At 41.1% G+C, this 121,896-nt stretch overlaps 1 protein-coding gene and 1 long non-coding RNA gene across 5 annotated transcripts; one reads left to right on the plus strand and one right to left on the minus strand.

Annotated features, from left to right (window-relative positions):
* The first annotated feature begins 35,205 nt into the window (after nucleotides 1-35,205).
* Nucleotides 35,206-108,690, plus strand: AK4 (adenylate kinase 4). Of its 2 annotated transcripts, XM_030325926.1 has the most exons (6): nucleotides 35,206-35,246; nucleotides 35,810-36,087; nucleotides 74,576-74,695; nucleotides 96,635-96,807; nucleotides 100,337-100,455; nucleotides 102,870-108,690. In XM_030325926.1, exons 2-6 carry the CDS (start codon nucleotides 35,943-35,945, stop codon nucleotides 102,982-102,984), a joined length of 672 nt encoding a protein of 223 aa, XP_030181786.1. In that variant the 5' UTR covers nucleotides 35,206-35,246; nucleotides 35,810-35,942; the 3' UTR covers nucleotides 102,985-108,690. The 2 variants fall into 2 exon arrangements, with proteins under 2 accessions (XP_030181786.1, XP_030181788.1); XM_030325928.1 differs by lacking the exon at nucleotides 74,576-74,695.
* On the minus strand, nucleotides 103,022-121,359 carry LOC115521017. 3 transcript variants are annotated; one of them, XR_003970928.1, is made up of 3 exons: nucleotides 120,907-121,355; nucleotides 119,183-119,296; nucleotides 103,022-103,107 (listed from the first exon to the last, which is right to left on the minus strand). It is a non-coding gene; the product is annotated as an uncharacterized LOC115521017 (long non-coding RNA). The 3 variants fall into 3 exon arrangements; XR_003970929.2 differs by lacking the exon at nucleotides 103,022-103,107 and adding an exon at nucleotides 109,125-109,620 and having other exon boundaries at nucleotides 120,907-121,358; XR_003970930.1 differs by lacking the exon at nucleotides 103,022-103,107 and adding an exon at nucleotides 115,521-115,670 and having other exon boundaries at nucleotides 120,907-121,359.
* Between the last annotated feature and the right edge of the window lie 537 nt (nucleotides 121,360-121,896).

The following is a 121,896-nucleotide window of genomic DNA, read 5'->3' on the forward strand; positions in this document are numbered from 1 at the left end:
TCCTGTCCATATATTTATTGAACACCTACTATATGCCAGGCACTATGGTAGATGCTGGAAATATAGAGGTCAGCAAGTCATTACTCCTGTCTTAATGGAACTCACAGATGAGTAGGGGAGGCAGATATGTACAGATATCACTGCCATGTGGGGGATATATTAATACATGTACCGCATGCTCCATGATATTTTCAGCCTGCAGACTTTTGCACATGCTATTCCAAGACTGGGGATGTGTTTCCTTGGCATTTTGGCATGCTGGTTCCTGTGGGATAGAGCATAGAGCACGTAGTAGAGAGACATCAGAGAAAGCTTCCTGGAGGAGGAATATATAGGCTGAGACTTAAAGATTAGCACAACTTGGATGTCAATGCTGGTCTCCTTGGCTGAGTGGGGTACCCGCCCGCCTTTGTGCTCCCTAGCCTCCTGTCCAAACTCTTATCCTAGCAAAAAGTAAATATTTACGACTGCTGAGTAAATAGCATGCATCAATATCCTATAATTTCTATAAACTAGTTACCTTCTCCACAAGACTGGAGCTCTCCAAGGGAAAGGAGAGTGTAGGATTTATCTTTTTATCTTTGTCAGTAAGGAAAATGCCTTGCCACGACAAGCCCTCGCTGTGTTTGCAGTTTCAAGGATGGGTGGAGGCATGGGTGGATGGATGGGTGAGAGGTTGGGTAGATGGGAGCACAGGAGAAAGTAAATAACAGTGCTCAAGTGGAGGTATGTGGACAGGTTGGATAGGAGGATCAGTGGCACTTTTATAGAATGATGACTTTGAGTTGAACTCCAAAGAATAATCTAGTGTAGCGCTTTTCAATGTCCAGTGCATTCAGAAATCACCTGGGGATTTCCCACCTGTAAGCAGGCTGTAAGCAGGAAGATGAAAGAATAGGGGCTGGAAGACACCTAGGACTGGTTGTGAAGGTACGAGAAACCAGGCTTTCACAGAGACTCGAGGAAGCTTAAAGCAATGGACATGGCACCTGAAGCTGAAATGAGTGAAAAGCAGGCAGAGAAGACAATAATGTTCCTTGAATACTTAGGTATCTCTCTTTATATCCTAATCTATACCCTCGCCTGTACCTAGCCATCACACTACATTATATCCTCTCAACAGCTCTGAGGAGATGCAGAAGATAGAGATCCTTCCTTCCTTCCTTTCTCCTTTTTTCCTTCCTTCCTTTTTTCCTTCCTTCCTTCCTTCCTTCCTTCCTTCCTTCCTCCCTCCCTCCCCCCCTCCCCCCCTCCCTCCATTCCTCTCTCCTTTCCCTCTCTCCTTTCTATCTTTCTTTTTTAAGTTGCTTAGTTCACTATGGTATCATTCTTTCAATGTGACACAGGTTGCAGGTTCAATCCCTGTTGAAAATCACACAGAAAACATGGTTTTGGCATCTCAGTTTATGCCATTGATCACAGAGAAAGAGAAACATAGATCTTAAGTACTTGAAAATGAATAAAATATATTGAACTAAAAAAAAAAGGATATGGAGACTCAGAAAGTGAAGGTCACTTGTCCCAGGTCTTACAACTAGTGACAGCTAGGATTCCATCAAGAGTTAAGTAGGATGTGAAGACCCAAATAAGTAGACAGAGATTCAAGAATAGCTCTCAGTCTTGGTGAAGAATTCAAGTATAAATGAGAAATTTGGAGTCCTCATGCAGTTGCAGAATCTGGGGCAGGAGATCATGATTCTGGAGGGCTGGCATCTGAGGGTCGCTGAAGCAGGGTCCTGAGGCTCCTAGCACATTCAGGGTGGAGCCCAACCCCAGATTCCCAGATTTCTGTAAAGCTAGGGCTGGAGACAGAGGAGCCCCTTCTGTCCACGTGACAGAGGAGCCCCTTCTGTCCAGTGGACAATGCCTGCTGAAGAAGCCCACGATGAGGAGTAAAGAGGGCTGGGTAAGACAGGAAGAGGGAGTAGAGGAATATTTTATTTAGAATAAAATTAGAATGAAATTTATTTAGAATATTTCAGAAGTGAAAAATGCCCTTACTTAAATTTTAACAGATTTCCTATCTCTTGCCATAATAAAATCACAACCTTCTTGAGACATACACACATAGATTCTTTTTGAACAACTCAATACAAAGGTTCTCCCCAACCCCATCCATTCATTGAATGTTAGAGACTACCTGTTTAATTTCCAAGGACTACAACTTTCTTTCTTTTCTTTTCTTTTTTTAATGTTTATTTATTTTGAAGGAGAGAGAGACAGAGCATGAGCAGGGGAGAGGCAGAGAAGGAGGGAGACACAGAAGCTGAAACAGGCTCCAGACTCTGAGCTGTCAGCACAGAGCCCAATGCGGGGCTCGAACTCACAAACTATGAGATCATGATCTGAGCCAAAGTCAGATGCTTAACCAACTGAGCCACCCAGGCGCTCCTAAGGACTATAACTTTCAACTAAGAAATGTCTAAAATAAAAATGTTTGTTTTAGGAATGCAATTAATTTACTTAATTTGTAGTTAGCAGTATTGTTCCAGCCCATTACTTTATGACTCATTTAGTCACTTTATCAGAAAAACGGGAGACCTACTTAAACCTCTATGTTGTTGTTGTTTTTTAACATTTATTTATTTATTTTGAGAGAGACAGAGAGAAAGAGAGAGAGAGGGAGCATGAGTGGGGAGAGAGAGACTGAGCTCCCCAGCATCCCCTAAAACTCTACGTTTTGTGCAGAGCTCTGTACAAACTAGGAATAAGTGGGAACTCTCGAAGTAAACATAAAAATATATTGTGTCAAAAGTCAAAATGGCAGTGCTGAGAGTGAGATCCATGCGCGGGAGCTCCCCAGGTAGGATAGAGAACATGACAAGTCCAGGGAGGAGGAGAGCAGGACACTGAAAGACCCGCGGGTGAAGAGGTCACAGGCATTGTGATGGGAATAGTTCTACAGAAACAGAAGCTGCAGCAGGTGCCCGAGGGTTGGCAGGTGGTGACAACAAGGTGGGTGGGTGGTGGGCAACATGGTGGACGATACAGGACCCGCTGCTGGGGCTTATAGGGTCCTGGAAGTGTCTCTTAATTCCTTTCACTAAGAAGTTTACAACTGGGACCTGGCGACACACCATTAGGATCGTTATGTTTCTTTTAGTTAAGCTTGTGTGAATCAGGCATTGTTCTGAGTACTTTTACAAATAGTAAGCCACTTCATCCTCTGAGGGAAGTATTGTTACTATCCCCATTTTACTGTCAAGGAAACTTAGTCATACAGAGAGTTTAGGTCACTGCCTGAGCCTTAAGAAGCACGTAGTTCACTTGAAACACTAAAGCCCAAAGAGGTGAAAATATTTGTGCAAAAGCCAAAGAGAAGCAGGAAGGGTTTAGAACTCCTGTGTCCTGAGTCTCAGCCCAGTGCTTTGGAAACATAACATCTTGCCCCCTTGCTCAAGTGTAAGATTTGAGAAACAAAAGCATCATTTCTTTGACGCCTTCTCTGGTCCTCTGTGTCTCCACTAAACTTGGCCCGGACCATCTGTACACTTACCCCATTGTCCTTCAGAGGTTTGTTCTCATGTTCCCTACTAGACTGTGAGCGGCGCCTGGGTGGCAATCCTCTTTTCTGTATGGGCAGCGGCCGAATACTGCCTTTGGCTCATACTAAGTGTTTATTGAATGAATGAACGGATTAAATGCCCCCAAACCCACCTTCATTCTTTCCTGACTGCTGGTGCTTGGGATTTATCTTCCCGATGGTGTGGAAGCCTAGTCTGGAGGCATCGCCTGCCCTACCCGGTGGTTGTCTGTCTCATCAATGTTTCATAACTGCAGGCTGCGTGTTGCTCGTTCCGGGGCCTGGCACTATGCCAGGGAGATAGCCGGCTGAGCGGTCTTCTGCAGAGCAGCCTTGATCTTCCGTTTCTCCGGTTATTTTAGTTCCTGGGTCTTGTTTTCTTCATATAAGCACTAGAAGTTTCATAGATTCGTCTTTGTCTCTGCTTTTCAGATCGGATGCGATGTCGAGTGAGTAAGCTGCATATATAGCGTAAGAACTTAAGACAGATTTATTTTGAGTAAACTGATAATGTATCACACATTAGCTATTTGCTACATACCTTGTATCCATTATCTCATGTAATCCTCAAAAACCTTATGTGAGAGAGGTGCTGTTATCCCCATTTCACAGAGGTTGAAAACGGAGGCTTAGAGGGGCTAAGTGACTGATCCAAGGTTACACAGCCAGTAAATCTTTCCTAGGGATTGTTGTGAGGATCCTATGAAATGACAGAACACATTTTGCACTTAGTCTAATAATGACCATGCATGGCACTTTTCTAGAACCTGCATTTTAGGGAGCAACACCTGAAAACTTAAGATCAGAAGAAAAGAAAGGAAGAGAAGAGAAAAGAAGAGAAAAGAAAAGAAAAGAAAAGAAAAGAAAAGAAAAAAGATTTCTAACAGTGTAAATCAAGGCATCACCCAGTGAACATGCTCCTATTATGAACAGCAAGGGCCCCAAGATCTTCCTGAATAAATAGGGCTCTGCCTGTAGGAAATGTGATCTGATTTTTCCTCTTCCTTTGCCATGGAAAAATTCCACTCCCACCGCGAGCGACTCCTTTGGCTAAGAGCCAAGAGGCAATCAGGCTGCCTTTTTCTACTTTTCTCCTCCCCTAGAACACAGAGTTCTGTTGGACCATTCCAGAGCTGGGCTTCCACAGCCCTCCGTGCTGTTACTCAGCAGGCTGGTCAATTGAAGAAAAGATTTCTGCAGTCCGGCCAGAGGATGTTAGCCTCCGTTTTTCCCTTTTTCTCCAGGTATACCGCTATAACAAGCTAACCAGGGGAGCCTTTCAGAGGAGTCAAAGGAATCTTACTTCTTAGAATGGTTTTTAGACTAAAAGCATCAGTTGAAGACTTTCATCTTCAAAGTCTGTGTGTGTGTGTGTGTGTGTGTGTGTGTGTGTATGTTTAAAATTCGGGTTTTCACTCTGAAGTACAAATGTAAAGCCAGCTTGAGGCAACACATCAAACAATACCATTGTGTAAAACAGTCAACAGTATCCTCTTCTGCTTAATCTGCTGCCTCCACTATAATAAATGTGAATATTTCGGTATGTATCTGTCACAACCTTATCTATGTGTGTGTGTTTCAATATATCTATGTACACATACACTGTATACATGTATATATATATTCATATATTTAGAGATTTTTGTCATGCTTTTTTGAAATGAGACTGTATAAACTCATAAAATAACTTGCTTTCTCTTCATCTGTGTTTCATTCACATGTCTCTGGACAAATACATATAGATTTAACTTATTATTTTTATGCATCATATCCATAGTTTGTATATACCACATTTTATTTATATATTCCTCTATAATACATATCCAAGTGGTTTCTGGTATTTTTGTCTTTTGCCCTTTCAAATAATACATTGCGTGTCATGTATTGATGTTCTTATTTATTCATACTTTTTGTTTATAGAAGGTATTTCCAAAAGTTGAATTTCTGGGTTCACCTGAGGATTTTAGATATCACTGAAGAGAAAGACTCCATGCCTAGCAAAACACACAGCCCTTTGGTGATAGCTGGCTTTTCCCTCTTTGTTGGAAAAGAGGCCTGGAAAAATAATGTCCCTTTCTCTTCCTTCCCCACACCATTATTCTCCTGCAGTAGAATGGGCAGGGATAATATATCCTTTGTAATACAGAAAGGAATAAGAATTACCAGTTTGCTGGGTTATTAGAGGATAGAAGAGAGGCCCAAATTAAACAACCATATATTCCTCCAGTAAGTCTTTCATTCCGTTTTTTCTCCCTTTATGAAAAGGCAGGTAATAGGGAAAAGGATGCAACGAATGATGGATTGTGCATTACTGGGCTTTAACAGGCAAATAATTAAATGATGGCACCTGTAAAACCATCGACTTATAGGGTCTGAATAGATCTTCCTTCTCTTTGTAGATCAGAGAAAAGAGGGAACAAGACGAATGAGATGAATCAAACATAAGTCCTCTTTCATTATTAATTTTCAGTTTTCTCATCCTACAGACTCATCAGAGTTCAAGGTTGGAAGGGGCCCCAGGACATCTAGCCTATTTTCCCCATTGTGTCTGGCCTCATCCTCCTCCTAGTTTTTGCATTCTTCTTCAACACATTTGGACTCAATTATTTCTCTCTTCCCTCCATGCCTTTTAGAAGAATATTTATTATAAGATCTCAAGCTAGATTCTGGGGACAAAGAAAGACACAGACCCTGGTCTCGAAGACCTTACAAATAAGGGGAAGAAAAATCAGCTGAGTTAAAATTATAAGGGAATGACCAAGATGCATGCAAGTATTAAGGCAACGCAGAATGCAGAGGAGAAGCACCTAACTAAGCAACAGCTAGGAGCGCAGGCAGTGAGAAGAGGCTAGTAAGAGTAAGCTGTGACTTTAAGATTGAATACAATTTGGGACACCTGGGTGGCTCAGTCGGTTGAGCATCTGACTTCGGCTCAGGTCATGCCACAGCTCCTGAGTTCAAGCCCCACTTTGGGCTTGCCACTGTCAGTGCCGAGCTGGCTTCAGATCCTCTCTCTCCCTCTCTCTCTGCCCCTACCCCCCCAAAATAAATAAACATTAAAAAAAAAAAGATTGAATAGAATTTTTCCAGCATTGACTGTACAGAAGGTGAATCACATACAAAGGCATGGGCATCAGTGAAAACATGACAGATTAAGGTTGTGTTTGTGATTGGTTTAGAAAAGAAGAAATATATTTTGCCTGCGTGGAGTAATGGAATATGAGGTTGGAGAAGTGGTAGGGCCTAAACTTGAAGGACCATATGTTCCTTCCTAAGAAGTGTGGGTTTCATTCTGATGGAAATGAGGAGAATTTTAACTGTAGAAGTGACAGGACTGGATATGTAGTTCATAAAGATCATTCTAGATTCAGTGCAGAAAATAACGTCAGGGGATAAGAGCCTGGAAGCAGAGAGACCAGTTGGGAAGCTGGCAAGTTGGTAAGAAATGGCAAGAAATGGGGGAGGATCTGCATTACTAGTGACACTGGGCACAGAGAACCCAATAGTAGATTGAATAGACTGGTCCTATGACTCTTCGAACATGGAGGGAAAGGCAGTAGGACATATCTTGAAGACATTTAGGTTTCTAGCTTAGGCAACTAGGGAGATGGTGCTTCCCACCAATTTAGACAGGGAATACTATGCAAGAAGCTTCTTTAAGTGAAAAGGTAATGAGCTCATCTACAGTCATATTAAGTTTGAAGTTCCTAGGATATACCCTAGTGGAGGTGTGCATAAGGATCAGTGCATGAGTTCAGAAAAGAAGTATGGGTTAGAAATATGAACCTTGGCTTCATCAACATGTGAGTGGTAGCTAAAGCCAAAGTCATGACTGAGATCACTCAATGAGAAAAATAGAGAGTGATTAGAAAAGCAGATCAGAAACAAAGCTGTAGGAAAATAATGCCCTGTTTAAGAATTAGTTGCCATTTGCTATAACAGGATGAAACTGGAGGACATTATGTTAAGTGAGATAAGCCAGACAGAGGAAGATAAATAATGTATGGTATCACTTATACGTAGAATCTAAAAACAAAACAAAACAAAAAAGCAGATTTCTAGAAACAAAGAATAGAATGGTGGTTGCCAGAAGCCAGGGGGAGGGGAAAACGGGAGGAGGTGGATCAAAGGGTACAATTTTCAGTTATAAGGAGAATAAGTTCTGAGTATCTGCTGTACAGCATGGTAACTGTAGTTAATAATACTCGAAAGTTGCTGAAAGTAGATTTTAAGCATTCTTACCACAAAAAAAGTTAACTATGTGAGGTGATGGTCGTGTTAATTATCTTGGTCTTGGTCACCACGTCATGCACTTTAAATATATACAAGTGTATTTGTCAATTATTCCTCAATAAAGTTAAAAAATAATTAGATGATGAGGAGCTCAAGCACAAGAATGAGATGGGATAGACAGAAAAACAGTGAAGAAAACTAGATGAGAATGGCATGGTAAAAGACAAAAGAGAATTTTCAAGATGGAGGAGGTGGTCAACAGCTGGTGAATGTTGCAGTCACATAAGGTTAATATAGATAAATGCCCTTTGATTGGATTTAAGGATTCCATTCCCCACTCTCATTTGGCTATTTGCTTTGAGATCTTTGTACTTGCTATTCCCTCTTCTTGAATTCCTCTTATCCCCCAGATATTTGTATGTCTTATACTCTAATTTTGGTCAGATCTCTGCTCAAAAGCCATCTTCTCAAAGAGGACTTCCTTGACCACTTTATGTAAAATAGCACACCAATCTCTTTATAGCCCCTTATCCATGAGAATTTCTCATCGTGGCACCTAACTCTACTTGACATTATATTTTTAAATTAATTGTCAACCCTACTAGAAGGAAAGTCTGTAAGTACAGTGATTTTGATTTGTCTGTGGCTGCATTCCCAGTGTCTGACACAGAGTAGGCCTTCAATACATATAGTTGAGAGAGTTAAGTGACTGAATGGTCATCTTGATAAGACAAATTTCAGTGGGTGGTTGGGCAGAAGTAAGATTGCAATGGGCGAAGGCATGAGTGACAGTTAAGGAAAAGGAATCATGGAGTGAACACAATTCTTTCTAGAAGGGAAGGAGAAAGAGCTCAGGATATGAAAGACTTGAACTCGAATAAATAATCAGAATAGGAAAGCAGTAGTGAGAGAGAAGTGGAAAATACAATACAAAAGAGGAGATAATTGAGAGGATGAGATTCAGAGCAATGGTGAACCAATTCACTTTGTGTGGGTGGAAGGACTTCTCCAGCAAGAAAAGGAAGAACAATATAAAGGTGAGTTTGGGAGACATGGGTAGTTCTATTCAAATGGCTACCATTTATTGAGCACTCATATGCCAGGAGCTGCCATTTTATTATATCCAAATTACAACTATGCAAGATATACCGTTTTACCTTCCAGAAAGCTGGGGGCAAGGAGTTAGAGTTAGTTTATACAGTTAGTAAGTAGGTTGCAGAGATGTGACTCAAATTGCAGTCTTCTAATTAAGATTTTATTTCACATTCACAGTGCCTTTAGTAAACCTTTCCAAAGTTGAGTAACATCACTCCAGAGTCTCATTCTTTATTCCCTCCTCACCCATTGGGACATCTGCCTTTTAGCCTTGATATTTTTTGTATAGTTTTGACTGTGTCCCTACTTTTATTCATTCTTGTGGACACTATTTTTATGGCCAGACCTAATTCCTTCCTTATGAATCTGCATTTGCATTCATTCTCCCAGGGTCTGGTCCTCCCCACTGGACGAATCTAGCTCCAGCTTCCAATTCCTCACTGCTCTGAGTAAATTAGATTGTTTTTAAAATAATAATAATAACTAGATGTTATAGTGTGTCTACTTTATGCACTAAACATCTATTATTTCTAATCCTGAAACTCCAGGCAGAGTATAGAGAGAAAATGGACTTCAAACTAGGGTATGTGTACCCTGCAAGTCAGAAAGACTTCCAAGGGGGGATAGGCATGGTTACTTTTAAAGAAATCGATTTTCAAAAAGAAAGGAAGGAAGGAAGGAAGGAAAGGAAGGAAGGAAGGAAGGAAGGAAGGAAGGAAGGAAGGAAGGAAGGAAGGAAGGAAGAAAAATTTTCAGGGGCATCTGGGTGGCTCAGTCAGTTAAGCATCCAACTCTTGATTTAGGCTCAGGTCAGGGGATTGAGTCCCGCGTTGGTCTCCATGCTTAGCATGGAGCCTGCCTGAGATTCTCTCTCCCTCTCTCTCTGCTCCTCTCCACCACCCCTTAAAAACAAAAGAAATCAGTTTCAAATCCTGAGCTGTCACGTGCTGGTCCCAAATTAATCTGCCTAAGAAAGTGACCTGGAAAAGGTACAAGTCCTCTTTTCCAACACAGCTCTTCATCACCAGTCCTCTTCCCACTTCAAGAAAATAAAGGTGTGCATCCCACTCATGTCAATTTTGGGGGGGCACATTACTCTCAGGATATTTGTAAAAATATCCAAACAAAGAGACCATTCAAAATAGCAGTGAAGATCCTGGGACCTGAAAGACCCTAATGGCTGGGTATCAATTCCTTTTTCAAGCCAGATGGTTTCTGATTTTTTTGTTTGTTTGTTTTGTTTTTAACAAAACTGAAGGAAAACCTAATCAAACTGATAGTTGATGGATCATTAAAATTAGTTTTGATGACATGTAGCTGTGTTTCTTGACATACAGCTCAGAAGTAGTTCAAAAAACTGAGTAACATCGCTATAACAAAACTCCTTCCTTTCCCATCTACTTTATTGTATAAACATGTTTCTCAGTTCTTACATCCATAAAAACAAAAAACAAGAATAGAATTGAAGTGCAGCCTTCCCCATTCTAACAATAGCTTATATTAATCCAACTAATTGAAAAGGCAAAAACAAAACAAAACAAAAACTTCCAAAACAAAAATAAAACAAAGCAAAAACAAAGCATAACCAGCTCATTTAAAAATGGATTTCTAAAAAAAAAAATAAAAAAAAAAAATAAATAAAAATGGATTTCTGGGGGCGCCTGGGTGGCGCAGTCGGTTAAGCGTCCGACTTCAGCCAGATCACGATCTCGCGGTCCGTGAGTTCGAGCCCCGCGTCGGGCTCTGGGCTGATGGCTCAGAGCCTGGAGCCTGTTTCCGGTTCTGTGTCTCCCTCTCTCTCTGCCCCTCCCCCATTCGTGCTCTGTCTCTCTCTGTCCCAAAAATAAATAAACGTTGGAAAAAAAAAATTAAAAAAAAAAAATGGATTTCTGGGGCGCCTGGGTGGCTCAGTCGGTTAAACGTCAGACTTCGGCTCAGGTCATGATCTCACACTTTGTGACTTCGAGCCCCACGTCAGGCTCTGTGCTGACAGCTCAGAGCCTGGAGCCTGCTTCAGATTCTGTGTCTCCTACTCTCTCTGCCCCTCCCCAACTTGTGCTATGTCTCTCTATGTCTCTCAAAAAATAAATAAATGTAAAAAAAAATTTTTTTAAATAAAAATGGATTTCCAATAAAATTTGCTTTTAATTATTTATCAAAATTTCAATATATGTATTTTTTAAGTTTGTTTGTTTGTTTATTTATTTATTTTGAGAGAGGGAGAGAGAGGGTGAGCAGAGGGAAGGGAAGAGAGTGAGGAGAGAGAATCCCAAGCGGAACAGAGCTTGACATGGGGGCTTGATCCCACCAACTGTGAGATCATGACCTGAGCCAAAATCAAGAGTCAGACGCTGAGCTGACTGAGCCACCCAGGAGCTCTGATCAATATATGTATTTTTAAAAGAGGCATGTGCAAGGATGATCAACAAATGACTTTCCTACATAAAATAAATCACAATAGAAAACAATTTTGAAGAAGTGAAGGAGAAATAGGAGTCCAAAAAGAAAAGGGAAAATTGCCATCCATTATGGACCTGCTCATGTGTTTTTAAAATAGATAATGTGGGGGCGCCTGGGTGGCGCAGTCGGTTAAGCGTCCGACTTCAGCCAGGTCACGATCTCGCGGTCCGTGAGTTCGAGCCCGGCGTCAGGCTCTGGGCTGATGGCTCGGAGCCTGGAGCCTGTTTCCGATTCTGTGTCTCCCTCTCTCTCTGCCCCTCCCCCGTTCATGCTCTGTCTCTCTCTGTCCCAAAAATAAATAAACGTTGAAAAAAAAAATTTAAAATAGATAATGTGGATATGAACTTACTTTTAATTTTAAATTCCACTGGATACATCTTAAAAAGTGATGCAGCTCTTTCTCTCAGTCCCAGATTGAACACAAGTTGTAAGATGCCAGTCTAGTCTCAAAATGGAAGTAAAACCAGGGTGCCTAGATGGCTCAGGCAATTGAGTGTCTGACTTTGGCTCAGGTCATGGTCTTGTGGTTCATGAGTTTGAGCCCTGCATCGGTTTCACTGCTCTCAGTGCAGAGCCTGCTTTGGATCCTCTGTCCCCCTCCCTCTGCCCCTTCCCCTCTCACACATTCTCTCTCTCTCTCTCTCTCTCTCTCTCTCAAAAAGAAATAAACTTTAAAAATAAGAACAGATAAAATCTCTACCTGATGGCCCCCTCCCAGACTCCAGCAGCCACCAGAGGACGAGGAACCAGAGTAGTTGAGAAAACTCTCTACTGGTGGTAGGAGGTTTGAAACTACAGATAACAGTTTAAGAGAACATTTTGAGCAATGAGGCACACATATTCATTGCGTGATGAGACCTCCAACCAAAATGTTCCTGGGGCTTTGTGACTTACTCTTATATTAAAGAGTTGAATGCTGCAGTTTGCTTAGACGAGGTTGATGGGCATGTAGTGGAACCAAAGAGATTGTTTCTAGAAAGGATTCCCCAAAGACTGGTGCCCATCTAACAGTGAAGAAAAATTTTTGTTCATGGTATTAAAGAAGATACAGAAGAGGCGTGCCTGGGTGGCTCGGTTGGTTAAACGTCCAACTATGGCTCAGGTCATGATCTCATGGTTTGTGAGTTCAAGTTCTGCATCAGGCTGTCTGTTGTCAGCTCAGAGCCTGGTTCAGATCCTTTGTCCTCCACCCCCACCCTCTTTCTGTCCCTCCACTGCTGGTTTTCTCTCTCTCTTCCACCCCGTCAAAATACATAAATAAAAAAAAAAGAAGATATAGAAGAATATAATTTTGAGAGACTACTTTGAAAACTGGTAAGATCGAAATCACAGAAGTTATGGATGACAAATGGAGTAGAAGAAAAAGATGATTTGCTTTTGAAATTTTTGATTACACAGTTGATAAATTCATTGTTCAGAAATATTACACTATTAATGGACCTAACTGTGAAGTGAAAAGGCTCTTTCTAAAAGTACGGTCTGTTTGGGGCACCTGGGTGGCTTAGTCAGTTGAGTGCCTGACTTCAGCTCAGGTCATGATCTTGCACTTCTTGAGTTTGAGCCCTGCATCGGGCTCTGTGCTGACAGCTCAGAGCCTGGAGCCTGTTTTGGATTCTGTGTCTCCATCTCTCTCTGCCCCTCCCACACTCATGCTCTGTTTTTTTTTCTCCCTCTCTCCCAAAAATAAACATAAATAAATAAATAAATAAATAAATAAATAAATAAATAAAAGTACAGTCTGCTAGATCACAAAGAGGTCGCAGGGGAGATCTGGAAACTTTATGTATTGTGGGGAACTTCTGCCATGGTGGAGGGCACTTTGCCCATGGTGGTAACTTCAGTGGAAGAGAGGGCTGTGGTGATGGAGCTGGTGGCAGCACAGATAATTATGGATGACATAATGGGACACATAGTGGATTTGGAGGTGTTGGTGGCAATTACGGCAGATATTGTCCTGGTTATAGTAGTTGAGGGGGTGATGAACCAGGTTGTGCAAACCAGGTTAAAGGATATGGTGGCAGTGGTGGAGGACATAATGGTTACGATGAAGGAGAAAATGTTGCCATTTTGGTTTTGGAAATTATAGTGGATAACAGCAATTAAATTACGGGCCAGTGAAGGGGGGTACATTTGGTGAACAAGTTCAAGCAGTCCCTATGGTAGTGGTGGTTGTGGATATGACAGTAGAAGGTTCTAAAATCTTTGCAGAAAAGGGCTTCCGCTCTTAGGGAGAGGGAGCATAAGGAGTTGTCAGGAAAATTACAGGTCACTTTGAGCCCATTGTCCCAAATGCATTAGAGGAACTACAAAAATCTGCCGGGAAAGGAGAGATGGCCATCCGTAGCCAGAAAAGTTACTTAGATGGGAAACCTAAACTTAATAGCCCCTTAAGTAAGAAACTTTTTGTCAGGTCTGTCATTGCCACAGTTTGCAAAAAGTGCAATTAGTGATTAACGCAATGCCGGTCAATTAGATGTACATTCCTGAGGTCTTTCATATGTTGTAGATTTTCCTATTTTTTAGTTGCATCATGCATATTGCTCTGATTTGTAAATTGTGCCTGTGGTAGAGGAATCAAAAATTAAGGAATTAAAAAAAAATTTTTAATGTTTATTTATTGTTGAGAGAGAGAGAGACAGAGCATGAGCAGGGGAGGGGCAGAGAGAGAGGGAGACATAGAAACCAAAGCCGGCTCCAGGCGTTGAGCTGTCAGCTCGGAGCCCAATGCAGGACTTGAACCCATGAACCATGAGATCATGACCTGAGCCGCAGTGGGACACTTAACTGACTGAGCCACCCAGGTGACCAAAAATTAAGGAATTTTTAAGTAACCCCACAAAGGTGATGCCATTTTTAAAAAATGTCAGTATTTATAATACCCAGGAAATTACAGCCTTTGCAATTACTTCAACTAATAATAAAAAATAAAAAATTCAACATCAAAGTTGCAAGATGAGTAAAAACATTGAAAGACCACAGGTAGAGGGGAAAGGGCAGGGGCTTTCCACAGGAGAAGGCATAAAGTCTGCCTGTCAGTGGTGTGTCCTTGGGCTAGTGACTTTACCTCTCCCATTTCAGTTTCCTCCTCTGTGCATGCTGACGTTAAAATGCATTTCATAATAGCACACACTTCCTATGCAGGATTAAGGCAGATAAGACACATAAAAGAGCCTGAAATGTGGTAGGTAGGTACTCAGTAAATGTTACTTCTTTCTTTCTTACATCAGTGCTGCAGGAAGTTATTGATTGATTAATTCAAAAGTTATTTTTAGCAGCCACGTATCAGCCACTCTTCTGGGGACTGGAGATATGGAGTGAATAAGGCAAACAAGGGCCCTAAGACACAGGTAAGAGTGAGCTCTCGGAGCCAGATTGTCTGGATTTGAATCCGCTCTTCGCTAGCTGTATAACCACTGACAACTCACTTAATATGACTCTGTTTCACGCTCTGTAAAACAGGAATAATAGTACCTTGAATGATCTGGGTATTGAATTGTAAAGGAGTTAGCAATGTACCTGGTACATCATAAGCATTCTGTGAACGTCAGCTATTAATGTTATTCTTCATGAAGCTCATACTCTTAATGTGGAGAGTGGGGAGAGACTAAATGTATGTATTTTACAGGTAAAGAAACTGAGGTTCAGAAAGGTTAAGCAAACCACCTAAGTCAAATAGGTAGTAGGGGTGGAGGTGAGACTTCGTCCTCTGTTCCATTTGACTTCAAAGCCTACACACTACTTGTCAGGCAGAGTGGACTCTTTCATGACACGTCTTCTTTAGGACATTCCCTGCTATAGAATTCTATTGGTGGGCGAAGGAATTTTAGAGTTTCAAATTGGAGGTCTTAGAAAAATCCAAGAACACAATTTATAAGCCTCCCGAGCCCTTCATTATCTCAGGTCCATCAGGTGCGAAGTCTAGCTTCTGTCCCTTTGGGTAAAACAGAGCATTCCTTGGTCCATCAAACAAGTCATCTGGAAGGAAGTCAGAATGAGACTCAGGAAACGCATATTGCATACAGGCTGTGATTGCCTTACGTTCAATATAGTATCCACTGGCCATTTATTTGTTTCACATTTTACAACAGTGCTATGTTCCAGTCACTTTCATGCACGACGAGGACCCCAGGTCAAATACAACAGTCTCTGACTCTTCACAGTTAGTGGAGTCCCACACCTAAAACCAGAACCCCTAGCACAAAGCGCTACAGCCTACGATAACGTTGATAAGAAAAACCAGCCATAGGACTCCTGAGAAGGAAGCAATTAACTGACTAGAAGGGCCAGGTGGGAAGAATACCCTGGGGCCAGAAATGGGTTCTGGAAATCTGAGAGGGAAGGACACTCAGATGAAAGGGACCCGAACACCCTTGTGCAGGAAGGAATTCTGTGGTGAGGCAAGAGGGTGGAGCTCTGTGAGGGCAGGGACTTCCCTTATCCACTCAGATGCCTAAAAAGTTGCCCGGCACAGAGCGCTACTCATTAATTACTTGTTGACCAATTGAATGCTAAAATCCTGTGTCTACTCCCAGAGATTCTGACCAGGGAAAGGGCCAGTGTTCGGGTATGTTTTAAAAACTCGCCAGGTGATTCTGATGTACTTCCAGGTTTGGTACCACTGGATTAAATGAATGACCTGAACCAATAGAGATGAGGAAATTTACAGTTTTCTGTAGATCATAAACTGTACTCTTTGAAAACAGCTTAGATGAAGGTGCTATGGTGCTTTCCTGTTTTACAGAAGGGGAAATGTAGGCTGCCAAAGATTAAGAAGAGATAAGCCGGGGCGCCTGGGTGGCTTAGTCGGTTAAGCGTCCAACTTCAGCCAGGTCACGATCTCGCGGTCCGTGAGTTCGAGCCCCGCGTCAGGCTCTGGGCTGATGGCTCAGAGCCTGGAGCCTGTTTCTGATTCTGTGTCTCCCTCTCTCTCTGCCCCTCCCCCGTTCATGCTCTGTCTCTCTCTGTCCCCCCAAAAAATAAATAAACGTTGGAAAAAAAAAGAAGAGATAAGCCTTGGCAGGTATGGTGAAATTAATAGTAGAATCTGGGCAATGGGTATATAAGTGTGTATAAAACATTTGTTTCAATTTAGATATATTTCAAAATTTTTTCTTTCTTTCTTCCTTTTTTTTTTTTTTTTTTTTTTTGAGAGAGAGAGAGTGTGTGCACAAGCGGGGGAGGGGCAGAGGGAGGAGAGAGGGATTCCTAAGCAGAGTCTGCCTCTAGTGCGGAACCCAACTCAGGGCTCGATCCCATTACCCTAGCTGAAATCAAGAGTAGGATGCTTAACTGACTGAGCCACCCCGGTGCCCCTCAAATTTTTTCTTTTCTTTCTTTTTTTTAATAGGGGAATTGATAGTAGTTTTGTCACTCTCCACTCTTTCCTTTTTTTTTTTTTTTTAAATGTTTATTTGCTTTTGACAGAGAGACAGAGTACAAGCTGGGGAGGAACAGAGAGAGAGGAAGACACAGGAACTGAAGCAGGTTCCAGGCTCTGAGCTATCAGCACAGAGCCCAACGCAAGGCTTGAACCCATCAACATGAGATCATGACCTAAGCCAAAGGGGGGACGCTTAGCCGACTGAGCCACCCAGGTGGCTAAAATTTTTTTCTTAATAAGATGTTGAAAAAAATTAGCTTAAGCCAGAGATAAAACATGCTAATTGAGTCTCATTGAGAAATTGGTAAAAACTTGAGTGTCATTTAGTCCAGAATTCTATTAGGAAGCAGAGGCCTTCCAGGTAGAAAGGGGAGTGGTCCTGGGGTGGTATGTTGGTCTCGGCTGGAGCAGAAGCAGAGGGTTTTGCTGAAAGAGCCTGGGACGTCACTTCAACCAGGTTCAGTTACCTTGGGTAATTGGTGTGGTGTCTTTGAACCTTAGACTCCTCATTGTTAAATGAGAGTCACATTAATAGAGGTTTTAAGTACCAAATTCACAGAGCCATTGTGAGGATCAAATGGTATACATGGTAGAAATCAAATGATTTTTAAAGATAGATACAGAGACTTTCAAAGAGATATGGTGGCTCAGATCATTTTAAGGAAACCAGTTTCTGGATCTTGATTTCCTTATGGAATTCTGCCCAAAGGGATTTCTCTGAGGAAATGCTGACTGTTGACATGTTATGTTAGTTTTCCTATCTCAACTCCCTTTCATAATCCTCCTTATCTCCTTTGATAAAATAAAAAGGTATACTTGGCCCCATCTTATCATATACCTTGCACTGGTTGTAAACACCCCCCGGGCTCCACAGAGACCATTCAAAGTACTGGTGTAGGCTAAGCTCTTTTAATCCAGACAGTGTGTCCTCAAAGTAGGGCTTGTGTTTGTCTTGATTTATCCACATCCTGTAAAAGAAAGGTGGCATGTTTGGATTTTTTTTTTTTAAGTTTATTTGTTTGAGAGAGACAGAGACAGTCTGGGTGGGGGAGGGGCAGAGAGAGAGAGAGAGAGAGAGAGAGAGAGAGAGAATACTAAGCAGGCTCTGAGTTATGAGCACAGAGCCTGATTTGGGGCTCCAACCCATGAAGCTGTGAGATCATGACCTGAGCCAAAACCAAGAGTCCAAGGCTTACCTGACTGAGCCACCCAGGCACCCCAGGATGTTTTAAATCTAGTTCCACTATGGAATAAGTAGGTCATGATGACAATTTTTGCTTAACAACCTTAGCCTTTCCATCCTCTTTTTGTCAAGGAATCTATCACTTCTGACTGAGAGTCTTGTGACAACAAATAAGCAAAAAAGGGCGGCATATTGAGAAAAATATTAAACAAAATAGCACTTTACATACTTTATTTCATTCAGGAACAAATTCTCAGCAAGGTTCTCCCCTCTCTTTGAATTCAGAAGTGAGCTGGTTGTCATGGGGATGTGTCTTAACATGTTTATTTGAATAGAAGACATGTAGTCGGATCTTTTGTGACAGAGAAAAAAATCTGATTTGGCCGGTTGGTTTGACAGTGAAGGGTGACTTTGCTAGTTAGGTGGTAGCTGGGTCTTTTCCATAAATCAAATGAGCTAAAAATACTGCACCAAGGTTTTTGAATAAAATATATTTAAATCACATGATTTAAGAGAGAATTCCTTGTCAAATTTTTTTATCACTCAAGATATTTTGGAATTAATACTATCTTCATTTTCTAGTCTTTTCTATACATGTCAGGTTAACCAAAATGCCTCTAGATGGAAAAGTATGATTTTAATCATCATTGATAATTCTTGAGAAAGCCTTTTTGATAAACTTTTCAGAAATTCAGAGTGAACGGGTCTCATGACTAGGTGACAAATGCTTTTGCAATTCAGGTGCTTTCTAATTCTTTGCTTGCCACAGAATTGAGGGGAAAATCAAGTTTCTGATAACAAATGACTAAAAAACACATTAAATTTTTTTAAATTTATTTTTTAATTTAATATTTTTTAAATTTACATCCAAGTTAGTTAGCATAGAGTCCAGCAATGATTTCAGAACCAGATTCCTTAATGCTCCTTACCCATTTAGCCCATCCCCCCTCCCACAACCCTTCCAGCAACCCTCTGTTTGTTCTCTATATTTAAGAGTCTCTTATGTTTTGTCCCTCTTCCTGTTTTTATATGATTTTTGCTTATCTTCCCTTATGTTCATCTGTTTTGTATCTTAAAGTCCTCAAACAAGTGAAGTCATATGATATTTGTCTTTCTCTGATTAATTTTGCTTAGCTTAATACCCTCTAGTTCCATCCACATAGTTGCAAATGGCAAGATTTCATTCTTTTTGATTCCCGAGTAATATTCCATTGTATGTATATACCATTTCTTCTTTTTTTTTTTTTTTTAATTTTTTTTTTCAACGTTTATTTATTTTTGGGACAGAGAGAGACAGAGCATGAACAGGGGAGGGGCAGAGAGAGAGGGAGACACAGAATCAGAAACAGGCTCCAGGCTCTGAGCCATCAGCCCAGAGCCCGACGCGGGGCTCGAACTCACGGATACCATTTCTTCTTTATCCATTCATCCATCGATGGCCATTGGGGCTCTTTCCATACTTTGGCTATTGTCAATAGTGCTGCTATAAACATGGGGGTGCATGTGTCCCTTCAAAACAGCACACCTGTGGGGTGCCTGGGTGGCTCAGTCGGTTAAGCATCCGACTTCGGCTCAGGTCACGATCTCACGGTTTGTGGGTTCGAGCCCCGCATCGGGCTCTGTGCTGACAGCTCTGAGCCTGGAGCCTGCTTCGGATTCTGTGTCTCCCTCTCTCTCTGACCCTCCCCTGTTCATGCTCTGTCTCTCTGTCTCAAAAATAAATAAAAACATTAAAAAATTTTAAAAATAATTAAAAAAATAAAAAACAAAACAGCACACCTGTATCCCTCGGATAAATACCTAGTAGTGTAATTGCTGGGTCATAGGGTAGTTCTATTTTTAGTTTTTTGAGGAAACTCCATACTGTTTTCTAGAGTTGCTGTACCAGTCTGCATTCCCACCAGCAGTGCAAAAGAGATCCTCTTTCTCTGCATCCTCTCCAACATCTGTTGTTGCCTGAGTTGTTAATGTTAGCCATTCTGACAGGTGTGAGTCAGAATCTCATTGTGGTTTTGATTTGTATTTCCCTGATGATAAGTGATATTGAGCATTTTTTCATGTGTCAATTGGCCATCTGGATGTCTTCTTTGGAGAAGTGTCTATTCCTGTCATTTGCCCATTTCTTCACTGGATTATTTGTTTTTTGGGTGTTGAGTTTGATAAGTTCTCTATAGATTTTGGATACGAACCCTTTATCTGGTATGTCGTTTGCAAATATCTTCTCCCATTCTGTCGGTTGCCTTTTAGTTTTGCTGATTGTTTCCTTCGCTGTGTAGAAGCTTTTTATTTTGATGAGGTCCCAATAGTTCATTTTTGCTTTTGTTTCCCTTGCCTCTGGAGACATGTCAACTATGAAGTTATTGCAGCTGTGGTCAAAGAGGTTGTTGCCTGTTTTCTTCTCTAGGATTTTGATGGCTTCCTGTCTTACATTTAGGTCTTACATCCATTTTGAGTTTATTTTTGTGTATGGTGTAAGAAAGTGGTCCAGGTTCATTTTTCTGCATGTCGCTGTCCAGTTTTCCCAGCATTTGCTGAAGAGACTGTCTTTATTCCATTGGATATTCTTTCCTGCTTTGTCAAAGATTAGTTGGCCATATGTTTGTGGTCCATTTCTGGGTTCTCTATTCTGTTCCACTGATCTGAGTGTCTGTTTTTGTGCCAGTACCATACTGTCTTGTTGATTACAGCTTCACAATACAGCATGAAGTCCAGAATTGTGATGCCTCCAGCTTTGGTTTTCTTTTCCAAAATTGCTTTGGCTATTTCTGGTCTTTTATGGTTCCATACAAATTTTAGGATTGTTGTTCTAGCTCTGTGAAGAATGCTGGTATTATTTTGATACAGATTGCAAAAAAAATTTTTAATGTTTATTTATTTTTGAGACAGAGACAGAGACAGAGTGTAAAAGGGGGAGGGGCAGAGAGAGAGGGAAACAGAATCTGAAGCAGGCTCCAGGCTCTGAGCTGTCAGCACAGAGCCAGACATGGGACTTGAACTCATGGACCAGGATATCATGACCTGAACCTAAGTCAGATGCTTAACTGACTGAGCCACCAGGTGAACCGCTACCACCCCCCCCACCCCCCCACCCCCGCCAAATGCATTTTAATGACAGATCACTCTGTGGTTTTTGGAATATAACTTGGAAGGAGTTCAAATAAGTGAATGGTATTGCTTCAGCAAAACTCCTCCAATTCCCATCCTTTGACTTTTGTAAACAAGTTTTCTCAATTCTTACGTCTATAAAAATGGAAAATAGAACAAAATTAATGCTGACTAGTATTTCAGTCTAGCAATAATATTTATATGAACTATAGTTTTTAAAATTATAATTTATATTAGTAAAAGAGGCTTTTATAATAAAACATTTTTATTTCATATTTTTGATCAAAATTAGTAATGCATTAGTCATTTTGATTAGTAGTACATGACTAACAATTTTGACAACTTAGTTCCTATAATCAAATTCTTTATTTTTTTTAATGTTTATTTATTTATTTTTGAGAGAGCGAGAGAGGGAGAGAGTGAAAGAGAGAGAGAGGGAGCGCAAGCACAAGCGGGTGAGGGGCAGAGGGAGGTGGGGGACACAAAATCCAAAGCAAGCTCCAGGCTCTGAGCTGTCTGCGCAGAGCTTGAACCCACTAACTGTGAGATCATGACCTGAGCTGAAGTCAGGCACCCCAGTCGGTTCTTTAAAATAGAGTGTAAGGGGGCACCTGGGTGGCTCAGTTGGTTGAGCGTCCAACTTTGGCTCAGGTCATGATCTCACAGTCTGTGAGTTTGAGCCCTGCGTTGGGCTCTGTGCTGACGGCTCAGAGCCTGGATCCTGCTTCGGATTCTGTGTCTCCTTCTCTCTCTCTGCCCCTCCTCACTTGCCCTCTGTCTCTGAAAAATAAATAAATGTAAAAAATTTTAAAAAAATACAATAAAATAGAGTGTAAGATCACAGGAAATTATCAAAATTAATTTCCATCTGTATAGATATTTTTATCACCAAATATGTTAGGGTAGTTGAGAAAAGACTTGCAAAAATGAAAATATATTACCTCACAATAAAATTGGGAAAGTAGGATGGACATGTTGGTTTGAGGTGCAAAAGAATTGGTGTAAAAAATTGAGTAGAAGAGCTTGTTCCCATAATTTTCAAGAGGATGATGGTGGCTATTGATATGCTATGGTATTTACATTCAAATACATTTAAGAGAGTGATATACATTATATTTTAAAATTTCAGTCTTATAATATGGCTGGAAATTACACCTCTTGCCACTTTTGCATTCGTGATGTACAGTTTTAATAGTTGATGTCAACATGTGTTGGGGTTACATGTTTCAAAATTATTTTAGGAGATACTGAGGCACAAAGGTTCAAAGACCCTTGAAACAATACATGTGAAAAGAAACCCTCACCCCTCACCAGCTCCACCCCCTCCTGTGTTTCCTGGCTTAGTGAGGGGTGCCACTTTCCCTTGGCCATAAAAGTCATAAAACTTGAGCAGCATCCTTACTTCTCTTCCCTTACATCTGACCAATTTATGCTATTTCTTAGTAATTCTTAGATTCATTGCTTCTATCTCCCCAGCCTCTGTGTCTCCTAGAATATTGTTAACATCTTCTTAATTAGTTTGCCTGACGTTAGCCTCAATCCATTCTGCTGGGGTGTCTGCAAGCAGGACAAATTTATCTTCCTAAAATTCAAAATCAATTATGTCACTCTTGTATAACTCAGTGGTTTTCCATTCTCTTAAAATAAAATCTAACTCATTAGGACTATATAGAAGTCTTCTGTGATTGACTTCTGCCACCTTTCTTGCTTTTTTTATCCTTACTCCTTTGTTCCCTAATCTCTAGTAATTCTGGGTGTTCTTCTCCCTCTATATCCCATATCCTTGATGTCATTCCCTCTGTCTGGGATACATACACTTTTGTGCTTTTGACCCCTTGGCTGATGCATCCTCCAAACCTAACTTCAAGAATTATTGTTCTTGCTGGGTAGGCTCCCTTGCCTCTCTCAGACAGACTTAAGTGATTTCCCCTTTTCTTCTGTTGGCTATCCACCTTTCCTTTTTTTTTTTTTTTAAATATATGAAATTTATTGTCAAATTGGTTTCCATTATCCTTTCCTTTTTCACTTTTCCTCTCCCTCTCCATGATTTGAAGGATGACCTCTCAAAGAAATTACTTGTATCCAATTCCTTTTCTCAGGATCTGGGAGAATCCCAAGCTAAGAAAACTAGATTCCAGGAATACAATAGTGAGCTTTCATCATACACACCTTCATTTATTACTTTGCATGAAAATAGTCATGTAAGCTGCAGAAGGACAAGCGTTTTGTCTCTTTTTAAAAAAAATTTTTATGTTTATTTATTTTTGAGAGAGAGAGAGAGAGAGAGAGAGAGAGAGAGAGAGAGAGAGTGCAAGTGGGGGAGGGGCAGAGAGAAAGGGAGACACAAAATTCGAAGCAGGTTCCAGGCTCTGAGCAGTCAGCACAGAGCCCGATGCAGGGCTTGAACTAAAGACTTGTGAGATCATGACCTGAGCAGAAGTCCGACATTAACCGACTGAGCCATGCACATGCCCCAAGTGTTTTGTCTCTTATTCACTGATATATCACAAACATGTAGACCAGTGCTTAAATCATAGTGTTGAATAAATAGTAGTGATAGTATTTACTGAGTGCTTACTCTGTGCTTGATAAATGATTTTTTTCAGAAAGCATTTAATCACCAAGAAATCTTATGAAATAGGTATTATTCCTCTTGCAGATATGAGAGCATTAAGATTAACCAATGGAGGGGTGCCTGGGTGGCTCAGTCAGTTAAGCGTCCAACTTCAGCTCAGGTCATGATCTCACGGTCTGTGAGTTCGAGCCTCACATTGGGCTCTGTGCTGTCAGTTCAGAGCCTGGAGCCTGCTTCGGATTCTGTGCCTCCCTCTCTGCCCCTTTCCCATTCATGTTCTGTCTCTATCAAACAACGAATAAACGTTAAAAAAAATTTTTTTTAAAGATTAACCAATGGATCCAAATCAACCAGGTTGTAAATGGTGGACCTGGTTTCTAATTAAGGTCCCTTTGACACTAGAGCCCATTCTTTCAAAATTTTGGTTTTGATTTGTTTTACTTTTATTGTTATATGTCTGACTCCTTCATTAAACTTAAAGTTTATTAAAGGCAGGAACCCCGTTCAAGTCTGTATCCTTGACTTAACAAGTCTGTATCCTGGAATATAGTAGGAACTCAGTAATCTTTGTTGAATGAATAAAGTGAAACCTGGCTTATTTATATATACTTATGTTAAGGATGAAAGGACAATGATGTTTTCTGGAGCCAGTTAAAGAAAAGTCTTGAATATAGCATGAGGCAAATCATTCTTAGGATGCTCCCAATTAAAATTCCTTTGAGATTTTAACTTCACAACCAACTCAACCTGGACGTCATTTGACTAGTTTTAGTTTTTGGAGATGCCTTCCTTGTTGAATTCTCCTTCATCTGAGAATATAACCCATTTATTTGTTTGTTTATGTATTTGTGTATTTATTTATTTATTTATTTATTTATTTATTTATTTATTTATTTATTTATTTATTTTTAAGTACACTCCATTCCCAGTGTGTAGCCCAACACAGGGCTTGAACTCACAACCCTGAGATCAAGACCTTAGCTGAGATCAAGGGTCAGATGCTTACTGACTGAGCCACCCAGGTGCCCCTCTTTCTTTCATTTAAATCGTTCCTGACCAGAGGCATCTAAACAACTGCTAAACCTGGGACACCTGGGTGGCTCAGTCTCTTAAGCATCTGACTTTGGCTTAGGTCATGATCTCCTGGTTCATGTATTCAAGCCCCATATCAGGCTTTGCACTATCAGATTCCCTCTCTCTCTCTCTCTCTCTCTCTCTCTCTCTCTCCCTGACCCTCCCCCTTGCATGCCCCCCCCCAAAATAAATAAACTTCAAGAGAAAAATAAACAACTTCTGAACCTGAATTCCTTGTATCTGATACTCTGTTAGTCAATGAAAATAGGGACTCTTAAGCACTGTTGTGTTAACAGGGCTGATTTCGTGCCTGGCGTGCAATGGAGACTGCAATAAACACTGTTAAATTAATGAATGAGGCAGAATTAGAGTAGGAACTGTCTAGTTTTCAGTGATTATCCATGAACAATTATGAAAGACATCTTCAGAGTTTTAGGTCAGTATGAAGTCATAATTACTGGGTTTGCCAAAAAAAGCAACAATTTCAAGTTTAGATTATATGAAATTTTAGCAAAAAGAATTGTAGTCTTTCAACCACAATGTGAAAAATTGTAACTTTAAAATTCTTCTGTGACTAAAATTAATATTTATTTTGAGCTTAAGTTAGAATGCCTTAACTATAGGAAGTAGTTACCTTAAATGATATAGAATTTATCGGCTAATGTAAGAGGAAGCTCAAAGGTAGGGAAGAATTCAGGATTGGTTCAGAGGCTAAATTATGCCATCAAAGACCAATTTCTTTTCATCTTTCTGCTCTGCCATCCACGCTGTTGGCTTCAAACTAATGCTAGTCCCCCTCATGACTGTAGGGTTGCTGTCAAAATTAATTGGGCTACAAAGACATCTTGTTTGAAAGAAAGATTGATGGATTCCCATTGGTTGCTGTGAACCTTCCCAGAAACTTCCATGCAATTGCTTCTGCATGATTGGTCAGACTTGGGTCACTTATCCATTCCTGAATTAAGTAACAGCAAAGGGTAGTTGAAATACTCTGGGACCAATCAGATACAACACTGGAGTCAAGGTCAATTCCTCAAGCTTCATTAGTGGTATTCAATGAGACAGAAGGAACAGATTCTGGGGAGCCAACCACAATGTCCAACTCAAAACATCAGTTTTTGGTAGGTGGTAAAAACCTCATTTCAGTCAATTCAGTGTCTCTATGCTTTGCCCCAGTTTTGGTGGAGAGTGGGAATTTGGAATTGCCATAACTTTGAGGAAGCATTCTGGTCTGGTTGTCACCTATCCGCATCAGCATTCACTGAGACATTGTTGTTTACATTGGTTTTCAATCACACGGGATCTGTCTCTCTTTCTTTCCTTCTCATGCCACTCTCTTGAGTAAATGGAATTACTCTGCTGAGGCACATGTGAGATTATTTTCCATGTCCATCTGCCTAGTCAGGGATTTTAAACTCAATTGCCTTTATAGAGGCAAGTCAGTAAAATAGACCAGGTGTAAGATAACAGGGAATAAGGACAGAAAAACCTAGAGAGGGTATGCTCCACTCAAAGTCATTCAAAATCAAATTATTTTAAAATTCTGTGCTTGCCAAATAAGACCTGCTCATAGACCCTATTGTCTGTGATACACTTCCCTCTGGCGTCTTGCCCTTTCTCTAGGTCCTGCCTGGGAAAGGGGATATAAACCTTCCCTGCATTTGGATCTTTCCAGCCTGTCTCCTTTCATCCTCCATGCTGGGGCTCAGTCCTGGGAAGTAAACAGGTGTGCACATTCTTTTTTCCCCCAAGGAATCATTCCCACTTAAATTTCCCTCTGACTCTCCCCTCTCTCCAACCCAGGAGAGTTTTCCTAGTCCAGGATATGGGGAGTAGGAAGACTTCAGCCATTTACAGATTCCCAAATCAATTGTATTATATAAGCACAAGCATGTTTTCCACTTCTCGGGGCTTAGCCCTAACCTCAAACCCAAGAAAAGACTCTTGGCTTCTCTTTTCTACTACACTATTTCTTTCTAAGGTGATGGGCATAAAATTCCTTAGCTGTTACATGAAGAGGGAGAAGGATCATGGGTGGAAATATGGGAAAATATTATCCTGCTCTATAGTTAATACTGCTATGTGGTATATTTGAAGATTGCCAAGATAATAGATCCTAACAGTTCTCATCACAAGGAAAAATACATTTTTTTCTACCTATATGAGAGGTTAGCTAAACTTATTGTGGTAATCATCTTACAATATATGTAAGTCAAGTCAATATGCTATATACTTAAACTTGCATACTGCTTTTTGTCTGTTATATCTCAATAAAGCTAGAAGAAAAAATAAAAATACACTATCCTGCTACAGAAGAAATATAGTGTTCAGAACAAGAGGCTGCTTATCAGACTACATCTGGAATGTCTTATGTATTGCTGTGTACGTCACCTTAGAAGGAACATATTCATCCAAAGAATACCCAGTGTGTGAAGGGATTCTGAATCACATTATGTGAGTATAATCAATAAGACTTCTGTACAACATTCAGCATCCTAGGCTGAGAATGTAAAAGTCAAGATAGGCTAGCTTATGATGTGACTGACCTCAAAAATCTTGGTGGCTTAAGGGGTGCCTGGGTGGCTCTGTCTGGTATCCAGGATTCTTGATTTTGGCTCATGTCATAATCTTGCGGTGGTGAGATCGAGTCCCACATTGTGCTTTGCCCTGACGGCGTGAAGTCTGCTTGGGATTCTCTCTCTCCCTCTCCTCTGGCCCCTCCCCCATACTCATTGCCCTCTCTCTCTCTCTCTCTCTCTCTCTCTCTCAAGAAGAAATACACATTAAAAAAAACTCTTGGTGGCTTACAACAATAAATATTTATATTTTCCTCATGTTACATGTCCATCATGGTTCAGTCTTTTGTAGGGAGGTGAGGTCATCTTTACTGTGGGACCTAAGCCATTTGCTGGCCATTGTGGCAAAAAAGAAAGGAACAATAGGAACGCTGGCTTTTAAAGTTTCTGCTTTCATTTCAAAGCAAGTTATGTGGTCACTCCTGAGATAACAGGATGGGGAGGGAAATCAGAGATCATGTGGAAAGTCCCGTATCATTCTGTTTGGGGATCCTCTATGGATCATCTTAACTCCCAGGAATTTGTGTAGTTCAAAACAAGATATAGTAGATGGCATAGTAATATTCAATAAATACATATTAGCTAGTATTGTTATTATTACATTTCATTAAGAAGGAAAAATTCTTTCCATATGTTGTGTATCTATAAATCTTTTGAGGATAAACAGGAGAACTTCCTAGTATTCCTTACTCAAGCAGCAAAAGACACACTGGTCTGTTACTTGCTAGTAGGATACCATATTACTTAGGGAATGGCTGAGTAATTCAGAATATTTAGCATAAAGAAGAGACGCTTCAGACAGGACAAGCAGCTGTTTTCTTTTTCTTTTTTTTTTTAACTTTTTAATTTATTTTTGAGAGAGAGAGTAGGGGGAGGGGCAGACAGGGAGGGGAGACAGAGGATGCGAGGCGGGCTCTGTACCGACAGCAGAGAGTCCGATGTGGGGCTCGAATTTAAGACCTGAGAGATCCTGACCTGAGCCAAAGTCAAATGCTCAGCCAACTGAGCCACCCAGACACCCCAAGACCTCTGTTTTCTAATATATGAAAGTCTATGTGAAAACAAATTACACACACAGATAATGTGAGGGTCCTGAGAAGATAGCCCTGGTAGTAGAATAAGTTTGTCTGGTATGGCTTAATTCTTCCAGGGACCTGTCTTTAGTGCCATGAAGCACATTGTGCTTTGTGGGAGTTGAAGAAAGATTAATAACGAACTTATATAATGCTTACTCCACGCCAAGTGTTGTTCCAAGCCTTTGCATATACTAACTCATGTATACACAACAACCCTATCAGATCGAAACTACAACTATTCCCATTTTTCAGGTGGAAAAAATGAAGCACAGATTAAGGAACTGCTACGGTCACACATCTGATAAGTGGTTGAGCCAAAGACTGAACGTGTCAATCTGTCTATAGAGGCCACTCTCTTAATCCTTGTGCTGAATTGCCTTTCTATACTTGGAATTCACTTGGAAACCCTTATCTATTTGATCAGTCGATCTTAGAACTGGTCATCTCATTTCTGACCTTTGTTTCTCCTCTGGGTCTTCTGTGCAACTCTTCAACAAGATACACTTTTATTTATTTGTTTGTTTGTTTGTTTGTTTATTTATTTATGTTTATTTATTTTTGAGAGAGAGAGAGAGAGAAACAAGTATGAATCAGGAGGGGCAGAGAGAGAGGGAGATACAGAATCTGAAGCAGGTTCCAGGCTCTGAGCTGTCAGCACAGAGCCAGAAGCGAGGCTCAAACTCATGAGCCATGAGGTCATGACCTGGGCCGAAGTCAGATGCTTGACTGACTGAGCCACCTAGGCACCCCCAAGACACACCTTTTAAATTATACTCCCTTTCTATCTTTCTGGTTTATCTCTCAAAATGACTTGTCCATAGTGACCTCTCAGACAAGTGGGGTCTATGATCTGGGTTGGGGATCTAGGAGCCATGTTTGGGACTGGTATGGTAGAGAGGTGTGGTAGTGGCAGGTGAGGACAGCTGGAACTTGACACTAGAGTTGGCAGGCTGGCCTGCGGTCATGGTGAAGAACAAAGTGGGAATGCCATTTGCGAGCCAGGTCAATAGTGAGCCCAGTGTCAGGTCAAATGGGTCTGGCAGCAAGACCAAAACCTGGGATACAGCAATGATTTGGCAACAGGTTGGCAGCAAGGACGTTGACGGATGAACTGGCAGATTCAGGAAGGGAAGATGTAAGTTAAAACCCAAGGAGATTCCTGAGAGGGAAGTCCTGGTGGGAAGAGCCTTTCATAGGTACCTGGTTGTTCAATCTGGCTCTTGAGGAAACCAAGCCAGTCAGGGCATGAGTGACTTTCTCTTTGTTAGTATTTCTCTATAGACCAGCAATCTGGTGCAGAACCCTCCTGACAGCCTCCTCGGACTCTCTTCACCCAAGTACTAGGGAGACTGAGCAGGGTGTAGTGGTTATGTGGTTTGACCCTGATATCTGGGTTCAAATCCCACTTCTTCCACTTACTGGCTCATTACACTGAAGGATGAATTACCTAACCTTAAAGTGTCTCAATTTCTTTATCTGTAAAATAAAAAGATAACAATGTTACTCCAGAGATCTCCGAATCAGCATTGCACAGTGATTAAAGAGTATGGGCTCTGGAGTCAAGATGCTTGATTTATGTCCTTCATCTTCCACTTATAGCTATAAGACCTCAAGCAAGTTACCAGATCTCTTGCTTCAGTTTTAAGGTCTATAAAATGGACACACAATAATGGGCGTGACATAGGACTTTTGTAAGAATTAATATGATATATAACATATATAGTCTTTACTGCCCTTATCAGAAGATCAAAGTTAAAAGGCTCCCACAAGTGGGATCCCCTTTACCCACCCTGCCTTGGCGGAATAAACTCAGTATTCAGTTCTGTTGGAACAGGAAGAACATGCATTCCCTCAGGCAGTTAACTTAGCACACAGGAAAGACACACCCAAAGGCATTTCATCTCCAGACACGCCTACTAACCCAGAGGCAAATTCTAAAAGGAACCCTGCTGTTGATGGTGGTGAGGAAGGTAGAGTGAAGAGAGGATTGACACAGGCTTGTCCTGCCCACTGCCAAATATATAAATCAGAGTGAAGTTCTGAGCAAGACACCATCATTGTATCATTATATTTGGAGGGTAGAGCATAACTGATGGTTACTGTGCTTTCCAGGATTTCACAGTGAAAAGACCAAAGATGGTAGTTTCCCATCTTCATCTCTTGACAGAGGCCCTCCATTACAGACTGTTATTTCAGGAGCGATTTTTTTTTTAATGTTTATTTATTTTTGAGAGAGAGAAAGAGAGAGAGGGAGAGAGAGACCGAGTGTGAGCAGAGGAAGGGCAGAAAAAGAGAGGGAGACAGAGAATCCGAAGCAGGCTCCAGGCTCTAAGCTGTCTGCACAGAGCCCGACGCGGGGCTCGAAATCACTGACCACGAGACCATGACCTGAGCCCAAGTGGGATGCTTAACCGACTGAACCACCCAGGCAACCTAGGAACGATTTGTAAAGGGTCTGTTGCTCATGGAAAATAACGGGTCATGCCAGGTAAATTGCAAGAATGTTGATTTCATTCATCCCAGTTCCTTTTTTAACTTCTTGGCTTAAGAACGTGTGTGCACACATGAGCATGGGTGTGTGTGACCGAGAGAGCAAGCTTGTAGAATAAATGCTGCTGCCTCTTTTCAGTAACTGTTAAGATGTTATAGGTTAATAAGCATGTGAGCTAGTAAAATTTGGGGATGATTCTTTCACTCTTAAGAATTCACTATAGTCACAGATAATGCCATGTTAGTCTTTTATTCACCATTTATTCTCTCAATACAACCTTATGACTTCTTGAGTATTTAATAAGTGCCTGCAGGGAGAAGGCAGCAGGTATACCGGGACTGGTACTTTGTCCCTTCTTCCCATTATTTTCCAGCTTTTTTTTTTTCCCCCCTGAATCTTGACATGTCCAAGTAACTAGCCTTTCTTCCATCTCTTCAGTGAAGCTTCATGGAGGGCAAAGAGAAGCTACTTTATGTACTCATTCATTCAGCAGTGAGTCAGTTGTTCAGTGCTATTTGCTCTTCGTGTCTGTACCTAGCTATGTGGAGGCCATGATGAAGCCACTATGTTCAAGGAGCCTATGGTCTCCAACAAACACAACAGAAGGAAGCCTGAAATGATTTTAGAAAGATAGTAATGAAGAAGTGATAGCTAGAAGAACAGCAGGGGAATGGGGAGTCTAATCTTTGAAGTGGGATCAGTACCTTATCTGTGAATTGTGGTTGGGGTGACTGCATCATTTGAAAAGTCCTAATGAGTTATATTTCAAAGGTATGCTTTTTTAAGTTTATTTTTTTTAATGTTTATTTCTGAGACGGGGGTGGGGGGGTGGGGGGAGAGGCAGAGAGAGGGGTGGACAGAGCATCTGAAGCAGGCTCTGTGTTGACAGGAGAGCCCGATATAGGGCTCAAACTCATGAATGGTGAGATCGTGACCAGAGCCAAAGCTGGACACTTAACCGATTGAGCCACCCAGGCATCCCTCAAAGGTACACTTCTAAGTACATTAGAGTATGTGACATACATCCTTGATTATGCAAAAGATAATATGACATGAGACTAGAGATGATTCTAGGTGGCACATGGATTTGGCTTCCGTTAAACTGGCTTCAGTTTAATACAATTAAACTGAATATTAAGAAATTCTTCTCAGTATTCTCTTTCTAATTCTATTTTGAGCTATGTAATTACAGATAAAGTTTCATAACAAAAAGTTTCATTTAGATGCTGTATGTCTTAAACGCCTGTCTATGACTTGGTGAACAATCCCCTTACTTTTTTTTTTAAAATAAGGATTAAGTTCAGAAATTCAACAGGCTAGATTGGTAGATTCCAGCTAGAATTTGCTAGCCTTATTTTTCTCATATTATTTTAGTGTGTCCCTTTATTTATGGTTAGTGAGTTATATTCAGTTTTTTAAAATAAATTATTTAAACAAATTGAGTCGATATAAAGAAACATGATAAGCGGATAAGAACCAAGGCAGTACAAGGTCATAGCAAAACTGTGAAAGTAATATGGAAATGACTCAAGTTTACTAAACAAGGACACTGCAGTCTAGATAAGAGAATCTGAGGAAGAAGTGTGTAAAATGTGATCAAATGTAGACTTTGTATTACTGTCCAGTGAAGTCACAGAGAGCTCTGTGCCAGGGTTTGAGGTTGAGTATGTTAGGAGAAGGGGAGGGGGAGGTTTGCCAACATTGACAGAGTACTTATTGCAGGCAAAGTGCTGTATATTTTTGAGGATAGAAAGATGAATAAAATTTGGACTTACTCTCAGAATGAGTTTACAGTTTGTCTCTAGAGGAGACAGACACGTAGATGTATATATTCTTTTGTACACTATGATAAATAATATAAACAGATTTAAAACCCTAGGCAAAGGAAATAGGAAGAAGTTGATGATAGGAGTGTATGTGTGATAAGAATAGCTACCATTTATAGAGTATATTCCAAGGGCCAGGAAGTTTACTAAATAACTTTGTCACATTAGCTCATTTATTCCTCGCAATTTGGGAACTGAGATCAGAGAAGCTAAATAGTTGTCCCAAAGTTAATAATAGTGATGATGTTCATGACTGAGTCCTTATTATATGCCCAGCACTGTGCTAAATCCTGTATGTACATTAATTCATTTAAGCCTCCCCACAAGCCTAAGAGGTAAGAATTAGCTCCCTTTTACAGATTAGCAAACCAAGGCTCACAGCAATCAAGAGACTTCAGAGTTAGTGAATGGCGCTGTTGCAACTTAAACCCAGGGATGTTTGACTCCAAAACCCATTTCTTCCAGTTCTACTGCTTCCAATAAGCAGCTGAGCTGTGGGACCATGAATTGGCCGTGCACGGGGAAGGTTCATGGATGGCTCTTTTGTGAAATGCTAGGTTCAAATCTCAGCTGGGTTTCTCTATTGAGTTTACCTATGTCACAACTCCTTCTGTTTCATAATATAATCTCCTAAACTCCTAAACCACTAAATGCTAGGACTGCATGAGTGGCTAACACTGCTCCATGATATTATAAGGTGATGTTGGTAAAGACATTTCAAAAGTAGGCAAAAGAACTCGGTGATAGGGAAGGTTCATCCAGTTTGTGAGGACTAGAAACTATTTCCTGTGTGAACTCACACAATCCCGATGCTTGATAAATACAAAGGAATCTTTGGGAGTACTAAATCCAATGTCCTCATTTTAGAAAGAAAAAGAAACAAACAAACAAACAAGCAAACAGGTTAAGAGCCAAAAGTCCCATAGCAGGCAGAGGAATTAAGAGCCACACATCTTCCACGTCTCAATGCTCAATGTGGTAGACCATTGGTTTTCAAAGTGTGGAAATCACGGTTTTCCAGCGCTAATCTCCAGACCCACAGCCTCAGCAGTATCTGGGAACTTGTTAGAAGTGCCCACCTCAGACCCACAGATTCGGAAAATGTGAGGAAGGAGCTCAGCAATCTATTTTAACAAGCCCTCTGAGTGATTCTGAAGCATGCTCATGTCTGAGGAGGACTGCAAAGTATCTGCTATATATTATACAGCATATGGAGGGAAGAAGAGGCAAGATTGAAGTCACTCCCACATTCCCATAAGCTCTTCTCTCTCTTTGTTCCCAGGTGAAGGGCTGAAGGGGTTCAGGGTAACAACCTCCTGATGTCTACAGCAAACTCTGAGATATTTTTGACAAGGGGATGAGCCTATGGAACAAACACTGGCCTGAAGTGGGTGGCCTCGGTGTGCTCCCAGGTAGCCAGAGACTAGCCACTGTCTGGCTGTCTGTCTATGGAGAACTTACTAAAGGAGAAGGGCTGAAGATGCCAGGGAGGGGCAGAAAGGAATACTCTGCCACACTCTTCCTCACCCAGCCCCCAACACAAACAGTGCAGCCAGGACTCTAGAGGAGGTTCTTCTCCACTCTCTCCCTCCGCGTCTGTGAGCCATGGGTAGTTGCACTGAAAATCCTGCACTGATTTCCTGAAAGGCAGGAGGCCTGCAGAAAGAGGAGGGGGCAGGGGAATTTGCAAAGGTTTTTGGCAGGCACCTGTGTGTCCCTTTGTAAGATTTTTTATCCTGAAGGGATGATTTTTATCCGAGGTGAGGAAATAATAGAAATTGATTTGCACTTTACCAATGTCTCTGGCGGTTGCATTGAGGATAGACTAGCGGAAGCTAGCAGCTTACATGGGCTGGCCGTTATCACACTAGTCTCAGTGGGAAATGGGGGCCATGTGGGGAGTGGGAGCAGATTTAAGAGAATATGGATGGGGATACGCAGGGGGAGGGAGGGAGGAGATAGTGCCCCTGGGACTGAGTGAATTGTTAATTGTAGTGCCAACATCCTGGGCCCTGAAGTCCTGAAATTAGTAGGCTCTAAAAACCCGAGCCCAGGTGAGTGACCATTTCCTCCTTCCTTCTTCCCCAAAGAGCCTGGGCTTTGGAGCCAGGCAGATGAGGGTTCAAACTCCCGCTGCACTCTGGGCAAGATTCCACCTCTTTGATTCACAGCTATATGCCAAGCGCCTAAAACAGTGTCTGGAACACGGTAGGAGATCAACAAACGTTTGTTGAATGAATGGCGATACTCCAAGCCTCCTTTCCTCATCTGTGAATATCTGGAACGGTTGTTGAGTAAGGAAACCACTAGCCCTGAACTTGACGCATAGTAGGCACTCAACAAGTTGTATTTTTCCTTCCCCTTGACAGTAAAAACGGGGTCCCCGGGCGAGTGCAAGAGGTGGGTCTGAGTCCTGGCGCCCCCCGCAGGGTGGTGGGGAGCACGTGGGCTGGGAGGGCGGGGTGGGAGCCGAGCGGCGGGAAGGGGAGGGGGCGCCGGCCGACAGCTCGCGCGGAGCCGGTCTCCCCGGCTTACGTAAGGCGCGAGTCCCGCGCGGCCGGCTGGGGCTCGGAGTGGGGGCGGGCGGAGGCGGCGCCGCCCAGCGGGATCCGGGCTGGAAGCCTCTCGGAGCGCCGCGTCCCAGCCGAGGTGTGTGTTTGACTGCTTGGGGTGGAGAGACGTCGGACTCGGGTTCCCCGCGGCGGGGAGCGCATCCGTCCGCCCTCGGCGGAGGTGGGCGCTGGGCGGTCCGCGCGGGCGGCGGGGGCCGTGGCGACTCCTGGGGATTGACAGCCGCTGGGGAGGGGCCGCGGCGCAGACTCAGCGCTGCCCACGTGCGAGGGTAGGGGCAGGGGCTCAGCCCCCAGGCCGACCGGTGCGTGGGGCGACTGGGGGCGCGCTTGGAGTCACCGCCCCTCCCGGCGTCCCCCTCGGTGGAGACTGGCGCGGGGATGCCAGGCCGCCCGGCCCCTTCCTCGAACGCCGCGTGGGAAACGAAAGAGGAAGGGATAGAGGTGGGCCTGGCCGGGCCGCCCTCAGAGCCCCCGAGGCCGACCCCGCCAGGGGCGGGGACTCCGGACTTGTCCTGAATCGCGGCGTGGGGGCGAGGAGGGCGGGGATGGGTAGCGTGGCGCCTTTCTCCGCCTTCGAGCCGGCCCCGGCGCGGGGCTGAAGGGAGGGGTTGTCTCAAAAGTCACTCCTTCCCCCTGCAGGGGCGCCCGGCGAGTCCCCGCGCGAGCGGAGAGTGTCAGAGGCAGAAGCAGAAGCCATAAAGTTCCCCGGGCTTCTCTGAGGCCGCTGTCCGGGTTGTCCGTTTGGCCGCCCCCTCCCTGCCTGGCGAAGGCAATGGCTTCCAAACTCCTGCGCGCGGTCATCCTTGGGCCGCCCGGCTCGGGCAAGGGCACCGTGTGCCAGAGGATCGCTCAGAGCTTTGGTCTCCAGCATCTCTCCAGCGGCCACTTCTTGCGGGAGAACATCAAAGCCAACACGGGTGAGGGGTGCGGGGGCGAGGGGCGGGGGTGAGCCGTAGCGGGATCGGGTTGGGTCGGGTCTCCTCGGTCCCCGGGCGCCCTTCCCCCGCCCGCATGTGGTCGTGCAGGCTCCTACGTGCCTGGGAGCATGCAAACGGTGGCCCGCGGTGGTGCGGCTTAACCGCGCCCCAGGAGGGTGCTGAGGCTCGCCGGGAGGAGGGTGGGAGGTGCATGCTTCTCCTCTCCTCGCCTGGACTCCTCTTGCCTTGGGGAAAAGCCTGTAACCACCCAGCTGAGGGAGAACCAGACAGCTGAAAACCCCGAGCTTCCCTCTCGCCCTGCTTCCTTAAGGATAAGCCCTCCCAGCCCACGCGTCCCCGGGGAACTGGGGCGTCCCCCCCGCTCTCGCCGCCCACCTGTGGGAGTCCGGTCCCGCTGCGCTCTGGGGAACCTGTGGCGCCGCGGGGTCCCCAGCCGCGCACTGTTCCTGCCCCTCCGCGTCACCCTGGGCCTCCGGGCAGAGCCCTGGTGGCTTTGAAAGGCCTGTCTGTCCGCTGCCGCCTTCTAAGGTAAACTCTCACCACTAACACCCCTCCTTCGCAAGCCGGGGCCTGGCCGTTAGGAGACTACGTAGTAGGAGACTCAATCTGAGAAATTACATTTTGAATCCAGCTTCCCTGGAAATGGCTTCTTGAGAATGCCTCCCTTGACTGGCGTCGTGAATTTGGGGATGTAAGTCGCCTGATCGCTTAGTCTTTCAATAGGGCCCTTCACCCTTCTCCTTCCACCCCCACGGCAACCCCAGTTCCTGATGAATTGGCATTGACAGGCAAGAGGTAGCTGTTGCGCCGCTGGTACATAACCTTTCTGGGATGCATATTCTCATAATAAGCAACTCCTTTATGAAAACTTGTTATTTGCAAACGGGAGCTTCTCTACCGCCCTCAGCAGTGTCCGGGGTGGTTAATGCCCATCCGTGGGCTAATTACCCAGGGATCTTCATTACAGAAGCGCAGATTAGTTTCAAGAGGACTGTGCTGGAAAACAGCGTAAAACCTAGGAATCTAGGAAATATCTCAAAGGCAGAGTTTTATTTATCTCTTAAACATTGCAAAAGCAAGCTTTTATTTTGATTTTCAAGAAGACTCGCCCGCTGCCCCTCATCTCTCAGAAGGAAAAGTTGTGTGTACCAGGTTGCACCTTGAATTTTCTCTTGCCTCAATTGGGTCTGTTTTAATTTTAATACCACTTTTCAATGCATTTTATTCTTTTTGTTTTGGAATGCAGTTTGGGGGAAGAGCAGTGTGAGAGGGAAGGCTGGCTCTCAGCCGGAGGGTTTTGTGATTGGCTCCAGCTTCTCCGTGGTAGGGAGCCAGAGACTTGGTCAGGGGAGGAAACGCTTAAGTGGCATTGGGCCCGTTTCTTAGCATTCTCTCTACCTGACTTGGGGACTCGTTTCCTTCTGGCCTGGAAGACCTCACCCTGTCCATCCCAGACTGGATTAGTGCCCTTTCCATTTTTAAAGAGAATGTGATAGGAAGTGGCTTACTTCAGAACTTTCTTAGAGGTTTTGAAAACTTTCCACTTGCTGTTTTCCCTTATTCTCACTTTTTTTTTTTTTAAACTTTGTTTGGTTTTTGGATTTTAGTTTCTGTTCTCTTTCACACAGCTTCATTTTCTCCAAGTGTTTCTCCCTACAGTATGACATGACTACAAAATGTTTAGATTTTCTTTTTCTGTTGGGTACCAAGTAGTTTTTTATAAACCAATTTAAAAACTGTTTATCAGGGAAAGAGAAGAAAAATGAAGGACAGCAATTTGTTTTCAAAGTGGCTTGTTTCTAGTGGACTTAGAGGGTTTTCTTGGATTATTTTTCTCACAGAAGTTTCTTAGAGTCTCACAGTCTCATTGCCTGGTAAACAAAACATTCCACGGTATTTTTCTTTTGCCTGTTTGCTTTTAGCTAATTTCCTGATAGAGAAACACAACAGCTCCTCTGTATGTATACCTTTATAGTTGGAACATTTGAAGAAGATGAGGAAGCATAACAGAACCCCCGGAAAGAAAACCTTGGTAGGAATTCGAGTTGGAAAGTAGCTCAGGCCATCTGCTCCAACCTTGATTCCGGAATACTCCTGTCCACATGGCTTTCCTGCAACCACTGCCTGCTGAAAAAATGCTCTTCCAGGGAAGTGCTACTCATTGCTTCTGGAAGTCTTCCCTTCCTTACCTGCCCTGGCAGAATTCATTTCTTTCCTCTGTGCGTGGCTTTGTTGATTCTGTTGCTGCTGTCACATACAGTTACAATGCATTACAGCAAATGTCTGTCTGATTCATCCTGTATTTACCAAGTACCTTCTATGTGTCAGACAGTGTTCTAGGTACTGGGGGGCTGTAGCAGTATTTAAGATAATCATGTGTCACTTGTCACTTCTAACTTCACCATGTTCCAGTACCCTCTGAAGAGACTTCAAGGTCAGGGATATGGCAAAGTACTTAATGCATAACATAGAAAGAGTTCAACAGGTCTTTGGGTCACAAATTCTGTCTACTATCCAAGAGTCAGATAGTCTCCAGCAATTGAGTCCATTCTGTTCAGTTTTGATTTATGGTAATAGTTTGTGCCTACTATGGATCTGAGATTAGTCAGTCTCATGATAGCTGTCACCCTTTGACTTTGTCTAATTGGCCTGAAGCAGTGTAGGCTGAGACTTAATCAAAGACTTTATTTGAAGACTCACACCCAAGTCTTTGGTTCTCATTTTCTTTCTTTCTTTCTTTCTTTCTTTCTTTCTTTCTTTCTTTCTTTCTTTCTTTCTTTCTTTCTTCCTTTCTTTCTTTCTTTCTTTTTTTTTTTTTAATGTTTATTTCTGAGACACAGAGACCGAGCATGAGTGGGGGAGGGGCAGAGAGAGAGAGGGAGATGCAGAATCTGAAACAGGCTCCAGGCTCTGAGCTGTCAGCACAGAGCCCAACTCGGGGGCTTGAACTCATAAACCGTGATATCTTGACCTGAGCCGAAGTCGGTTGCTCAGCCGACTAAGCCACCCAGGCTCCCCAAGTTTCTCATTTTCTTTAGTGTATGCATTGCATGAGTAAATAGAAGGGAGAATTATAGATTGCCAGGAGGTGGGTCCTACATTCTGTCATAAAGAATATTAGCTTTTCTGTGTATGTGTGTATATGTGTATGAATGTGGGTGCACACACACTGCTGGTGCTTAGTGGTGAGTCTTATTAAAACTTTATTAGAAGTTTGCTAGAGACATTAGTCTCCATTTGTTGAGTGATAGTGGCTGAAACCTCCCTCTGAAAGGATGTGAGAATCCCGTTTTAAGGGTTGGACAAACAGTGGCATTTAAAAAAATCACCTTATTCTGTACTGGATCTCCTATCTCAAGTACAGGAAAATTGGCAGATTTCCATTTGGAAGCATCCTGGACTTGATTGGGTGAAAGAATGTTCGAGAGCAAACGTGTTTCTGCTCTTAATTAATATTAACTGCAGCTTTTGCTGGGGTTTGCATATGGGACCAGCATTCCAAATTAGACTATGGCCTGAGCCTCTTTTCTGTGAAAAGATGACCTAGTTCAGAGGGCTCTGGATTTTTTTTTTTTTTTTTTTTTTTTGCATTTGTTAAGTATAAATGTGTATCTTATGTAAGAGTGAAAACTTCTGAGTCTTGGAGGATAGAGAGGTTGTATCTAGAGACTTGACAGAGTTGAACAAGATAGCTGAAACAAATTTAAATAGTTGTTCTGTAGGATATTAATAGGATTTCTGGGATATGCTATGTTCCATTTTTTTTTCTAGCTTGGTAAGACTTGGGGTATAGCTCGGGTCAAGGGTCTGACCATTTTGGAGGATCTGTCTATTCCACAGGTCCACTCTACAATGCCTGGTTTCTTTGAGGGTTTTTATGGGTGTTGAAAGAACAATTTGTGACTTGAGTAAGGTGTCCCCTGAGAGTACATCTGCTTTGGCTACATGAACAGCGGAATCTAAGCAGTCTTCAGTGTGGTCTTCTTTTTTTTTTTTAAGTTTATTTATTGATTTTGATAAACAGAGTGAGCTAGTATGGGTGGGGGAGGGGCAGAGAGGGAGAGAGAATCCCAAGCAGGTTCTGCACTGTCAGCATAGAGCCCAACAGGGGCTTGAACTGGTGAACCATGAGATCATGACCTGAGTCAGACACTCAACCAGCTGCCCAGGTGCACCCAGTGTGGTCATTTTTTTTTTTATTTTTGAGAGAGCACAAGCAGGAGAGGGGCAGAGAGAGGGGGACAAAGAGTCTGAAGCCAGCTCTGCCCTGACAGCACAGAGCCCGATGTGGGGCTTGAACTCATGAACTGCAAGATCATGACTTGAGCCAAAGTTGGACGCTCCAACTACAGAACCACCCAGGTGTCCCCAGTGTGGTCATTTTTTAAAAGGAGCTTTAGTTGTACCTTGTGGAAAATTTGGAAAATGTGAATTAGATTTTATCTAAAGGGCACTAAAAAGCTATTGAAGAGTTTTAAATAAGATAATGACATGAAACGATTTACTCTAAAAGTTGAACTTTGGGATGCTGTGTGAAGTGACTCCAGTTAAGCTAGAGTGATACCAGGAAGACCAATGTAGATGAGGAGAGTGGACCATGGCTTGGGTTGGGGGGTAGTTGTGAAGGCAGAGAGAAATGAAGGGCTTTAGGATGCAAATGAAGGCAGAGCTTACGGGGGATGAATGAGCTGGTGGTGAGCCGTGATGGAGAGAAAGCAGCCCAGAGATCAGTCCTGGGATTTTGGCCTTAGCACTTGGGTGAATGTGCCTTAGGGTTGAACTGGAGTGTGCCTAACCACTCTGGTGTGGAACATTTGGGTTACTTGCTGTTTAATAATGCTCTTATGAACGTCCCTGCATGTAAATCATTCAGCAAATATATTTTCCTTGGCATAGGTTACTAGAAACAAAATGACTAGGGGTACCTGGGTGGCTCAGTTGGTTAAGCGTCTGACTTCTGCTCAGGTCAGACTTCTGTTCACTTCATGATCTCATGGCTGGTGAGGTGGAGCCCCGGGTCTGGCTCTGTGCTGACAGCTCAGAGCCTGGAGCCTGCTTTAGATTCTGTGTGTGTCTCTTTCTCTCTGTCCCTCCCCCATTTGTGCTCTCTTTCTCTCTCTCAAAAATAAATAAAATTAAAAAAAAATTTTTAAAGAAAAAGAAATAAAATGACTGGATCAGAGTAGTTTTTAAACTGTAGAAGAAAGGAATTTTAAACTTAGCTTATAAGAGTGCCTGGCTGGCTCAGTCAGTAGAGCACGCAACTCTTGATCTCAGGGTTAATGAGTTCAAGCCCCATGTTGTGTGGGGAGCCTACTTAAAAAAAAAAAAAAAATTAGCTTACAAGCCTCTAGTCAAGGGCTTGGTTGAAAAGTAGATAATAGGTTCTAAATTATTCATGTAGTTTTTGGCTTACTAAATATTTAAGTATAGACATGGGTACACATACATTGATACATATGTATTTAAACTCTCCTTGTTTTTCTGGTTATAAAAATAGTACTTGTAAGTTATCAAAGGTTTAAAAAAAACAAGAAAAATAAATAAGACAAACACTTGTAATCCCACTAACTGGAAGGAAAAATACTGTTAATACTTTTAAAAACAGTATATCCTTCCAGACTGAATTTCAAGAATAAACTTTGTATTACTATTTTGAAAATTGCTTGCTTTATTGCACAACATATCATTTATTATTTTCTGGTGCAATTACAATGTGTTCTTTAATATGAGCTTAGTGCCCCTGTACTCTTTTAATATAATTTTTATCCCACTTTTGTTTTTTTGGAAAGGTAATATGTGCAGATGGTAAAATTTTCAAACTACACCAGAAATGGTGTGGAAAGTCTCTCTCCTCTCCTTGACCGGTGGTTCCCCAGTTACTCTCTATAGGAACACATGTTCCCTGACCCATGGTTCCTCTCTCTACCAGGATACCTACTAGTTACTTTTCTTGAATGTTCATCCAGAGAATTTATGCATACATATATAGCATATATATAGATGGCAGTAGCCTCTTTTTTAAAAAGTACAAATTTATATTTTGTTTTTCATATCTTTCTTTAGACTTAGCAGTATAGCTTAGACATGGTTTCTATTAGCAGGTATCAATCTATCTTACTCTTTTTGAAAAATGGCCACATACTCTTTTTTTTTTTTTAAGTTTATTTACAGAGAGAGAGAGAGAGAATGGCTGAGAGAGGGGCAGAGAGAGGGAGAGAGCGAGGATCCCCAGCAGACTCTGTACTGTCAGTACAGAGGCTGATGTGGGGCTTGATCTCACAAACCAGGAGATCATGACCTGAGCAGAAAATCAAGAGTCAGACGCTTAACCAACTGAGCCACCCAGGTGCCCAGACCCATAATTTTATGTTACAGTTGTACCATAGTTTTTCTAACCAGCCATTCTCAGACATTTTGGTCTCACATTTAAAACTCATTGAGGGGGACCTGGGTAGTTCAGTTGGTTAAGCACCTGACTCTTGATTTTGGCTCAGGTCATGACCTCACAGTTCCTGAGATTGAGCCCTGAGTTTGGCCTGGGGCTGACAGTGTGGACCCTGGCCTGCTTGCTGTGCTTTCTCTCCCTCTTTCTGTCCCTTCCCCCATGCATACTCACTTAAAAAAAAAAAACAAAACTCATTGAGGGGTGCCTGGATGGCTCAGTCCATTGAATGTCTGACTCTTGATTTCGCTCAGGTCATGATCCCAGGGTCATGGGATCAAGCCTTGACTTAGGCTCTGTGCTCAGTGGAGGATTAAGATTCTCTCTCTTTCTCTCTCTGCCCCTCCCCCACTCTTTCTAAACAAAACAAAACTCACTGAGCACTCCATAGAGCTTTTTTTTTTTTTTTTTTAATTTATTTATTTGTTTTCAGAGAGCACCCTCGAGCAGAGGGAGAGGAGAGAGAGAATCCCAAGCAGGCTCCATGCTGTTGGCACCCAGCCTAACACTGGGCTCAATCTCAGGTTTCATGAACTGTGAGATCAGGACCTGAGCCGAAATCAAGAATTGGATCCTTATCTGACTGAGCCAGCCACCCAGGCATCTCAATAGAGCCTTTTAGATGGATTATACTTCTAGCTACTAACTATATTAGAAGTTAAAACTGGGAAATTTAAAAAAATGTTTGTGAATTCATTAAACATGACGATAAATCCATTACATATTAACATTTCTATGAAAAATAACTATTTTCCAAAACAAAATCTGAGAAGAATAGTGTTGTTTTCATCTATTTGCAAACCTCTTCAACGTCTTGCTTTGTAAAAGAAAGCTGGATTCTTCTATCTGGTTCTTCATTCAGTTTGTGTGCTGTGTTGTTTTGGTTAAAGTACAGAAAGAATACTTGGCTTCACATAGATGTGTAGTTAGAGAAAAGGGGAATTCACAGACCCCAGAAAGGGTGTTAATGGACTCTTGGGGTCCTTGGACCTCACTTGGAGAACTGCTGATTTAACTAATCTTCTGTTGATGGAATTTAGGTTACTTACTGTCCTTTGGTATACAAAGCATGCTTGACTAGGACTTGAATGTCCTAGTAACTATGTCTTTCAGCAAATATGTAAGTGCCAAGCAGTGTTGACTTGTGGGATACAAAGAAGGGAGACAAAGTCTATTTCCTGAAGGAGGTTGAGGCAGGTAAACAAGGGTAAGGTAATAGAGGCTGAAAGATGTACATGTGTAGGTCCTGTGGGATATGGGGTAGTATGGCCAACCTAGCATTGAGAAGGTGGTGAGATTACGGAAGGGTTTCTAGAGATGATTCCCGAGCTAAGTTTTGACGGATGAGTCCAGCTGCCAGGTGAGGAGATGGGATGGTTGTTGCCACCATATAACTGGAACTCCTTTCAGAGCTCGTGTATGGTCCACAAGAGATCATTGCTCTTGGGGCTTGATCACACCTGTGTGTTACCATTTTGGCCTTTATTCATCTCTTATTATGCTATTAAAGGAAAAGGTTGCTGTGCCTGCTACATATCACTTTTTCCAGTTTTCATTACTTGGTGCTTATCTTTAAGATACACACAAATATATTAGCATCATAATTTATGAAGCTTTTACACTTCTGCTCCAAACTTCCTAGAACTCAAGTGATGGCACCTGATCATGAAACTCATAAGTTGGGTACCAGACTATTAGCTACAAATCTACCCATTATAGAGGACATATTGAATTGCCTATTTCCTTTAAAATCTACCAAGTAAATTGTTAAATGGTATTAGGCTACTCTGGTCTTAAGCAATCTGTGTAATGCATGTTGTAAGAAGATTTAAGGACTAGGAAATTGTTTTTCTTGTAAACTTTTAGACAGTATTCTTTTACACAGTGGGTCAGATAGCTCAGCTCTTTTAGCAAACTAGATTGTTTTTTAAAGCATGATCAGGTAGTAGAGGCTTTGAATTATTCTGTGCCCCCCCCCCCCCACACACCTTAATGTTTAGTTCTCAAGTTCACCTTTAAGACATGGTCCAAAAGGTCTCATTGGTACAGTTTCATGAAGTACAATTAGATGGCTGATGTTATATTTTAACAGTCCCATGTCCAAGTTCCAAGAGTTCTTGGTACTAGTTAAATGACAGACCTGGCAGCAAGCATCCCTTATTTAGCCAGAGAGGCTGATGATATTGAAATAATGCACAGTCACTCCTGTTCATCAAATTCCCAACAAGCTAGAAATCAATTGTTTTCTGTTCTTCAGCACTTTGTTATTGACCTACGACCTGTGACTTTGGCACTTTATAATTCCTGCCACTTGGTCATCATAACTAACATTTGCACTGGTCGAGCATGTGCTAGGCCCTGCACTGGCTAATGGATGTATCTTATTCTCTAGTCTACACACAAATCTACAGAGCAGTTGTTACTACATCCTTTTGCAAATGAAGAAATGGGCTCAGAGAGGTCGGATTACTTGCTTTAGGTCAAATAGCTAGTAAGGTAGAGAAGCTAGTAGTCAAACTTGGGACTCCATAGGTAGGGTTAAACTTCCCATTATGTCATGCTGCCATCCAGGTACTCCAGTACATAGTGAAATATCCACTTCATGTCTTATAAACAGGACACGGAACAATGGATGGCCAGGGCATCATTGCAGCTCAGCTCTCCACAAGTACACTGAGGTCAGCAGGTTCCAGGGTAGTCTAGAGGTATGTGTTTTGTTGTTCTGTTCCTGAAACATTTAAAACAAAAATCTAAGGAAACGCTGACTTCCTCCTCCCTCCCCAAAAAAAGAACCCCAAAAGGTCTAAAATAGAAACTTTATGCAACTGTGAGGAGGTAGAAATTACCGTTCATTGTAATGGTAAGACTTCTGGAATAATACCTGAGCCTGCTGTTTCGTTAGTCATTTGGCAGATGTTTCTATGCCTACATTAGGTATGAGGAGGCATGCAGAAGAACCCTTGAGGCACTCACCATTTCGGGTTCAAGTTCTAGGTTTCGCATTATGTTCCCATGAGTCATGGTGGGATGTGTGTGGGTGAAGTGTTGTGAGGTCATGGACAAGGTGGGAAGGGCATTGTTCAGGTGCACCTTTCTCCTGGAATGCCTTTCACACTTAATCTCTCAAAGTCTATTTTCAGTCTCATCGCTTCTGTGAAGTTTTCCACAGCTGTTGCAGCTACATACCATTTTTTTCTCTGAAATTCCTCTTATACCCATCTGTATCTATAATATGGCATTCATTATCATCTCCCTGTAAGGTGATCTGCTTTGTAACATCAGTTATATAGTCTCTAACCATCTCAATAGTAAATTCACTAGTGTCAGTTTAGTTCAACAAACGTTTTGATTGCTTGTTATGGCAGGAGGGGAGATGGGCTATAAACAAGGGAAAAATAGTCAAGGTAACCTTGTATACCTTGTGCTTTAAGCCTTGTATGCTATATAAGTATTCCCCCCAAAATATGATAGTGCAGTGATGGAGAATGCCTGGGAAGGCCACTTTAGACTGTGGGTTGGAGAAGGCCTCTCTGAGATGATGTTTAAGCTGAGCCCTGAGTGAGGGTAGGAGCCAGGTGTGTGAAGATTTGGGGGCAGAGGAAGGGCATGTGGAGAGACCCTAGAGTAGGAGTGATTAGGATTTACATTTCTCTAAGAACTAATGATAATTGAACATCTTTTCATGTGCTGTTGACCATTTGTACATCTTCTTTGGTGAATGTCTATCCTGTCCATTTTTTAGATGGCCTCATATGTTCCTTCTGTGTTGAGTTCTTTATATATTCTGGATACAAGTCCCTTTTTATTTTTTTAATTTACTAAAAAAATTTTTTTTACGTTTATTTATTATTTTGAGTATTATTCTGTCAGCACAGAGCCTGGCACGGGGCTCAAACCCACAAACTGTGAGATCATGACCTGAGCCAAAGTCGGACACAACCAACTGAGCCATCCTGGCACCCCATGAGTCCCTTTTTAGATATATGACTTGCATATATTTTCTTCGATTCTGTGGGTTGCCTTCTTACCTTTCTTGATGTTGTCCTTAGAAGCACAAAGTTTTAAAATTTGATGAAGTCCAGTTTATCTGGTTTTTTTCTTTTGTAGCTTGAGGTTTTTGGTGCCATTGCCTAATCCAAGGTAAAGCCCTTGTTTTTAAATACGGTACTGACAATCTGATTCATATTCTATTCTGCTTGAAGAAATATACTATTTTTGTTTGTTTTATTTTATTTTAATTTTTAGTTTTTTTGAGAGAGAGCAAGAGAGAGTGCATGCAAGAGGTGTAGAGGGGTAGGGGGAGAGAGATTGGGTATATTAAGCAGGCTCCACACTCAGCACACAGCCTATTGCGGGGCTCCATCCCACAAACTTGGGATCATGACCTGAGCCTGGGATCATGACCTGAGCGTGGAATCATGACCTGAGTCGAAACCAAGAGTCGGAAGCTCAACTGAGCCACCCAGGCACCCCCATTCACATTTTAAATAGATCACTCTGGCTATTTGTAAACTAGATTGGAAGGTTCTAGAATGAAAGTAGGGAGAACAGTTAAGATGTTAAAATGTCAACAGATGGGTAGACTTCAAATATCAGTAACTACTTGTTAAATTCGGCATATTCCAGTAGCATCCTGTTAATAGGAATCAAAAATGGTCTCTACCTTTAAGGAGATGACAAGGTAAAACGTACACCCAATTAATTGTTTATTAAGGCAGATTATACTGAGTGCTATTAAAAAAAATGAATGAGGAGCAGCTGGGGTGGGCTCAGTTGGTTAAGTGTCTGATTTCAGCTCAGGTCATGATCTCACAGTTTGTGAGTTTGAGCCCCACATCGGGTTCTCTGCTGTCAGCACAGACCTCTGTCCCCCTCTCTTTCTGCCCCTCCTCTGCTTGCACTCTTTCTCTCAAAAAATAAACATAAACATTTAAAAAAAACCATAAAAGAATGACAAATTTTTTATAAGAACACTGAAGGGGTGCCTGTGTGGCTCAGTTGTTTAAGTGTCCGACTCTGGATTTCGGCTCTGGCCATTATGTCCTGGTTTGTGAGATCGAGCCACCCCAGGTTGGGCTCTGTGTAAAGAACACTGAAGTCATTTGTATAAACTTACAGAGTTCTTTTTGTATTTCCAGTGTCTGACATACCGTCAGACAGTGTTTAATAGTTGTTTGATCTATTTCTGGATGAAAAAGTCCATGAAAGCTGTGGGAGAGATGGTGTTAGAACTGAGCCTTGTAGGATGGATAAGGTACTGCAGGTAGAAAAATGGGAGCAGGGTGTTTTTGATGGAGGGATCATATATGAGAGGAGGTGATTACAATTAAGGATATTTTGATTGAAACCTAGAGGTGGAACAATTACAGGCATGAAAGTTAGAATTGTCCTTTGGGGCTTTCATGTAATTCCACATTGAGTTTATAAATAGGAAGGTGGTTCGGAATCAATTCCTTCCTCAAATTCCTTTAGGGGTATGATAGCTGTTTTTCATAGCAAAGTAGGAGTGGATTGTAGGGGAGAGAAAGTGGAGCACAGCTAAGGTGGTGTCACAAACAGTTTAGATAGGTATAAGGTAAAAGTAATGAAAACGGGAATTTGGGAGAAGCTGCAATACCTAATATGACTCTGTGCATGGGAATGGCAGTGCCAAATGCAACTCTTTAAAGGGATGAGTTTCAGTGATTGTGGGGGAAAGTGGACCTAGTTAAAAGGAAGATAGTCCAGGGTTGATGATAATGACAAGTTTAACATACCTGCAGGAAGTTCCAGGTGCAAGTGTCTAGTGGATTTTGGCATAGCGAATGATAGGCACCGGCAGTTGGCTCTGTGGCCTAGAGGAAATAAGGTTGGGCTTTGGAGTCATACCTCTGTCTAAACTTCTTATGGGCTTAGTTAACTTTGGGGAGAGTTAATTAACTTGATTTCCTCAGTTGTAAGAACCCCACCTCACAGGGCTGTTTGGGAGGATCAGATGGGGTCATCTGCGTAAAATGCCTGACAAGTAGGAGGGTTCTCTCTGTGGTTTCTTCCCTCTTCCCTGGAGTAGTAATACTTTGATTTCATTTAAAATCTTCTGCAGTAAATGTGGTGCTTTGAATGGAATCACTGGCATAATCTAGTGGGATTTAGGCAATATATAGGTGTGTGTGTGTGTGTGTGTGTGTGTGTGTGTACGCGCATGCACCACTCAGCTGCTCAGCAGAGGCTACAAGCACTCATTGTTTTTAAACTATTAATTGTGCTGACCTAATTTTTAAAACTGTCTTGTTTCCATTCTTGTCCAAAGAAAAATACTTCCACTAAATTTCTTTGTGTGCCTCTTTTGGAAGACTCCTTTGGGAAGACCCAAAATTGCTTTTTAGAAATTTTGTCATCATTAAGATGGACATTTTTCTAACGTTACCTGTGTGTCTGATTGGATAGATTTTCTCAAGGTCTTTTAATGTATTGGGCTGCTGATGTATCTGATTTGACTTTGGCTTTGCTTTGTTTTCCTAAATTCTGACTTAACTGCTTCTGTATTTTTTCTTCTGCATGACCTCTGTAGATCTTGGTAAGAATAGCTAATGTAGTTTGCAGGAGAACTATAAAATATTGATTGCATATATGAGTACAGCTTCCTAATTTTCTTAAATGGTAACTATAAATACTGTCTCAGGACACAGTTTATTTTTTCTATAAGGGAGATTGATTTTTAACTTGTATTACTTCAGTGGCTTAGTTTTAAAAAAATCAAGAATCTAGCTTAGAATACAAAGAGCAAGACCTCCTTCCCATTGAGCTCATAGTTTTGTTTTAGTTTTCTAGGGTTTTTGGTAACTAAACACTATGCACAACAATGAATGTGTTAAGTTTAATTATTTGTTCCTTTTCTTAATGCCTTAGAATTGGAAGGAATTTGAGTTCTTCTGTCCAAGTGGCCATTCTGTGCTGGGTCCCTTCTCTAGGAGCTGACAGCCAACTCCCCCACTGGAGAAGGGCTTTTTCATTGTTGGATGGGCCTAATTGTTGGAAGACTTTTTTCTTTATACTGAGATGAAAGCCAGTCCTTGAAACCATCATCCATAAGCTGTCATCCACTTGTCCAACTTGAGTCTTTTGGTGTCACACAAATTAAATCCACTAACTCTGCAGATAATTGAAAATAGTTGCTAGGCACCACTTCCCGGACCTAAGTTGTCCTCCCCCCGGCCTCCCATCCAGAAGAATAGCTCTGGTTACTTCAACCATTCTTTCCAAGATAACTTTTCTAAATTCTTTTCAGCCTGATTTCATTATGACCCTTTTAAACTCTGATGGCTACCTTCAACAAACAACTGACTAAAATGGTGGGATCATTGTAGCTGTAGTGGCTTTACTTCTAAATCTACTCTCTTTCTAAGTTTTTTTTTTTGTTTGTTTTAAGTTTATTTATTTTTGAGAGAGAGAGAGAGAGAGGAAGAGCAGGGGAGGGGCAGAAGATCCGAAGGGAGCTCTGTGCAGATAGCAGAGAGCCTGATGAGGGGCTTGAACGCACGAACTGTGAGATCATGACCTGAACCAAAGTCCGACACTCAACCAACTGAGCCACCAGGCACCCCTCTACTCTCTTTCAAATGAACACATTATTTGGGAGTATTTCTGAACATTGTCCTGCAGTGCACACTGTGGCTCAGTTAGCTTTGAAAAGCCGACAGTATTTGAGGGTATCTCAGAACCTAAGCACAGACACCTGGTACTCTAGGCTACTCAGATCTGTAGCCCTGTCCTTTGAGTGAGGGGTCAGATACTCTCTCTCTCCCTTGGTTCATTCTGAGCACTGAGATGGCTTAAAGTATTAGGGACAAGTTAGAAAAATTTGGGAGTTTGGTGGAATTACCACTTAGCCTAAATATTGCAGGACACTGATCAGTGATGAATAGATCATGACTAAATTTGCCCAGATTGTCATTAATTATAGTTTATTTGGATAGTTTCTACATACTGTTATATCCTAAAATCTAGGACTGTATGATTTTATGCTGAATGCTTTTGTGATACAAAACTCTAAGAGGTGGTATGTTTGTCTTTAAGAATTTGGGCTCAGGGCGCCTGGGTGGCTCAGTCGGTTAAGCATCCAACTTCAGCTCAGGTCTTGATCACATGGCTCATGAGTTTGAGCCCCGCATCGGGCTGCTTCGGATTCTGTGTCTCCCTCTCTCTCTGCCCCTCCCCCTCTCATGGTCTGTCTCTCTCCCCTTCAAAAATAAACAAACATTTTAAAAAATTAAAAAAAAAAAAAAAAAAAAAGAGTGTGGGCTCCGAACTACATAGCTGGGTTTGGAATCTGACTTGGCGACCCTTACTCTACAATCTTGGGCAAAGTAACTAACTTTTTTGTGTTTATTCATTTATAAATGAAAGTAATGGTGAGACTACCTCACTAGATTTCCTCGTGAGTATTAAGTTAATGTGTGTTGGTAGGGCTGAGGCTGCGGTAGGGTGAGGTGAGTAAAGCACTGTCCTCGAGTGAAAAATTTAAGGGGTGCCCATTAAACTCAATAAATCAGTGGTAGTGCAATAGAATGAACAAAATACAAGAATTTAAAATAAAAACCAGACCTGACAGATTGAGAAAGAATTGTTATGGATGAGAGTGAGTTGTTTAAATGCAGGGTTGGATTGATTTTCATCATAGATTTTTTTGCACTAATTTTGGTATTTTGAAATATTGCATTAAAATATTATCTTAATGACTAGAGTTTGGTTTTTTGTTGCCCTCTTCCATTTTTTTTTGCCCAAGGTGAGTGCCTCACCCAGCTGATCCTAGTTGTAGGCCAGTGTGTTAGTGTTTGTTTTTAGTAGTTGATTGCAGTGTTAGTTTTGTTAAGGAAATACATTTAAGATCCTTGCGGAAGGATTTTTCCCCCCCAGCTTATATGTTTCTGTTAGGTTGTCTCAGAACACCAGTCAAAATCTATCTTGTCAAGGTTAGTTTTAGATTTGAATGTCATGTTACAAACACTGCTGGAGCTCAAACCCTGGAGAATAAAAAATGCATGCACTTAGCTTATGTCTAGAGGAATCTAGCCAAACCAAACAGCACTGAAATATTGCATTTCCTTAATGGCCAGGATTGTGAAAGACAGCCACAGATGGTTGGCTGAGCCATAGCTGGAACTACTGTTAGTCGGCGTGAGATGTTCTAAGTGGCAGAAGCCAGGAGCCCAATGCGGGTGGGAAGTGGTGTTTCTAGAAGTGAAATTAAGATGATAGAATCTTTCCGTAATTCTGGTTCTGATCCAGTTTGCCTTTAGTTATATAGACCTGATTATAAACATGTTTTGGAAAACTGTTTCATCGTTACTGGCCAGTGAAAGGCAAAAAAAGTTGTAGGATTGATTTTTAAAGCGTGTTGTTCTTAACAGTTGAAGTGTTACACAAGGCAAGGCAGCTGTCTGTTAGGACATCATCCCTCTTAAAGTGCCTACTTGCTTGCTTTTTTTCTTTCTTTTTTCCTTCCTTCCATCTTTTTTCTTTTTGATACAGATTCATCCAGTGTTGCTTTCTACACAAAGGAGAAGTAATTGCTCTTAAGAGGTCGTATAAACTGGATGTTGATATTTTGCGTAAAATATGTGGAGTTAAGTAAACGAATAATCATGATAGCAGTTATTGTTTGCTTTGATTAGGTTTAAATTTACCCGAAGACTTTATCATTTTGTTCTGAGATTGCGAAGAGATAGAATCCAATTATATACTTGAGAAGTGCAGTGACTTGAAAACATCACCTTATTTTGCTGGTTGCTGCCAGACATTGCTGCCTTGCTGTGGCGGGGTGGCTCTGTTGTTTTGAGTTTGGTCCTTTTTAGAGACTCCAGATACCTTCTGGCTTTATAGTTAAAAAAAAAAAAATCGGAAAAAACTTTTTTTTAATTTTATTTTTATTTTAGACAAAGAGAAAGGAGTGTGAGTCGGGGAAAGGGGCAGCGGGAGAGAGAGTGAGAATCCCAAGGAAGCTCCAGACTCAGCACCGAGCCCCACACAGGGCTCCATCTCATGACCCTGGGATCATGACATGAGCCAAAATCAAGAGTCAGACGCTCAACCGACTGAGCCAGCCAGGCGCCCCAAGAGGTGGAAAATTCTTGTCTCAAAAAAGTGTATGTCACCTCTGTACCAATTTTTGGAGAACAGCTGTGGCAGCTGCTTTGTTTTCCTCCTTTAATTTGGCAGGTGGAGAAAGCATGGAAATTTCAAAGTGAGTTCTAAAATTAGAAAGTCTGGTGGAGCATTCACTTTCATGTATACGGTGTTTGGAATAGCAGTGTGTGGCAGAAGAAGATGTAGAGACTTGAGACTTAGGGGTTGAAATCGAGCAGCCAGTACATTGCTGGCAACATACGAGACAAACATCTTTAGATATCTAGGAACTCATATTTGGAATAGAGGCAACTATGGGAGTCAGTCGTCTTACCTGGAAAGTGATCCTTGGTTTAATGGGCAGAGTTTAATATTTCCTATTGGGCAATTTACTGATGCAGGCTGGCTGGGCCTGAGGGTCCTTGGCTTCGTGCAGGATAGAAATCAAATGAGAAGAAGTGAGAGCAGAGTTTATTGAAGATATAGAGAGAGCAGATACAGATAGAGCATGTGGGAGCCTCTGAAAGGAAAGGAGAGAGACTGTCATCTCGCTTGAGGTTTGGGTCTTTATTGAGGACAGTGGTTTGGTGGATGTGCCCTCTCAGGCACCGAGCTAGGTGTCCTGCATGAGTCTTTTATGCCCTGGAGCCCCAGGTCTTGGGGTCAGGATGTTTGCAGTCAGTGGTCTTGGAAAACCTTCATGACATCCCTGTCTGCCCAGTCACTCCTTAGATGTTACCTATTGTGCTAGAAGACTCCAAAGAAATCATTAAGTCCTTTAGGGAGAACATACATTATCAGTACCATAAGCCATGTGTAGGGTGGGGTACAGGTCCTAGCAAGAATAGAAGCAGGAAAATGAGCCCCCAAAACCCCAGGTTTTTGTTTTTGTTTGTCTTTTCACAAGATCCCTTCAGTTTCTCTGTCTCATTACCAGCTCATATTTAGATTGGTTAGACTTAAATTAGGTGAAGACTTCTAGAGTCCTAAGATGAAAATGCAATGTTTTTTTCTCTTCGTCTTCACTTTCTTTTCTGCTTCTAGGCCAGCTTGCACTGAGTTTTAAAGAGACTTGTGAACCACAAATCCTGGTGGTTGGTGTTGAGTCATGATGTGTGGCGTGGGAGTGACCGCAGTGCATGGGACAGGTGTTCTCTCCCTGTGAGGGTGATTAGTAACACTGGGTAATAGTCTGTGGTCATGGACTGGTCCTCCATCATTTTCTATTGAATCAGAAAGACCTGGGCTCTCACCACCTGCCTCGTGGGCACACAGCTCTTTACTCCACCGCTTATGGTACTGGCCACTGTCCCTAATTACCTCCTTCTCAGATTTCATGCTTCTCTAGGATTCTTCACTTCTGCTTTTCAGTCTTGTAAGGGCCTCCCTTTTCAGCATTCTTTTCATCCCATATTGGACACTACCCAGATTTTCCTCTCCCAAAGGAGAGGTGGTCCTATTGAAGTTTTGGCATGATGATTAGAGTCTGCCACAAGCAGCATCTTGATGTGGCATGTTAGACACCACTGTGCCCAAACCTGTCAGCCATTCTTCACACGCTTCATTAGCTCCACCTGCCCATACCCTAGTTGAGAGTTAATTTGTTACCTTCTTGTTCTTTCCCTTTCTGGAGAATTTGCTCTTTTTCTGTCTGCCCAGCTTTCAGTCCTCTAATACCTGTTACTTGCTTATCTAGAATAGTTAACCTCTTTACCATCTACTCCCAAAATAAATCACAGTCCCACCTTTGTTGAGCTAAAAAGTCGTTAAATTGCTTTCCCTGAACAAAGGACCTGGAACAAAGCATAGACAGATGCTTTAAAACTTCAGTATGTGTGTGTGTGTGTGTGTGTGTGTGTGTGTGTGTGTGTAATCTGATTTAATTTTTACATAAAGTTCCTTATATCCCCTCTAGTAGCTCTAAGAAAGAGAGTAGTGTTATTTGGGGACAGACCCCAAAGAGTCAGGGTTTATTATTTTTTCTTGCTACATTTTATTTTGCTTTTCTTTCCTCCTTTTTCTTTTTTTAAAATTTATTTATTTATTTTTGAAAGAGAGAGAGAGCAAGGGAGGGGCAGGGAGACAGAGAGACAGCATCTTAAGCAGGCCCAATGGGGGGCTCCATCTCTCCACCCTGAGATCATGACCTCAGCCAACGCTTAAGTGACTGAGCCACCCAGGCACTCTGTTTTTTCCTTTTTTAAAAACCCCATCTTTATTTATTTGCTCATTCAACTTAAAAACTATTGAAGGAATCCTTTGCTCCCTGAGGCTCAGTTTAAGTCACTCAGCTGAACAAGACCTGCCCTTGCGGTGTTCTCATTCAGAAGGGGAGGGCAGATGGTTGAACAAAGGATTCAAGGGTGGGAGGTATTGGAGGGAGAGACAAATTGTTTAAGGAAGTGGTAGCAGGCTCTGGAGCTGGGGGTAGAAAGCCCCGCACTGATCTGACCTGTGATGTGTGCAGATTCTCAGATCCCCCTTCAATGGGAAGCCAGCCTGCAAGCTGCTGAATCACTTCGTATCTCCAGTTATTCAACTACAAACCAAGAATAATAATGGTACTGCTTCCTAGTGTTGTAGGAATGAAATGAGATAATGAATATATGAGATTAGAATAAAATTTGGTCCATTATTTAATTTTTTTTAACATTTTTATTTATTTTTGGGACAGAGAGAGACAGAGCATGAACGGGGGAGGGGCAGAGAGACAGGGAGACACAGAATTGGAAACAGGCTCCAGGCTCCGAGCCATCCGCCCAGAGCCTGATGCGGGGCTCGAACTCCCGGACCGCGAGATCGTGACCTGGCTGAAGTCGGACGCTTAACCGACTGCGCCACCCAGGCGCCCCTATTTAATTTTTTTTAATGTGACCCGTAATAGTGTTGACATAAAATTTGAGGCCCAAGATGGAACCTGTGCTGTCTGGTGTGCCACGTCAGCAAAATGAAACTTAGGTAACCTTTGTGCCCCTACAAATGCTCCACTTGACCAGAAAAGCAGTGTTTCCAGTCAGCTAATCCCCAAAGGCGATGCCAGCTCTGGGGCATCTCTTCCCAAAGATGGTTGATTCTGGGCCCCACCCAATCAGATACTTTCTATTTTTTCTTGTGCTTTATCCTACAAAACCTTCCTACCTTCCACCTCTTTTTGTAGTTCTCTGAAAGGAGACTGTCCATGTGCTGTTAACCTAAATTGTCTTCTTTAATCAGTAGGAATTCGCTTAAGCTTACAATTGAGTATATACATACAAATACATAAAACCGACACACGTCCTAAATTTTATAATATTCTCCCTTTTTTGTGTACAAAATGCTTTTGTACACAAAATACTTTTTCAGTTTCAAAAAAAATAGTGATCTTGACAGCAGTTGGACAACCACTGGTCTAGCACTTAATAAGTGTTTAACGAGTGATGCTTCTGCTATTTTTTTCCTATTACATTCTTTAGTTTAATTAGTTACCTGTTTTATTCAAATTGGATAGCTAACATACAGTGTAATATTAGTTTCAAGGGTACAATATAGTGATTCAACACTTACATGCAACATCACAACATGCTCATCACAACAAATGCCTTCCTTAATCCCCACCACCCATTTAACCTGTTGCCCCCCCCCCCCCCCACCTCCCCTCTGGTAACCAGCTTTGTTCTCTATAGTTAAAGTCTGTTTCTTGGTTGGTCTTTTTCCCCCCCTTTGCTTGTTTTGTTTCTTAAATGCCACATATGAGTGAAATCATATGGTATTTGTCTTTGACTTATTTCACTTAGCATAATACTCTCTAGCCCCATCCATGTTGTTACAAATGGCAAGATTTCATTCTTTTTTATGGCTGAGTAATATTCTGTTGTATATGTACACCACATATTCTTTATCTATTCATCAGTTGATGGACGTTTGGACTGTTTCCATAATTTGGCTATTGTAGATATGCTGCTATAAGCATTGGGGTGCATGTGTCCCCTTATTAAAAAAATTTAATTAGAGAGAGCGCGAGCAGGAGAGAGTGGCAAAGGGAAAGAGAGAGAGAATCCCAAGAAGGCTCCATGCTCAGTGCAGAGCTTGATGTGGGGCTTGATCCCATGACACTGGGATCATGACCTGAGCCAAAATCAAGAGTCGCTCAACAGACTGAGCCACCCAAGCGCCCATCCCTCTGAATTAGTTTTTTTGTATTCTTTGGGTATATACCTAGTGGTACAATTGCTGGATGGAAGGGTAGTTCTATTTTTATCTTTTTGAGGAAGCTCCATACTGTTTTCCACAGTAGCTGTACCAGTTTGCATTCCCACTAACACTGCAATATACTATTATTAACTATAAGGAGTAATCTGTACATTTTATCACCATTACTTATGTATTTTATTACTGAAAGTTTGTACCTTATGACCACCGTCACCCATTTTGCTCACCCTCACCCTGCATTCCTCCCTGCCTCTGCTCTGGCAGCTACCAATCTTTTCTTTGTACCTATGATCTTGTTTTGTTGTTGTTGTTGTTGTTGTTTGTTTGTTTTAGATTGGATATGTAAGTGTGATCGAATGGTATTTGTCTTTCTCTGTTTACATCTGAGTTATTTCGCTTATCAGGATGCCCTCAGCGTCCATCCATGTTGTCACACATGGGAAGATTTTATTCTTTTTTATGGCTGAATAATATTCCAGTATGTGTATGTGTGTGTGTGTATACATACATACATATGTATGTGTATATACACACACATATATATACACTCACACATATACATATATCTCATATTTTCTTTATCCATTCATCCGTTGCTGGACACTTAGATGGTTTCCATATTTTGGCTATCACAGATAATGCTGCAGTGAACATGGGGGTGCAGATACCTTTTCAAGTTAGTGTTTTCATTTTCTTCAGATAAACACCCAGAAGTGAAACTGCTGGACCATATGGTAATTCTATTTTTAATTTGTTGAGGAACCTCCATACTGTTTTTTACAGTAGCTTCCCTCTGGCATTACTACTGCTCTTGTTCTTCCTGGGTGTTCAAGGATGATTGCATGTCACCCTACCTTATGACCCTCCTGGGAGCCCTGTCATAGAAGTGTTAGCATCAGTTGTTTCCCTCCTCCTTGTCTTTGTAGGACTGTCTGCTGTCAGCCCATGGAGGCTGGTGAGCATGGCACATCTTTGGTGTTGCTGTAGTTCTCCACCAGAGCACTGCCAGGAAGCTGTGAGATGGAAGGGTGTGGAAAAGAGAGAGAGGGAGGGGGGGAGAGAGGAAAGAATCCCCCATGGGCAGCATAGCAGTGCACCCTGTTTGAACAGATGGCACTGGAGGAAACAGCAGCTTCCCTTATGTTGACCTGCAGCCAAGATCCTGCACAGAGAGGCAGCCAGCAAGGTGCCTGGTGCAGCCAGATCCACACCCTGGGCCTTTTGCAATGGGAAGGAATTCCTTTTTATGTTGCTTTAAAAGTGAAATTCCTCCCTGTCCTCTGAATGCACCTAGTAATTGAGTTGTGATAAGGTTACAAGGGAGGCAGAGAAAATCTAGAGAGTCATGAGATTTGAAAAGTATGATCCTGCTCAGGGCTGAAAGTGCCTGGTATGGTGGGTACCAAGGCAGACTTGAAGAACGTGAGCTTGAGATGGTTAAACACTGTGAGTCTAAAACTCATCTATGATTTTGGCAAACCTTTCAGATTACTTGCCTTTTCCCATTTGTTCCCTTGCCCAACTTCTGTTCTTCCATCCCAATCTGCTTTTTTCTCCTCTGCTGCTTATATAAGCCAGCATGTGGTACCGTGCCAGATGTTCATGGTATGTTTATAAATGCATGTGTTCCTATTCTGGGCCAAAAACATTCTCCTGACATAGGACATCCAAAATTTTTTGGCTTATAAAAGTCCAATATCTTTTTCTTTCACGATTTATTTAAATTCTTAAAATGAGGTTACTGCACTATTTTATTCTTTGAATCAGTATGGAGTGTCAAATAATAATTGATAAGCTGGTGTGGGCAGAAAGCTTAAGGATAAAGAATCTGCTGGATTTCCTTTGTGCTTAGATACCGGATCACCTTTTTTCTCAGCACTGTGAGCCCCTCCCCTACCCAAAGTCATGGCTTTTGTCCATACATATTTTTAATCTTGGCTATTATAGAAACACATCCATTGGACCCAGGGTACAGAATTAGACTAAGTGAATGTACGTATGCAGTCTGGCTAGAGAGAAAAGAGCAAATAGGCCAAAGCACTGGCCCTTATTCTCAGGATGTCTTGCAGGCAAGGTATGATGGAACACTAAGAGATGGTGTAGGCCTGAGGTCTGGTCGGGATTCCACTCCTCATATGTCAAATGGGTGTAATGACCATGAAAGCAGGGAGATGCTCCTTAGTCTGTGAAGTCCATCTCCTCTGCTCACTTAGAATCTTGGTGATTGAAAGCACACTGGTGTGGTTGGACGCATACTGGGGAAGCTGATCCTTCAGCCCCAACACATACACAGAGCCAGGTAAAGGAAATTGAAATTCTACCTCCAAGATGGCAGAGCTAGAAGGGTCCAACAGCCTCATGTAGGTGAGGAAACTTGAGGCCATGATAAGTGAAGTACATTGATATGTTCAGTCCTGTGGGCAGTCCTTGGGAGCAGAACTCTTAACAGCCAAGGCTTCTGATTTTCAGCCTAATACAATTTTCAGCCTGATACAGTTCCTTGTATCATATTGGCTCTTTGTCTCTTGATGGAGCCATTCCAGTGTGTTTAAAAGGGTATTGTCCCATGGTAAAAATGCAGATAGAAAGAATAAGTAAACTATATGATCTCGCTTATATGTGGAATATAGAAGCAAAACAAAACAACTCTGAGCTCATAGATACAGGGAATAAATTGGTGGTTGCCAGAGGTGAAGGGTGCGGAGGAGGTGGAAAATGGGCAAATGTAGGCCAAAGGTACAGACTTCCAGTTATAAAATAAGTCACAGAGACGTAATGTGCAACATGGCGACCATGGTTAGTAATGCTGTGTCACATATTTGAAAGTTACTAACAGAATAGATCTTAAAAGCTCTCATCACAAGAAAAAAACATTTGTAACTATGTATGGTGACGGAAGTTGACTAGATTTGTTGTGGTAATCATTCTGTAGTATTTACAGATATCCAGTTATTATGTTGGACCCCTGAAACTAATATGTTATATGTCAGTTTTACCTCCATGAAAAAAATCACATTACATATTTTTTCACTTTCAATCTCACAATTAGTGGTAAAGAGGTGCACATTTGTACTTTACATAATTTTGGGTTCAAATCTAGGTTAAAAGAAAAATCTTTTTACTATTAACCTTCTTTTGATCTAGGGAATGATTGATTATATAGATCATAGATTCAAATAATGTTAGCTACAATTTTCTGTGGTTAAAACACCAATACTAATTATCCCCATGATAAGCTAGATTTTGTACCTTAAGACTAAATGGCAAAGGACAAGCTTTGAAGATGGGTACTTCGTGCCAAGTCACTGTTCCTCAGGAGAGACCTGTGGTCAATGACTTGATCTCTTCGGGGTCTTAGTCTCATTATGTCCACAAGAACAAAGAACAAATAGGATGGAGGTCTTACTTCATAGTTTCAAAGTTTTGTATTATGTTATATAAAATGAAATAGAACTTCTTTAGCAATAGTTTACAATCCCTAATGTTTTGTGATTTATCAAAGAAACTCTTTTGGTAAGCTTATCTGTGTCACACAGACATCCAGTTTCATCTCAAAAGGAGACATCAGATTTTGGGTAGTCTAGCCTAGTATAGCTTCTCACTTGGGGTGACTTCCATGCACCTGCCTGTTAGTTTGAAAATCAGTTGTTTTCCTCATGTTAAACTTTCTGCTTCTTCTGTTTAGAGAATATTTTTAGTCTTAATCTTAGAAATCTATAAGAGTTGACTCATATACATTTTGTGGGTGTTTAAGAATGTCAGATAGCGTTAGGAGGAGCAAACATCCACTTGTTGGAACAGATCCTTTTTCGTTAAGAGGTCAGGCTTGGGATCCAAATGCAGTCTGTGGTAATGATCTTTCTGCACCAGCTTGAGTAGACTGAAGCAATAGGTGTGAGAACCATTGACAAAAGGGATGGAATGTCCATTTATGTAGCTAAATCAGATAACAGTGTTTTGCTTAATTTAGTGATTTATTTTACTCAGTTATTCAGTGCCAAAGAATTAGATGGTAAGATAACATTTAAAGGAAGCATTGCTGCACATAGTTTTTACTGTGTGATTGAGAAGGTTTTTCTGAGTCTTAATTGCCTAGAAGTCGTGACTGTGGTTAGTAGGACTGTTGTACAATACAGTCCACAGAAGATATGGCAGGGGTAGAGTGAGATGAAAGTTTACCAATAATCCGTAGGACCTTGGAGACGGGAAGATGGAGAGTTTAAAGATCATGATACTTTTTCATCTCAAGTGGTACCTATTGATGGTTAAAATAAGATAGTCTCGGGGCGCCTGGGTGGCGCAGTCGGTTAAGTGTCTGACTTCAGCCAGGTCACGATCTCGCGGTCCGTGAGTTCGAGCCCCGCGTCAGGCTGATGGCTCAGAGCCTGGAACCTGTTTCCGATTCTGTGTCTCCCTCTCTCTCTGCCCCTCCCCCGTTCATGCTCTGTCTCTCTCTGTCCCAAAAATAAATAAACGTTGAAAAAAAAAAATTAAAAAAAAAATAAAATAAAATAAGATAGTCTCTAGCCTCAAGGGCATTACAGTCTTGTATGGAGGATTTGTAAACAACCCCACTTAACAAGAAGAGTGAAAGGTAGACACAATATGTTTGTGCAGACTGTGACCTGCATGGGGTGTGGAGCAGAGACATACAACGTGACTGGAGTCTTCTAGCCTTTAAGTGGCAGTGCCAGGATTTGAACCTAGGCAGTCTGGCTCAAAAATGTATACTCTTGGCCATTATATTAGGTTCAGACTTTTCCTCATAGTTACCAAAAGCAAGTGTCAGGGAGTAATTAAAAATCATGTCTTTTTGTTGTGAAGGAAAAGAAAGCCTGGCTGTGAGCAAGGCCAATTGAAGGGTGGATATCGGACATCTGAAATGAGTCATTTGAATTAGTGCCAAAATGCCTTATATTTAGGAATTTCTTCCATGGTTTCTCTAAAGCTCTTTGATATCTTTTTTTTTAAGTTTATTTATTTTGAGAGAGAGAAAGCACAAGCAGAGGAGGGGCAGTGAGAGAGAGAGAGAGAGAGAGAGAGAGAATCCCATGCTGTCAGTGTAGAGCCTGACTCGGGGTTTGATCTCACAAACCACTAGATCATGACCTGAGCTGAAATCGGGGATCAGAGACTTAACCGACTGAGCCACCCAAGTGCCCCAGGACTTTCATATCTATTCACAAATTTTTTTTGTAAAGTTTATTTTCTTACTGAAAGAGATTTATCAAAATGATATCAGTGATAAACAGTTTATGGAATGAAGATTTTCTTCATTTTGTAAGTACTCTAGTGCCAAAATATTCTACCAAGTAGGGGAGATAAGGAACTTGTGGTTTGCAGAATCACAATACTACAGTTCATATCTGACCATGCCTTATATAGGGAGTGTGTGTGTGTGTGTGTGTGTGTGTGTGTGTGTGTTGGCATTCTCAGTGACAAAAGTTTTGGAGAAGGGATGATACTGGAGGCAGGCAATGGTTTCTATTGATTTTAGGTAGCATTATGAAGAAATCAAGCTCTTTTACAGGGGCCTTTCACTCAGCATTTTCTAGCTTGAACAATGAAAAGAACATTGAGTAGTTATCTGTTTCTGGTGATTAGGCAGGCATCTTGGGAATTTGCTGCTATGTGGACATTTGTCCTGCTCTATCTTCTGTATCCAGTTTGCCCTCACTTTATAGGCAACCAGAACAAAATAGGGTATGTAGTGTGTATATGTTTCAAAGGATAACAGTTGTTTATCTACGACTCAACCTAAGGGATAGAACGTTACCAGTACCATAGAAGCCTCCCATATGCCCTTTCTCCATTACTCACAACTGCTATCTTGCATCTTACAATTATTATTCTCTTGCTTTACCATGAAAATATAATATATAGTTTTTATTTATTTATTTTGGAGAGAGGGAGAGACAGAATCCCAAGCAGGCTAGGCACTGTCAGCGCAGAGCCCAGTGTGGGGCTCAAAATCATGAGCGGTGAGATCGTGACTTGAGCTGAGACCAAGAATTAGGCACTCAATCGACTGAGCCACCCAGGCTCATATATTTTTGCCATGTATGCATGTATCCCTCAGCAGTACTTCAAGGAATACACAAGTTTAATTTTGTGAGTTTTAGACTTTTATAAAAATGGGCAGATTATTTGGGCAAGAAAACATAAAATTAAACCTTGTTTGTTTTTCTTTCTGGTTGTGTCGGTAAAAGATAGGAGATCATTCTTAGAGCTTGATTTTGTTTTGAAATAGGCCAAGTTGTCAACTGTTTGATGCCTGGCCAAGCCATCAGAAACATATGAGAGATTACTTCTGATGTTCCATTGTTTGCCTGACATGTAGGGAAATATGCTATAGCATGGCACAGAGTTTAGTTGCTTAGTAAATACTTTTAAGTGAATGGCCGAATTATAATTGCAAGATCAGTGAACTTAGGACAACTTCCATGTAGTTGTTTTTGATATTTCTTTGCAACTGAACTGAATGTGGAAGTCCTAACTGGGAAAGATCTGTTCCAATGTAAATTCTTAAATTTCGAGTGCAGATAAGTAGCTGAAGTATTTGTACTCAGATCTGATTGTTATGTCATGAGTAGCTACCTCTGTTAACAAAAGTTTACTTAGCTCTGGTCCTCTAGGGAATGAATGGAGTTGGAAGGACCAATCAATTTTCAAGTGCATATATTGTTTAAAATCTTTATATATTTATTTTGTGAGAGAGTGCAAAGAGCCCAGCATGGGGTGGGGTTCAATGTCATGAACTGTAAAATCATGACCTGAGCTGAAATCCAAGAGTCAGATGCTTAAGTGACTGAGCCACCCAGGTGCCCCTCAAGTGCACATTGAATGTCTGTTTTGAAAAGGTGCTGCAGAGACAGTGGTTGGTGTACCAGACACATTCCATACTGTATGGTGGTGCAGACTGGCATGAGAAATACAAACGTGATGAATGCTACAGAGCTGGAGGACAGGATGCCATGGAGTATATAGAGGGGACCTAACCTCAGTTTGGGGAAGCTGAAGAGAGAAGAGAGACCTGGGGCTGGACGGTAGAGATGGGCTGGGGTGGAGCATGTGAGTGAAGGGAGAAAGCTACCAGGCTGCTTGAGGGTAGGTGTGGGCCAGATCTTAGAGGGACTTAGAAGCCACTGAATGGGCAGTAGAGCTGATTCGTTTTAAGTAGAGACTCAACATGATCAGAGGTACAAGTTGGTCCATTCTGGCTGCAGGGTGGAAAACAATGGCATGAGGTTGTGGGATGTGGGGGAAAATAGTGTTAGGAGGAAGCTACTGATTATTAAATCCTATCTTTTGATCAAAGCCTAGCCTTAAAGGGGAAATAAAATCAGTTTGAGATTTATACCAGAGGCAAAGTGACATTTAGAATTTCAGTAGCCTAATTATGAGCCCTCTCTTTGATGCTGTTTATTTTCCAAGGTTAAACTTGAGGTTAAATGCAGAGTCCTTTGGTTAAACTTCTTCCTTTCATCTGCACATGTGTCATGGATTGCTAAGAACAAAGTGCTCTATTTCAGAATAGTTCCTTTCCAGCTCCCACTGTGGAAGCTTAAGGAGATTTTTCTCCAGTATTAAAAAAATTTTTTTAACGTTTATTCATTTTTGAGAGAGAGAGAGAGAGAGAGAGAGAGCGCGCGCGCGTGCGCGCGCGCGCGCGCGCGAGCACGAGTGGGGGAGGGGCAGAGAGCGAAGGAAACACAGAATCTGAAGCAGGCTCCAGGCATTGAGTTGTCAGCACAGAGCCCGACACGGGACTCAAACCCACAAACCATGAGATCATGACCTGAGCTGAAGTCAGATGTTTAACCGACTGAGCCACCTAGGGACCCCATCTCCAGTATTTATTACTATGGGAACCTGGTCAATCGCCTGGAGGTACTCTCATAATATTGTGCCCCCCCCGCCCCCCTCCAATGACTATGTCCCCTGGAGTTTTTGTCTATGCTTCTAGCAATTCCTCAATTACAATTTAGGATTTCCTACCTAGCACTGGTTCCTGAGGTGCTTTCCATTCGTGAGTCTCTGCTCAGGTAAGATGTGACTCCTTTATTTGCCTGTCTGTCCCTCTAATCTTGGGGGCAGTAGTTTGCCCCGTGTCCTCCCCTCTCTTATGGATCCAAGAGAGTTGTTTGTGGTTTGTTTTTCAATCTATTCAACTTTTTCTTCCTCTAAGGACAAAGTGGCTGTTTCCAAGTTCCTTACATGCACACTAGGGCATACATTGTTGTTGTTGTTGTTGTTGTTGTTGTTGTTGTTGTTGTTGTTGTTTTTGAGAGTACGAGCATGCATGCAAGTGGGAAAGGGGCAGAGAGAGAGAATCCCAAGCAGGCTGTGCACTGTCAGCGCAGAGCCTAGTGTGGGGCTCGAACTCACAAACCTCGATTGTGACCTGAGCCAAAGTCAGAGGCTTAACCAACAGAGCCACCCAGGTGCCCTCAGGGCACATACTTATTAACAAGTAATTATTTGTTCATGAGTCTGTTCCACTTCTCTCCTAATTAATAAGCTCCTTGAGGTCATTCCTATATCTGTGTCTGTAGTGCCTTGCATGGTACCTGGCCTGTAGTAGATGAACAAAAAATTTTGGTTGGTAAGTGGTATGTTCCTGGAGACGAGAACCTTCACGTGTGGTTGTCCGTGATTGGAGTCACCTGGGTGGACTTGTGGTAAAATGGGAGGCTTCTTACAGGATACTGGTGGGGTCATTGCATAGCTGATTAGAGGCCTGTGGCACCAAGCACACTTGACATTGTTGTCCTGATGTTGGCACTTTCCAGGTTGGTCATTGAGATAAGAGGTACGACAGATATTCAAATGAAATAAAAAGACCTCATTTGCTTTTGCTTAAAGTATTAATAGTAATTGAGGTTTGATCCTGTAAGTTGATTATCTTGAAGTTCTAATCCTTGCCTTTGTTAAAACAAATATTTTTGTCTCCATTGTTAAGAACTAAGGGAGTCTGGTTGGTTTTCTGCAACTCTGGACTGGTATTTCAGGGATAACTCCTTACTGGTCAAAGGTGAATGAGCTGGCATTTGGTTTGACCAAATTCATTTAGTGTGTGACCAATAACCTATTACTATTTCACAATATATTTATATGGAACTGTACTAGCAAGTAAGAGCCCGTATAACTTAATTGTGATAACTGTTATTTAGTTTTTCTGCCCGACAGAATGAAATTCTGTAAAATTTGGCTGTTTAAAGTTTTCAGTGGGTTAACACCCAATTCCAGTGTTTAGGTTCTAAGCTCTAAGCTGAAATACCAGGTTGGTACGGTCTGCCGCAGGGTAGATGCTTAATCAGTATCAACTGAAAGAATATTTAGTGGGTTCAGAAAGTATGTATGTATGTATTTATTTTTAATGCTTATTTTTGAGAGAGAGAGAGCACAAACAGGGGAGGGTCAGAGAGAGAGAGGGAGAAGAGAATCTGAAGCAGGCTCCACACTGTCAGTGCAAAGCCCAACATGGGTCTCAAAACCGTGAACCTGAGCTGAACTCTGACACTCAACCAGCTGAGCCACCCAGGCGCCCTCACAGAGTATTTAAACTATAAAACCCACCATACCATGTTCTCCAGTTATCCCCTCCCTGAATAGGGAACCATTTACTTCCTGTTTCATGACACTATCTGTTTTTCCCATGTTGAGTTGATTTCTGTTTGGAGGTCATTCAGTCTCTGGAATGTTTAAGCTGGCTGTCCTGAGTATTTAGGGTCCTGTTGAATGGATTTTGTACTACCTAAATATGCATGTGTGTGTTCTCATGGATTTTCTAAAGAAATGTCATTTGCTTAATTGGCTCTCCTAGTTATTCAGAAAAAAATATTTTCTTATTAACTAGTCTTAAGACAATTCATTATAAATCTAACATCCTCCCCATTGAGCAGCTGACAATGTTTTGTTATATTTACCGCCCTGAGTACAATAATCTGTGTCACTCTGTTAATGTGACAGTGGTAAATTTTAATTTTTTTAAATGTTTATTTATTTTAGAGAGAGAGAGAGAGTGCGAGTGTGTGCCAGGGAGGGGCAGAAAGAGGGAGACAGAGAATTCAAAGCAGGCTCTGTGCTGTGGTTCTGTGCTCACAGCACAGAGCCCCATGTGGGGCCCGAATTCAGGAACCCTATCATCATGACCTTTAGCTGAAATCAAGAGCCGTTTAACGGACTGAGCCACCCAAGCACCCCTGAAAGTGGTCAATTTTAATGTGAAAGAAATGAGGCCAATAAAAATACCTTTTCTGTATCTTGGAAGTATAAATTTTAGACAGATGACCAAGTTAACAGGTAGTCTTAAGTTGCATATTATCTTAAAATTTTAAGTTTGGTATTTCTTAAATACACAACTTAATAGGTAGTCTTAAATTCTGACAATTTGTATATTACCTGATCTAGTTGGGAATGGAAAATATATATTTTTCAAGGTTACTAAGATTATATCTTATTTTAATTTACATTTAGCAATTGAATGAAATAGGTTAAGCTGCATTGCCACAATACTTATATTGTAAAATAGGTGGAATATTGATTTTTTATAATGTATTTAACATTGAAAATGATAATATATATCTATAGATATACTCACATAATTTTGTAATATATTACCATTTTGTAATCTGACACTTTCTCTTTTCCTTTCTGAGGAAAGTTTTTTCAAATGTGGTCTTAATCACTCGTGTTCTGTTCAGTCTTCTAAACACATGATGGATTTTCTTTTTGGTTGTTATGAAGCTTAAAAAATGCAGAACTGTTGGCCTGTTTTTGGCACTCTAAATTTATTGTTTATTTTTGAAAACTTTCTGGTGGTTTATGACTTACTCATGTGTGCGTGCATGTGCACATATGCGCATCTATATATACACTGAGGATTCAGAAGCTGCGTAAGACTGTGTGTGTCCACAGCCTTTCTTTGGAATACTACTTGACAAATTGGAGCTGGTATGTGTGTTATCTATTTAATGATACTACTTTCAAGCAAGCTGACAAAGGCAGATGAAGGTCCCGGTTTTCTGAATGGGCCTCTGTCTTTATCAACATCTTATCTCCATTTGTTGTTGTAGTGAGATCTTCATTCAGATGCAGATACACTGTCTGTTTTGTTCTGGCTTTTAAACTTTCCAGGTTTTCATTTGGGTGGGGATTGAGGTGTGGGGGGGTAGAAGTTTGATTTTGTATCAGATTAGATGGATGTGTTGTCTGTCCTGCTCCAGAGAAGATCCAAGACTGCCAGTAGTTGGGAAAGTATGTTGAACTTAGATCTTTCTCTTACTTAGTAAATTAGATTAAAATGATTCTGGAAGTCTTCCACAGAGTTATTTTAAACTTGGAATTGCACAGTCTATGTTGGGTTAGCTCAAGGTGATGTAGGCAGGCTGGGCCTGAGGATCCAGAGGGGATCCTGCAGGAGTGACCAAGAGGGTCCTTGGTTGGCTTCGCGCAGGATAGAAATCAAATGCAAGCTGGTAGGAAGTGAGAGCAGAGTTTATTGAAGATACAGAGAAAGCAGATACAGACGGAGCTTCTGGGAGATTCGGAAAGGAAAAGCAGAATGAGTCTCATCTTTGCTTGGTGTGAGAAGTGAGATGATTCATTTTCAAAAATACCAAATAAAAGTTGTGCTGTCTAGTTAACAATAGGTTTACAATCTATTGGAAATATGTACGAACCCCTTTCCCACTGCACAATGGAGTCCCCAAACCCGTAGACACTTCACTTCCTGGTTCTTCTTCCCCTCTCCATTTGGTGGGCTTATTTTTTGCGGGCTTTGCAATGAGTATGTGCCAAAGAACTCAAGTCTCTGCATCACCTCAAGAGATGTCCATTTGTTCCAGTCAGACTACTTTTCGGCCTCACATGGGCATCAGTGACTTCTGGGTAAGACTGTAACCTCTGTAGTACTCAGCGAAGGGACTTCGCTCTAGGAGATAAATGCCTGCTGTAACCAGACACCAGCTCTTGCAAAAAACGTTGATCAAAGCCTAGCTTCTCTGTGCTCCAGTCTTCGCGTCCCTCATTTGATTGGGGCAGTGGGCTTATTTCTCACACTTGGGGTCTGGGCTTTTAGTTGAGGATGGTGGTCTTGTGTCCCTGTCCTCAGGCATCCAGGAACCGGTCAGAGCTGGGAGTGCTTCAGGTGTCCTTCATAAGTCACTTATGCCCAGGAGTCTTGCTGTCAAGGTGTGTAGAGTCAGTGGTCTTGGAAAACCTCCATGACAACCCCACCTAATCACTCCTTAGATGTTATCTATTTTGCTGGAAGACTTCAAAGAAATCATTAAGTCCTTGACCTTTACAAGCAGGACATAATAAGGCATGTGTAAGGCAGGGGTGCAGGTCCTGAGAAGAATAGAGGTAGCAAAAAGCAGTCCTTTATGGGGTCCCTTCAGTCTCCATGTCTCAAAGGTATTCTCTCAAGGGGCAGAATGTCTTCTAAGGTTGCTTCTGCTTTAGTGCAGTCTATTGTCTCCTGCTTGGATTATTGTCACAGGCTCTTTGGCTTTCACCACACCAACCCAATCTAGAGGTCACAGTGTGGTGGGCACGTGACCTGTGTACTCACACAAGGATTTGCACTTAGTTTAATGCTTTGCTGTTGCCATTTAGAGATTTCTAATTTTTGAACAGGAAGTCTCCATATTTTCATTTGCACTGGGCCCTGTAAATGCTGGTCTTGGCTGTGGGAATGGCATTTCTAAAACTACATGTTAAAAAAAAAATCTTTCCCACTTGTCTAGCTGCATCTCTCATGATGCTTTTCTCTGTACTTGAAGTTCCTCCAGGTATGCCAAGCAGCCCCCTGCTTGGTGGCATTATTGGCTCATGGTGTTTCTTTCTCCTCATTTTCCCTATTCGACCTTGTTCATCGCTATACATGATTTAAAATACTGATGAAATAAGACTGAGCTGTGAAACCTGACATGGCCATCTCAACTAGTACTGATCATACTTTGTCTCATATCTCCCTTGAAAAAGTTGGCACATGGCAACAATTCATTCATTCATTCATGCAACAATTCATTCATTCATTCATGCAACAAATTGTTATGGAGTTATCTCATACATGCCAAGCTATATTCTAAGTACTGAGGGTATGGCATTGAACAAAGTACCTCAGTTTTTCTGAATGAATTAATAATATTCTTGTTGGGGGAGGTAAAAAGTGAATTGATAAATAGATCAATATATAATATGTAAGATCTGGGGTTGTAGAAGACAATGAAAAGCAAGATAAGAGACTAGAGGGTGATAGGGATGTGTGTCTGTCCTTGTGCTATTTAGATGGGGTAGAACGCCTGTTTGAGGTAAGATTTATCAGAGATCTGAGTGAAGTGGGGGCTTGATCCATGTGAAATTCTTGGGGAGAGAGTGTTCTTGGCAGAGGGAGCAACAAATGAAAAGTTCCTAAAGTGAGCACATGAATGTGATTGTCAGAAAACTACAGGGAAGCTGGTGTGGCTGGAGTAGAGTGGACAATGGAGAGGAAGTAGGAGATGGCTTCAGGGAAGGAGGGCCTGATTACACAGGGCCTTGTAAACCAAGGTGAGGGCTTTGGCTTATACTCTGAGTGAGATGGAAAGGTCCTGGAGGATTGCAGTTGGCTTGCATTTTCAAAGGTTCACTTTCCTATCATTTATGCAAAGGAGCCATCTCAGATGCTACTGAGAAGCGAAGTAAGCTAAGAATTGAGAATTGGCTGTTCAAGTAATGTAATGATTTGTTTGGTTGACTAGTGTGCAGAAGACCCCAGAAGCAATCTGTTGATTTTGTGGCAGGTCACAGATTGCTATGAGTAAAGGACCCACTTTGATCTTATCTCAGAGATTCTTTATCAGTGTGATTCTTTGGCCAGTTGTCTCTTTTTCACTATGTAAAGATTTGTGCAGTGGTCTTGGAGTATAACTCATTGCTTCATTTTTTTTTTTTTTTAAGTTTATATATTTTGAGAGAGAGAGAGAGCAGGGGAGGAACAGAGAGAGGGAGAGAGATCGGACCCCAAGCAGACTCTGTACTGGCAGCGCAGAGCCCGACATGGGGCTTGAACTGATGAGCTGTGAGATCATGACCTGAGCTGAAATCAAGAGGCAGATGCTTAACTGACTGAGCCACCCAGGCGCCCCAAATATATTTAAAATTTTTTTTAATGTATATTTTATTTTTGAGAGAGAGAGAGAGAGAGACAGAGCACGAGTAGGGGAGGGGCAGAGAGAGAGGGAGGAAGAGGATTCGAAGCAGGCTCCAGGCTCTGAGCTGTCAGCATAGAGCCTGATGCGGGGCTGGAACTCACGAACCGCAAGATCATGACCTGGGCCTAAGCCAGCACTTAACCGACTGAGCCACACAGGCACCTCCATTGCTTCATTCTTTCAGCTCTGCTTTTTACTAATCTGTGGCCTCTGCTTAACCACCAGGGCCATCCGGGGCCATGGTTGTGATTTCTTTCCTCGCAGTGTCATCGCTTGCTCTGCAGCCATCTTCACAACAGTTACTGTTGCACTTTTATGTTTTGATCATTTGGCTTGGATATGACAGACGCTGTGGAAATGTAATGGCAGGAACTTCATGTTCAATTAGATATAAAGAATGGGGGAAGTGAAAAAATCAAGACAACTGGTGTTTACTCTTACATGACATCTGAGGAGAGTAATGTTATAAATACCAGGGCAAGAGCATGTGGGAGGGAAAGTATGATTTTGACCATGATAAGTTTGAGGTGTTAGAGGGGGTACATATTGCACCATCTAGCAAGTATTTAAAGGCCTCAGGGGCATCATTTGGCTACTGTTCTGCATTAAACTCCTGAGTCCAAAAGTATCCCAATACCATAAATCCTCACCCAAAAGGACCTTAAACATTAAGTGGCCCAATCCCCAACCAGTTTTCTGAATCTCTCTATAATATCCCGTCTTAGGCAGTCTTTGAATCTCCATTCAGACATTCCTTAGGCCATTTTTTCTCTATCCATTTGTAATTCCCATAACAAGTCCTAATTGTAAGCCCTGGGGATTAAGTAAGATAATGCCCTTTCCATGTGTCAAGTATCAGGATATGGGCAAATTGTTTTCATGCCCTTCTCTGGGTCTTCTCTTTTCCAAATAAAATGTTTCCTATGCTTTCACTGTCTCCTCATGGGATATTTGGAGACAATTCACATCTTGGTCTGTTATCTTGGAAGATGTCTATATATATATATATATATATATTTGTTTGTTTAAATCTGTCTTAATGTTTGGCAGATGGGACTAAGAACAGGGCTCTGGCACTGGGCATTGTATGGAAACCAATTTGACAATAAATTTCATATTAAAAAAAATAAAAAGGAAGCTGGCATTAAAAAAAAAAAGAACAGGGCTCTGCGGTTGGCCTGACCATTGCAGAGTAGGACAGCACCAATCTTGTCAGTTACTCCAAGCATACCTTCAGACAGTGATTTTCCTGATATAAAACATACATAGTATACAGGTATTACCAAGAGAACAGAAAGCATATGTTCACCCAAAAACCTGTACGTGAACATTCCTTGTAGTGTTACTCATATTAGCCAAAAAGTAGAAACAATGCAAATGCGTATTAACTGATGTATATAAACAAAATATGGTATACCCATACAGTGAATGATCAACCATGAAAATGGATGAAGTACTACTTGAAAACATTATGCTAAATGAAAGAAACCAGACACAAAATACCACATATTGTATGATTCCATTTATATGAAATGTGCATGATAGGCAAATCTGTAAAGACAGAAAGTAAATCAATAGTTGCCAGGGGCTAGAGGGAGGAGGGAATGGGGAGCGATTGCTAATGGGTACAGGGTTTCTTTCTGAAGTGATAAAAATGTTCTGAAATTAGGTAGTGGTGATAGCTGCACAGCTAAAAATTACTGAGTTGTACACTTTAAAGTGGTGAATGTTAATGGTGTGTGAATTGTATCTTAGTAAAGCTGTCATAAATATGGGTATTACTTCCTATCTGAAGGTGAGGATCTTATGAGGATTAAATGAAATAACACATACAAAGTGCTTAAAGCACAGTGCCTGGTGTAATATGTTTCTTCATATGTTAACATAGTATGTTACTTTATTAGTGATGAATATTGTTGCTCTTCATGAAAATAACACTGCTTAAACATTGGTAGGTAAGCTGCAACTTTTATTCACTGCTCCCTTTGTGCATTATTACCTGTTACCTAGTATAGAGTTAATAAATACTTTGTGAATGAATCTGTTTTTGTTCATATGCATGTTTAGCCACATTTGCCAAAGTGGTTGTCTTTTGCTGTTGTTCTTTGCAGTGTGTTACTGAATCAGCATCATTGGATCTAACTTTGAGCTTGTAGTAGTAGCAATCAGAGCCAATAGTTTGAGCCAGTAGTAGTAATCAGAGTGATATGAATCTCTTGACAGTGCATATTTCAGAGTTGGAGTTAGGAGTATTGACTCAGTTGGGGGAAGGAAAGGTTCTACCTTGAATTCGAGGTGAAGGTAGGGACAAAGTGATTCTTGAGCTTTTTTGCAGTAACATAATTCTGCTTTATGTTTTTATGAGAACATAATTGGCCTTTCTTAAAGTCAACATCAAATATAGGCAATATGCTAGGTAACAGTGCAGTGAATATCTTCTTGGGGGCACTGGTGGTTGAAATTGTATCAGTCACTTGAAATGTAAATTAATATTTATTATAAAAGCATAAAATATGGTCCTATTTAATAACCATTGTGAATGCAGCCAACTGAATAAAAACAATAAAGTTCGAATAAATAAATAAATAAATAAATAAATAAGCATAATTGGCCTGTCAAAAACGTGGTTCTTAATGGTTTATTATCAGTTCTCTGAAGAGTAGAGGACTTCATCTTGTTTTAAAAAAAAATCCGTTCCTAGAAACTTAACAGATTTAAACTGATAATTTGTTCCACTGAACCTAACCCACAATTTCCACATATAAGAAATGATTTTAAAATAAGATAGAAACATTTTTTCTTTGAAAAAAATTTTTTTGAAAAATTCACATCCTTTTATATATGTTAACTAACTTGGATGTAAATTCAAAAAAATAATAATAATAAAAATAAATTCACATCTTTTGATAAAGTTGGCATTCTACTAATAACACTGAGTTGCTTCTACAACTGTATCAGCAAGGTGCCATCTACTTATACTGAGGTTCATGAAGAGAAGTTTTTGTTTGTATTATCCAGCATTCTTTCTAAGCCCAGTGGAAATGTTTTCCTTTGGTCTCTAAGGAATGGTTGTGCTCCTCAGCTTCTTTCAGCCTTCTGCATCCCATGAACCATATAGTTGATCACATTTCCTGGCTGTCGTAAACCGTTGGGGGGCTCAGTGTCCACTTCGCGGCTCTCACCTCTGGGAAGTTCCAGGACTTCTGTCCTGGCCTTTCACGAACACCCCTTCCTCTGGACTCCCAACTTTTGTTTCTTACTTTTCTCTTCTAATTTATAGAAATACTCTTTTATTTTTATTTCTGTTTGTGTATATCTTATTTATCTTCAAAAGCTGCTTTTATAATTCTTTGGGAGACAAGGCTACCATTGTTGAAACCAGTATTCTAAAAATTACCCCCAAAACATCTACCTATAACTTTCCCCTCATACCAATAGGGAGGAATGGAAGAGAAGGCAAAAGGAGTTTGTAAGCTTTTCTTTTTTTGAAGCTTTTTTGAGTGTCTCTTTTTCCTGTTTTTTTTAATAGAAGTTGGTGATATGGCAAAGCAGTACATAGAGAAGGGTCTTTTGGTTCCAGATCATGTGATCACACGCCTAATGATGTCGGAGTTGGAGAATAGGCGCGGCCAGCACTGGCTACTAGATGGTGAGTTGAACCTGTGGGTAAGCTGGATTTCTGTGACTAGTTGGTTGTGCACGCTCCCTTTATTTCTGACCCATTGCAAAATACTTTTTCTTCCAAGCTTTCAGTCATTTATTAAGGCATATTCCAATTTGGCAAAATGATAGAAATTCACTGTGATAAAGCGTTTTCATTTCTGTCTCCAGACTACCATCCCTAGAGCCATTGACTTGAAGCAAACCTTTACTGAATTCCCTTTACTGTTACAGTTTCGATGGTGCTCATTGTTTCCATGACTAAGTTGTCATAGGTATGACGCATCTTAAATCAGAGGTTCTTTCATTCATAATAGGCCACACAAATTACACCATGAGTTACCATTTTTCATCTGTCAGGTTAACAAAGATAGAAAATTTGAAGATCTTTTATCGAGTGTAAAGGAAATAAATATTATTGAGAGTATAAAACAGGCAACCATTGGAGGACAGTTTAGCCATCTTTATACTTTTTTTTTAAGTTTATTTTTATTTATTTTGAAAGGGAAAGAGAGAGCATGTACATGTGAGAGCATGGGGGAGAGCAGGAGGGAGAGAAAGAGAGAGAGAGAGAGAGAGAGAGAGAGAGAATCCCAAGCAGGCTCTAAGCTGTCAGCACAGAGCCCAACGCAGGGCTCAGTCTCAGGAACTGTGGGATCATGACCTGAGCCGAGACCAAGATTTGGACACGTAACTGACTGAGTTGTCCAGGCACCCCAGCATTCTTTATATTTCCTGACTCAGCAGTTCCCTGCCGGATTTCTTCCTAAAGAAAGGTTGTCAAGGTTGTCTATTCTCATCATTATTTGTAACTAGCAAGACACTGATAACAACCTAAGTATCTATCATAGGGATGCCTTAAAAATTAGTATGTCTGTTAACCGAATAATGTGTACCTATGTGTTGGCATGGATAGATCTCTAAGATGCACTGCTGAGTGAAAACAGCTAGCTGCAGTGGAGTCTATATCATATACTATTATTTATGTAAACATGGAAGGATGCTGTGGTATTTATTACTCTCTCCATGTAGAAATACATGCATAAGCTCTCTTTGAAAGGATATTAAAAAGACTGACATAGTCTTTGATACTGTTTGATTTTATTTTTTTTTTTTTTTGAGTATGTATTTAAGTAACACCTGGACCTTATTTAAGACCTCTATTAGAGGTTCCTAAACTTTTTAGGCAAATAGGCCCCTTGATGACAACTATGATATTTCTCCTAGGAAATGCCTGCAGATGCTTACACACAACATATTACACAATTCTCCATGAAGCTGAAATTCAGAATCTTCTACTTTAAATTTTAAGAAAAACAATGGACTGGGTGGATTATTTCTTATTCTTGAATAGCAAGATTCCTGGGTACAATAAAAATAGAAACTTGATGAGCATGCTACTTTCTAGGACCACAGAATGGCAGAGAATGAGATTTCTCTATGAGGAACTTGTTTCCATTGCAGAGCGGTTTTTAGTTCACACAAGGCACTCAATCCCATATTAATTTTGTGAAACTGAAGCTTCAGGAAGTTGTGACAGTTGAAACCTTGATGTTTGCCAGCCACAGAGAAGCCAGATGAATTGCCTACATTTAAACTATGAGATTGGCTATATTTCTCCTAAAGTCTGGAACCATGAGTCTCCAAAATGACTAGTATGGTGCGGTCTTTATTGTCTATCGGTGTTTCTCAAAGTGTGTAGTGTGCAGTGTTAGTAATTGCTAGACAAGAAAGCAGATGTGTCAAGTTAAATATTAAAAATTGCTAGCATTTATTGAGTACTTATTGTGTGCAAGCATTGTTTGGAACACCTGATATTTTTTCATTCAATCCCTACAATACCGTAAGAAGTAGATACTGTTATTCCCATTTAATAGATTAGAAGACTGAGGCAAAGTAGGCTTTAGCTAACTGCTCAAAGGTAGTAAGTGCCAAAGTCAAACACATTTTCTTTACTTTAGGACTTCATTGAAACTTTAATATAATGCAATTTAACTCTTCACAGAAGGAGACATCATGAGGCATTTTCTGAATTTATTTGATTTTAGAATCCCCCACCTCATTCCCAACACTCACCAAGAACCTACAGGGTTTGTTCTGTGGAGCATTCATTGTGAACTACTATTTAACATATATTCCTCACTTTGTAGGTTTTCTGAACAGTTGACTATAAAGTAGATCATGTCTTTCTAGACTTTGGATTTAAAAATTTGTAACTCTGTTCTCATGGGACTAGAGGGAACTGGTGGATTGAATTAAAAACTTTTGCTGAGAGAAAGGCTATAATGTCCTACAAAAGGCATCCTCTTATTCACTGGGCAATAACGAATAAAACTCCTCTTGTGTGTCAGAAATTACTAGGTGCTGTTGATAAGATGCTAAGACACTGTCCCTATCACAGTAGGGGAATCAGTAAAATAGTTACTGATAGCAGAATAGAAGCATATATATGTGGTACCCCGCAGACACAGAGAAGAAAATTATGTTCTGGTAGTGAGAGGAGGTATTGGAACAACGTTATGGAAAAAGAGATAAATAGAGGTTCCACAGGTTGATGAATGGGGGTTGGAAGGCAGATGTTCTCTGCAGAAGGGCATGTGAACTAGGTAAGAAAAGGATGACATAGCTTAGTATTTTCCTGGGCCTGCAAGCAGAGGCACGCAGGGGAAATCCTGGAGTGGATGGTGTTTGATTCAGTACAAAGATGGTGGAACCAGAAATTGTTTGCTCCCGGGACCATTGAAAAGTTAATTAGGGCCATAACATGATCAGATTTGTGTCTCAGAAAGACTGTTCTGTTAGCAGAGGAGAGAGTAGGTGGTGGGGCAGGGACGAGGTGGAGGCTAGAAGCCAAATACAAGACTGTTGGAATATTTGGACCATGGGATGTTGAAAGCCTGAATTTGGGCAATGGTGGTAGGATGGAAAAGAGGCACCATCCAGGAGAGAATGGATTGAGGGGGAAAAATTGACAGGAGTTATGAGTGAGGTTAGCTACTACAGCACTGTGGGGTTTTCTTTTTTGGTGGGGAGGTAAAGGAAGGGAAGGAAGGAAGGAAGGAAGGAAGGAAGGAAGGAAGGAAGGAAGGGAAGGGAGGGGGGGAGGGGGGAGGGGGGAGGGAGGGGAGGAGGGGATGGGGAGGAGAGAGGAAGGGAAGGGAAGAGAAGAGGAAGAGAAGAGAAGGGAAGAGAGAGAAGAGAAGCAGAGAGCATCGCTCTCCTATACTCCACCTCCCTCTCCTCTCCTCACCTCTCCTCACCTCTCCTCTCCTCTCCTCACCTCTCCTCTCCTTCCTCACCTCTCCTCTCCTCTCTCGTCTCTTCTCTCTTTTGTCTTCATACAGGGCTTGGATTCAAGAAGAGTGTGGGATCAAGACCTGAGCTGAGATCAGGAGCCAAACTCACTTAACCAGCTGAGCCACCCAGGCACCCCTGGAGTTTTCTTTTCTTTTTTAGAGATTTTAATTTTTCAAGTAATCTCTATACCCAACGTGGGGCTCCAATTCACAACTTGAGATATAGAGTCCACATGTTCTACTGACTGAGCCAGCCAGGTGCCTCCTGGCTTTTATTGCTCACGGAGGTTTGCACTTTTTGTTTCTTGACTGTCATCACCTCCTTTGCACTTCTCTAGGCCACTTTAATTTCTCCAGGCACGACACATTGACTCACAAAATGTAGTCCTCCACAGTGTGTAGGTGTTTGCCATGATGGGTAAACTTTGACTTTGCCACCACCTGACTATAATTTCTCTGGTTTAAATTCTTTAATTGTAAATCTTGTCACCTTGCAAAGCAGACTTCTGTAATTTTAGTGTAAACTTTGTTTTAAAAAAGGATTGTCTATATTAAACTCCTTTGGAAAGGTGGTTAGTGTAATAACCACTAACCCCAGTTAGGTGCCAGACTGCCCGTTTGAATCCCAGCTCTGCCATTTACTGACAGTCTGTGACCTTGGGCAAATTGTTTTACCTCTGTGGGCATTTTATTCCTCATGGAAAACAGGGATTAGGAAAGGGTTTGTAAGGATGAACTGAATATATGTAATGTTCTTAAAAGAATGCTTGCCATATAATAAGTGCTATATAGATATGCTATATATCTGTCCTAAGTGATATACAGGTCCTGAATGTTTTTTTTTTGTTTTTGTTTTTTTGGTGACTACATGAAGTGTTAAGTACAGGAATAATTTAAAAAATATTTAGCCATGTGAAATTGAAGGTCAGTTTTAGTTATGGAATGCTTCTGTGTTTTGCTTTTGCCATAACTATTCCTCTCAGGGAGAATAACTAAAGTTCTTTTACATCACAGGCCTGTTTTTAGTGAAGTGCGTCAGTATCATGGCTGATTTAGTTTGTATCTTTCTCCTTGAAGACCCATCTGGTCACTTTTTCAGTTGTGATTTTCCTTTAAAGCTCTGGAATAAATCCATTTGGCAAAGTGAGGAGTGTTAAGAATGCCTCATTCTGTGTTCAGCCTTAAACTCCTTATGTTACAGGGCACATGCTCTGTGGAGGACGTGCCTGTTGAGTGTGCTAAAGGTGATTGAATGTGCAAAGGTCGAGAAAAGAATTCTGGATGACAGATGACTCATCATCTTGGTCCATATGTCTGTAGAGAGGCATCTGCAAATGGTGGGTGGAAACAAGTAGAGTGGACGCCAGCCAAGGGAAGGCCAGGAGGGGTTGGTGGATGGGGTGCCTGAGTGCTGTGTGGTTTGGTCAGCTATGTCCTTGCTAAAGATAGTTCAGCTCTACCTTACCTTTGCAGTTTTCTCTCCAGCTGAGTAAGAAACACTGTTTTATGTGTTAATACTTGTATATATCTGTGGGGGGCTTTTCTCCTTTTTTCTTTCTCTCCCTCTATCTTTTATGTCCTTAGAAGTTGAATGTATGAGAACAGTTTTAAAAAGTTTCTTTAATTTTTAAGACAAATATTCTACTAGAAGAATGGAATGTGCTGCAAGCTTTCTAATTTTGTTATAAAACCATGCATGTTTTTTTTTTCCAGTTTCATATAAAGAAAGTATTTACTACTTATTAGGTGAAATAACTAGAGAACAGTAACCATCTCTTTAAAACAAATATAAATTCTTCACTTTTTAAAAATAGGGCTGGCAGCTGGGTGGGGCCGGTAGGGAGATGTGTTGGTAATAGGGGTTTTCATTTCTAAATTTGACTGCCAACCTGTGTATTTAAATAGTAGCCTGCAAGTTCTCAAACTCCTTCCTAATTTATCTACAGGTAACAAGAAGTAACAGAATTGTCTACCATACGATTTTAGGTGAGGCATCAAAATATTTAAAATTGGTTGTCACAGTTTGGTTTCATAAAAAAATATTAAATTTTAGAATAATGAGTGGAATATAATTTAAGCCTTTCATCGGAATAAAGATCCCTTTGGAATGAGAGTTATCATTCAGTCTGTGGTTGTATGTTTCATTTGTGGTTCAGCACAGTGTCGAATGCTAATAACTAGGGCTTTCTGTAGATAATTCTGGAATTTTTTTTTTTTTTTACCAGAAGTCAGAGTTGCTTGAATGTGTGCAGTGTTTGTGTGTGTTTGTTTGCCCTGAGAGTTAAATGATCTCAGATCTGCAGTATTTCCAAGGTACATACTTACTCAGAGCCCTTGGTAACCAAGTAAATGGTGGATGGTAGGAAACCAAACTACATATGATAGCCATGTAGCCGTAATAGTCACCTCCAGAATAGAACATCTGTAAAATTCTGTTTTTAAAACAAACTTGACATTTTTTATCATCTTCTTGGAAGAAGGAATTATACCTGCTTTTGATTATACTTTGTAACATCATTACTAAATATTCAGATATTCTTCAATGAAAGGATTTGTAGACATGTCATTAATTTCAGGTTGAATATTGTACTAGGGGAGAACACATGACTTCACCAGGGGAAGATGGGCAAAAAGAAGAAATGGTATCTGTGTATACTTTAAATGAAACTTAAAAAATAAATCAATGAAACTAAACAATAATATTGGTCGAGTTACACAGGAAAAGACCATTACTTAGCAGGGTTAGGTTATGAAAAGTCATTTTGGTCACACCTGACTTGAAATTTAGCACACTCTCATCTTGTGCTATACCTTATCCAAAGAGCGGAGCCTGTTCAGACTTTATGTCTAGCTATTGATTTCATTAAAGCTAGTGCAGCCTCTTTGTTAATGGTCCCAGGTGATTGTGCAAATTTCTTTCGGTTCTAAGTCTTCATAATTTTTCCTACAACTGAGTATTTATTGAGCACCAACTCTGTGCCAGGCACTGTCAAGACACCACAATAGAGCAACATAGTAGGTGGGACCTGGCCTTCTTGGCATTTAGAATCTAGTGGTGATTCAGCTTTTGTGCTGCCCTAGGCAATGAGGATTGCCTTTGATTTCTGTGATTTAAATCTAACCTATAAGAACTTTGTTTTTATTCTATGACTTCCCTACTTTCAATGTCCTTGGTGTCTGTATGAGCTCAGAGGATCGGACTGAAAAACATGGTAAAATAAAGCCTTGGGTATCTTCTCTTGTTCATTTGGTTGGATTCTGTCCTGAGACCCTGTTCCCATGTCCATTTCTGGTGGCTTTTTTCTTCTGCGTGATCTGACTGCTGTCTTGGGATGGGGAACAATTTTAATATGGCAGGCAACTCTGAGTTTGTTTATTTGCCCTGTGTTTCCAGAGAATGACTAGATTTTAACAAGTAAGCATTAAGGGCCATATGGAAAACATATGTATACAGATATTTGAACACACCCTAGAAAAACTTGGTTCAGAGATCAAAATGCAAATTGAGTTATACATTTTATGGTGCGTCTTGATGAGCTTGGCATTGGTCTGTCTGAGGAGGGAATAGCATATTTTCTGAGCTTAGTCCAGGAGGAGCAAATGCTGAATAAATAACTGCAGTCTAGGACCTTGGGAACCCCAGTGGAGGGGGTGAAAGGTGAGAGGTAGCACCCAGGAGAAAGGAACTGACCCTATCTTAGGGGTGAGGGAGGCAGCTGTTAAATGGAAGGCTTCCTGGAGTAGGTGACAGCAAGAACTAAGTTTTGAAAGTGAGAATAAAAGCTTAATCTTCTAGGTGGAGGGATCACTATATGCAAAACAGCATGGTGTATTCTGGAAACCACAGGTAACTGGATAATTCTAGAGCTGAAAATATGAGCATATGAGGTCAGAAAAGTGGGTAGGGGCAAAAGTTAAACACTTCATGAAATTCAAATACAGGGCATTGAATAAACATCAAAGTCAATACTAATTTTTTTTTTTACATTTATTCATTTTTGAGAGACAGAGCACAAGCCGGGGAGGGGCAGAGGGAGAGGGAGACACAGAATCCGAAGCAGGCTCCAGACTCTCGAACTGTCAGCACAGAGCCCGACGTGGGGCTCGAGCTCACAAACTGCGAGATCATGACCTGAGAGAAGTTGGACGCTTAACCGACTGAGCCACCCAGGCGCCCCAACATCAAAGTTAATATTAGAAATGAGTTAGGAAGCTTAAAATGTAAAACTTTGAGTTTGAAAGAATAACTTATTTTTTAACTTTTTAACCAATACTTTAAAATTAACTTAATTTTTAACATGTTTAGATCTACTTTAGGTATTAAACTGTGATTTCTCTCTATTTGGGCATGTCTCATACACTTTAAGATACACTTAGCCCCTTTGCTGTTGCCACTTAATTAGAAGTCTATAAAGTAAGGCACAGGATGAAGCTGTCTTCAAATCCTAATTTTAGATGGAAGGAGAGCCTCCTTCCCTAATTTATGAAACAGGTATCTTGGGAATTGGATGGATTGAGAACATTCATTGCAAAGCTTTATCCAAAGCATCTAAAGCATACTTTGCCAGGTTTTTTTTTTTCAAATTAAAAAAAATTATTTATTTATTTCGAGGGAGAGCAAGAGCACAAGTGTGGGAGGGACAGAGAGAAGGAGAGACAGAATCCCAAGCACTGCTCCATCAGTGCAAAAGCCCAATGTGGGACTCAGACTCACAAACTGTGAGATCATGACCTGAGCCAAGGTCAAGAGTCAGATGCTTAACTGACTCTGCCACTCAGGCACCCTTTTTTCTGGTTTGTTAATGAAACAATTGCTGGGCATTTACTAAATACACAGCACTATATCAGAACAGTAATGTGGTGGAAAAAGCGTGGACTTATAACTGAGTATCATTATGTAATTTATTAGCTGTGTAGTCTTGAGCAAGCAAACTTACCTTTCTTGGATTCTTTTTCCTCATCCATAGAATTAGTAGCAGTATGTATGGCATAGGTTCGCGAGGATTGGCTAACAAATATGACGCTCTTAGTGGAATCCTAAAACGTAGTAGGTGGTCACATGATAGTACGTGTTATTATGTACCGATGTTGTATATACATACAACCACATGTTGATGCTGATACAGATGTTAGAACTTAGCATTTCATTAATAAATGGCTGATAAACTTAAAAATGTCATTTTAATAAGCAAAGATCATCATATTCATCCCTCATTAAGTACACCTGGGGAAAGTATAACTAAACAAAATTCCCCAGCCTCCATTAAACCTTACCTACTAATATAAAACAAAACAATATAAAACTCTGATGACTGCCCTAGTACTAGGAAGAAAAACCCAGATTTTGTGAAGGTGAACAAGTTGATTAGGGTTAAGAAGAGAGTAAGATGTGGGAAAAGTGCAGAGAATTTAATTTTATCATTTGACACCGACTTTATAAAAATGGTACATGATTACTATAAAGCATTCAAGCCATATGGCAAAATATAAGGGAAAGGAGCTAGTCACCTAAAATCCCAGTAGCCAGAAATAATCAGGGTTAACAGTTGAGAACCTGGTCATTCTAGACCCCTCCTCACGCACATAGGTACCTGAAAGTGTGTAAGTGCGGCTCCCATACTTGATGTACTTTTAAAAATATTTAATTTTACTTATGTTTAACAATAGCAGAGCTAAAGTGAACCTGAAGGAATTATTACTGAATTTCAGATAAAATCTTTCTTCATCACCCAGGATATTCTTGGGAGAGCTCTTTAAGATTATGAAAGCCATTAGGAGTTGACATATTTGTTTTTTTATTTCATACTTCAAATTGAGACAGAGAGATATTGTCTTTCTTCGGTGAACAGTAAGAGGATTAATGTACTTAGGCTTCCTCCCACCTCTTTTCCCCTCCCTCCGTCTCAGTTTTCAATGGTTTTTGTTGCTAAAATCTATTATAAGTTTTCTTCTGTAACCTGAATTTCCAATTTTTTTTTTTTTGTCTTACATCTAAAAGATTTAAATGAATTCTGTGGCCTGGTTTTCTCACACAGTACCACATCTCTGTTTCTTTTATTTTGACGATTCTTCTCGTTACTTCTGTGAATAGACTAGAAACCATCAAATTATACACTTGAAACAAGTGAATTGTTTGGCATATGAATTATATCTGAATAAAGCTGTGCTACTTTTTACCACAGCTTTTCCATTCATCATTACCGTGGTGAGCTGGATCTTACTGGATAATTTCCTCCTGCTGTTCTTTCCCTCCTTCCGTCCCTCCGTTGTAACAGAGGGGCTCATGTGATGCCCTCTTCCCTGAGTTTTCACGTTTGAGAACGTCTCCTCATCATTCAGCAGGTTTAGCTGGCTGTGATATTCCTGAGTGACCCCTGTGTCCTTCGGCACTTTGCAGCCTCTGTTTCATCTTGTTCCGACCTGGATTATTTCTCTGCAAAGCCCTGAGGCCAGTGTGACTTTTGACTATGATTTTTTTTTCTTCCTGCATAGGCTTCCTGAAGAATTGTTTCCTCATACTTGAAGTAAATAGACCATCTCAGTGTTGTTTCTTGTCCTCCCTCCTATAGGTACTGTGTCCTTTTGATCTCCAATTCAGTTCTTTTCCTTTCAGGAAAGTTCTCCTGTATTACATCTTTTTTGTCCTTTTGTTCAGTTTTTCTATTTTAAGAAAATATATCCACTTACAGTGGATATTATTGAATATTCTTTGTGTTTATCATATTTTAAAGTTTCATGTTTTTTGTGTTTCCTTTTGCCTTCATCTATGTTCAGACCTCTTTTCTTGAGGGCAAGGGAGGGCAAAACTTTGTTTTTATTCCCTAATGACGTCACAGTTTCCTTACGTTTATGTGCTGTGTGTGCTAATGCTGCCAGGCCTTTGCACTCCCTGTGCCTTCTGCCTGCAGCACTGTGCCTTGAGATGGTTATGAGGATGCTCCATTCACGTCTTTACTCAGATATCCTCTCCTTGCCGAGTCCTTCTGGTACCATCCTGTCTACCCATTTCGTTCTTTCTTCTTACCTTACAATCATGTAACTTACAGATTGATCTGGATGTTGATATTTTATACCTTCCTGTACCTACAATTATGTTTGACATGTAGAAAAAGCTTATAAATACTTGCCTGATGGTAGGTCTTACCTACCATGTATATGTACACCATATACCTGGGAGCTGAGCCCATGGTGGGCCATACTCAGCCTCTGTTCTTTTATTTGGGGCAAAAATGCGGGCCTGTGGTAAAATCATTTACAAGTTCCTTTTGTCTCAAGTGAGATATAGTGGGACCAGTTTTCCTTTAATTTGTTTATATTGGGACTTGGGTCCCCATATAACAGGTAAACAAAATTCTTAAAGAGAAGGGCCTTTAAGCAAAGGATTTACAGTTAACAGCTCCTTCCTCAGTGCAGTATGCATATTCCTTTACTGGCAAAAGGGCTCCATAATTTTTAACTTGTTTAAGAACACAGGTTATAAGCTATGAGTTTCATCTATATCCTTAAACAGGAAAAATCGTTGCACTGATGCCAGAGGACCTCAACACCATTTGGGGATTTCCCCAAGAATCCCTGCCTAATAGGAATTCATCTTTTAACTAAGCCACTTAGAAGATCCAAACTTATGGTTTAAACCCAAATTTTCTGTAGTATGTCTTCTATCAGTGGATCCCGAAGTAGAGATTATAGCATGTCCAGGTTTTTAAATCATTTACTACTAACCTATGAGCTCCTTGAGAGCAGGCACTATTTATTACAACTCTAAGATACATAATAGGAGAGTTCCAAGTGTCCCTGGAAGATTTCAGTGAGCAGGAAGTAGGTCCTAAGCTCTCAGCACAGTGGGAAATGTGGAGCTCACAAAGTGATATGATATAGCTTAAGCTCTTGTTTGCCAACATCTGGAGCACAGCTGTGTCTTAGTCTTTTCACCATCTGTTAATAAAAACTGGAAGAAGTGGAATTTGGAGGTCTTGGATACACATACAAGTAAATATTGTGCAAACAGATAAGGTAGTTATAAGATGTAAAACGGAAAAGGCCTTCAACTTGCAGGTTTTGACGGTGATTAATTTTAAGTTGCTAGTGAGGCTTCTGCTTGGTGGTATGAATAGTTTGAATGCCCTTGCGTTAGGGAAGACTATGGTAGAATAACTACCTGCTTTGAACTTCAGTTAATCATTCAGTGATTAATTGTGATGGATTATGGCTTACATATTTTTAACTTGGTTCTTGCTTTCCCAACAGCTGGGAAGAGATGGCTGGTCAGAAGCAACCGTGTTGGCCCCAGATCCTAATGCACATAGGAAGGGGGCCTGGTGTTGTGTGGCCTTTTCTTTTTTTTTTTCAACTTTTTTAATTTTATTTTTGGGACAGAGAGAGACAGAGCATGAACGAGGGAGGGGCAGAGAGAGAGGGAGACACAGAATCGGAAACAGGCTCCAGGCTCTGAGCCATCAGCCCAGAGCTCGACGCGGGGCTCAAACTCACGGACCGCGAGATCGTGACCTGGCTGAAGTCGGACGCTTAATCGACTGCGCCACCCAGGCGCCTTGTGGCCTTTTCATACGTTGCCAGTCCCAGGCGGATGTTAGAAGTTGCCCTTTAAAACTGCTCTTCTATTTCCATCAAGCAGAGGGCTTGCTTTTCTGCCTGGGAATGTGGTGGTGGACTCTGGCTCCCTGCCCTTCCTCTGGAATGAATGCACAACAAATTAGAAAAACAGAAGTGTCCTAGTTCCCCATTCCCCTCCACTGTCTCAGCTTGTTGCTGTGGCACCTCCTGCTTCACCGGCCCTCCCTCAGGCTCTTGGCATGGCTGAGAGGAGCAGATGCCAAGGCCCGGTGGCTGGCACGTCAGGGATTTAGCGACATCTTCCTGCACATGGTGAATCTTTTTTTGGGAGGGAGGCTGTCTAAAAAATAACCTGTAGGCACCACAATTAATGATATAGCATGGTGGATTGTGGGAGAAATTTAACTGCATGAAATTTCAGCTTTCAACATGGATTGGCTATTTGATTAAGCAGGACATGGTAGCTTTTCTAGGCTACGAGGGAGAGGGGACAGCTTAGTATGGAAGCATGAGGTAGGTTTTCTGTACTCCTGGTGAGAAACCACGTGATGGAGTGAGCAGTCTCGTATGTGTCATTACGGGGAGGAAAGCAAGCTCTCTGGGCTTAAATGTGTTCATTATTTTGCTTTGCCTGTTGGATTCTCTGGTTTCCTCAACAATTAATGGAATATATTCACTTGGATTAGGTTATCTAGGGAGACTGGGATTCTGCTTGTTAGTCATTTAGAAAATATGTGTTTCAGGATTACTTTTAGTGAAAATAAAAGTATACCACAATTTATTGCAGTTCTTTCTAAATTGAAGAATTATTCATGCTGCCACCTGTTGACAGAATTAGAGTGTACATCTAGTCTACTTGGTCAGTAATCCCTGCCTACCAGAATACCAAATCCACATGAAATCTGACTATTCTGTGGAATCTGACTGTTCCACATGGAACAGGGGCTACAAGCAAGCATGTTTAAAGAATACACACCCACAGCTAGAGTGGCAAATTCTCTTGGGCCCACCTGTGTAACCATAGCCTGTCTAGTCTGAATCTCTTAGAAGATAACCTCTTAGAATGTACTTTTGAATGCTTTATGTATGCATGCATCTAAGTACTTTCATGTCAAGAATGGCTATTCTTATTTAGAGGCAGATTTTCCATTACAAGATTTACGGGTCATGCTTTAAATTCCATACATCTGCTAATTATTTGTTTCCTTTCAGATTCCAATATCCTTGCAATTTGAGACACCAAGGAATTAAATCTTACACCATGAGTAGATCTTTGGAAGAGAACACGGATCAGTGGATGTCAGATGTTAACTAAAGAGCAAAATACCCACATGTTTCCTCACCAAAGTTAAAGTGAACATCTCATGCCCTGATACTGGGACACTCTTGGTTGATAAACAGTTTTCACAGTCTTCATATTGTGATCCTCTGACAATATGTTCACTTAAAAAAATATATGTATGTGGTTGGATAATGGCTCTTTGCTAAAAATGGTTTAAAATGTCCTGGTCAGGTTGTACCTTATCCGACAGTCTGTTCTTGGCAGCTGATTGATGTGAGAATTACATCTTTGATTTGTTCAGCCCAACTTGAGACACTGATATAAATCACTTCAAAGGATGCTGCCTTTTAGGACACCATTTCATATTGTGTGCCCTGAAGCTTTACATTAGGATGTGTAAGCTGAAGAATATTCATATCTTAAGAGTCTTGTAGACAGATAACCGCCTCTCCTTACTTCGTGGAGCCTTTGCCTTCTGCCTGACCAGGGTGACACAGAGCCCCTCTCTAGGACCTGTGATCCCCCAGGTTTTTGACTCTGCACCCCAAACTTCTGTGAGAGCCCCAGCCCACTGCCAGGGCCTTTGTGACATCTTCAGAGATTAGGACACCACACCTGCCCTAACAATTACGCTATTTGAAGCTAGTCACTTCCAACTGGGTCTTTTATGTCTGTGATACTTGGTTATTAAGGGAAAGGTAAGCCATCCCTCAGTGTCCTTTTTTCTTCTTTATCCTTTTCTCTTTCTCCATTACTCATTCTCCTCTTCCTCCCCCTCTAAGTCTTTACTTTTCCACTGTACCCTCTGGGATTTTCTTTCCTTATAACCTTCTCCACCTTCCTCCTCACACCTACTCTGACTCCGCAGAATACCCTACCTTCTGCCTTAAAGTAAACCTGGGTCTCCCCTTCACGTGTGACCTTCCTGTTACACCTCCTGTTATTGAGGAGACTTGTTCTCTTATATGAACATACTGTGTTTGGTGATGGTGATGGCACTATCCTGTCTCCCCACTGCTCCTTTCATACTTTTATAAAGGTTCACACTTACCCGTCATGTCTTTCTTGTTATCAGACTTGCTGTCTGTCCTTTTACCTCCGGTCCCACATGGTCTTCATTTTCCCTCAGTGTTGGCTCTTTGCCCCACTTGCCACACCTCCCCCCACCCTGTGCCAGCCGCTGTGCTAGGATTTACATACAGAAATTTGTTCCTCACAACTTTCTGGATTGGGCATTACCAGGCTCACTTTATGGGTGCAGAGAGGTGGGTAACCAGGGTCGCAACGTGAGCAGGTGACATAATTGCACCTCAAACCAAGGCAGTGTGTCTCTGGAGCCTGTATTTCTGTCTGCTAAGCTATTTTTCCCTAGTGTGCTTCATGTCGTGTGTACCTTCAATGCCTGTCAGTAGGGAATTGGTTAAATTGTGGTTCATCCAAACCATGGAGTACTCCACAGTTATTAGAGCAAGAGAGCAATGCGTATGTATGGAAAAGAATCTCCAAGATCTATGAAAAGAAAAAAGCAAGGTGCAGAACATTTGTGTATGTGTGGAGAGAATCTGACATGTCTGTGCCTGCAGCACCCCGAAGCCACGCAGGATTTGGATTTCTCCAGTCGTTTGGTATACTGACTGCTGTATACTGTATACTGTATAGTAGACTATTGACTACTGTAGCTGTCACGAGCAGGTATTTCTCACAGGCTGCGCTTTTCCCCGTGGGAGGAAGGCAGCATCGTGTGGTATGTGATGTGTGATTCTGGAGTCAGCACTTGGTTCTTTTTTTTTTTTTTTTTTTTTTAATTTTTTTTTTTTTCAACGTTTATTTTTTATTTTTGGGACAGAGAGAGACAGAGCATGAACGGGGGAGGGGCAGAGAGAGAGGGAGACACAGAATCGGAAACAGGCTCCAGGCTCCGAGCCATCAGCCCAGAGCCTGACGCGGGGCTCGAACTCACGGACCGCGAGATCGTGACCTGGCTGAAGTCGGACGCTTAACCGACTGCGCCACCCAGGCGCCCCAGCACTTGGTTCTTAAATGTGTGGTCTTGGGCAAGTCACTTAACTTTTCTGAGCCTCAGTTTTTACAACTTTAAAATGGGGATGATACCCATCTTGCAGAATAATTGTGACTTTTCAGATAATATTTATTCATTGATTCAACAAATATTTATTCAGCACCTATTATATGCCAGGCACTGTTCTAGGCACGAAGGATGTAGCAGTAAACAGCTTTAAAAGTTCTGCTCTCATTTAGGTAACATCCTAGTGAGAGTAGAAACACTTACAAAATAAAGTAGATCATATGCTATAAAAGATGTTGAAATCTATGAAGAGAAAACCGAAAAAGAGGGGTGGGTGTGAATAGGGGTGCCGTGGGTGGGGCGCAGGTTTAGTTGAACAGGATGGTTAGAAAAGTCCTCACTGACAAGGCATGTTTTGAGCGAAGACTTGTAGGAGCCGAGGGCACACGTAGATACCTACAGCAAGAGCGTGTCATGCCGAGGGGACATAAGCTACTTGTCCAAGGTGGGAATGGACTTGCCGGTTTGAGAACAGCAAGGATGTCAGGTGACGTGGGGTGACGGACAGGGATGCTAGGTGAGAGACGTAACAGGAGCGAGAGTAGGCCGTTTAGGCCCTGCACAGTTTCAGATTTCCTTCTGCATAAAATCTATCTGGCACAGCAAATAGTGGCCGTGATGATGAGGATGCTACCAGGATGCTCTGCTCTTGGGGTGGAAGTAAGATAGATGGGGTGACGTTTAGGATTCTTTCAACAATTATTTTTCATACTTGTGGAAGAACAGCATAGTGTAAGAGAGAGGGGGCACTTCCAAGACCAGAGACCTGATCCTCAATCCTGTTCTGCTGCTGATCCTCACTGAATGCCAGCTTCATCTGTTACACGGAGGGTGATTGTTCCTGCTCTGCCCACCTTATAGGGCCGATGTGCAGAGTAAGAGAGAAGTAAATTTCTATAAATGCTTTGTGAACAGCAGACTACAATACATAGGAAGCACACAGGGTGTGTTTGCTGATTGGACATGGACTCAGGAGCCACTGACAGTTGCCTCGTCTGTGCGAATGTTCCCCAAAATGAGGCACTCACTTAACGAGAAAGACTACACAGCTGTCACATTTCTTTTTCACGTTTATTTATTTACTTTTGTGTGTGTGAGAAAGAGAATGGGAGCAGGGGAGGGGCAGAGAGAGAGGGAGAGAGAGAGAGAATCCTAAGCAGGCTTTGCGCTGTCAGCAGAGCCCAACGCGGGGCTTGAACCCACGAACCACAAGATCGTGACCTGAGCTTACCCGACTGAGCCACCCAGGCGCCCCAGGCCGTTACGTTTCTTCACTTGGATTCCGTGTTATAGTTAACGCAGGCTGCAAATGGATTAGTTCCTTGGAACTTAATGTCCCGTTGCCACATCAAGGTACACGTGTATTGTCAGCAGCTTAAGGCTGAACCTTTGCACTGAATTTACCAGTTTCACTTTCACCCAGATCAGAGCTCATCATGATGACGTATTGAACTGGATCAGGAAAGGAGACTTAAGGTGCTTTACTATTCAAAAAACCAGGTAGGTGGTGTGCCAGGTTCAGAGCTTGCCTGGCACGAGCTCCCTTTTGATGGGTGGGTTCCAGAATGTGCAGTCTGTGCAGGCTAATAACTAGAGGTGCTGGGCTCTAGTTATGGTAGAGAGCACAGAGCACCAGTGACTCCCCAAGCTAGCAAATCTCAGGAAAGGAATTAAATAGAAGCCACCTGGGGGATGAGGACCTTTCCTTCACGCTGAACTGGGAAACCAGTTGAGCTCCCAGGAGAGCTCTACCTAGAGCAGCAGCGGCCATTTATTGAGTGCTCACTCTGTGCCTAACACTTTACATATTAAACATTCTAGAAAGATTGTCTCTCTTAATCCTCAAAACAGCCATGCAGTAGGCATTACCTTTTGTTATGGACTGAGTTGTGTCCCCTGCCCCCGCCGCCTTAAATTCATCTGTTGGAAGTCCTGACCCCTAGTACCTTATAATTTGACTCTTTTTTGGAGATAAGGTCACTGGAGAGGTAATTAAGTTAAATGAGGTCATGAGGGTGGGCCCTAATCTGCAATGACTAGTGTAGTGTCCTTATAAGAAGAGGAAGTTAGGATACAGGCACACACAGAGGAAAAATCCTATGGGAGACACAGGAAGAAGGAAGCTATCTGCAAGCCAACGAGTGAGGCCTCAGAAGGAACCAACCCTCCCTGACACCTCGATCTCAGACTTTTAGCCTCCAGGACCATGAGACCTTAAATCTCTGTTGTTCAAGCCACCTGTTCTGTGGTAGTTTGTTATGGCGACCCCAGCAAATTGATACGCCCTTGTTGTATATCTGGGAAAACTAAGGACCAGAGAGATTACACAAAGCTGGTGGATGTTCTTGCAGTTCTGGCTAGGGAGAACTGGGAATGAAGTCCAGGTGTGTCTGGTTCCAGACACGTCCCACCGAGCCCTGAGGTTTCTGGCTTACTGCTGCTTCTCCTCACTTTTGAAACCACAGCTGGCATCCAGATCTTTGCCCACTGTTCTGTTATACTGTACTTTCCCTTGCCACACCACTTTTTTTTACAGGTAAGATCCTGGACAGGAAGAGCATAAACAGGTGGCTTGAGTTAGGGGCTTAGTGAATCTGGAAAGATTTGTCTCTGGGAATTTCCTTCCCAGTTCCCCTCTTGCCATGAAACTGAGGTAAAGAGGATTCTCTGCAAAGTGTTTTTGTACCTGTTTAAAAGAAGTGTTGAAACTTCCCCCGAATGGGATAGATACAAGTAGTTAGTTTTGCACTTACACTGTTGCTGTCACTGAGAAGTTTGGTGGTTCTTAACCAGTCTGAGTCACCTAGATAACTTTAAAAAAATACCTAAGTCCTGCTCCTGCTCCCAGATGATCCATTCTAGGAAGAATGGTATGGAATCTGAGTACCCATAAGCTCTTTTTCCCCCCTTGTAAGTCTTCCCTGATAATGTTGATGTGCCCCATCAGATGGAGAACCCTTAAAGTTGTGGAATGACTTATTTCTCTTGTTGGTACTTCTGAACCATAAAAATGGTTGCATTCCAACAACATTAGCATCTTAAAATATAACTCTTACATTTTAGCTTTCATTATGTAGGCTTCTGTATTTTCCATGGTTCTTTCAACTTTAACACATTTTGAGGATGGGAGGCTATGATAGGAGCCACTGTCCTAACAGAAGACCTCTAAGCCACAAGAATTAATGATTCTCTGGTCATTAGTGGGTCTGAATGTGAAAGCCTAGAAGGTAGACACTACCTAACATTTTTGAAATCTGTTTCGAGTTTATTTGGTACACAGTTGCATTTTCCACCCATTCCTCCAGAGGGCACCAGAGTTCAGAAACAGTTGTGGGGGAGTTGAACAGACTGGTCTTCAGGCTAGAAACTTTAGCCGATAAGATTTGAGCTTTTATTTGTGGGAGGAACTGTGTATTCTCTTTAAGAGCTTCCTATTCTTTGTTGACGCTGTACTCAGTTTCTATATTTTATGCAAAGGATAAAGAACAATGTTTTATTGTCAGCATAGTGGCTAGTGATGCTGAGAACCCCAGGACAGGGACTGAGGCTGAGAACTCAGGTCCTCAGAGGAGTGATTTCTAAAATTCTTTGTGCACAATTTTCAGTAAAAATGTTTACTTTATATTTTCAGTATATGGATATGTGTGAATTATGTGCATATACAGTTTTACTACCATATACCTTATAAAATGCACTCTCCAAACTAGAATCTGAAAAACAGTGAACAAAACAATGCAACAGAGGCTCTGTTTTCTTTCATACTCTAGCAAGGGTCCCTTTGGAAGCCACTGATTTAGAAAATGACTTTTCCTTGAAAAAGGATTTGGGGAAAGCATAGAGATTGATCTTGGGGTTGTTTTGGCTGCAGGCCTCTAAATCTAACTCCAGTTGTCAATTTGAAAAAATTTTTTTATTTTTGAGAGAGAGGAGAGAGCATGAGCAGGGGATGGGCAGAGAGAGAGGGAGACACAGAATCCAAAGCAGGCTCCAGACTCCTGAGCTGTCAGCACAGAGCCCGACATGGGGCTCGAGCCCACGAACCATGACATTATGACCTGAGCAGAAGTTGGATGCTTAACTGACTGAGCCACCCAGGCGCCCCTCCAGTTGTCACTTTGGAGCCTTCATGAAGCGTGGGCTCTGCAGGGAAAGCTAGGACCTGGCAGTCAGGGAAAGAGTGCCCTTCTGGGGAAGGCTCACTGCCCTCACTTTGCTGGAATGTCCCAGGTACAGTGCCAGAGAATAACAAAGGGAGTAAGGCGTATCTTAAATCCCATTTCAGGAAACCCATCTTCTAAAGCAGACTGTGGTGCACAGTGTAGGGGAACTTAGGCTAAAGTTGACTAATAGACTTAAGTCTGGGGCTCCAGGTTTGCTACCAAAGTTCTCTCTGCAGCATCTCCAGTCTGACCTAGAGTGAGCTGTTGGAGAAAGGGAGATGGAAAAAAGGACCTGGTTAAGGGTATGTGTAGTATTCAATAAGGAATTTGGTGGAAAAGTAAAGGAGGCATGGTTTTATCTGGACTCTTCTGAGACTCCTTGCCTACCATCCAACCTATGTAGCCATAGATTGAATTGAGCCATGAGGGCCCACTTGGGGCCAAATCTTGCTCCTTGGTGGCCCAGAGAGTATCACGTTGTTTTCTGCCTGGTAGTTATCATATATTTGAAGCTCCAGGATACATCCAAGTTGCTGTGAAGCCCCAATTCTAAAATTAAGTTTCTTTTTGAACTTAATAATCAAAAGAGAGGCCGCTTAATAAGTTCGTATGTAAGCAGTCAAGCCATTCCATAATAGACAGAAAAAATTACATAATGAGTTTACAGAGCTTGACAGAGTCCTATAATTTCACAGAATTAAACTGGGATTTTAAAGTAAGGCAACTGGTCAAATAAGTATGGCCACTGAACAGAAGACTAGAAGACAGCTACCCTAGTGTTACATGGAAATGTTTGCCCACTGTGTGCCAGTGTTAAGGCCACGTCTCCACAGTGTGCTTGACCTTAGGCAGATACAGTTTGACCTTTCATTTCCCTAAATGTTAAGTAATCGTAACTTGGTCTAACAAATTATATTGAGATTTGAAAAAAATCCACTTAGCAGCTCTTTATTTAAGGGCAGAATTTTGTTTCCATTCTGAAAGCACTGTATGCTCAATTAAAAAAAATGAGAAACTAGAAGAGTAGAAAGGAATCCCCCATCTTCCCACTGCAAAGAAAACCACCATGAATGTACTTCTTGTATAGTTTCCCAGTGTGTGGGTGCCTTTTTTGTGAAGATGATGCTTAGCCAGAGAGTCACTCTAGGAGGAGGGAGACAATGCTGGGCTATTGGCTCAGGCAACACCTGGGCTGCAGGATTAGAAGTACCTATTTCTAGGGGTGCCTGGGTGGCTCAGTTGGTTAAGCATCTGACTTTGGCTCAGGTCATGATCTCACAGCTCGTGGGTTTGAGCTCCACGTCAGGCTCTGTGCTGACACCTTGGAGCCTGGAGCCTGCTACAGGCTCTGTCTCCCTTTCTCTCTGACCCTCCTACATTCACTTTGTCTCTTTCTCTCTCAAAAATAAATAAGCATTTAAAAAAATTAGAAATAACCTATTTCTCTGTTGAAGCCAGTCCAAATGCATTAATGGGTCATGGGAGGACAGCATACAAGAATGTGAAGGCAGTTTCTTCTGGGAGCCTGTGATTACCTTGTGTTAGCCATGTGATAGCTAATGAACTGAGATCTGCCCTGCAAGATAAGCTTTTTCCCACCTCTGTTTGAACTTGCCTTTTCTTTCCCTGTCATAACAATAGAGTTGAACACATGCCCCAGGTTTGGTGCTCTCTATTCTTGTGTCTTTTTGGAAAAGATGTAACTTCATCTTCTGTAATAAACAACATCACAGGTTAGACACTATGGGGACCGTTGGATAATTTTCCTTATTGGAGAAATTAAAAAATAAGCTCCAAGGGAAGCCTGGAGCTTCCAGTTTCTCGCACCCCCCCCCCCCCCCCCCCCCCCCCCCCCCCCCCGTCTACTGCAGAGCAATCCTTTTATCAAATACAAGAGCAAATTACTAGAAAAATTAAAAGAAAACCACAAATTCAACCATAAATTTTAGATTCACTAGGCTTGAAATTACTGTGGAATTGCTATAAAATTCCTAAATGCTTTTTCTCATTTCTGTGGTTACTGTACTAGATTGCAGACCACATGTTGAGTTTTGTAAGAGTGGGGAATGGAGAAAAAAATATATACATGTATATGTATATATAATTTTGGGGATAGCCTATGAATAATATACTTATCAGCTGTTAAAGCTATAAAAGGACACAAATATAATTTTGTTCCTTCACTTCTTTAACAGAAGAGGCAATGGAGGTGATATAACTTGCCTAGGGTTACATGAGTAGTTAAGAGCAAAGCTAGAACTGGTTTAGTGTTTTTTTTAGTTTAGTATACTCTCTGCTTGTGTCATGTGACCCCTTAATCTTTCAGTGTCCCAAATGCCAAAACTGGGTTTTAAAGTAGCCTCTTTTCTTCTAGCATTAAATTTAAGGAGGTAGACATAAATGTCTGATAAAAACTTCATTCTGGGTGACATATGTATAGATTTGATTATTCTGTCACTGAAAATATTTCATTGACTCATTGGAATTGGGAAATGTCTTGCATTTGATATGTTTTGTTTTTGGCATTTAGGTTTTCCTAGGACATTAGTACAGGCTGAAGCCCTGGACAGAATCTGCGAGCTGGATCTAGTGATCACTTTGAACATTCCATTTGAAACACTCAAAGACCGTCTCAGCCGACGTTGGATTCACCCTCCCAGTGGAAGGGTGTATAACCTGGACTTCAATCCACCTCATGTGCATGTAAGACTATACAGGGCCCTTTGACAGAATGACAAGAAAGAGGCACAGCATTTCGGTTGTAAAGTATAGGAAGGATATGAATAGATGATTCAAAAAAGAACAAATCTACATGGCCAAATGTATTTGAAATTTCTCATTCACTAGTGGTCAAAGAAGGCAAATTCAAGTTTATAACATCTATTGCTGGTGGGGATCTGAGAAAAATGATACTCTCATCTTTATCAGACCTAGTATTTGTAGTCTTTTTAAAAAGCAATCTAGCAATGTACATTAAAAATTTTTTTTAATGTTTATTTTGAGAGAGAGAGAGAGAGAGAGAGAGAGAGAGTGGGGGAGGGGCAGAGAGAGAGGGAGACACAGAATTCGAAGCAGGCTCCAGGCTCTGAGCTGTCAGTACAGAGCCTGATGTGGAGCTTGAACTCACAAGCTGTGAGATCATGACCTGAGCTGAAGTCGTCACTGAACCGACTGAGCCACCCAGGTGCCCCTACATTAAAATTTTTATTTCATTCAACCCACCACTGGCAGTATAGGTTATGGAAATGAAAGCACTAGCAGGTAAGATCATGTACACAGTGTCGCTTATTCCAGTGTTGATTTTAGGGAAAAACAAAACAATCTGAAAACAAAAATGAATGCTCATTTGCAGGGGATGATTAAATGAATTAGAGAATATCTACGTCTTGTAGTCAGTAAAAAGAAAGACTTTGTACTATATACTTTGACCTGAAGAAACATTTCCTCCAGGTGTATTACTGAATATGAAAAGCAAATAGCACAATGATTCCATTTTTGTAAAACAGTGACTATCTTTCTTTACACATATCTGTTTGTGTGTGTGTTTATAAGTGCTCTCTGGCTTCATAAGACCAGGGATAAATGGTTAACACTGGGTCTGGATGAAGAACTGGGGTTAAAGTGGGCGGGGTCATGGGAGAGATGGGAGTAAGGATGTAAAGGGGGAAGACTAGAGGAATAGCAAGTTCAAAAAAACAGCATGTTTACATAAAATAAGCATGTATAAAGGTACATGTTTAAAGAAACTTCTTTATTTTTTTAAATGTTTATTTTATTTTTGAGAGAGAAAGAGTGTGTGTGTGCAGTGGGTAAGGGGCAGAGAGAGGGGTGGGGGGAGAGAGAGTCCCAAGCTGGCTCCATGCTGTCAGCATAGAGCCCAATGTGGGGCTCGATTTCATGAACTGTGAGATCATGACCTGAGCCAAAATCAAGAGTCAGACGCTTAACCGACGGAGCTACCGGGTGCCCCAAGAAACTTTTTAAGTTAATGAACTCATTTAAAGAATTACTGTTCTTTCTGGTAATGATAGGAATTAGTTCAATATGATTCTTAACTCCAATTATGGGGAGGCAGATAGTATTATTTTTAATCCTCCAAATGTGAAAGAGGTGACAGTTGTATCTTATTGGATTAATGTGTATGGAATAGGTAGACCTGAATATCGATAGAGTCAATAATTACTACAGAAAACCATCTTCAAGAGGGTAAGGATGCCTTCCCAGCTCATGAGCGCCATTGATAAAGTTCCAGTGAGTCTTATTCATTTGGGCGAAATGAACTAGTTGCCTTTTGAAGTCTTTTTTTTTTTTTTTCACATTTGTTTATTTTTGAAAGAGCATGAGTTGGGGAGGGGCAGAGAGAGGAGACACAGAATCCAAAGCAGGCTCCAGGCTCGGAGCTGTCAGCACAGAGCCTGATGAGGGGCTCGAACCCACGAACCATGAGATCATGACCTGAGCTGAAGTCGGTGCTTAACTAATTGAGCTACCCCAGTGCCCCAGAAATCTTTTTAAAAATATAGTAAATACTTCTGGAATTCCTGTATTAGGTCCCTTCCTCCTTTCTTTTTCAAGAAGCTAGTAGAGGGGGAAAAATGATGGAGGGGAAAAGAGGGTTCTGAATACGCACTGAAGTCCAACACAGATGCTTCACATTTTAGCTCCTCCTAGCCCTGCTGAAGCAAAGATTCTCTTAAAGTTTGAGAACCTTTAATATTAAGTTGCTTTCCAAAGACTGGGTATACTAAAAGAGCACCTGCAGTTATTACAGTGCTGCCCCCAAAGTCAGCAGTGGAAGTGCTAGTCTGGGCTACCTCTACCAGCCACTGTGGCCAGGCTGTCCTGGAAGGAGGGATGCTGTCACCCCAGCATCATTCTGCTCGTTCTAGAAGTAGTTGTTGTATTCACTGGTGCTCTGAGGTCCTAGAAATGACTTCTGAGCTTTGCAACCATAAGTAAAGGAGATGAAAGTAGAGGTGATGTACAGCTTTCCCCCACCCCCATCTCTCCTTTTGTGTCAGGGTAACAGCCATGGAATACACATGTGATGATTATGGGGCTCACCAACAAATCATAAGCATAAATTATGTACCCAAGGCCCTGAACTGTAATGGAATTTTAGTGTGTTTCAAATTTATAGCTGGTTTCTGATTATCCAGTTGAGTTGCCTGAACCTTTTGGTTCTGCTCTAGCCTGCCTTTTGACAGATTTATTTCATGTGACTATCTCCTCTAGTGGGTAATAGCCGTGGACACAGGAGGCAAGATCTTCTTATGTGCACGTTGCCATTTTTAAGTAGATATGTTTCCTGAGAAGGTTAAAATATGTCAAAAATCAGGTTCTTAGAATTGCAGCTTTTCAGTTCTCGGAATGTTTGTTCTTGTTTATCATAGGTATATGATTCATGCCTATTTAATCTACCTTTAGGCAAGTCATTATGTGATCTAGTAAAATAGCCTGAGTAAGATTAATCTCAGAAAAGGATTTGAAAGCTAGCAGAGGTAGGAGAGAGATACCTTCTCCTAGATCAGTGTTCTCCTAAGTAAACCACTTGGTTCTTTGAGATGATTTATTTTCCTTATTAACAGCTCAAACTTTATTTTTTTATTTTTTATTTTTAAAAAAAATTTTTTTTTTCAACGTTTATTTATTTTTGGGACAGAGAGAGACAGAGCATGAACGGGGGAGGGGCAGAGAGAGAGGGAGACACAGAATCGGAAACAGGCTCCAGGCTCTGAGCCATCAGCCCAGAGCCCGACGCGGGGCTCGAACTCACGGACCGCGAGATCGTGACCTGGCTGAAGTCGGACGCTTAACCGACTGTGCCACCCAGGCGCCCCTAACAGCTCAAACTTTAGAAAGCAAGGCAGTTTTAGGAATATTTAGAGGGCCAGAGTGATAGTGTCTAAAGGTCGTTTATTGTTGGGGGAGGCAGCATGGAGTTTTAAACTATAAATTGAAAATATCATTTATCAGTAGCAGTGTAACATGTTCAGAAAGATCTGAGAAGTTAATAAAGATTTCATGTCAGCTCTCAATGGATAAGGTTAACATACTGTTAAGAGTGTTATTTCTTTTTTTCAACTACTTTCACTATTACCATTGTCATCAGGCCTAATTCATCATGTGGGAGGGGTCAAAGGTGAATACATGGGTTTTGCATAGGAAAGTTTTTCGTCTATGGAATGGCCCAGCTATTGGCTGTATTAACTGGTTTCTCTGGTATTTGTAGGGGATTGATGACATTACTGGTGAACCATTAGTCCAGCAGGAGGATGATAAACCTGAAGCAGTTGCTGCCCGGCTAAGACAGTACAAGGATGTGGCAAAGCCAGTCATTGAATTATACAAGTGAGTGTGCTTCAACATTTTCATGGCGGAGGGCCAATTAAAACAGTATGGTGCCCAGTGGGAAGGACACTGGACTGAGGTAGGGTAGTGTTTCTTTAAGCTAGATAAATCCTAAAGGCCCAGTTCCTCCCTGCAGGTCAGGTGAAATGTTGGGGGTTGTACATGGGAGATATAGTCCAGTTCTTTTATGCTGAAATTCTTGTAATACAAGGACCGAAACCTGATCCTCTCTGTCTGGTTGTAAAATTACGTGTAGAATTATATTCATCTTTCTTTTTAAGGAGCTGAAATAATGGTTTATATTTTGACACTCCCACGTATGTCATTCGGATGGAAGATTAGAAGGGACCTCTTGACTAGCTATGTCTAGTAGGGAATTTAACCAAAGGAAAAAAAAAAGCTAAAACTATAAGGTACAGATGGCAGATTCATATGGTTCCGGGCGCCAGGCAGGTATTGGAAATGAGTGTCAAACCTGGTATGGCTGTTTTAATCTGGGCAGGTGAGTGACAGTTGAACTGTACAGCTGCTGTGTGATGTTCAGCCAATTATTACCACAGGGGCACTCAGACCCAGAGTGGCTAGTGATACCTATTTCTCAGGAGAAGCAGAAATCTGGCTTTGCGTGTATGTGGGAGCGGGGTGTGTGTGTGTGTGTGTGTGTGTGTGTGTGTGTGTGTGTGTGTGTGTGTAAATCCCAATTTTTAAAACTATTAGCAACAGATAACATTTTTTTTTTTTTCCAACGTTTTATTATTTATTTTTGGGACAGAGAGAGACAGAGCATGAACGGGGGAGGGGCAGAGAGAGGGAGACACAGAATTGGAAACAGGCTCCAGGCTCTGAGCCATCAGCCCAGAGCCTGACGCGGGGCTCGAACTCCCGGACTGCGAGATCGTGACCTGGCTAAAGTCGGACGCTTAACCGACTGCGCCACCCAGGCGCCCCGCAGATAACATTTTTAACAGCGTGCAAACCAAACAAAACCCAGTTGCAGACTGCATTCAGGACAGCTGTCTACAGCCTCCACTATAAATCAATTTCTGACCCTTCAGCTCCCAAATAATTTAGCAGGCCTTTAGATTAGAAGTTCCTGATCATGTTACTATGATCTATCCTGTGTTTTGTGATCTGTTGTAAGTAACAAGGGTTTTATAGTACCAAAGTTTGTCAATGATCTGTTTTGTTTTGTTTTAAAATTTTTAATGTTTATTTTTGAGGGAAAGAGAGACAGAGTGAGAGGAGGGGTAGAGAGAGAGGGAGACACAGAATCCGAAGCAGGCTCCAGGCTCCGAGCTGTCAGCACAGAGCTGGACACGGGGCTCAAACTCAGGAACCTTGAGATTGTGACCTGACCCGAAGTCAGATGCTTAACTGACTGAGCCACCCAGGTGCCCCAGTGATCTGTTTTTTGAAAGTGTGTACTGAGGCAAATTTGGTATTGTCCATATAGTGTTATTCTTGGATATGTTTTTCTTTTTTTTTTTTTTTTTTAATTTTTTTTAACGTTTATTTATTTTTGAGACAGAGAGAGACAGAGCATGAACAGGGGAGGGGCAGAGAGAGAGGGAGACACAGAATCTGAAACGGGCTCCAGGCTCTGAGCTGTCAGCACAGAGCCCGACGTGGGGCTCAAACTCACGGACCGTGAGATCATGACCTGAGCCGAAGTCGACGCTTAACTGACTGAGCCACCCAGGTGCCCCTCTTTTTTTGTTTTTTTTAAGAACATGTGAGCCACAGAGAGGGGCAGGAGAGAGAGAAAGAGAGAATGTTAAGCAGGCTGCATGTTCAGTGCGGAGCCTGTCAACGTGGCTCAGTCCCATGATCCTGGGATCGTGACCTGAGTCGAAATCAAGAGTCAGACACTCAACTGACTGAGCCACCCAGGCGCCCCTCTTTGATATGTTTTAAATAGGAGAAGAAGAGGTGGCATCATGCTAGGCATGCCAGAATTGTAAAAGCTGTGGCCTTATTTAAGTATCCCCAAGTGCAGGTGTTGATACATTTGCGGGGGCTGCTTTGGCACTTAGCAGTGTGTGTGATAGACCATGAGATCATGCTTGCTTTATACTCAGGATCTTCACCTGCCCTAATATCATGTTAAAAAGAAACCTAAGGGTCGCCTAGGTGGCTCAGTTTGTTAAGCATCTGACTTTGACTTCGGCTCAGGTCATGATCTCACAGTTTGTCAGTTCGAGCCCCACATTGGGCTTCCTGTTGTCAGTGCAGAGCCTACTTTGGGTCCTCTGTCTCCCCTCTCTCTGCCCCTCCCCTGTGCATTCTTTCTCTCTCTCTCTCTCTCTCTCTCTCTCTCTCTCTCTCTCTCTCTCTCTCTCCCTCTGTCTCAAAAATAAACATTTTTAAAAAAAGTGAACCTAAAATGCGTTTATGTGTTGGATTTTATTTTTCAGGAGCCGAGGAGTGCTTCACCAATTTTCTGGGACAGAGACTAACAAAATCTGGCCCTATGTTTACACGCTTTTCTCAAACAAGATCACACCTATTCAGTCCAAAGAAGCATACTGAGCCCGCCCAATGAAGAACCAGGAAGATGTCATTCATTCAGTTGTATGTGTAGTATTGGTGCCGTGTCCAAATTAGAAGCTAGCGGGGATAGCTTGCAGCGTCTTTTCTAGTCTAAATGGTGAACTGAAATGAAAACAAATGAGGAGAAAGAGTTAATGAAGAGGCTCTTCTCTGCCTTTCTGATGAAGGGTCACCCACACATGTCTAGGATGTCTCTGCACGTCTCAAGCCCTTCACAAGAAAGCAAGTACAGGCTGGATTTCAAAGGGTGTATAACCCAAACTCTAGCTGATTTCTGACCATCACATTGTTGCCATAGTAGCCTTTTAACATGTGATGGTGTTGGCCCCTGGTTCTCCCTGCCCCCCCAAAGGCTATTGAACCACAGCACCAGGTGGCCTGAGAATGCCAAGGGCAGTAGCCCCGGCCTTGTCCCAAGTTCTCTGGTATGTGCCCTTCCTGGTGACCGTGCGATTGAAGCCAGTTGCTCTGTGGTCACTTCTCTGGCCTTGAGTGACTGTCCACAATTAGCTTTTCTGTTCGGAGTGATACCTTTTTCTGCCTCCATGCTCTGTAGAGTCTCTCCTTTTTCAGACATCCTGGAATGAAAGGATTTGGCTTCTAGTATTTTTATTAGACTGTATTTTGGTACATCTGTTTTCTCCCTTCCTAGACTATGAAGTAATAGATAGTTACTGCTTTTATCTCTCTCAGATTCCTTTCTAAGAGCCGAGAGTGAGGGGAGGGTGTCCAGATGCTTCTTGCAGCAGGAACTGAGCTCTGCAGAGGGTCTACTTACGCTGCTGGGCTGACCCTCATGAGTTGACACTGCTCTTTTCTTTTATCATGAAAAATAAAATCCTCAAAGTCTTTGGGAGTCTTCAGAAAAATGGGAGATACTACATACATGTTAAAGAATCATATCTTGTGTATAGAAGTAATAAGACCATATGGAATTACTGCACTAAAAGAATAGTTTAGCTTTTTATTCAAGACAAAAAAAATGTATTTTGAAATGCTGCTAAATATTGATGCTGACAGTGTTTTTCTCCTGTGAGTGACCCAAACATATTATAAATAGTTGGTAAAGGGAATGGAGCCTGTGTGTTGAGGAAAATGTTGCACTAGCTGTGCCCAGACTGAGTATGACAGCTTTGTGATTATGGGAAAACAAATTCTTAATTTTTTTTTCTTTCTATTCCAAAGATGCTTTCTGTGGGGTGGCCATTAAGTCTAGAAATATAGATGATACAATTTTGTCATTCTTTGTAATGTAATATCAATAAACCATTTATTAAAGATTTGCCTGGTTTCCAGACTTGGTGGCCACCTAATGTAATTCTGGCTCTCCTCTGGGAAGGACAATGAAATTTATTCCTGTTGCCTTAAAAATAAATACCCCTCTTCATGCATCGTGATTGTCCCTAAGGAGGGTTCTTTGCTATTCCTGAGAGTGACTTCTAACTCCTCATACTGAAGAGAAGGGGGGGCGGGGAGCCTATTTCAGCACGCCTCTGGTGTTGCAATGCATTGTTTATTTTCTGAAGATGTCCTGGAGAATCTCCAGTCAATTCCCTGGCAGGTGTGTTCTGTATGGTAATGGTTGCATCTTCCTTACAAATACTGCCCCGCTCTTGACAGTTCCTCTCCTCTATACCTTCGTGAGAATGTTCTTTGACTACCTTAGTGGAAACATAGACTGGTCTCCTCCTCATTCTCTGAATCACCATGTTACTTTTTGGGTGTATGCAATGGAGATGCCCAGTTCAGGTCTGTGAAACATCAGTGCATGATATGGACTTCTAGTGCTTTAGGAGAGCCGTGTTTGAATGCCGGTTGGTGGGGACAGGGTGAAAATCAGACCTGTAGGTAAAGCTCAGGTTTCCTGGGGCACCAGGTACGGAGAAACAAACCTGATATGAAGAAAGTTGCACAATTTAGACTAGTACTGCCATGGAGACAATTTCTAAAAACTAGGAAAAGTAGAGAGTTAAGGTTGTTTTATGGGTAATTCAGGAGAGGAAAGTGTGTGTCCTTTTGGAAGTAGAAAAATCTACATGACTCTTCCTTTACTTCTCTTTGTGTTTAACAGACTCCTTTGGAGTTTTTGAGAGAGTTATGGGAAATGGCTGGTCCCTGATGCCATACTCTAGTTCTCAATCCTTCCCTCCTCTCCTCCAGCAGAATAGATAGTTATAGTCAGTGTGGGAGCCTCTCAGTGTCTCAACAGCATTTGCTGTTTCTGTGCTTGGTGAGGGCCCTGTGCTTGGTGAGACCAATAAAAAAGACAAACACCTTTTCCATGCGTCTTTGAAAGATGATACTTATTTCATGTTCAGTGGTCTAAAAAGTCTATTTCAGATTTTCTTCAACAAGCTCTGTAGCATTTTCTCCAGTAATTTTGTAAAAAATTAAAATTCTCTTGAAAATATTTTGATAAAAGCTAAAGGGACATCTTTTCTTGGTTTTTCTTCTACTGCCACAGATACGGTTCCTTCACAGTTCTGCAAAGAGAGTAATTTGGGTGTCTATAAGATTCCTACCGGTCCACATATTCTGTGGTTTAGCCAGTTGTGAATTAATACTGCTTTTCATTCTCTGAACAGGCTTCCCACTTACTTAGAACTTGGAGACATTGCTGTGTTTAATATCCTTTAACACTAAGGCAGACATAAAATAAGTATCATTTACTGAAGGCCTTTGGGCGATAGGTAAAGTTCTAGGACCTTAGCAAACACTCATTGAATCTTTCAAGCATCCTTTGAGATAGGCATGAGGCCATGTTTATGAACAAGGAAGACAAGGGTCAGAGATGTGAAGTATCTTGCCCAGGCTCTTGCTGCCAACAGACAGTCCAGCCAGGACTCACACCCAGGTTTTCCTGATTCTGCAGCCTGAGTTTGCTCCTGGATGTTAACTATCTGTGTCCTGTCCCAACCAACCTAGGGTGCTGAGCCTGCTTGATTTTGCTCGTATTTCCAAGTGGCCTCATCAAAAGTAGCAGAAGTGACATTCAGCTCTATATGGGACTGTTCTCCCCCTCCCCGCTTTGCTTAAGCAAAGGGAGCTGCTAGAGGAAGATCTGAGCCTTTGATCTTCTTTCCTAACTTCTCACTTATAAAATGAAAGGCTGTTGAAATAGGCTGGGCTTGGGTCCAGGCTAATCTGTGGAGGGGTCAGGTTCCTTCATGTTCCTCACCTACCTATGCTTTTGGTATCCATGGTATTGTACCCCTAAGGGACCTTAACACTTCAGCCGCCTTCAACTATAGTTCTCCCTGTAGATCTGGGCTTCTGGGAGTTAGATGCTACTCACTTTTCTTCCCTGATACCAGGAGAAATCACTCCCTCACTCCCACCCCTAAATAAGGCCCTGATGATAAACATCCTTCCTGAAGTGCTGGCAGGTGATGGAGCCCCCAGCATACCATCTTGCCTATGTCACATTGCATATTAACATGATCCTGAATGCTACATTCACACCTTTGCCTGCCATCTGATGTGGCACTGCTTGTCATGCACAATTCTGGCGGAAACCAGGGAAGATTGGCTTCCTGTGTTATCCGCCCTGCCCAGGGTCACTCCCCACCACCCTCCAGCAGCCAAGCTCAGATGAGCTCCAGCTTTACCCAGGGTGTGCCCCTCCCTTTGGTAGGGAAGGAAAAAGGTAATAACAGCCAATGGATAAGGGGGATTCTTGGAAAGAGCTACTGCTGTGGCTTCGCCCACCTACCACTTAAAAATGTTGTTGAGACAGGATGGTTTTAGATAGATGGGTGCCTGTGCAAAACCATAAATAGGACTGTTAGAAAATTTAGTTCACTAAACTGATTTCAGTATTTGACTTTAGCTGTTTAGCAGTTTAAACAGCTTACCAGCCTGCTGGGGGTCCTGCTTAGGTCATAAAGACCACAAATTTCAAATATGTTAAGGCATAGGCATTCCTAGTAGTTCCTGTTTATTGGTACTTAATGCTAAGTGCATTATGTGCATTGTCTAATTAAATCTGCAGTAGTTACCCTAACGTAATAGATGTTTTAGTTATCTTGCCTCTGTGTAAAAACTGCAATCATTCTGTTCACTTAAGTTTGTATTTTCATGTATCTATAGGGATTAATCAAGAAATCCAAAACGGCCTTTTTTTTGTACCTTTTCCTCCTTTGAGTTCCCCATTCTAATTAATAGGTAAAGCAGTGTTATTTGATTGTACCTGGAATCTTTGCTTTTGGCACTCTGGTGCTGAGGCAAGAAGTGGGCACTCAGTGGGTCTTGGTGGTAGTTGCACACTGTATATACAGAGAGCATATATCTCATCTGCACTCTGCTGAGTTACAGGATCTCGGGAGACATTCATATCTACCTGATGAATTTCATTTATTACCTTTCATTTAAAACACAGTATCTTTTTTTGCTGCATTTAATTTTGCCAGAGAGGCAATTCATAAGGCCAAGTTGTGTTCTTAGTATGAATTGCTTTCTTTTTAATTCCCCTGCATTTTTAGTAACTCCCTGGTCTATTTGGTGTCTCAAAAGGAGAACCTAGCAATGCAGCCTGTTTGTTGTTGTTGTTGTTGTTGTTGTTGTTGTTTTTTAATACGGGAGTGTGGTCTAGTCATAAGTTATCATCCCTTTCCACATATAACTGATCCAGTCTGGTTTCTAGATGAAAAGTGTGCAAGAGCAGATGTTGGGAAACCCATGAAGCCGTATTTCAACTATGAAGAAAAATATACTTCCTGCATCTGTTGAGATATACTATAATTACAGTTGTTCATGAATGCCATACCTTATCTTTCTTTTAACAAATTGCACAATTCTTGCCAAAATAAATGCCATTATTCTGTATGCTTCAGGGAAATTCCCCCAATTTGATCAGTGAGCGTGTGTGTGTGTGTGTGTGTGTGTGTGTGTGTGTGTGTAGGGAGAGGGAGGGAGAGATGGTGAAACATTTCCAAGGGGACAAGAGCCCTTGGATGGCATGGATGTGCATTCCTTCCGGGTAATAATTACGCTATTCCAGGAAACAGCATGTGTCTTCTTGGAAATAAAGATTTCCTGTCTGTAACTTTTGCAAGTTACACCAAGTGCACCTTGTGATTCTCCCTGGGGTTGGTGTGTGTCTAATTCCATTTCATAAAACCTTTCTTCATTTTAAAGCTTTGGCTGTGAAGTCAGAAATGTGCTAAATAAAAACAAACTGTTTTGTATTTAATTTAGAGAAGGGTAAAGGGAAGAAAAAAAAAAACTCAGTCTTTATGTAAGCTCCAAGGTGTTAGGGCTTAGAGGGTTTTTCTAGTTTTATGAGAATTTGTACTACTGATTTTTATATATTCCTGTTTTTGAGATGAACAGATCTCTGGGGAAATTGTTGCATTACAATGGCGTTTCACTGTGACCCCTCTCAAGCTCAAATCTGTTCTCTTAAGCCAATGACAACTTGTCACTTCGGTTTACTGTCCTGTGAAAAGTCAGCTCCAGTTTCCCAGAAGTTGTGTGTTTACGATGAGTCAGTGCTTTTCTTCAGTGAAAGTTGTCAGCCCTCTTGATTTGGGTGTATGTGCTTAATTCAGAGTATCTAAACCTGTAGTCTAATCTGTACATGCTCTCCTAACTGTTAATTGTTATTGACTATTTTGATTATCTTGCTTGAAGATTGATTCCTACTTTTTAATTTGATAGAAATAAAGTTTTTTTTCCTGCTTATAACTAGTGAATTAATTTAACATTTGTATTGCTTTTTACACTTGAGAGTATACATCTTCATAGCTCTTCACATTTATGCTATTCTGTGACCGCTTCATTATCAACATTGTTATCTCCAATTTGCAGATGAGGAAAATAGTGAACACAGTGTTGCCTGGATGAGGTGACAGTTGGTGGCAGAGCAAGATCATGAGCGTAAGCATTATGATCCCCAGTCTCCTTTTCTGCAACACCATGTTGCCTCACTTTGTATACATTCAAGCACTTTTTTTATCTAGCACTTCATTCTTTGCATATTTTCATAAACATTCTTTAGTTTTGTTCTTGAAACAACTGGATGATGTGAGTAGATTCTCCCCCTACCTTGCAGATTAGGAGACTGGATCAGAGGATGTGAGTCTAAGATCATAGTGTCAAGGGCCAACTCAGCAGAAGCAGGAAACTCAGGAGACCTGGCTGCTGGATGCTAGAGTCATGGAGGAAATACAGCCAGCCTCTGCAGAAGCCTTCCTGCAACTGGGGGGTGGGGGGGGGAGGGAGGGGGGGAGATGGGGGATGCCCTGGCTTCTCCCAACCTCACATTCTCCTGTCTCCTGCAGGGGCTTCCCCTTAGCTGGGTTCCAAAGCTCACTGACCTAGAAGCCTGAGGAAATGTCCCACAGGCCTCCATGCCCCTAGAAGGTGAACCGGATATGGTGGCTATGTGGTAGATTGTATCAAAGTTAAAGCCATTCACTCTTTAGGAGAATTTTACTTTTCTGCCCCATGGCTTTATGTTTGGGCATACTGACTTGCTTTAGCCAATGAAATACAAGCAAAAATGAAGTGTGCCACTTCTGAGCGGAAGCCTCAGGAGCCAGAGCATGGTCACCAATCTCTTTCCTTCTCCAATGAGACTGTCAGTCTCCTAGGGCTCTTCTTTCAACTGGGATCCTAAAATGGATGTGGAGCAAGATTAGTCCATGATGGATTAGTACTGTGCATGAGAAATAAGCCTTTGTTTTTCTCATCCCCTGGGATTTGGGTGGATTTGGTACAACAGCATAATTTAGTTCAAGCTGACTGATAGAAAATGGGCCCAAGACTAGTATATCATGTCATCTAGTTATAACTTTGATTCTCCTATCAAGCACTATTAGGCTCTGGGGATGCAAAGATGAATAAGACCCAGTTTTTGCCCTTGACTTCCTTAGTCTCCTGGAGGAGATGGAAATATATTTAGATAATTATACATAACTGTTGGGATTATTCACTGGATTATAATTGAGAATATACAGATGTAGTAACTTTTTCAGCCAGCCAACTAGTCCAAGGAAGAACTAATATTTAAGCTGAGTGATGGAGGAAAGAGGGAACCCAAGCAGAGGGAATGGTATGTGGGCAGAAATATGAGCACATAGGCCAGGTGGAGGTCAGACAGGTATGGAGCAGGACTGGGGAGATAAAGGTAAGATTGAGATGTTTGGGGAAGTTGTACTGACCTGGTCTTAACTTTGTTTGTAGTAGACAGTACAGTCTATGCCAGAAAGTGACTCATGAGATTTACATGATAAAATTGTACTACAGATGTGAAGTAAGGTGTGACTGAGTTTAACAGAAAGGGATGGTTGGATTATAACGAGTATGGGGTGCCTGGGTGTCTCAGTCGGGTGAGCGTCCGACTTCAGCTCAGGTCATGATCTCGCGGTCCGTGAGTTCGAGCCCCGCGTCGGGCTCTGTGCTGACAGCTTGGAGCCTGGAGCCTGCTTTGGCTTCTGTGTCTCCCTCTCTCTCTGCCCCTCCCCTGCTCATGCTCTGTCTCTCTCTGTCTCAAAAATAAATAAACGTTAAAAAAAAAATAACGAGTAAAGAAGGGTTAAATGTCTCCAGGGGAGGGGTGCCTGATTGGCTCAGCCCTTAAGCATTCCGTTCAGGTCATGATCTCATGGTTCACATGTTCGAGCCCTGTGCCAGGCTCCACGCTGGCAGTGCAGAGCCACCTTGAGATTCTCTCTGCCCTTCTTCCACTCATTTACGTATGTGCACATGCACTCTCTGAATAAACTTAAAAAAAAAAAATGTCTCCAGGGAGAGATTGGAAACAACAATGAAACGGGGGGTGAGTATAAGGCCGTAGGAAGTGACAGAAGCTGTGGAGACAGCAGTGCACTGCTTTTTCTCAAGGGAGAGTCACTGCTCAGCTCCAGCCAATTGTTGTTCCTGGGGATGCTGGCAATGCTACCCGGTCATTCAATTTAATTAAAACAATGACAACAACAAATACATTGCACAGGCTAAACTATATTAAGCCAATCTGGGACTAATGGTTTAGACAGAGACACACCGGAAGTTAGGAATGAGGGTCATAGTGGCTCGATAGGTGTCTATGAAGTAAGAAGGTAGGATATGTGAAGGCAAACGAGTATGAAGGTGAGGACTGTCTAACTTTGAGGAACAAAAAAAAAGTTGTGTAGTTGTATAGTATTGTGGTTTGTCAGAGGATACCACCTATTCAAATAAATCACTTGAGTTTTTTACCCTAGAGTTCAACTGAGTGTGATTTTTTTCCCTTAATCCTTTTCAGCCAGTGAATATGTAAGCATCCAATAATTAAATGAAAACCATACCCATACTTAAGGAAACCTCCTTAAACTGTGTATGTGTATTTTAAATATGTGTGTATGTATGTATATATGTATATATAACGCATGTGTGTGAAACAATTATATCTATGTGTATATATGCATATGTAATAGGAGGTAGCTAAAATTTATTGAGGGTTTGCTCTGTGGTGCCAGGCAATAAGCCAAGCCTTATGTACAGCTAGAAGTAATGAACCTGAGGTTCAGAGAAATTAAGTTATTCAAGATCACTCACCCAGTAAGTGGTAGAATGAAGTCTTCACTCCAAGTGGTCACTTATGATTACTCAGTTGTTCTTACTCATTCTGACTCTCGTTGCCCAAAGGGACCACAGTTAAGCGCTGTGCAATCAAGGGACCTGTGGCCTTGGGCAGGAATTCCAGGAGTCAGGGTACACCTCCACTTGGAGGTAACTAGACTTGAGCAGTGTTGAGTCTCTCTAGTGGCCAGCTTTTCTCCTAGCCAGAATCCTGTGGCCAGTCCCTTTGATAAGTCTCTTCCCTCCCATGGAAGATTAGATCTAATATTACACCGGGAGCTGACACTTTGCATTCCCCCGTTTAGAGTCATGTACCTTGAGAAAAGAATAAGTTTTCCTGACAAGGAAAAATCAGTGATACCAAAATGAATGCTACATATCTAGATCAGTCGGAACAGATCAGCCACTCTTGTCACAGTAATGGCCCACATACACTGACCACTCTAGATCCACTATGTCATATGCACCAACCATCCTGGGTGCACTGACCGTATCGGACTACTACGGACATGTTGGCCACCAGACATAACAACTGCCCTGGACATATCATATGCACCTACTGCAATATGGAAACAATGTATCATTGTGACAGGGTCAGAGAGAAGGGGTGCAGGCTAAAATTGCTTAGAGACTTGAATGAACCATCTTCTGTATTTTATCTGTATAAGACCCTCCGTTGCGTTTCTTCATTTGAAACAAAACAAACAAACAAAAAACCCAGCCTAATTGTCTAATGCTCACATGAAAGCCTCACCTAAAAATTTACAAATGTTGGCATTTATCAACTGAGGTTAGATAGCTAGGACTCTTTGAACATAGATGTCTAAACCTTAATCTTTCTGCACATCTTCCAAAAACCACATAGACCAAGGAAGGCAAATAAAATCGCAGTTAACTCACCACACAACACAATTATATCTACTGCACATAGCAGGAAATAGAAGACTGCAAACCCCCTTTTCATTTGAGTAGGAAAATCGATATCTGAAATCAGACCAGCTATGGACCTGTGTGGAAGTGGAGAGGTAGGAATTATTTGGGGAAAGTATTGAGAGGGCACAGCTTCTGGGAGACAACAAAGGAACTTGAAAGGAGTAGCTATCTCTTAAGAGATCTGGTGATTAAGAGGGAAGAATAAAGAAGTTTGTGGAAATTCAGCGTTCTACAGAAATAAGATCTTCATGAAATCTGACATACTAAACTCTCCCTAACACCCCTGCACACCCCAAATAAGAGATGCTTTTCATTAAGGAAATTGCGTTTCACTGTACCAACTGAAGAGGGTACTCTTGAACTAAGAAACTAGTAAGTCACTCAGATCCTTCAACTCCATCTGTAAATACACCTGATTCAGAAAAATCCAGAAGTCTTAAAAATGAAGAGGAAAAGGCAGCCAACATCCACACAAAGTTACTTTGAAAAGGAAATTAATTAGAATCAAAATTCTTCAGCTGATGAAAATACTCAAGCCCCAACCCTGAGGCAAGAAGAAACTGTATCACAGCTCTCCAATATGAGTCAAATACAGTTAGACAATCAATAACAGATTTGAAAAAAAAACCCCACAAGTCAGAAATTCACAAATGGAGATGAAAAGTGGGCACAGAACAAAAAATTTGTGAAACAAGAATTGCCTGACTACAGAAAAGGGAGTGAAGAAAAAGACAATGGTCTTCCAAATTAGGACCAAACTGCAAGGTGCATGAAGAAGAAAAGATTCAATAAAGCATACATCGGAACATGAAATGAAATTTTCCAAGAGAATTAAGCTAAGAAAAAGTAAAAACCTCAGAAAAAAAATAATAGCTATAGAAGACAAAGAAGATCTAACACACCTATAATTGAATTTTCTAAGAAAGAAAAACAACAAGTCAAAACCAATGTTTAAAGCTATAGTCTAATAAAAACATATCAAAAGATAAATAAATGAAAGAAATCCTGAATCTACATATTAAAATGGTACACTGTGGAACTGTGGGAACTTAGAAGAGTCAATTTTAAGACATATTCTACCATACCTAGGAAAACATATCTGGGCTCCCAGGCAAAGAGACTAAGTGATTCAAACACAAATTAAAACCACAATGGGGCAACATTGTCAAGGAAAGAAAGTGTACTAAGGATTTTATGTACAGCCAAGCTGACTTTCAGTTATCAAACAAATGTGGCAAAAAAATGTTTATAGTTGCTGACTCTGAATAAAGGGTACCAAGGATAATATTCTTTTAACTTTTCTGTAGATAGATACTTTTCTAAATATTAAGTTGGGGAAAATGTCTTAAGTTTAAAAAAGTATTGCCTACTTATTGCTCTCTTAATTCCTCTCCCCAGCCTCTGGCAACCCCTAATATACTTCTATCCGTGGATTTGCCAATTCTGGACAATTTCATATAAATGGAGTCATATTAGTGGCCTTTTGTGATTGGCTTTTTCACTTAGTGTAATGTTTTCAAGGTTCATCCATGTTGTAGCATGGATCAATAATTCACCCCTTTTTATGGCTGAATAATACTCTATTGTGTGGATATACCACATTTTTTAAATTCATCAACTGGTAACACTTTGGGTTTTCCCACATTTTGGCTATCATGAATGATCCTATAAACATTTGTGTACAAGTTTTTGTGTACACATATGTTCTTAATGCTCTTGAGTATTTAAGAGTAAACTTACTGGGGTCACATGGTAAACCTATGTTTAGCTTTTTGAAGAACAGCCAAATTATTTTCAAAAGTGGTTGCACTATTTTACATTCCCACCAGCAATGAATGTTTCATTTTTTTGCACATTCTTCTCACTCGCTTTTTGAGAGAGAGAGACAGAGAGAGAGAGCAAGTGCACATGAGCTGGGGAGAGGCAGTGGGAGAAGAAGAGAGAATCTTAAGCAGGTTCCACTCTCAGCACAGAGCCTGACATGGGGCTTGATCCCATGACTATGAGATCATGATCTAAGCTGAAATCAAGAGTTGAACACTTAACTGACTGAGCCACCCAGGTGCCCCTCAACACTTGTTATTGTGTCTTTTTGATTATAGCCATCCTTGTGGATGTGAAGTGTTATCCCATTGTGGCTTTGATTTATATTTTCCTAGTGATGTCTAGCATCTTTTCATATTTTGTTATTGGCCATTTGTATATGTCTTTGGAGAAATATCTATTTAAATATTTAGCCCAGGGGTGCCTGGGTGGCTCAGTTGGTTAAGGGACTGCCTCTTGATTTCAGCTCAGGTCATGATCTCATGGTCATGGGATCAAGCCCTGCATTGGGCTCTGCACTGACGGTGTGGAGCCTGCTTGGGATTCTCTCTCTCTCTCTCTCTCTCTCTCTCTCTCTCTCTCTCTCTCTCTTTCTCTCTCTCCACCCCACCCCCCACCCTCCCCTACTGGTTCTCGCATGCTCTCTCTCTCTTAAAATAAATAGACACTAAAAAAGTATTTGTCCATTTAAAAACTGGGTTGTCTCTTGTTGTGTTTTAAGAGTTCTTTATATATACTGCATACTAGACTTTTCAGATGTAACATTTGCAGTATTTTCTCCTATATATGTATGGGTTGTTTATCACTTTTGTGATAGTGTACTTTGAAACACCAAAGCTTTTAATTTTGATGAAGTCCAATTTACATACTTTTTTTGTGTTTTTGGTGTCATATTTAAGAAACAATCCATAGTCACAAAGATTTTACATCTATGCTGTCTTATAAGAATTTCATAGTTCTTACATTTAGCTCTTTGATCTAATTTGAATTAATTTTGCATATGGTTTGAGGCAGGAGGTCTAACAATTTTTTTCATGATGTGCAGATATCCAAACACCACTTGCTGGAATTATTATTTTTTCTCCATGGAGTTGTCTTCATAACTTGGTTGAAAATCCACTGACCATAGATATATGATTTTATTTCTGGACTCCTAATTCTATCCCATTGATCTATATGTCTGTCCTTATGCCAATACACACAGTCTTGATTACTGTAGCTTTGTTGTACATTTTGAAATAGAAAACATGAGTTCTCCAACTTTGTTCTCTTTCAAGAATGTTTGGCTCTTCTGGGTTCTTTGCATTTCCATATGTATTTTACAGTCAGCTTGTCCTTGCCAATTTCTGCAAAAAAGACAGGTGAGATTTTGATAGGGATTGTGTTTAGTCTGTAGATACATTTGGGGAATATTGCCATTTTAACAATATAGTCTTCCAATCCATGAACATGCGATGTCTTTCTATTAATTCTTCAATTTCCTTCAGTGATATTTTGTGATTTTTACTGTATAAGTCTTACATACTTTAAAATTTTTTATTCCTAAGTATTTTGTTCTTTTGATGCAACTGTAAATGAAATTGTTTTCTTAATATTTTCAGATTGTTCATTGTTAGTGTATAGATATATAATTGATTTTTGTATATTGATTTTGTATCCTGACACACTGCTGAAATTCTTTTTTAGCTCTAATAATTATTATCTTTCATGTTCAAATTGTCCCAAACTTGGCAAGTAGGATCCTTTTCAAGATGTTATTTCTTTTTGATATAGCTCCATCCATGTTTGAACACTTACTTGATTTTTGGCATAAGATCTCAGAGATATCTTGCATTTCCCTTCTAAGACCTGGTATTAGCCATTTCTCCACAGAGCTCTAGTTTCTTTTAGTGGGGTATGATATTTAGAACCACTACGATCTTGGTACCAGCTGTGTTCGTTGTTATTGTAGTGACATTAGACAGAATTAAGAATACAGTAAAACCCTGGATTGTAAGTAACTTGTTCTGCAAATTTTCCACACGACAAACAAACATTTCTAATAAACTTTAACTTGATAAATGAGTGATGTCTTGCAATACAAGTACTACATGACACTGAATATCACATGATCACAACTGAGCCAATGGCAGGATTGTGGGTGATGCTCAGATGCTTGGTCTCCGTGTTTGGCAGAAATCAGTGATTTTTCAGAATATTGTAAAGTGCCCACAACTGGCACTAGTGTATTTTTTGTCACTTCAAAGCATCTATGGACAGTCCTTTGCTTTTCCATACAAGAGTAAGCTTAGGAATGCTTTGCTTCATTCTAGGTCAGGTCTGCTGCCTTATTGCCAGTTACATTAAATACAATATATGACAAGAGTTTATTAATAATGTACTGTAGTCAACATCCGTATGAGCATATATAATGGCCCCCTTGCAGAAAAAGATTCCATTGAGCCAATAGATAGCAGCGATTCCGTTAGTGATAGTGAAAGTCATCCTACACAATAATCCTCCTCTCTCTTGTCTCTCTCAAACCAGTCACAAAGGTTTTCAAAGGTAAGTGCAGGTTGATTTGTTTATTTTTCATATATTTTGTATTTTCTTTATTATTTTGTATTATATTACAGTATTATAATCATTTAAAAAAATGTTTTTGATGTTTATTTTGGAGACAGACAGAACATGAGTGGGGGAGGGGCAGAGAGAGAGGGAGACACAGAATCCAAAGCAGGCTCCAGGCTATGAGCTCCAGGCTATCAGCACAGAGCCCGATGTGGGGCTCGAATTCACAAACTGTGAGATCAGGATCTGAGCTGAAGTCTGACTAAGCTCAACTGACTAAGACACCCAGGCGCCCCTGTAATCATTTTTATATGAATATTTTTGGGTTGTAGAACAAATCATCTGAGTTTCCATTATTTCTTATGGGGAAATTCACTTTGATATGCAAGTGCTTTGGATTAACCAGCATGTTTCCAGAATGAACTATCCTTGCAAATCAAGGTTTCACTGTATATATATTTTTTCTGTTTTTTACTTTTTGTTATTTTTTATATTGCAGTGTAATTAACATAAAATGTTATATTAGTTTAGGTGTACAATATAATGATTCAATAGTTCTATACATTACTCAGTGCTCATCATAATTAAGTGTATTCTTAATTCCCTTTATCTATCTCACCCATGCCACCAGCCACCTTTTGCCTGGCAACCACCAGTCTTTCTCTGTATTTAAGAGTCTGTTTTTTTTGTTCTTGTTTTTTTTCTCTTTGTTCATTTGTTTTGTTTCTTAAGTTCCACATATGAGTGAAATCATATGGTATCTTTCTCCATCTGACTTATTTCATTAGCATTATACCCTTTAGGTCCATCCACTTTGTTACAAATGGGAAGATCTCATTCTTTTTTATGGCTGAGTAATATTCCTGTGTGTGTGTGTGTGTGTGTGTGTGTGTGTGTGTGTGTGTACCACTCTTCTTTATCATTCACCTATCATGGGCACTTGGGTTGCTTCCATATCTTGCTACTGTAAATAATGCTGCAGTAAACATAGGGGTGCATATATCTTTTCAAATTAATGTTTGTTTTCTTTATGTAAATATCCAGTAGTGGAATTACTGGATTATATGGCAATTCCTTTTTTTTTTTTTTTTGAGGAACCTCCAAACTGTTTCCACAGTGGTTACACCAATTTGCTTACTTATAGTGCATGAGGGCTCCTTTTCTCCACATCCTCTCCAACACTCGTTATTTCTTATGTTTTTGATTTTAGCCATTCTGACATGTGTGAGGTAATACCTCATTGTGGTTTTGATTTGCATTTCCCTAATGATTAGTTATGTTGAGCACCTTTTCATGTGTCTATTGGCCACTTCTATGTTTCCTTGGGGAAAATGTTTATTCAGGACCTCTGCCTATTTTTTAATTGGATTTTTTTGGGTTCTTCTGGTGTTAAGTTGTATAAATTTTTTATATATTTTGGATATTAACCCCTTATTAGATATATCATTTGAAAATATCTTCTCCCATTCAATAGGTTGCCTTTTTGTTTTCTTGATGGTTTACTTTACTGTTCAGAAGATTTTTATTTTGGTGTAGTCCCAAATAAATTTGATTTTGCTTTTGTTTCCCTTGCCTCAGGAGACCTATCTAGAAAAATGTTTCTATGTCTGATGAAAAGAAATTACTGACTGTGTTTTCCTCTAGGAGTTTTAACTCTTTAACCCATTTTGAGTTTATTTTTGTGTATGGTGTTAGAAAGTTGTCGTTTCACTCTTTTGCAAAACCACTAAGATCTGGGCACCAGGTATGCTCATGGTTATTGTGGTGACATTCGACAGAGTTCAGAAATATATATATTTATTTAAGTTACAAGTTCATACAGTATTTTCTTTTTTCTTGAGCGTTTTTAAAAAATATTTATTTTTGAGAGAGAGCTTGCGTGGGGAGGAGCAAGGAGAGAGTGGTGACAGAGGATCCAAAGTGGGCTCCATGCTGACAGCTTGAGCTTGAGCCCACAAACATTGATTCTCTTGGCCTTATGCATATGATATCTGTATAGTTTTACTCATTTTCCACTTCTTTTTTTAATGTTTGTTATTTTTGAGAGAGAGAGAAACAGTAGGAGAGGGGCAGAGAGAGCGGGAGACAGAGGATCAGAAGTAGGCTCTGCACTGACAGCAGAGAGTCAGATGCCGAGCTCGAACTCAGGAACTGTGAGATCATGACCTGAGCCAAAGTCAGATGCTTAACCAACTGAGCCACCCAGGAACCCCTCCACTTCTTAATTCTAATTGTCTTCTCTTGCCTGATTGAATTGGCAAATATTTTCAATGCAGTTAAATAGTAGTGGAGACAATGACATCCTTACCTTGTTCCTGATCTTAGAAGGAATGCCTCTTGTGTTTCTCCATTAAATAGGAATTTTAAATTTTAAATTTCCTCTGCTTCAAAAGTTGTATATGTCTCTTCCATTGATTTTTTCCTAAGGAGTTATAATTACATGACTATATTATATTCCATTGATTTCTGTTTTTATCTTATTTCTTTCTTTGTACTTTCTTTTGGGTCAGCTTGGCTTTTTCTAGCCTTTTGAGTTGAGAATTTTATTCATTTATATTAATTGTATCAGTTTTACATGAATTTAAGGCTATAAATTTTTGTGCAATTATTATACTGATGTATCACAAATCCTGAAATGTAACATTTTTTCTTTATATGAATTATATGAACATTTTCTTTTCATGAATACTTGAAAAGAAGGTGTGTTTTCTATTATTGAACATCTTCATTTAAGGAAAGCTTTAAAAAGTTCAATTATTATATTTAAGTGTTATATCTGAGAAAAATGAGAGTATTATTCAGGATTATACTGCAATATATTAACATTATCTAATAACTTTTTAGATCTATTAGAACTCTAGTTTGGCTGATTACTTTTGTCTGTTAGAAGTCTGTACTTCTCAAAGTCCTAAGAAGATGGGATGTGCCAGTTGGCCAAAACTAGAAAAAGGAAGAAAATTTCATATTTTAAAATTATCCTGAAATGTTCTTCTTTTTATGCTCTACCACTTATTCCTTTGTTGTATTTTTTTTCTGGAGTCAAAAAGACAGTTCAAAGAGTGATGTGAAGTTTCATTTTTGTCTTTGTTCTTACATTTTAAAAATTACAGAAATGATATGTGTTTAGTAAAGAAAAATGGGGTGGGGTATAAATTAATAATAGTCCCATTGCCCAAGTATAGCCATTGTTGACAGTTTGGTATTCCAATTTCTTTTCATCTGTGTATACATTTTCCTCACATATAGTTATAATAATAATTATTATGAATTTATATCCTTTTTTCTTATTGACATTATAGGGAAAGAATTTCCATATATTAACATATTATTTTCCTAAATACTGTTTTTAGTACCTTCACATGTGGACATATCTATTCTATGATTGGATTTTTAACACTTTTGCCAAGTGAAAATCTGTTCTTCTAATTTATGAACAATACAAATTGCTATATAACATTCACACAGTACAGAAAAATATAAAATTATGCCCTTAATTCTTTCACCTAGAGGGTGAACTCTGCTAATATCTTCATACCCAATTTCCTGTATCTCCTTACTTATCATAAATGCGATCACAGTTTACTAACCTATAGCCTTAAAAAAATTTTTTTAATGTTTATTTATTTTTGAGAGAGAGAGACAGAGTGTGAGAGGGGCAGAGAGAGAGGGAGACACAGAATCCGAAGCAGGCTCCAGGCTCTGAGCTGTTAGCACAGAGCCCCATGCGGGGCTGGAACTCATGGACTGCAAGATCATGACCTGATCTGCAGTCGGACGCTTGACCGACTGAGCCAGCCAGATGCCCCTATAGCCTTAAAAAAAAAAAAAACAAACAAAAACAACTCAACAGTGCTGTTAACAATAACAACAAAACCCTTCCAGTATTATTTTGCACCAAAGAATGACCTTGTATAAGATGACAATTTTTTTGTTTCAAATTTGTAATATGAAAATTTCCAAACATTGGTATTGGTAGAGAGAGAGAACAGTTCAATGCATTCCATGTAACCACCATCCATCTTCAACACTTACCAACTCTTGGCCAATCCTATTTCCTTTATATCCTCACCCATTTCCCCACTCTCAGATTATCTGTGCTTATTAATTGAATCCCAGGCTTAATGATGACTCAGAACTTCATAAAGTCGTGCACAGTTTTTGAGACCCTTTGTAATCTGGTCTAACTTTCCCACTGCATCTTTTGCCACATTCCCATGAGCCTGATACTTAAGTTATTTCAAACTAAGATGTGGCCACATCATTCTTCCAACATGCCTTGCTCTGTGGGGCTTCTGTGTCTTTGTATATGCTATTCCATTTTCCTGAAAGGTTTCTTCTTTTCTCTGTCAAACCTTTCTTTATCTTTCATGGTCCAGCTCACATCACCTTATCCATGCAGGCTTCTCTAAAGTCCTCCTATGAATATTCCTGTACCACTTTGTACTACTTCTGCTTTTGCCTTATCACACTGCACATTCTGAGCAAGTACTGAAGCAGGGTGGGGTCCAGCCTGCCACAGGGCCTGATATGAGGAAAAAACTTGGTAAACAGCGTCCACTGGAAATTTTGAAAAGTGTGCTTTAAGTTGACTTAACCATTTAAATCTATAATGATATTAAAAGAAAATATAAAAGATTTAGTTTTATAATACTGAAGTGTAAAGCCATTCATAATTAAGACATTTATAAAATAAAAGATCAAGAGCCCTGACTACAATAAAGAGTTAAATTTCATGTACAGGAAAATACTCTAAAGAATTAAAAGAAAAGTGACTAATGTGGAGGAAAATCTCACAGTATTTATATTGATATCCATAATGATATCCATAAAGAGCTCCTACAAATCAGTAAGAGAGAAAGCCAATAGAACAGTGAGTGAAAGATATGAACAGATAATACACAGAAGAAACATAAATGGTAAATAAACACGAAAGTCATTTAAACCTCTCAAGTAAAGCATCTTTTCATGTGCCTGTTGGCCATCTGGATGTCTTCTTTAGAGAAGTGCCTATTCATGTTTTCT

Source organism: Lynx canadensis, chromosome C1 (genome assembly GCF_007474595.2).
Source record: "Lynx canadensis isolate LIC74 chromosome C1, mLynCan4.pri.v2, whole genome shotgun sequence".
In the NCBI taxonomy this organism is placed as follows: Eukaryota; Metazoa; Chordata; class Mammalia; order Carnivora; family Felidae; genus Lynx; species Lynx canadensis.

Bases quoted from the DNA above. Each gene is read 5' to 3' on its own strand.
- AK4 (XM_030325926.1), top strand. From the start codon at position 35,943: ATGGCTTCCAAACTCCTGCGCGCGGTCATCCTTGGGCCGCCCGGCTCG. The intron at 36,088-74,575 runs GTGAGGGGTGCG...TTTTTTTAATAG, and splicing joins GAACATCAAAGCCAACACGG to AAGTTGGTGATATGGCAAAG. The intron at 74,696-96,634 runs GTGAGTTGAACC...TTTGGCATTTAG, and splicing joins CCAGCACTGGCTACTAGATG to GTTTTCCTAGGACATTAGTA.